Source organism: Mytilus californianus, unplaced genomic scaffold, assembly GCF_021869535.1.
Source record: "Mytilus californianus isolate M0D057914Y unplaced genomic scaffold, xbMytCali1.0.p SCAF_1, whole genome shotgun sequence".
Lineage (NCBI taxonomy): Eukaryota > Metazoa > Mollusca > Bivalvia > Mytilida > Mytilidae > Mytilus > Mytilus californianus.
The window spans coordinates 29,937,523-30,067,133 of record NW_026262581.1 but is presented as its reverse complement, the minus strand read 5'-3'; the positions used below and the strand labels follow the sequence as shown (position 1 = coordinate 30,067,133).

Below are 129,611 nucleotides of genomic sequence, written 5' to 3'. Positions count from 1 at the left end.
TCATGCATTTGTGCAAGAAACATACACAGGAAGTTCTGTTAGTTGATTAAAAACATTCAAATTGTCACTAAATATAGTCGTATGTTTAGGGATGTAAAGACTAGTTGCACAGTAAGCACGTGGCAATTGTTTACATACACTTTCTACATTTACACGTGATCATGTTATATGCGCTTTTTGATTGGATGCAGCGAGTTTCGACTGCAACCAATGAAAATCATTACCTTGTGTCTCTGAAATTCTATCTCAATCCGCCAAGGGTGGAGAGGAGAGAAGTGGATCGTAACCCTTGGTTAGCGAATATGGGAGTCATATGAGTTTTGGTGAAATGGGCATCTGGTAGATATAAACATTCTGAACCATTCTGCATAAACCATTTTTTCTACATCCATAAAGGTTTTCAAGATAAAAGACAAAACTTGTATTTTACTCCTATGTTCTATTTTCAGCCATGTCAGCTGTTGGATGGTAGGCAGATCACCTGACACATTTTTTAAACCAAATACTGTAAATTCAGAAATTATTGCGTGCATTTATTATTGCGATTTTGTCATTTTAGACTAAAATGCGATTTTAATTTTTGCGATATTGAGAAAAATCCTGATTAATTCATATAAAAAGTTTCAAAATGCGAGTTTATAACCCTGTGGCATTTTTCGCAATAATAAAAACATCGCAATAATTTCTGAATTTACAGTACCCCAATGAAGATTGTGGCCAAGTTAGTTCTAATTGGCCAATAGTTTTAGAAAAGAATATTTTTGTTAAAGTTCATGTTCTACAACAGATGACGAAGACATGACACTTAGTTATGAGAATAATCATTAAAGATGCCCAAATATTCAAGTATGGTTGCAATCCTTTATGTGGTGTTTGATTTGTCACCCAGAAACCACTTTTCAGCTCAAATTTCAGGCTATTTTCAGTAACTATGACAATGACCTTGGATGTAGTGACCTCAAAATGAACAAGGATCTTTCTCTCATTATATATGACTATATACAAATTTAAGTATGGTTGCAATTTTATACAAAGTTTTGGGGTTATCAACCAGAATCGAAATAACTAATGAACAAAATCACAAACGAGTCAAAAACTATACAGCGTTTTTATGCAGTTCCCTAACACTGAAAATGAGGTCAAGACAAATGACATATGCCAGACAAAAACTTCAAAACATAAGGCATGTGTATACAAGATACAATGTATTAAGTATCCAGGTCTTGTACCTTCTGAAACATAAAGCCTTATACAAATTGTTTACGCTGACCTCACTACCATCAGATTCATCCCTGTCTCGCTTTCTGTAACATACGCAGACAATAAATGAGGAATGTGTCCATGGGACACAGATGATGCCCCCGCTTGCATATAACGTTATAAAAGGACATAACTCAAGAACTGTAAAAGTGACGTTACCCAAATTTGTAATTGATCCAAGTTTGGGGTAATAAACATTGTTTATAAGTTTCATAACATTTAGTTGAAGCAAACTTAAGTCAGAGAACGGAAACGATAAATTCAGAATTTTTTCCATTTGTAAAGGGGCATAACTCTAGAACGGTAAAAGTGACACCACCAAAATTCCAACTTGATCTGTGTTTTGTAGAAATTAGCATTGTGCATAAGTTTCATAACATTTGGTTGAGGCAAAGTAAAGTTAGAGAACAGAAACGAATATTTCAGCAATTTTTCCATTTGTAAAGGGGCATAACTCTAGAACAGTAAAAGTGACACCACCAAAATTCAAACTTGATCTGTGTTTTGTGGTAATAAGCATTGTGTATAAGTTTCATAACATTTGGTTGAGGCAAACTAAAGTTAGAGAACAGAAACAAATATTTCAGCAATTTTTCCATTTGTAAAGGGGCATAACTCTAGAATGGTAAAAGTGACTCCACCAAAATTCAAACTTGATCTGTGTTTTGGTTTTGTATTTTGTGTATAAGTTTCATAACATTTGAATGAGGCAAACTAAAGTTAGAGAACGGAAACCAATTTTGGGACGTACGGACGTACGTACGTTCATACAGACGGACAATGGTAAAACTTAATGCCCCCTCCGCTACGGTGGGGCCATAAAAAAGTTCAACCAGAATAAAGGAAACACTCAATCAGTAACTAAACAGGGCATAACTGCTGATGTTACTAAAAGAGACTAAATTAGTATTATGCTCTGGAAGGACTCCATGACAGACAAGTGCATCATGATATCCCCTTGTAACTTAGTAGTGTGGGCATAAAAGAAAATAAACTAGAATAACAATACAAATCTTAGCACTATAAATACTAGTATTTTCTTTATCAAATACAATTTAATATATTTTTGTAACAATGTTAAATGAAAATTTTTTGTTCCCTGATTTTATTTTCAATGCGGATACATCATAACTTTGAATTCATCTGACTCATCAATTTTTCTAATTTCATAGCTAAACCCATGTCCCCTTTGATCTTGAGCTTTCCACCCATGAATGCCGCCACTGCCTTTAATTCTCCTTTGAACATTTTAGAAAAGTCAGCACTGTCCAGGGTCATTTCACAATCAGCGCCACCTGGTGCTGGCCCTTTTCCTACAGCTCCACTTCCATTTTTCAAGTCCAAGTACCATTCTCCCGAGTCTGCACCTGGAATAGAATTTAAATGGTCACAAATTTTGTTTATTAGCTGTCAATGCTAATAGTATGAGGAAGGCTTTACATAGGTTTTGGTTTCTGTTGCATTGACATTTACCTCACAAATATTCTTTTTAAACATCTAGTAAAATATTTGCTTCCTTGCATTTTCTACTTTACTAACATTAAAAATCAATGTATAAAAAAGAATAATTATCGGTAATCCAAGAATTAAAATTTAAAAAAATATTCAAATTGTAACTGAACAACACTGATAATTAACCCATTAACTCTACTCATTTCTGAAATAATGGTTTTTAGATGAGACTTGTCGTGTCCTTAGGATAGCCCAAGACAATTTTTTAAAATAAAATGGCCTAACTGTTTTTCATTTTCTTCAAGCAAACTAGTTATAATCCCAAAATTTTGTTGTTGATCATTTCTGCTGTTTACATTTTTCTTTATCTATTGCAGTTTTTGCATAATATGGACCAAAAAAAGAGGATAAAAATCATAATTAGAGGACAGTAAATCCTATAAGAAGTCAACTGAAAATTTCATATCATTTTTGCTGTTTACAGTTCTTTTTTTATCTTTTGGTCAAAAATGCAAAATAGAAATGGTAAAAATCGTCATTTTTAGGGACATTAACACCTGTAAGTAGACAACCATCGCTTTCAGACAAATTGACTATTTTTTTTATTTTGTCCTGCTGATAATTTTTCCAAATTTTAGTGTCTCTTCATCTATAATAGTTTTTAACATAATAAGCAAAAAAAACCCCAAAAAATGGTAATAATCATCATAAGGGGCAATTACTCATATAAGGGGTCGACAAATGATTTTGGCCATGCTGACTTATTCGTAGACCTTGTCTTGCTGCACATTCTTTTAAGTTTACACTTTCTATCTATCTTTTATAGTTTTCGAGATAAAAGCAAAACGAAAAAAAAAAATATGATAAAATCTTCATTCAAGGGTAATAACTCCTTTTAATGTGGACTGGTGAATTTAAACACGTGGACTGATTTGTAGATCTTGTAATGCTGATCAATTTTGCTAATTAACGTTTCTATCTATCTTTTATAGTTTTCAAAATATTAGCTACAAAATGCTCCATGGGCGCAGCTTGATACGACAAACAGTCCTACCCAATTGGGGCAAGTATAAGCACTACATTCAAGCTTGAAACAGCTCTGAACTTGGATTGTGATTAAAAATTTGACACAGCATAAGTTTCTGACACAGAATGAATGTGGTCAAGGAACTGAAAAATTTGAACTTGGACTTTTACTTATTATAGTCCAATATCCAAAATCTAAATACACCGTTAGATTCAGCATATCCAAGTACACCAATAATTAAATTTACTTATTTATCAAAGGACAATGTTAGCTAAGTTTTTAAAATGCTCCATAAAGGAATATAGTTTAAGCTGTAATTGGTAGGAAACCTTTTATTAAACTAACTAATATTTTTTGGTGTTTGAATATTGCTACAAGTGGGTACAGATGGATGTGTACGATAATTGAGTTTTTTTTGCCATCAGGTAATGATTGAAGTTTTTAAACATGTTGTGACTTTGGGTGATGGGAAAAGGGAGGAAATTCATTTTTCTTGACATTGTTAAAACTGTTGCATTTAGAAATTAATATTGATAATTTAGCAATTTTAGCAATGAATGATGTAGTGGAAATTAAATGCAGAATAAAGTTATATCTAAGTTAAAAGGATAAATACAATTATATTATAATGAAATGATTTTTTTTAATATTTTGGCAAAATAGGATGATAATATGGTATAAAATAGTGGCATGAAATAGGGCATGATTTGTTAGTTGTGGTTTATGGGATTGTTATCATAAGTACTTTAATTAGAAATGTGAATATGTGGTTAGAATTGTTTTGAAAAGTGATATCAAAAGATGACATTAACGATGTTTGTTTTAGAGTGGATTATCAATAAATTGTGGTTTAAGTTATTTCCTTTTGAACAGTAATGTCAATATGGAGTAAATTGATTTAAGTATATGTGGAAAATGTTTAAATTATTATCTATTAATATATTTGAATGAGAATGCTGATAATTTGTTTATTTTGGTGATGCATCTTTTATAGATTTAAGATGATGTGGTATGAGTGCCAATGAGACAACTCTCCATCCAAGTCACGATTTGTAAAAGTAAACCATTATAGGTCAAAGTACAGCCTTCAACACGGAGCGTTGGCTCACACCGAACAGCAAGCTATAAAGGGCCCCAAAAATGACTAGTGTAAAACCATTCAAACAGGAAAACCAACGGTCTAACCTATATAAAAAACTAGAAATGAGAAACTCTTATGAACCTCATCAAGAAACGACAACCACTGAACATCAGGTTCCTGACTTAGGACAGGTGCAAACAAATGCAGTGGGTTTAAACGTTTTAATAGGCGCCAACCTATTTAAAGTCCACTAGACAATTGATGTGATGTTAGGAAGGAGGTAATTTTTCATTGTTTATTGGTTTTATGTATGACTTTGATTGTTAGAATGTTATTTTGAATTATTAACTGTAGAAACATATATTTCGTGGTTTTGTCTCTTTATAAGATTTCATGGGGATTTAATTTCGTGGTTTCCAGTAAATGGAAGTGATATTATATGTAGATTAAATTTTCGTGGGGGTTTTAATTTCGTGGATATATTCTTTCCAACGAAATTAAATCCTCCATGAAAATTTCTGCTTTTACAGTATTTAATAAACTTGTATGGACCAAAATGTATGTGATTCATTCTAGAGGGGGGTAATTGCAATGCATATCTGTAGAAAAGAAATTTTTATGTTCATCGAGGTTTAAAAGTTATGTACAGAACATTACAAGAATTACATTTTTTGTGGGCAAATATATCTGATTGGAATTTCATATTAGGTTTTGTAGATTTAGTCAGGAACTTTTTATTACAGGGACTGGAAACTTCTTTCAATGATAAACTTTTCATAAATATAGTTATATAAGTTAACGAAGTTTAATATTGGACCCTTGGATCCTGATGTGGACCATTTTGAATAAACTGTTGACACAGAGATATGTCTCGCCTGTCTGCATAAAATTCAGAAAAAGACAATCTGATGGACAGCAACATTGCTTATCAATTAAAAGTTGCTGGACCATGATCTTGTGGGCAGGGCCTAGAAATGGACGACAAACTGAGATGTACTGATAGTAATGCAACTTATACAAAATATCATTGATCAATCACATGTAGTTCCTATTAAACTAACTTAAGCAGAAAACTTAACATTGAAAATTGTGATGCTAGTTAATGATGCTAGTTAATTCAAAGTTGCTAGAAAATGGCCTAGGGGGCAGGGCCTCGAAACAGTTGTCAAAGTGATATGTACTGATAGTAATGCAACTTTGTATTAAATATCAATGATCTATCACAAGTAATTCTTATCAAACTAACTAAGCAGAAAACTTCACAATTGTTGTCACCACCACTGCAGCCGTCATCAGAAAAGCAACCCCTATATATGTGTCGCTTTCCAAGACTTTTGCAGCAGGTGAGACAAAAATGGGCCCAAATCCAAATACGTGGTAAGATTAATCATATCAAAGAACCCCAATATTTCAAGATTATTAAAAACCCCATTGAAATTGGTCAGAAATAAGCAATTAAAACAAAGTTTAAAAAATTGCTTGTTTTTACCCCTTTTTGGCACTTAATTTCTAAAGGGATACAGTTTTCCTTTTTTGGTATGGAACCTTGTGGTACAATTTCATACAAATCAATACACTTATACTTAAGTTATTGTCGGAAACTAGAAAAATGTTTGTTTTTGGCTGCTTTTTGGCCCAAAATTTTTAAACCGTAAGGGCCATAATCCCTAGAATCAATCCCAACCTTCCTTTTGTGGTATGGAACCTTGTGATACAATTTCATAGAGATTCATACACTTATACTTAAGTTATTGTCTAGAAACCAAATGTCTCCAGATGATGACAACATCACCATACCATTATACAGCGGCAAAATTTGTGGTCGTATAAAAATGAAAGAAAAAAATTTGGAAGAATTGTCATTTAACGGCAATAATTCCTATAAGGAGTCATCTTACAGTTTTGATATAAATGGATAGTTGTAAATCTCAACATTCTGAACATTACTGCCCATGTCACATTTTCTCTATCTATAGTAGTTTTCAAGATAATAGACACAACTAGCATTTAACCCCTGTGTTCTGTTTTTAGCCATGTCAGCCATATTGGTTGGAAGGTAGGATCACCAGTTAAATTTTTAAAGTAGATACCCCAATGATAATTTTGCAGGGGTTTTTCTGGGTATTTTGGAAAAAAGGACCCTGGCCAGTTTTGGGATTTTTTTACGCGATTTTCAATGCAATTGGGAAAAACAAAAAATATACCAGATGAAAGTTTTATTGTGTTGAGTTGAAAATAAAGTAAGAAACTACATGATTGCTATTTATCATTTTCTTTTCTTTTCTTTTTGTTTTTAAACTTAACAACAAGGCACTCTAGTTTATCTTAGTATCAAAATATAGTAGTTCTTAAAGCACACATGTGATAAAAATATACCGCTTTTTTATCTTCAAAGACAGTAACAGTTAACATGGTTAATATAATAAATAATTCAGGGATTGAAATAAGATGTATTTTAACTGGCCAAGCAGGATAACATTTTTATTAAATTCAGTTGCTCTTGCTTTTCTGGCCCTTCAAAATTGAGAAGAAATTACCTCTTGGATCTGTAGTTCTATGTTTACATTATAAAAACATCTAATATCAACATTTTTTAGTGATAAAGAAAAGTTATGTCACATTTCATTGGATTTTGACATGAAAATTTTTGAACTAAAAATAATTTTGAGTTTCTGGATAAAATAATTCCTGTTTCTTCTTCCTTTTTCATATATATTTTGGGTTTCAATTCTAATGTTTATATTTCATAGATGTATTTTGTCACCTGCCTGGAATTTTTTTTTTTGATTTATTCATTGTATTTGATCAGCAAACCCGGAATTAGCCTTATCCGCTCCAGGATTAGTATTGTTCTTGTCTCCATTTCCAGTTTATGGCAGCCATTGTTTGTCAATGTTTTTTTTGTCAGTCGGATACGTTTTTACTCGGATTAACACATTACTTGTTGGCGATTTTCTGCATAAAGCTAGTGGTTGAACAAAATGAACACCGCTGTCATGAATAATAAAGATGAACATGAATTTTGAGATCGTTTGGGAATTTTGCTTCCAAATTTGGAAAAATGTAGGGTTTTTGCCATTGGGAATGGGTCCGAATACCAGACCCTGTGGAATGCTAGAAAAATCCATGTTTTGACAAAGATTGGTTTACATTGGCCCATTAGTTTCAGAGGAGAAGATTTTTTGTAAAAGTTAAAGGACTGTGAGAGATGACTATGGACCCCAAGTGATGAGAAAAGATAACTTGAGCCTTTGGATCAGGTGAGCTAAAAAGTGAATGAAACAAAAATACAACTCATTTCTATTTTTATTTTTGAATCTTATTTCTATTACAAAATGGTTTCATAAAAGTTTCATCTACTTTCATGGAAAAAATAGCTATTATCAAACATAATCTCCCTTCTCAACATGAATCATGAATTTTCAAACTCAAAACAAGTTTGCCATTGAAAATAAATAAATCTTTACCTGATAAGTTAAACTGAAAAACCCCTTTGGTACTATCGACTAAATCTTCATTTAACATGGTTTTAAGCGTCTGGAATGTTGCAGCTGGGCCCCCTGTAGATGCACTACCAAATGCTGGTTTGGCACCATCTTCAACCATCTGTTGTCTCAATATATAAGGGTCTTCATCCAAGAAGAAATCAGGTAGTAGTCTGTTTCCTAAAAACAAATGTATAAAAAAAAAAAAAATGCTCAAATACAGAAATCATAAGGCTATGTATTTTCTCAGACACTAAGTCCATAAATTATTTGCTTCTATTTTGACTCCTGCAAACATGTGAGTTTACTTGACTTTAATGTAACATACTGGTTTTTTTTATTACAATCAGAAGTTAAAACCCAAAGATTTTGATCTCAGTTAGAGATACACTGTGTATTACACATTTCAACCCCTTTCACCAATTTTAAGGCAGTATACTTTAAATATGGATTTAAAAAAAAATTCTATTAATTTTTGTTCAATGATAATAAATACATGTATCAGCGACAAATATCTTGAAAAGCAGAATATTTATTGAACATGGCCTTATAAAATTGTTTAATTCTTCCTACATGCCAAAGACAGATATCTTTTAGACTTTGCAGTACCTGACATTACCTTATAAATTGTACAAATTTCCATATATTAAGTCCCTAAAGCATTGTCAATGATCTATAATAGTAAATAGTTTAAAATGAAACCTTAAATTGGAAAATTTTAACATTGAATTGATTTGAATTTGCTTGTCATTGGAGCAAGAAATATCAACTGCCAAGTATAAAATTGATATACATAATGACACATTCTATGCAAAATGTCCTACGTCAGTTGCTTTCATATTGCCTAAACTTTAACATTTGTATTCATTGTGTTATTCTATTTTCAACCTTTTGATACTTTACTGTTGTTTAAGTGCCAGACTTTGTAAGAATCAGGCAATTTAGAAAAAAATCAAAACATGGCCGAAAAAAACCCACCAACCTAACCACCCTATTATCATCCTGAGTAAGAATTGTTAGGTATTTCGTTTCTGCGTAATTCAAGATATATCTAAATAAATTTTGGTTAGAATGATAGCAAATTACGGAGTTATCTCCCCTTAATTGTTGATTTCTAGTGCATTTCAACCAATACTAGAATTACTAGAACTGGGAAAGGAAACGAATGTTATATTCATGCACCATTATACATTCTGAACTCAAATTAATGTAAAGGTGAGTGGGTTTTTGTTTGTCATGTTTACGCCACTGCCTGATTCTTAGGCAGATTGGCACTTTAAAACATTACACATAATTTTTGAAATACGTGAAAGAATACATAAGTATTCGATAATCAGGAATTTGATGAGCAATGAATCTGAAAATGTACCACACAGTAAAGCCTCACATGAAGTTTTATACCAAATTTTCTGGAAGCTTTGAATTGTAGTTCCTGAGAAAAATGCAACCAAAATCTTATGGGATGGAGGGAAACACAGACAGACAAAATACCAATTTACCCCCTCCTTTAGTGCAGGTGTTTTATTATAACTACCGGTAATTGTATTATAATAAATACCTGGAACACAGGCATACTGATCTAAATCTGTAACCCCAGCAGCCTTCAATACTTCATCATCAATAGCAAAGTTCCCTGTGTATGATTTGCTATCTTTGATAAACATGACATAAGCAGCATCAGACATGATCTCTGGTTTACGACATTGTTTAGCAACAGCATCACTTCCTCCTAACATTTCCATGGCTGCTGTTAAAATTGCTGCAATTAACAAAGATATATATCTTTAATAATTTAATCCTGATTGAAAATAGTAGATGCTCTAAATGTAAGATACAGTAAAATAAAAAAACAAACAAACAAACAAAAGACAAACAAACAAACAAAAAACAAAGTACCAATGTCTCTTGTTTATCTGTCTATGGGCAACAACACCAATTTATCTTATTTTGTTTTTCCTAAATTTTCTTCAAGAAATATAGGAATGAGACCGTTAAAATTTGATCGGCACTAATTTTGTTACTATAAAATCAACTATCCACCCGAGTTCAAATGAAAGGGATGTAAGCAATTAAAGACCACCTTAAGGCCTTCAACAATGAGAAAAAACCCATACCATATACTGTTGATTTATTTATTTTCGTGGGTACCAATTTTTGTGGATACTTGATTTCGTGGTTTTTCGCAAATCTTTTTACAAACTTATAGAAATTTTGTACCTTGTTGAAAATTTAAATTAGTGGTTCACCTTTACCAATGAAATCAACGAAAATTGGTATCCAATATAATGATGAATTCACAGTAGTCAGCTATAAAAGGCCCTGACATTAAATGAAACAATTCAAACGTGAAAACTAACTGCCTTTGTTGCCAAATGTGTTAATGCAGGTTGATCCAATGAATAATAGATTTTAATTAAACCAGTCAACCAAGTTATCTCATCTGTGAACTGATGAATGGATGAATGGATTGGTGTTTAATATCTCGTGGTAAATATTACATGTACATGCATATCAGCACAAGAACATGTTAAATGTGATTTGAATATGAACCCTACTTTGAACTATACTGAGATGCTAAGCTATATTTGCTTTTAAGACTCCTAAAACCCTTTGCTTAGCAGAGAAGAAGCAAATACTCATTTTTAAGACCTTGGTTTGACTAGGCTGGGAAAAATACTGTCCTAGGACTGAAATACAAAAGCTGAGGTAAATTCAAACCAAATAGGTGTAAATAGCAAAGATTTATTATGTAATTTGAATTATTAAAAAGATCTAACCTTCATGTTTTATTTTATTTATTTTTTTTCAATAGGTCAGACAGGTCCTCTGTCATAGGTAATATCAGAGGAATACCTTTTATAGCTCTATCCAAGGGGTCAGACAGGTCCTCTGTCATAGGTAATATCAGAGGAATACCTTTTATAGCTCTATCCAAGGGGTCAGACAGGTCCTCTGTCATAGGTAATATCAGAAGAATACCTTTTATAGCTCTATCCAAGGGGTCAGACAGGTCCTCTGTCATAGGTAATATCAGAGGAATACCTTTTATAGCTCTATCCAAGGGGTCAGACAGGTCCTCTGTCATAGGTAATATCAGAGGAATACCTTTTATAGCTCTATCCAAGGGGTCAGACAGGTCCTCTGTCATAGGTAATATCAGAGGAATACCTTTTATAGCTCTATCCAAGGGGTCAGACAGGTCCTCTGTCATAGGTAATATCAGAGGAATACCTTTTATAGCTCTATTCAAGGGGTCAGACAGGTCCTCTGTCTTAGGTAATATCAGAGGAATACCTTTTATAGCTCTATCCAAGGGGTCAGACAGGTCCTCTGTCTTAGGTAATATCAGAGGAATACCTTTTATAGCTCTATCCAAGGGGTCAGACAGGTCCTCTGTCATAGGTAATATCAGAGGAATACCTTTTATAGCTCTATCCAAGGGTCAGGTATTTTTTTTCACAGGATTTCAGTTATTTTTTTTAGGAGTAATTTTTTTCAAATTCAAATTAATACCAAAAGTCACACATTAAACAAACCGTTCAGCTGTTTTACAGAATAAACTACATAATTTTTTATATAATTTTATAACAATATTTTAGAATGATTTGTGGTATGTAACAGTTTATAATTCAAATGATTTAAATGGCTTTCTATAGATATGTCTGCCTAACTGCTGTTCTTTAAAAATTTAAGAGTTGGGATAACTTGGTAGGAAAATATATCGATGAAAAACATGGTTATTATTCTATGTTTGATTATATTTGATTAAAAATTAATATAACTTTATACTGGAAACTCAATATTCTCCTTAAAAACGAAAATATTTAATAAATTTCATTTTCTAATCTTAATACCTGTTCTTGGCCATAGAGCATTGACTGCTATGCCATCTCCTTTCAATTCTTCTGACATTCCTAACACACACATAGACATTCCATATTTGGCCATTGTATAAGCTGCAAAGGTATATTATAATGAAAAAAGATCTTATCATCATAAGAAATCAGGGCTGACTTTTTCTCACTTATCAATGAGGCACCTGAGACAAAATCTCCTCATATGAGAGGGGTTCTAATTGTTCTATTTCACTTTTATATTCTATATGTTTCTATAGTTGCTAGCTTTGACATCATTTGGTCTCTGGTGGACAGTTGTCTCATTGGCAATTATACCACATTTTCTTATTTGTTTAATATAGGACTTTATATATTTCCAAGTGACAAAAACCATACAAAGAATGATTTACTTTAATATTAAAAAAATCAAGTTTTAATCAATTTATAGAAAAGCAGTTGCACTAAGAGAAATATTATTTTAATTATGAAAAGTAAGAATTATATTTCATGTAACCCAAAAATTGAATCTTACCTACATGATCTTTGAACCACTTGGGATTCATATTAAGGGGAGGGCTTATGTTCAGAATATGTGGATTACTGCTCTTCTTCAAGTAAGGTACACACACATGTGAACTGTAAAAAATAAATGTTCTCTTTGTTAGAAGAAATTTTCAATGAAACAGATTACTGTAAGGTACTAACAATTCGTTTTAATACAAAAATGAATTCCTTGAAACTTGGGGGTTTCAACCCTTGTCTGATACATGTTGTGACTGTGGTCAATAAAATTAAAGAAATCTTATTAATTATAGAATTTTTAAAACAAAAATTTGAATATCAAAACATATTTAGCAAGCCACTGAACACCTGAATGAGGGTCGTAATGGGTGTACCCTCATGACAAATAACGGTAAAAAATCTTGCCAAATGACATTAACAATAATTTTGGGTGCATGATGATAAAATGTACACTTTTTTAAGATGATAAAAAAGTCGACTGATTTTGACAAATCACGTTAAATTTTTTCCAAAAATAACGGTAACGATAATTATTTGAGACCTCTGACGAATCACGGTAAAATTTTAACCAATTTGACGCGAACAGTAGCCGAAAATGACCGTTTGACGCCTGATGGTAAAGGGCATTCCTACCCTCCTAAATGTGCATTACACGAGTGAATGATCATATTGATGGGTCAGTGTCACTAGTTTTTTATATTTGAATATTCTTTCTATTACGATGCATAATGATATATAAAGCAGAAAACATTAGGAACTATATCTTTTTACACACAGTCATCTGATTTTGATGCAACTTCCTAGAAAATATTTTTAATGTTTAATAGCCATCGATCCATCCAAAAATGTTATGCATTTACTGTAATTATAAAGTAAAACCCCAGTTGCATGTAATCAGTGTTTTACTATGTTAATATATTTACAATTTGGGTACCCTGTAATTCAGTGATTGCTGTTAGTGGCTGTCTATTATATTTGTTTTTGGTTTAATATTTTGTACATAGTTGGTTTTCTCATTTGAATTGCTTTACATTTTGTCATGTTAGGGCCTTTTAAAGCTTATCATACAGTTTAGGTTTTGCTCATTGTTGAAGGCAGTACAATAACCTATTGCTACTTACATCTACATCATTTGGTCTCTGGTGGATAGTTCCACATCTTTTTACTTTCATAATGAACCAAGAATATAAGCGTTCAATGAAATACTACTTCCATAAAGGCTTGTCTGCAAAATTGTGCAAAACCTTAAAATTTTAGTATCCATGAAAATACAATTTTTCCTCAATCCACAAATATTGCATTGGTATGCATCAAAATACTGAAAATTCAGAAATTATTGCGATTTTTGAAGAATGAACAAAAATGAGAGTTTAATTATTGCGATTTAAGAAAAAGCTTTATACAGTTATACCTATCAGATTGCGAGTTCTTATTTTTGCGATACTCAAGGAGTCGCATCATTCACATTAATAAAAACCTCGCAATAATTTCTGAATTTACAGTAAATAAATCCTCAGTAATCGTCAGTATATATGCAGATTTTACCATAAGTAAGTTCCTCTGCCATTTATTTGATTCATCAAGTCATATTTCTTCATAGAAGTTTCTACTGTTCCAGTCAGACTGATAGCACTTGCATTGTTTACAAGAATGTCTATACCACCAAACTTCTGTACAGCATCTTCTACAGCCTTTCTAACCTCCTCTTCACTTCTTACATCAACGATACATGGCAGGCATTTACCACCAAGGTCTTCAACTGTGAAAAAAAGTTAAATGTTTTACAGCTAAACTGTTTCGACATGTTCCACTGAAACCTTTTTGCCTTAGGGGTCATCCATAATTGTCAATCATTTTCCAAAGTGTACAAAACATACACTGTTTCAGACCCCCTACCCTCCCTCATAATGTGTACATCAACCATTTTCAGATTTCAAGACAAGAATCAATCATTCTTAATAAAAAGAAGATCCTGTCTAGTATAGTTAAGTTTAATATAGAAATTTGCATTGAAAATAAACTGAAACATATCTGACTGTTTTATTTGATGACATCTATCTGTGATGCTTGTGTTTTGTCAGAATAATGAGTATAAAGATACCATTTTTTTTTTGTAAAACGTACGGTAAAAATGTTGATTTTTTAACCCCCTCCCCCCCCCAAGTGTACGTTTTGTACACTTTGGAAAATGGTTGACAATTATGGACGACCCCTTAGAATTGTCAAATGTTTATTATGTGTCAGACTTTCTGGCCTTTATTTACTTTATAGGACACTGTACCCAATGGTTAGGGTTCAGTTTAGGAATATGAATAAGTTAGGGTTTGTTTTAAAGAAGGGTTAAGTTTCAGAGCCAGAGTTAATTTTAGAGTAAGTGTATATATTATTTTTAGTTAGGGTTATGTATGAGTAAGGGTTAGTTTTTAACTTTTATTGTTAGGGTCAATTCAATATAGGCCTGTATGGTTTGGGTCCTCTAGGTCAATAAAGGCAGATATAAAGTTTGTGTACACAGGAGTCATGGGAATGGGAATGAACACTATTTGATTATGGTTTAGTTGTTTTAAACTTGTTCTAAACGACATTTTTTACATACCTTCCTTAGCAGCTGTGTAAATGGTTCCTGGAAGTTTAGGGTGTGCTTGGGCTGTTTTGGCAGCTATTACAATATTTGCCCCATCTCTGGCTGCCTTTAAAGCTATAGCTTTACCAATACCCCGACTTGCACCAGTTATAAAGATTGTCTTTCCAGCAAGTTTCCTATAACAATAAGAGATTAAATCAAATCACTTTACATTTTGACAGTCAAAAGAACATAGGCATTTTGATTTTTCTAGCATGCTCTTATTTGCTACACGTTGTTCAACCAGGTCTGCAGAGCTCCTGGTAATTTGCTCTCTTTTTCACATAATCTGGGAACAATAGACATGTATTAGTCCAAGACATTACACATCAGTTTGCAAATTGCAAAAAATGTACTGGATATTTGAAATCTCATACAGAAACCAGTTTTCTTTTTCTAGAGTGCCATCATTCAGTATGTTCTTTAAATCTAATTGACTGAAATAGTCCTTGGAATACTTTCACCTATTTTAAAATACATGTATGAATTACCAAAATAAATGACACTTTATTAAAACAAGATTGCTGCACCCTTTTTTAAATGAGCAAATAAGCAGTCTAAGAGTAAACTGTGGAATAACAGGAGATATAAAGAGAATGATGAAACATAAATACATTTTTATTTAATACCATCTTTGCTAGCCAAGGGTAACAATACGGCCTGAGGATGAGGAGGCCGAATCCTTACCTTTGGCTTGCAATCCTTTTACAATCAAGAATTACTTTATGTAGACTATCAAGTTGCAAGTTAATAAAGCTGAGTTGCAAGTAACAAAAGACTTAAGTAAGCGGAGTTATGAGATATACATGTAAACATTGAGTTGCGTTCGACTCCAGTCTGAACCACAAATAAAAACTGATTGCCATTCAATATTCTAGAGTATTGAAAGTGGCATTTAATACAAATAATCAATCAAGCAATTTAAATTTTTAAAGAAAATTGCAAGCCCTCCTTTCAGCAACAATTGCCATCAACTTTAATATTTACTAATGATATAAATCATTAATTTTTTCATATATTTAAAACTTTCATAACTTGCAACTCAATTTTTGTAACTCGCAACTAGACTTTTATAACTTGCAATCCGACTTTTGCAACTCGCAACTAGACTTTTGAATCTTGCAGCTCAAATTTAATTACTCATAACTTGACTTTAATAACTCAAACTCGACTTATTAAACTTGCAACTCGATTTTGTAACTCAAAACACGACTTTTGAGACTGGCTAATCGTTTTTTGTAACTCTCCACTTGATTTTTTTTACTCGCAACTCGACTTTTGAAACTCGCAACTCAACAATTCAAAACTCTCATTACAAACTATAACAACTGATGATGCTGCCAAAGCTGGAAAGAACATTCTTTAGTCTTGGTTCTGGGGCTAATATTGTCACAAGCAAGACAAAAACAACTTTGGAAAAATGGAAAACGTAGTCGTAAAGATGGCTTTTGGAGGACAGGTTGTCACATGTAGCGTTGAATTGACTTCTGAATCTGAATCTGAATAGGTACGTTGCAGGGCCAGTATATGGCATCAATGGAAACGGAAGAGAGGCGCTGGAAAATTAGTCCAACGATGTACATTATGTTATAGCAACCAAAGTTTTAAAGCTCTCGATTGTCTTGGCACACAGAAGATTGTCTGGTAGTCTTTTCCAATCGGAAATTGTTCTTACAAAGAATGACTGTTTCTATTGGTCAGATTTACTAGGTGGAATTTTGAAACACCAGCTGTTGTTTTGTACAAATTTATTTACAATGTTTGTTGTTTTATAGTCACTTAATTGACAGTACCACGATTTTATTTGACGTAGTTACTAGTTGACTTATGTTGATAATTATAACTTAGTCACTGTGACCGTCTTACTTTTTGCCTTGCAAAATGCTTCAATAAAATATTTACATATGCATCTTTGCAAATATATTATTATGTTTTCATTTATATTGGCCAAAAAATCAACTATTCCTACCCGGTATTTGCTGCCATTGCTCTTATTTGCCCACTGTCAAAACTTGTGTAGACTTTGGACTTGTCAGATGCCGGTAAGATTTTTCGATTAATTCATAAATCAGAATTACAAAAAAAAAAGAATTTAAAGAATCCACAATATTATTTGCTATGAAATACATTTTTTTAAATTTAAGATATTTGGTAACTATTCTTAAAATTAATATGAGAGTAAGGAGAAACAAACATTTTAATAAGGTTTTATTAAAGAATAGTTTTAAGCTTATAAAGTTCGTTTTTATTAAAAATTAATTCTGAATTTCTATTTACCGTTAACAACAAAAGTTGAAAGTCCACCTCTGTCTACAAAAAGCATAATTTATTATGTGAAGGTATAATTTTAATGATATGGGCATATCTTTTTAGACTATTCTTTATTCGAAAGAAAAGTTTTCCACTCAAATTAGAAAATGACACACAAGATTTGGATATCAAACATGTCAAAATTGAAATCATCAGATGGCTAAAAATTTGTAACTTTTTGTTTGCTAACCAAGTAAGAAAGAGTAAGAGTAGGGTAAAAAGACGTCTTGAAAGCATATTTTATTTTTTTGCTTTGACATCTTCCTTGCATTTCCTGAGGTCCCTAAAAAAACAAAAGAAAAAGAGGTAATGACAATTCGGACATCCTTCTTCTTTCAGTTTCCGCACTCCATCATAATATTGATGACTATGTGCCGTGCTAGGGCCACATCTGTTTTTTTTTTCTTGTTTTTTTTTTGAACACATAAAGATGAAGCTTATGTTTAATAAATGAAAGATAACATGATAAAACAGCAACAAGGACGTATAACTAACAATATTACGTCCTTGTTACATATTAAAAAAACAGCTGAGTACAGGATGCAAAAAAATATTCCATCAGAGAGTAACATACCCCAAGTTTAGTAATTTCATTCGTCAGATAAGACGATGTGATTTTGTTAACAGTACATTAAATGAACAGACTCACAGGACGATAGAAATTACTGGCCCGCATCCTATCATAATCCTACAGGATGTCAAACCAACACTACACAAAACAAAGGCAGAGAAGATGATTCTGCTGAAGCTGAACTTTCACTTTGGACCATTAGTCAATATATAGTGTTTAAATGATGATTGACTTACAAATTAAGTTGTTTTGACCAACCTTTGGAAGATTATGGCTCTGATTGGACTATAAAATTTCAATGAAAATTGTACCCCTGTACAAACCTTTTTGTTTAAAATATCTTGGCCCAAGCAGATCTGCAGCTGACTTTTGGTACATTTGTGTATAATGATGACTTGCATATCGTATGTGTGTTTCATTCTGATTGACCCGTCTGATCAAGGAATTGCAGATGACATTTCACAATAAGTCAGCAAGCAGGGGGGATTCCTGTGCTAGGGCCCATCTGTTTTTTTTTTCTTGTTTTTTTTTGAACACGGATAAAGATGAAGCTGAAGTTTTATAAATGAAAGATAACATGATAAAACAGCAACAATGCTAAAATAGGGTTTGGATGGGGTTAATAGAATAGAGAATAATGTGCAAAAAGTGCAGAAAAATATGCAAACAAAATAAAGAATAGAGAAAAATGGGGTGCATGCTTAAGTATCAAGAATAGAGAATAAGGGGCAAAACAAAAAACGAATAGAGAAAAATGGTCTAAAGAATTAAAGAATACAGAAATAAAGGATGAATCAAAAGCAGAGACCAGTGTTGGACTGGTTATCTATAAATCCATAAAATTAGGTGTACATATAAAAAAAAAAGATGATGTGGTATGATTACCAATGAGAAAACTCTCCACCAGATACCAAATAATGTAGAAGGTTAGCAACTGTAGGTCACCATATGGCCTTAACAATGAGCAAAACCCATGCAGCATAGCAAGCTATAATAGGCCCCAAATGATCAATGTAAAACAATTCAAATGAGAAAACTAAAGGCCTGATTTACGTACAAAACAATAAACGAAAAATAAGTACTACAGTATGTATACCTATATAAATATATAAACAGTTAACACAAAAAATAGATTTATGTTTTTCAAACTACCATGAACATTGGCAATACATGTACGAGCAGGTGCTCATGCCTCACATGCAACAACTGTTGTTTTTGCCATATTCCTGGAAATGCAAATGCCTGGGCTGGTTGAAGAATTTTTATGTTTAATTTTTAAAGAAATTTGAAAAAATTCTCATGATTTAATTGTTAAAGTGTTGATTTGCATAAATATCCAGTTTATTTACTCACTCTGAATTGATTGATTTGTTGGAATATCCAGTTAGTATATCCCTCTGATTTTGTTGACTTGCATTAATACCCAGCTTATTATCTCCCCCTGAATTGGTTGATTTGCATGAATATCCAGTTATTATTGGCCCCTGATTTGGTTGATTTTCAGTATATTCAGCTTATTATCTCCCCCTGAATTGGTTGATTTGCAGGAATATCTATTTATTGTCTCCCCTGATTTGGTTGATTTTCAGTATACTCAGCTTATTATCTCCCCCTGAATTGGTTGATTTGTAGGAATATCTATTTATTGTCTCCCCCTGATTTGGTTGATTTTCAGTATACTCAGCTTATTATCAATCTCTCCCTAAATTGGTTGATTTGCAGTAATATCCAGTTGTTATCTCCCCCAGATTTTGTTGACTAGCTCTAATACCCTGCTAATTATCTCCTTCAGAATTGGTTGATTTGCAGTTATATCCAGTTTATTATTTCCCCTTGAAATGGTTGATTTGCAGTAATGCCATCCAGTATAGTAAAATTCTTAATTGGTTGATTTGCAAAAATTTTGTGTTATTATCTCCCCCTGAATTATTTGATTTGTAGTAATATCCAATTTATTATCTTCTTCTAAATTGGTTGATTTTAAAAGATTCTACAACACCATCCCTTGATTGAAATATTTAACCAGTTGATAGTAAAATTTTAAAGCGTTTAAATGCAAAGTATATCAAGCATTTAATTTTTTTTTTAATTTTAACTATGGAGAGTGGATAAATAGTGTAGTCAATGGGGTAAAGTAGTAAGATCTGTTACTGTATATTGTTTTAAAGGAAAGAGTGCAATGTAATAATTGGATATGACTGGAAATTACACAAGACAAATTGAATCAATGTGTGGTTTATTAAAATTCATCAAAACTGTTCAGAACCAGTTTAAATGCATATAGAATTAAAGAAGCAGTAATATCCAGTTTATTATCACATCTGAATTAGTTGATTAGCACTAATTTTCAGTTACCGGTATTATCTCCCCCTGAATAAGGCACCCAAGAAAAGGGATAATAATTGGATATACTAGTCTACCAATCACATCCACTTTTACTTTGTTTGCCCCAAATAAAAAGAATCATGACTTTCAATTGATTGATTAATTTATTTTACTTATATGTTTTTTTTAAATTCACCATGGCCTATATCAAATTAAGATTAGAATGCATATATACACACTTGCATATAACTTAGTAAAATTTAAAAATGTCCTTGATTTGGACAAGGTATTGCATGACAGTTATCCAGAAAGATCAAAATCTATTTTTAAGAATGGCCCCAATGGGAAACCTTTAAGGTCAGTTTTGTATTGACTTTTGTCATTTCATAGAGCTCAACATTTTGATAAACTGCTTTTCAAGATTCTTTTATAAGTTATTTTTGTCTTGCCTGCGACAAAAGTCGTGGAAAGCGAGACACAGGGATGGCTTTGACGGCGGTGGCGTCAACAATTGTTAAGTTTTCTGCTTAAGTTAGTTTGATAGGAACTACTTGTGATAGATCATTGATATTTAATATGAAGTTGCATTACTATCAGTACATATCAGTTTGACGACTATTTTGAGGCCCTGGGCCCTAAGTCATGGTCCTGTGACTTTGAATTAATAAGCAATTTTCAATGTTAACTTTTCTGCTGAAGTTAGTTTGATAGGATCTACTTGTGATAGATCAATGATATTTTGTATGAAGTTGCATTACTATCAGTACATATCAGTTTGACGACTATTTTGAGGCCCTGGCACCTAGGACATGGTCCAGTGACTTTGAATTAATAAGCAATTTTCAATGTTAAGTTTTCTGCTCGAGTTAGTTTGATAGGATCTACTTTTGATAGATCAATGATATTTTGTATAAAGTTGTTTACTATCAGTACCTTTTCTAGGCCCTGCCCACAAGATCATGGTCCAGCGACTTTGAATTAATAAGCAATGTTGCTGTCCATCAGATTGTCTTTTTCTGAATTTTATGTGGACAGGCGAGACATATCTCTGTGTCAACAATTTATTATTTTTATTTCAGCTATATTGTAAGCAAAGGTTTGAGTACTGGATATTAAAAGATTGAACTGCATCACAAGAGCTTCTAATAATGGATAAAAGGAAAAGAACTTTTGTTATAGGTGTTGGAACCACAAAATTTGAACGGCCACTGACCAAAAACTGGGACTATCATGACATGGGAAGAGAGGCTGGTATGGATAAGGGAAGACTGTAAATTTTCTCAACTAAAAGAGAAACTTGTTGTACAGGATTAGAAATATTTCAGAAACACAATCAAATAGTTTATTTTCAGACAGTAAACAGTAAAATGATAAGTCCTTTTTGATACTTGGACACTTACCTATTAAAAAAGGTCCAAAATCGGTCTCTTACAAGAAATAATATGGATTATTATAGGTTTAACACAGAGACAGTTAAGAGATTTGAAATTCTGAACATCTAAGATTTTTCATGGAAATTGATCTGGTTTAATAGGATTTCTTAATGTACATTTATAAACTAAATTACTATATATGCCTCTGTCTTGTTTTTTTTGTTTTTACTGTCATCTTCACCTGCTTCTGAAATCCCTATCAATACGTTTTGAATTCAGAGTACATTTAGAGGCGTACAAACATTTTGACCAAATTTATTTCCCATATCATAAAAAGAAAAAGATTTCAAAGCAGGAGACAGTTTTTATAGATTTCAGAGAGTACCATCTATTCATGTCACACTTCGAAGGCTAACTATGGAAAATCAGTTTTTAACCAGATTTTCGAAGTAAAAACTGGTTATTGATTTGGGGATGTATGGCGGGCGGCTGCCAAACAGTGTCGGTTCATTAACATGAAAACCCTTTGACAAAATTTTTCAAATTTAGATATGTTGTTTCCTGTGACTAAATGAAGGTCAAGTTTAATTTTCACTATTTTAGCTTTTCTCGTTGTTGAGTTATAGCCCTTTCCCAAGAATTCAATTTTTGATGAAATACTTATTAATTACTAGATTTCTGTTCAAAGGGAAATAACTCATTTTTTAAAAGATTTTTTAAAAACATTGTATTAATGATAAATGACATTTTGGATTTTTTTTCTTCTTTTTTTTGGTAAATTGTTTGAAGAATTTTGTGGTAGGTGTGTTTGTTATTCTGTATAAACTAATTTTCTGAATGCTATATATAGATTTCTTTTGGATGAAGTGAACTCTTTTAATTAGATAATAATCTATTTTTAATAAAGGAAATATTTCATTACATTACATTGTGTAGATGATAGATAAGTTGCAGATCTATATTAGTTTGTGACAAATGCAAGAAAATAATACTTGGAACTATTAATTATATTTGATTATAATTTGAAAATAGATATACATTGTGTTACATCATATCTAATTTTAGAGAACTATTTAATTTTTTAGTGGTTAGATCAAATCTAACTTTAGAGAACTATTTTTGCTTTATTAGTTTCTGTTCAAAGGGAAATAACTCAAACTTATTTCCATAAACTAGTAATCATAATATAAGTATATGGATTTTGTTCAATTAATTTTAGTCATTACTTGTCAAAAACTTCTTTATAACTATTTTTAACATATTTATTAGTTAGAAATATAGTCTTATGAGGAATATTCGGAAGCTAAATTATTGTTCATTCGGAACACCTATTCATCTTATCTGTATTAGCTTCCTGCAATTAAGAGCACCTCCATACTGTGTATCTAAGATGATTTAAAACTTGGCAATAAAGAATTTTCGAAGATCGCTAATTCACTTATCTGATATATGATAAACAATCTATAGATCCTTTTCAAACATGTATATTTATTGTAAAGCTACACTTTATGCATTGCAAGGGTTTACTGGCTTGAGCAAAGTTGACAGTTGTACCGTTTGATAAACAAGTGAAAGTTAAATGGTCAAGATTTAATTATAACGACCCATGGTATCAAACATCTGGTAAAAGGAAGGGTCTGAACACGGAAACACGTGAAATAACAAATCGCAAAAACGTTGCACGGAAAAAAATCTCTGGAAAAACGAAGCCAAGGAATAAAATCGTAAATATTAAGGAAAAAAGTACCAAACATTATTACTCATCCGTTTTTGGGGATCATGCAGTCATTATAAATGGACATGGCAACCCTGCATGTGGTCACCTTTTAGCATCCGTTAGTTGCATCCGATTTATTATATAATACAATAGGCTATTAATAAATATCTTGGGAACAGTTAATTAGTTTATAATTTAAAACAATATTTGGGCTGACTTTGAATTAGTCCCGGTTTACTTTTTAATCAAATGCGGGACAAGCACGAGAAAATAAGAGTACCAACACGAAACACGGAAAATAATTATTGCAAAACACGAAGCACGCACATCGAACCAAACACGAGAAAACGAGAAATAAAACGTCGAAACACGTGAAATAAAAAGGCCGAAAACGTTGCACGAAAATAACCCTTTACCACCCTCTAAATAGGCCATACTAGATGTCGACACCTCATATCAGAACTTAAGTAGATGGTCAATTTCGTTTGCAAGGTTAAAGAAATCTTCACCTTGCTCTAATTCGCCTGTGAAGACCATAAAACCGTCATCCCTATTGACAGTGTAATTTGATGTTTTCTCTCCATTGGAACTTATCTAAGATTTTAATGAATAGGGCAGACATATGCAGATCTGTGTAGTATTTCTGTTTGTATCCATCTGATGAGTTAAGCTTTTTTCAACTGATTTTTATAGTTCGTTCTTATTTTGTACTGTTACACCACTGTCCCAGGTTAAGGGGAGGGTTGGGATCCCGCTTACATGTTTAACCCCGCCACATTCTGTATGTATGTGCCTGTCCCAAGTCAGGAGCCTGTAATTCAATGGTTGTCGTTTGTTGATGTGTTACATATTTGTTTATCGTCCATTTTTTGTACATAAATTAGGCCGTTAGTTTTCTCGTTTGAATTGTTTTACATTTGTCATTTCGGGGCCTTTTATTGCTGACTATGCGGTATGGGCTTTGCTCATTGTTGAAGGCCGTACGGTAACCTATAGTTGTTAATTTCTGTGTCATTTGGTCTCTTGTGGAGAGTCGTCTCATTGGCAATCATACCACATCTTCTTTCTTATATTTATAATTAAATCAAGTAAGTATATCTCTCGCGGGAGAGTTACACTTATTGATGATTGGTTGGTAACGAACATTAATGTGTCCTGCTAGCTGACCAGTTCGCAATGCCTCATTACTTATTTCTAGATTAATTTTATGAATTTTTGGAAGAAGGTACATGTGTCCTCCATGTTTTGAATTATTATTATTCTTTAAGAAATTATACGTCTGGGAATCTTTTTTTTCTCTCCTTGCTTTATATTTAACACTTCTCTCAACATGCCAAAATTGTAATGATTTACAATAAAAAGAAAATATTATCCTCCACACACATGGCCAAGATAACACTGATATATAATTTCTTATTCAGTTGAATTAATAATAAGAATAAAAAAGTTCTAAGGTTCACGTATTGTCTTTTTTTTTTTAAAAAACAACTTGTTTTTAAGTCATGTGTGTTATGAAGGTAGATGTCACAGTTGTTATGTGGTATTTTATTTTTGTTGTGTGTGTTAATGTTTAATTTTTACATGATCCTGTTTGGGGGTTCAGATTTGCAAATATCATTTTCATTATTAATTAGATAATATACTTTTTTAAATATTCAGTCACAATCCAAATTCAGAGCTGTTTTAAGCTTAAATGTTGTGTCCATGCTTCCTCAACTGTTCAGGGTTCGACCTCTGCAGGAAAATCTGGTTTGCTGTCACTCTGACAGCCTCTTGCTATATCTCTGATTTTACTATAAGATTAAACACATTTTTCTAGAGGTTATTGATTTGTAAACTGGGGCGATTAACTCACAAACTGAATAAAAGTCCTTCATTATGTAAATTTTGTATTTAAGCGACCCAGTTTACACATCAATAACCTCTAGAAAAAATGTGTTTAATCCTTATAATTCTTAAGCAAAACATTAGCAATTATTAATTAACATTTTTGTTTGTTCAATGGCTACTATTTACCACCAAATGCACAATGATTAACATGTCGTAAGTTTCGTAACTGAGGAGTTGGCCTCCATTTTGACCTTCTGAAATCCATATGTGTTCTATTGATGCAATAGAATCTAAAATGAAATAACACCTACCTCAAAAACTTCATTTTAATAATAAATTATCCGAATTTGAAGCGTATAGTAAGGAAATAATCTTCAGCTTGAAAGTTTATGTTTGTATGATGTCATGTTTTGCCATGACGTTAACACGCCAAGATCATTCATGACTGGATATTTCACAGAATTTTTTAAAATTTTAATTTCATACATTTTCCAAGCTTTAATGCATTATTTCTTTTTGTGGTGCGTTAAAAAAAGAAACATGAGAAATGACAGTTATGTATTTGTTTTTTTTTTAAATCTCAATTTGCTTAGAACCCCTGGATCCCATGCATGTGTATCGCACATGAATAGATCATAGTGAAGGTTACAAAAGTAGTTTCGGGCAACATGGTTTATTGAAGTGTAAACCAAGGAAAAATTTCTAACGGACCAATTTGATTCAAGTATTTGTAGATATACGAATCGTATAAGAATTATATAAAATTGTTCTCAAAAATAAATTCATTGCATTTTTTTTTTACTTAAAGGTAAAGCAGCATTAGAGGATGCAAAGATTCCATATTCTAAGATTCAAGCAGTTGTGGCAAGTTATTGTTATGGGGAACCAACATGTGGACAGAGAGCTGCTTATGAACTTGGACTGAGTGGGGTACCAGTGTTCAATGTAAATAACAATTGTTCCTCAGGTTCTAGTGCCCTGATGTTGGCAAGGAGAATGGTTCAAAGTGGCATCGAGGACTGTGTCATGGCTTTAGGTACTAATCCATTGTGCACTAAATACTTTCATTATAATTTAATTATTATATTCCATTTCATATTATCCTGATCCTGTGTAACAATTATTATGTACTGACGCATCAAGTTTACTAGAAAACAGAATTCTTACACTATCCCATTTTCTTTTTTGCATAGATCTATAAAACTTAATAATCTAATTCATAATACAGTTAAAGGGAGATAATGGAAAAACAAATTGTAATGAAATTTGGAGACTTCAAAGTTTTTCTATCTTAGAATACTGAACAAATTTCTGTCTTCCCTACCTTTAATTAAATGAAATACTTTTAAATATCAAGAATAATGTATTTTAAATAAATATCATATACCTCAAGGTACATAAGTAATTTTAGAATAAATTCAGATTGACAATACATATAAAAAAAAGAAAAAATGTATGTCATTTTATGAGTATAAAAATGTGTAATAAATTATATTATTATATTTCAGGCTTTGAAAAAATGGAGAAAGGACTTTCTGAAAGATATCCAGAGAAGGAATCCCCTGTCAAACGTCACATGGATCACATGGTCAACATTGGAGCAGAACCTGGTCTGATTCAACCAAGAATGAATGCAATGACATCAGACGTTGTCAAATTGTATGCTTATGCTGCAAGAGAGTATTTGGAAAAGTATCCAGAAGCCAATATTGATGACTTAGTTAACATTTCATATAAAAATCATAAACAAAGTGTAAACAATCCTAAAGCCAGTATTTCTAAAGAAATATCTCATTCCGACATAAAAGATAAGTTAATGTTATGTCATCCAATCACATTTTGGATGTCTGCTCCTGTTGCCGACGGTGGGGCATGTGTTATTGTTTGTAGCGAAGACTTTGTCATACGTCATGCTCTACAAAGAAAAGCTGTAGAAATCGTCTCACAGCACTTAGTTACTGACATGCCATCATCATTTGAAAAAAGTTACATTGATTTGTCAGGGTACCAAATGGCGAAAGAAGCAGCGAGGAAATGTTTTCAAGAGTCTGGTCTCACTCCTGACAACGTAAATGTTGTTGAAGTTCATGACTGTTTCTCTTGTAATGAAATGTTAATGTATGAGGCTTTAGGACTTGCCAAAGAAGGTACAGGTTATCAGTTGATTAGAAACAGTGAATGGCGTAAAAATAAACAAGGTGGAGAAATGTGTTATTTGAACAATAAATGGGTTGTCAACCCTTCAGGAGGACTAGAGTCAAAAGGTCATCCAATAGGTGCTACAGGTAAGGAGCATAAAAGAAAGGAGCAACTTTTATGTGTAATGATTTTTTTACTGCCATATGTTCTTCATCTCAAAGTCACAGTGAGGCCTTCAACATGGAGCAAAAAATTCTCTCCCCTCACTGCAAGTTTAAGACAGCCCCTAGCACCGGCTTGAGCGGAATTCTTTGCAAAAATAAATTTGGATAGACTTTGTGATGTAACACCACCCAATCAGGCCCGGTAAAAAAGAAAATAGTTGAAAGTAGTACATATTTAAAACAAAATAGTATAGTAGTTTTCATACATGTATTTAGGATAGCATAACAAAACTCTTAGTAGATCCAATTTTATTACATTGAAATGGACCAATATCAGTAATTATAGAACTAATTTTTTGACATGTACATGTATGAATAAAATTAGATACAAGTATATGAGTAAGACAGCAACCATGAACACAATCACATTCAAAAGGGCATCCAGTGGATACTTCACAGTGCTACATATAATTTTATGAACAGTACATAACATTTTCCTAAGAAGTCCTCTTTATTAAAAGATCTAAAAGGTTTTGATGTAATCATGTCTTATCATGTAAATTAAACTAGCATCTCATCAGTAAGTATTTTTATAATGAACCTACAATGTATACATGAAATAAAATTTTCTTTACAATCTATTTTCAAACATGAAATTTTATAGTATTGAATTGTTTTAAAATGCTAAATGTCATCTTTGTTTGAAAATATATATCTGAAAGTTTAATGAAGCAACAAATCTGAACATTATCAGAAATATCAAATCAAGAGGGTTATTACAAAACCAAGAAAACAGAAGCATCAGATTTTTAAGAAATCCAAAACGTGTATCAAAAGCACAAGACAGAGATAGTTGAAATCAGAGCATCTGAGTCGGTAATTCAGTGTTCTCCTCAGAAATTTCTTATATCATCCTGGTAAAACGGAAATTATGAAATACCATCTTGTTTCTAGAAATTATAGCATCACATCCATAACACTATCTATAAGAAAATCATTTCCAATAGCATCACATTACCATGAAGCTAAAAGGTCCTGGGGAGAACACTGAGTATGAAAGATATTTGCCTATCATATCAATAGGTATACATGTATGTCAACAAACCATAACTCTGAAAGTAAATAAAAGAAATAAAGTCAAAGCATCAATTTTTTTATTCTTGCAGGTTTAGCCCAGTGTGCTGAATTAGTCTGGCAGTTGAGAGGGCAAGCTGGTAAACGTCAAGTCGAGGATGCTAAAATTGGGTTACAACATAACTTTGGTATCGGTGGAGCTGCAGTTGTTACATTATATAAAAAATATGGCATCCAACAAGCTAAATTGTAGAACAACACAATACCAAGGGGCAAGCTCTCATAAAATTTTGAAAACAGACAAAATGGTAGAACAACAGTGGGTTTATATAAGGGCCAGCATCCTACAATTTAAAAGAACAGACAAATCAAAATATGTTTGATTGACACTTGAATCCAAAAATGTATATATACGGTAATCTAGTACGGGTGATAATTTTTATCCTAATAATAGTATTTTAATTATGATACATGTGATTTTCTGATTTATAAAGACCACCCGCTTAGGAATATTAAGATAGAACTTGACAGATTTCTCATAATTTGTATTAAAACAGAAACATATACCAGTAATTGAAATATTATTTCATAACTTTTTGTATGCTATATATAAACAGAATACAAGTAAGGGCTATTCCATTAAAATGTATGTGGGAGGGTAGGAAGGGAAGTTTAATTATTGAATGTGGGTCATGGGTCTTTTTTCAGTATGTGTCTATTACCATTATGCAAATTATCTAAAAAATGGTTCTAGGTTGTAGGGATATTTTGAAAGTCCATTCCTACCCTCCCACATACATTTTAATGGAATAGCTGTAAAATATGGAAGACTAAATTATTATATTAACAACAATGATCATGTCATTTTGTGTTAAAATTATATGCATTGAAAGTGTAGTTATCATTCTAAATATAACAGTTTTCATTAAATAATTAGTTCACTGAAATAATTGGATTTATGCATTTTTTTAACACAAGAATGAATATATATTTGTTTTTTATCTAAAAATTTTAAAATGCAAAGTTATAATTTACTGTTAAATTATTTTATGTATTTTTATCTTTAATTTGTTATTGATTTGAAAAATATGTTAAATTAATGTACACAAATATGTGCACTTGGCAGATTTGACCTGTGAATACACCTTAGTTTTAGAGTTGATAAAAAATAAGAAGGTATGATTGCCAATGAGACAATTGTTTCCCTTAAAAAATATCAATTATTCAAGCAGGTGAAATATTTCATTTTTTCAATCAAGGATTTTTATAGTAAATTACTATACAAATCCTTCTTTCAACTTTTGTTACTGATTTAAAAATTGCAAGTTACTGTAGAATTTGTTATAACAATATGTTATTATCATCATTATTGTTTTAATTAATAATTTAAATACCTTAGGCATAATCAGAATGATCTGTTTAAAAATTAGAATAGTCAATGTTTAGTTTTGATTGAAGGTTTTATTATTCAGTATTCCTAAGATTTGTAAAATTGTTGCCATTCCAGAGAATAAACAGATAATGTGAGTTGAAGTTTTTTGTTTGTTTTTAGCATTAAACGTGTAAATTAAAAGAAATGGCGATGCAAAATTGATTATCATACATGAGGGGATATTTATACTGTTTTAACTGTCTGTCTGATGAAATTTTTCTTCCTCGTTTTCTCAGCAACTAAAAATCAGAGCTTCCAGAATACTTATATATTCTTACACTTAACAGCCTACTGTGAAATTTTCTTCATATTTTCTCAGACGCTATGAATAATAGCTTCCTAAAATTTGGTATAAAGGTTTATGTGAGCATGAATTACTATATGTTCCATTTTAACATGTACACAAATCAACTTCCTTTTTACTGAATACTTATAGCAGGGGTATCATTAATAAGCAGTTGCTCACAGCTCAATTTGAGGTTCTTCAGATTTGATTGCAATACATTTTGTCAAACAAAATGTTTATAAATTTACAACACCTCTCACAATATCTACAAACAAATCATCTTAATTTCTCTTCTTTTTCTTTGGAAAGAAGTCAAGTTATTGCCGACGCCTTAAATTAGGTTTCAAACAGAGATTTTTTTATCACTGAAAAGTAAAATTGAGAATGGAAATGGGGAATGTGTCAAAGAGACAACAACCCGACCATAGAGCAGACAACAGCCAAAGGCCACCAATGGGTCTTCAATGCAGCGAGAAACTCCAGCACCCGGAGGCGTCCTTCAGCCGGCCCCTAAACAAATATGTATACTAGTTCAGTGATAATGGACATCATACTTAACTCCAAATTATACACAAGAAACTAAAATTAAAAATGATACAAGACTAACAAAGGCCAGAAGCTCCTGACTTGGGACAGGCGCAAAAATGCGGCGGGTTAAACAGTTTTCTTTCAAAAACATATCTATATATTCAACATCATATTTTGCTATTATTTCCTTTGAAATTGTTGGCAGGTAGTTTTTGTTTTCTCGTGTAATGAAGCCATGAAGGCGGGCTATATAATATCCATGGAAACGATACTTGCAAATGCCAAAAAATTTGCATACCAAATATCATTGACTTAACATTAGCAGTTCATCTTAAACTGATCTGATCACAAACTAATACACGTAAACTAAGCAAAAGTTTCAAAGTAAATAGACCATGACTGAGGGGGAGGGGCCAAATATTCTCCATGGAAATGAGATGTGCTAATGCTTATACAACTGAACACCAATCGGGCATGGGGTAATTGTAATGCATGGTAATGCATTACATTTTTCCAAGTAATTGCATGTAATGTGTAATGCAGGAATTTGTGCATTACATGTAATTGTAATATAATGCATTACTTTAGCAAAAAGTTGTGTAATTTCATGCATTACATGGCATTACATTTTTCACATACTACATCTTTAACATATTGTTGGAGTTTTAACTAAACCAAATTTAAGATTTCTTGATTAACTAAAAATATGTAAGTCATTAGAATATATTCTTTATTTCATCTTATTTCATACATTTTCCTGCATAAAAAGATTGATATTTGAAAATCATAACTGTGTTGTTGTCATAAGATCAAAGAATATCTTGTCTTGCTTAAATAAAAGATAATTAAACTTTGTTATAAACACTAATTAGTTTGTTTTATAATCAATATTTTCACCATTTAGACAATTTTTCATTAATTAATGTCTATGTTTATTTTATAATTAGGGAAGTAATTCACAGTAATTAAATATTTCGTTTAAAATTAAAAAAAATAACAACAAAAAGTATATTTATAAAAGTAAAGTCAACATTAAGTTAAAATAATTAAAATTGTAAAAGTCGAATTAAATAGACTTTTAACATGTATACTTATATTCAATTCATGGAACAGTTACTGCATATGCTAGAATCTTTTGTGACTTCTAGTTGTTTTTCAAAATGTTTAATTTTTCTGGTCACTTAATAAAATTTTCAAATGTAATGTGTAATTCAAGGCATTACTTTGCAAAAGTAATTGTAATATAATGCATTACTTTGATAAATGCATGTAATTGTAATTGTAATATAATGCATGGTTTGGTCAAAGTAATTGTAATATAATGCATTACATTGCAATGTAATTCACCCCATGCCTGACACCAATTAACATTGGCCTACCACTAATGGTTCCCCTTGAACTAACCTAATCACAAACTAATACATGTTAACTTAGCAAAATTTTCAAAGTCTATAGACCATGACTAAGGGGGCGGAGCCAAATAATCTCCATGGAAATTAGATATGCCAATGCTTATACAACTGCATACCAAATATCATTGACCTACCACTAGTGGTTCCCCATAAATTGACCTAATCACAAACTAATACATGTAAACTATGAAAAGTTTCAAAGTCAATAGACCTTGACTGAGAGGGCGGGGCCAAATAATCTCCATGGTAATGAGATGTGCTAATGCTAATACAACTGCATACCAAATATCATATACCTACCACTAGTGGTTCACCATGAACTAGACCTAATCACAAACTAATACATTGTTGACACCGCCGACACCGGAAACAGCATACCTATGTCTCGCTTTTTGACTCCGTCAAGGCGAGACAAAAACCATTTCAGACCTCTATTATCAGAATAATTTGAAGATGCTTTTAAATTCTATAGCATTTTGATCTATTCACTCTTGTATTTCACTCCAGATTACCTTCTTTTAGTGGACTTATGTCCCTTGGAATTGACAGCAAACAGTGACATTTTTAATTTTGTCCCAACAGTAGTAGTAATTTTGGAAACCAGTATTCTCAATGTATTGTAATAATACCTTTTTCTGGATGATAGGATGCAGGTACTGTAAATTCAGAATTTATTGTGTGCATTTGTTATTGCAATTGTTGAAAATCGGCACAAATCCTTGATTTATTATTGTGATTAAAGGGAAACGCTCCATAGAATACCGGTAAATCAAAATGCTATAAAATTTAAAAGCATCTTCAAATTATTCTGATAATAGAGGTCTGGAATGTTGTTTTTTTTAGGGAAATATGTCTCATCCCAATTTTCACAACAATAAAAAGAAAACAATAATTTCTGAGTTGTATACATGTCTCTGTCAAAACAAATCTTGACCTCCATTTTATCATGAGAAACAACATATTAAAATTTAAAACAGATCGGATTAAGCGTTCTCAAATTGTAGTACAGAATTGATATGAACTGCTATTTCCCAATCAATCAAAGACCATAATATCTGAAAATCAATTAGAAACAACATATGAACATTTAAAAAGCATTGGTTTAAAGTTCTCAAGATCCAGGGAACAGACTTAACTGCTTGCCTGACTACCCACCCATTTAAGTTACTTACAGAAAAATTGATGACTAGATTTTCCGTCAGAAATTAAGAAATCCAGTTATTGGCAACACCAGTCTATTGTTGAAGACTGTATGTTGACCTCACAGTTACTTTTTTGTTATTAATAATGTTTCTGTCTCATGGAAATATATCCTACATCTACCTTTATTCATCTTCTGATTTTATCAGTATCTTGAAAATACAAATTTGAGGAGGTTGCTAAAAGATAGCAAACAAGGAAATTTTTAAAATCTATCTCTTGATCTATGAAACTATGTGTGTATATAACAACAATGGGCAATATGGTAAGAATTACTTCTTTATAATCATTCTTGCAATTGGAGTAACTAGACAATATGACAATCATCACTCAATTCTGTGTAGGAGTTACATCCCTTAAAGGATGGACCCCCCACCCCCCCCTTTTTTCTGTTTTTATTGGAGATATCAGAGATATTCTTATTGCATTGTTCCAATTACATGCAAAAATGCAGGTGAGAGATACAGGCTCCTTGGATCCTTTAGTTTGTTATGAAATTATATAAGAAAAGATCATCTGAATAACAGTAAATATTCAGTTTTGAAATACCTTCTAGGTTTTAATTTTAATTACCTACGCGAAATCATTGTCAGTGTTGTCTATTTTTTATAATTCATCTTTTCTTGAACGGAATTTCCCCAACTTCTTTTCAAAGCCCATTACATGTATATGAAGATACACAAACAGGTAAAATCTAGGGTGTAGTATACATGTACTTGATCACTTTTTTAAACAATCACCTTATCTTGGTGCCTTTTATAGCTTCCTGTACTAGATTGGTTTTGCTCATTAATGAAGGCTGTATGGTGACCTGTAGTTGATAACATCCTTGTTCTTTTGTCTTTGTTGCTAGCTGTCTCATATGTTATCATAGCACATCACATTGTTTTTATATTAATGCATTAATTTTTTTTCAACTATCCTGAAAACTTATTTGTCTGAATTTTTAAATACACAAAACAGATTCAGATGCAAATCAGGATTTTGAAAAAGGGGGGCCCACTGGCCCCCAAACTAGACGAAGTTTGGAGAGGAACAGGTAAAAAGTCTGGATTAACCATAAATGTATCTCCATAAAGGGTGGGCTGGTACCGAAGACCCTGCTCCCACTAAATCCACCTCTGAGATTGACAATGGTACAAGCACAACATGTACTTACATTTATTAAGAGTTATTTGTATTGCACCTTCAGTATGTTTATTATTCTTAAATTTATGAATATATAAATAACATACAGTGTAATATATAAAACTTATTTGTCACAGCTGGTAAAGCAAACAACAACCAATCAATCATATAAAACTTTCTCCAATGTTTTCAACCACAGTTTTTCTTTCTTGGCATGTGAATTCTGTCGTTTTCTTGAAATCAATTAATTTAGATAAACAAACAACACAATTTAGCTGTTTCTTAAAATATATACATGATACATTGTGTAAGGTGTTTCCATTTGACATCATTGCTGGGGTACCAAAATGTTGAATATGCATGACTTTTTTTTTGCTAAAACCACTTTTTCACACAAACAGATTTGACGGGAGGAAAGCTCTAATTTCCAAATACATTTAGACCAATCAAAACATTTGAAAAAAGACATGTAACAAAAATGTCCATCTTAATTGTTTGTAAAGTTTGCTTCCAAAATGTTGTATATATATACTTATAATAGTTGTATAATGGCTTTGGGAATCAAGAACATGTACATTTCTTTATTTCTGTGAAAATAAGGTTAGTTTTTATGTTATGCAGAAATGTCCAAGATTTATTTCACAGCCATTTACAAAAATGTTCAAAGTTCACATACAACATTTTGGAAGCGAGCATTTCAACCAAATTTTCAAAGCCTGTTTGTTAATTTTTTTGTTGTTGAAAAATTAGTAATTTGCTACATTTTTGAAGCCCATTGACGATATACCTCTAATTTCTCAATTAAAATTTAAATGACACTCTGCACTAACAATGAATATTTACTTTTTTTTAGTAAAACCATTTTTTTTTTGGTTATACTGAATCAGTTGTATGTTGTATAATTTTCATACCCTTGTCAAAGGCAGTATTATGGTATACCAATGCCCTTATGTCTTTAAGTCTGTCCCTCCATACGTCTGTCAATACTTAGCACATTAACTCAAAGCTTTAACTAATTCAATTCTCATGCAATTTTAACACAATATTAGGATTGATGGAAGAAAGCTCCCTTTCATTTTCAAATTTTTTTTGCCATGTAGTATCAGAGGTACGAGACTTTTACCATGATTTAAGGCAATTTTTCACAAATCGTGCAATAATTCTAGTATGCTTGGATTGATAACCTCAAGACTTTACGTTATTATTGGGATTCGTAAAGAGAGATTCCTTTTCAATTTTTCTAATTTTCTGCTTTGTCATTTTCGAGTTACAAGACTTTAACGATTTGAATAAAGGCAATTATTCTCATATAGCACATTAACTCCAATATGCCTGAATTGATTTCTGCAAAACTTTACATTACTGATGGGATTCATAAAAGGATTGATTGACTGATTGTTGGTTGCTTAACGTCCAGTGGCAAATATTTCATGCATATTCAGGATGAGAACAAGTTCACGATAAATACAATAGGTAGGTTCTGTAATAGATTAAGGGATTAAGGTCGGAGAAATTTAGACTGCCACGGGAATTGAGGGTACATTGGATAGGGACAGAAATTTAGCCTTGCAACAGGTCACCTACGGACCCCTCAAAGAGTTGTTGCAAGGGTTCTTAACGTGCAAAGAGCGTGGCACTCTCTTTACATGAGGCATCGGATTTAACGTCCCCATTCTGACCGGATGTGGCTGAAAATTTGTACATCCCGCACAGCCAAACGGACGCCCCACTTTAGCACGGGTTTTACTGCCGGTTGGAGGAAGACCAATGGTGACCATACTTCTATTCCCCAGTCACCCTTGGGGGCTTCATAAAAGGAAGCTCCCTTTCAATTTTTTTCTTTATTTTCTAGATTGTCGTTCTATATATAGTTACAGTACTTTAATGATTAGATTTAAGAAATTTTTTCACATGTTCAGATGTTGTACCATGACTTGAGTTTGCTTGGAAAGATTTAAAGGAAAATTTAGATACATAACATATTTGTTAGAATTGATGAATATAACCACACTGTTTGATTTACATTTTTTTTTCAATATGTCATTTCAGAGTTATATAGGACTTTGCCTATCAGATAAATAATAAAATTGACGCTACCCAAATTTGTACATGATCTTTGTTTTGTGGTAATAAGTATTGTGTATAGGTTTCATGTTTGGTTGGGTAAAACTTAAGTTACAGAACAGAAACTAAAAATTTTGCAATTTTTCGATTTATAAAGGGGCATAACTCAATAATGGTTAAAGTGACACTACCCAAATTCAACTTGATCTGTGTTTTATCAGTGGAAGGCAAAATTAAACATTGCATTGTATAAAGCATTGATTGTAGTTTATTCAAATATAATCATGGACAAAGGAAGATAACTCCAATTTTAAAAATTACTTGAACAATGACATCATTGATATTTTTAGAAAATTTTGCAATTTTTCCATTTGTAAAGGGGCATAACTCTAGAACAGTATAAGTGACGCCACCAAAATTCAAACTTGATCTGTGTATTGTGGTAATAAGCATTGAGTATAAGTTTGATCACATTTGGTTGAGGCAAACTTAAGTTAGAGAACGTAAACCAATTTTGGGACGTATGGACGTAAGGGTAAAACTTAATGCCCCCTCCGCTTCGGCGGGGGCATAAAAGTCTCTTTAAATGTCATGCACTAGCTCAAGTATGCTTAGATCAAATTTTGACAAAGTCAACACAGTTGTTGTGATTGGTGAATGTTGACTTGCTTTTAATTTTGAAAATTTTCTGGTTTGTCATTCCAAAGTTATGGAACTTTTTACCGTCCTATTTGACACAATATTTTCTACAGAGCCATTTTAATTGCTTGTGATTAAATGCCTTCTTAATATATCCCATTTCATTTTGCAACAATTTCAATAAGTAAAATAGGGGAGTATTATGAGCTTTTGGTGAAGCTGTTTATTACAAGATGCAATAAATTTCTTTATATTTAGGTAGTTTGTTATCTAGAAAGTTGACCAAATCATGGCAAATGTACATATGTAGAAAAAATAATAAAAACTGGAAAGGATTCTCCAACAAAAACTGTTAAACATGTAAAACCTTTATCAAAATATATTTCTACCGAAGTCCAAACTTAACAATCAAACGTCTGTTTTAATATATATATGTAAACATAATTGAATATTGTGATTCCTATTGTTTTATTCTGAAGTATTCACATCTTTACTCTCATCATTAGATTCACTCTTCAATAAATAGCTACACATAAAAGTTGTCCACAATGCTAAGATTGCTACAAATGTTAGAATGAAACGCAATCCTTTGAACCAAGGAGGATAACCCCATGTCACCATGTCATAATATCCAGCACCTGCTAATCCTCCCATCACTACAAACAATGATAGAGGATGTGGCATCATAAGTCCACCCCATGCCACTAAAGATGGGACCACACTGACACCAAGATTTATCCAGCCTGGTCTCAATATACTTTCTTCTGATATTGAAAACCCCCATTTTACTCCTCCAAGAAATGACAAAATGGATGCGCCATAAGCCATTTGAGCAAAGCATATACTTGGCATAAACATACTACTGAAGATCATATATCCAGGAGCTGCAACAAAAGGGATTAATCCAGAGGCTCCAAGTACTAATGCTGGAACTGGGGAACGCTTTAATTCTTTCATGCTGCCCCAAACTGTCACTGCTTTTGTTTCCCTGTCTTCATGAAATGGTCGTAAAGAACATGTCTGAAATTTATTAGCTGTCAGAAAACTTTTGTTAAACTTTAGATGTCCAGCACATATAGTGTTCTGTGAATGCAAGTCCTTCAATGAATTCCATTGTTTATGTTTGTATAACTTATTTTGGAATATGTTTATGTCTTTTCTCTCACAAACAAGTGGTCTGTATTTGTTGATAACATGACTATTGTTGTAATGTCTAACAATTTGTCTCACAGCTTGCATTATAAAACCTACAAACAGAAAAAAAATGTGTTCAGTGACTGTGCCAATTGGAAGATTGCAATGAGGTTTTCCCTCAGTTTACGTTAAAACTATTCATGTCTGCCTTACCTCTTTTTCTTCAAAGAGGAAGATGCATCCATCTTAGCTGCTGATGCAAGTCGAACGCAATGGAAGTGAAATCAGAACGGAATAACCCCGGGTTTGCTATTACGGAACAGGGCCATTGCTAACGAAAATTACGTTTTTGCAACAAAGTTTGAAAAGAGTGCCTAAATGCTGATAGTCTTTTCATCACGGATATAACTTATTTACACCCGGCAGGAAGGGTGAAAGACGTTTGACTGACTGTAAACAACAGCAAGTTAAAAGGAGTTTTGAGTGTCCAATTTTATCACTTTTGACAATAGATGATAGAAAATGTAAATATTGACAAGTAACAAGGGTTCAAAACCTATGGCTCACAATGACTTTCTTTTATTTAAGTTAAATACTGATTTCCAAACATTTTAAAAGTTAAACAAGTACTTCTTCCTTTTTAGTTGAAGCTGGTGGTAAACATGGTAAATAAAAACTCTCTTCCAAACACTGGACATTTTCCCAAAATGAAAAATATTATGTATACTATGAAGCAGAAACCATTCACAGCCTTTATATAATTAACGATCGGTAGACATGGAATGTGTGTCAACATCTAATGATAAAAATAGCCTGTGTAAACAGTTTAGAATGCAGGTTTTACACGTAGAAAGTGTGTGAGTTGGCATCTAAGTATGGTAGGTAGTGTGCGGCACAGATCTAGGAAAAAAAAGGTTTTTTTGCCTAATCATAAAAGTATTTTAGTAGCTGCTTTAAGACAGACACTTTTGCCGTTGGAGTCGGTGCTAAATTAATGGTTTAAAACAATTTAACGGAATCACAACAAGCTTTGGTGTAAACATGCATGGTTATATTTATATTTCAACAAATGTTTGATAAAGTTATTGTAATATATAAAAGATAAAACAGTTTTTAACATCCTGCCTGCTGCTGTTATTCCAAAGCCACTATCTAAATTTGATTCCAATGAACTGATCAGAGAGGTAAACTGAACCAGTTGAAACTTTACATAGAACAGAACAATTATTTTTCTTTTGCTTCGACTTAAAATATCTAGTTTATTATTATTTTAAATATATTCAAACCTTATTAAACCTTGAAAATAGCAGAAGCAGACAGTTTTGACATTTTTCACCAATCATATCTGGTACTTTTCACTTATGTAAGTCATAGGGAAATAATTGTACAGAAAACCGGGCACCAGATGATTTCAATATTATAACATTTGTACCATGCAGGATTTGAATTCCGGTTCTACACAATAATTGTAAAACCATAAAAAATATCTAGAAAAAAAAACTTACCACACATTATCAATCCTCCAAAGAAATGGAATAGAGCCAAAAATGTTTGCCATTCGAACGTCAAAAATAGGTATATTAATTTCTGTGTCATTTGGTCACTTGTGGAGAGTTGTCTCATCGACATTGGCAATCATACCACATCTTCTTATTTTTATATAGACACAGAATACAATAATAAAATAAAATGTATCTTGTATCAAGGATTTGTATAGTAAGACATTACTATACAAATCCTTGCTGGTATGAAGTACCTGACAGTTCAGATTATCAAATCCTCATTTAAGGGCAAAATTTGACTAGTTAGTAGATCTTGCCTTGCTGGATCATTTTTGTGATTTTTGTGATTTAAAGTGTCTATTTATCTATTATAATTTTTATCATATAAGGCAAAGTGCAAAAAATATGGTAAAAATCGTCATTAAAGGGCAATAACTACAATAAGGAGTCGTCGGACGATATCGACCATGAGACTTATTTGTGGAACTTCAGTTTCTTGCTGATTTTGCAATTTAAAGTTCTATCTATAATAGTTTTCAAGATAATAGGCAATTTGCCTTAATTGTAGATCTTGTCTTGCTGATCATTTTTGCTATTTTTAATTTTCTATCTATATATCTATTATAATTTTTAAGATATAAGGCAAAAACGCCAAAAATTGTTAAAAATCGTCATCAAAGGGCAATAACTCTAATAAGGATTCGACTGACGATATCGACCATAAGACTTATTTGTGGAACTTGTCTTGCTGATTTTATAATTTTAAAGTTTCTCTCTATCTATTATAGTTTTCAAGATAATGGGCAAAATGAAAAAATTGTTAAATTTGTCATTTAAGGGCTATAGCTCCTATAAAAAGTCGTCTGACAGTTTTTACGTATATGGACAATTGGTAGAGCTCAACATTTTAAACATTTTTGCTCCTGTCAGATTTTCTCTATTTATAACGGTTTTCAAAACAATAGACAAAACTTGCATTTTACCCCTATGTTCTATTTTTAGCCATGTCGGTCATCTTGGTTGGCAGGAGGGGTCATCGGACACATTTTTTAAACTAGATACCCCATTGATGATTGTGGCAAAGTTTGGTTAAATTTGGGTCAGTAGTTTCAGAGAAGATTTTTGTAAAAGTTAACAGACGACGACGGACGCCGACGGACGACAAGTGATGAGAAAAGCTCACTTGGCCCTTTGGGCCAGGTGAGCTAAAAATGAATACTTTTTATCATAAAAAGGCTACAGGTCATTACACGTCAATCATATTGGATTGTAGATTGAAATCTCAGACTGTCAACTTTATGGTTCATCACTCTATTAAAAATCTTTTACGTCTAACGAAATGTCTGCCTTTTCTTCTTTTCTATATTTGACCCTTAGAACTTACCATGTAAACATGTTTTGTCTGTAGAACATTGTGTCTTAAGTGGGCTGGGGGCGTTTATATGTTGGTTGAAATAATGTTCTTGTTTTGCCATATTTTTCGTATTTTCAAAAATATTATGCCTTTTTCTCTGTACTTGAAATATGAAAATATGCAAACTAATGTGGAGGGTAAATGGTAAACAAATGAAAACAAAGAAGGTGGTAATTTTACCAAAGTGGCTATCAATCGGGTCTGTTCTCCCCTATAACATTTTTGTCCATATCAAAGTCATTTCGTCTTAGCGTTTGATAAAAACAATATGAAGTTAAGTTTTATACATGCATGTACTTATTTCGTATATGTAAGCTATAATGAAAAGTAAAATTATGGCAGAAAATTCAAGAAACTTAAGTATGTTCTAATGGCCGACATATATATTTGCGCCAAAAAATGAAATCATTTGCGCCAGAGCTACTTCTGCGCCACAACAAGATTCTTGAAAACTATAGGTTTCATTTGTGCCAATAAAACAATCATACAATTGCGCCATTTATATCAATGGAATACAATGTCCATTCTCAAAACCATGTATAGTATAGAGTTATTTGAAATATTTTGGACAACATTTATAAGTACCATCATCAAAATATTCAATTTGATTCCATTTATTGGCCGCAATTCATGAAGGTCTAGATGGAGGGTCCTTTATTTCTGTATTCTTTATTTTTTTAGGCCATTTTTCTCTATTCTTTATACTTTAGCACCTCATTATTCTCTAATCCTTATTTTTTGGTCCATTTTTCTCTATTCTTTATATTTTTGGTCCATTATTCTCTATTCTATAAACCCCCATCCACATCCTCATTCATGCCATTAGAAAAATAGAGTGGCGCAATTGATACCTTTTCGAAACTGTAAATGGCGCAAATTGATTCTGACCGTTCTAATTATCTGCAAAGTTTCATGATTATCTGTAGTGTGATTCAGAGGAGTTGTAATGACAAAATGGCTGCAGTAGTATATTTAAGCCGATTGGCGAAATTCCAAGTTCAAAGGGGCATTTCTCCTAGAAAAAAATTAAAATCATAATTTCCTGTCGATATGCACATCTACGTAGGATGCCCTTATCATCTACAAAGTTTCGTGAAATTCTGTAGCGTGGTTTCAGAGTATGATCGATTGACACAAGTTAGTTATTTACTGATGAAATACCTAAAGCAGGAAAATCAACTTTTAAGTTCGAAATCAGTGGTACTTTTATCGACGAAAAAACATTTTTCATTTCTGATCAATCGACTATTCTTTTTTATTCTGTCAGAGTTTAAACTTATTAAATAAAATATGCAGTAGCAGTTGTGATGGATCGTTTGTTTTAAAATTGTTTTATTTGATGCAAAGGCTTTTAAATCATGAAAAACATTTAGGTAATGGCTTCCTTGAAAAACGAAATATTTTTGAATGTTGGTAAGTAAAGACATTTTAAGTGATTAAAATTGAGAATGGAAACAGGGAATGTGCCAAAGAGACAACAACCCGACCAAAGAGTAGACAATAGCCCAAGGCCACCAATGGGTCTACAACCGGCGCGTTACTTTTGCGCGAATTCGTCCTACGTTTGGGCGAAAAAAATCCACGTTTGCGCGATTCGCGTTACCTTTGCGTGATTCTTCCTACGTTTGGGCGAAAAAATCCACGTTTTCGCGACAAAACGCATTACGTTTGCGCGAAATTTACCTGTTGAAAAGTCACTACGTTTGCGTGGATTAATAAAATATATATATAGTAAAATAATATAAAATCATCAGCTTTTTAAATTTTTTTTTTAACAAATTACTTAATATAATTGAAAAAGAAATAAACTGAAATTAATTTGAACTGTTTTATCGGACCTCTTACATATACATGTACATGTTAATGATTGAGCTGTACTCACCAATTGTCCACCCATATAAAAGTTTGAAAGTCAACTATTAGATGGACTTTATTATCTCTGAGACAAATACAAGAAAAATGTACTTGACTTTAGACGGATATACTTTCAGTATAGATACTAAGTTGAAAAATGGAGACATTTCTAGGAGATGCACAAATAAAATTGAGCAAATGTAGAATTAGGACTGACCGAGAATGCAAAGGGTTCTTTTCCATGATATTCAATGAATTTATTCAAAAATTTTCTTTACACAAATGCAGTGGTGTTTACTGTTTATATAAACGAATAAAGACTCTAATACATATTTATCAATATATGAAATAAGAAGATGTGGTATGATCGCCAATTTATGTTCAAAATAATAAACGAAAAAGAAATATGATAGACAACAACCAACGAGATAACTTCATTTTCCTAAAATAAAAACGTAAAATTCAGGTTATTCTCAGGATTAAATTACAGGTGAAAACTCTAGTTAATTACAGGTAAATTCGCGCAAACGTAATACCATTTCCTCGCGCAAACGTAATACCATTTCCTCGCGCAAACGTAATACCATTTCCTCGCGCAAACGTAATGCTTGTCATTTTCAAATTCGCGCAATGGAGGTCGCCCTCTTCAACACAGCGAAAAAATCCCGCATCCGGAGGCGGGCTTCAGCTTGGCTCTAATCAACAATGTATACTAATTCGTCGAAAATGGACGCCACACTATAAACTCAAAAACATATAAATGAACCAAAATTAAAAAAAAACACACATGACTAACAAAGGCCAGAGCTTCCCGACTTGGGACAGGCGCAAATATACGACGGGGTTAAACATGTTTTGTCAGATCTCAGCGCTCCCCTTTACCTCTAGCCAATGTGGAATATTGAACAAACACACAGCAGTACACACAGTAAAACTCAGTTTAAAAGAAGTATGAGTCCAATTTTCGAATAGGCAACAGAAGAAACTAAGCAAAATGACAATGATCAATATAAGTCAACAAAGATTTGATTGAGAATGGAAACGGGGAATGTGTCAAAGAGACAACAACCCGACCAAAGCAGAAAAAAAAACACAAGGACTACTAGCAGTTACTGACATGCCAGTTCAAGACCTCAATTAAGGTGGCAGAAACCAGTTATTTTACAATAAATCTTTAGAATTTCATTGATTTCTGATTTAATTTTCCTGAAAAATCATTCAAGCTTATATGCAAAAATATTCTTGTAACTAAGATACGTGCTTTTGAGAATATGTAGAAAACCTGTATATTTGTGTGTCTGTCCAGCATGGAGATTTTAAAATTTATAAATGCATTGCAAATAAGGCAAAAAATGTAATGCCCTGATACAAGTCTAATCAGGCAAGAATTTTAGGAACATAATTTAATATACGTCCTTGATTATATCAAGGATTTGTATAGTGTTACTATACAAATCCTTGATTATATATGCAATTAATGTTGACAATTAGTAACATACTTTTCCTAATCAATATGAATAATAATTAAGAGATATAGGGTAATGGTATATATCAATGACAAAGCATATACTCCTTGTATATGTCAGTAGAACTAACCAGACATGCAGATGCGTAAATTCAGAGTACCTTACAACAAAATAGTGTGTACAAAGTAGATATCATATAGGTAATTTACAGTGAGGTGTAAAAAGGTTTACGTCTTAACCTTTGTTTTTGTTTTGTTCTTCACAGAGTCGTACAAGAACGCACATACTGGAGATAAACCTTATTAATAGGATGTATGAGCTGGGACTATTATACTGTTAGTATAATAGTCCCAGGTATGAGGTAGAGGATTTAATCACAATCAATGGTACTCTGCAGAGACACATAAGAACACAGACTGGTAATGAACTTCACAAATGTGATGTTTGTGCTAGAGGATTTAGTCATGGTAGTGACTTAAAGACACATGTGAGAACACATACTGGTGAAAAACGTCATACATGTGATGTTTGTGCTACAGAATTTTCTCATGGTAGTAGCCTAAAGAGACACATGAAAACACATACTGGAGCTACACCTCATTACTGTGATGTATGTGGTAAACGGTTTGGTCAACTTTGTAATTTACAGAGACACATCAGAACACATACAGGCGATACACCTCATATCTGTGATGTATGTGGAAAAGCGTTTAGTCAGCATGGTCATTTACAGGTTCACTTGAGAACACATACTGGTGATAAATCTTATGACTGTGATGTATGTGGTAAAGCGTTTAGACAGCATAGTCATTTACAGGTCCACTTGAGAACACATACTGGTGATAAATCTTATGACTGTGATGTATGTGGTAAAGCGTTTAGACAGCATAGTCATTTACAGGTCCACTTGAGAACACATACAGGCGATAAACCTCATGACTGCGATGTGTGTGGTAAAGGGTTTAATTATTTTTGTAATTTACGGAGTCACATGAAAACACATACAGATTATAAACCTCATAACTGTGATATTTGTGGTAAAGGGTTTAGTCAGCCTGATAATTTACAAATTCACATGAGAATACATTCAGGCGATAAACCTCATAATTGTGATAGTTGTGGTAAAGGATTTAATCAGCCTTGTAATTTACAGATTCACATGAGAATACATTCAGGTGATAAACCTCATGGCTGTGATGTATGTGGTAAAGGGTTTAGTCAGCTTTGTAATTTACAGAGACACATGAGAAGACATACCAGACGATAAACGTCATGACTGTGATGTATGTGGTAAAGGGTTTTGTCAACTTGACAATTTACAGAGACACATGAGAATGCATACATGCTATACACCCCATGACCGTTATGTAGGTGGTAAAGAATTTATTGGGAGTGGTGAAATAAAAGATACACATGGGAATAAATACCGGAGATAAACCTTATAAATGTGATATATGTTCCGTAAAGTTATTGAAAGTAATTCCTTAAAAATACATGTAAGAACACGTACTAGAGATTAACATTATAAATGTGATGCATGTGGTAGAGGGTTCCGTGAGTGGTAAGTTACATTGACATAAGAGAACACATACTGGAGATAAAATGCGATGTATGTGGTAGAGGGATTCGGTATTTTTATAGTAGTTGGATTTAGAATATAATTAATTCTATTGTCAGAAATATTTTATATTGAGTTTTTAAATCATTAAAAAAGACATATATACCGGTATAAGATTTTTAAATACATATTTTGTTTTTATAAACATTTATATGATTTTAGTGAATATTACAACGTTTGACACGCCATATGTGACACAGATATTATAAAATATTTTATAACCGTCAACCAAATCATGTTTACATCCGTGAAACTTTTGAATAGAGGACTTCAACTTTTCCGTTTAGAACCCTAGGGCCTTTTCTCAAGTCTTCAACAGTTTCCTTGTAACCAACCCTCTTATCAAGGAAATCATGAAAGGAAACGCGTGCCCTGAAATATCATCAACTAGGATGTGCAGGGGCTGGTTGAATGTTGATACATGTATATAGAAATGGAAATTTCAAAATGAAAAAAAAATGAAATCTAAGTTGCCTTAAAGTTAGACCCTCATCATGCTCATTGCATGTCAATTTTATGATATAAGTAAATATATGAAGCAAACTCAACTGTATCTGTGGAACTGATTGGTGATAGTAATTGCCAGCTTACCTTGAATTATTCAGGGAACAGACATCCTCGATATTGATGAACCTGAAATTAAAGGTTGATCAAAGCTTCCTTTATGGCAAGCCGTTTACGTTTTATTCTAACTTCAAGATATCTCATATAATATATCAGATATCTAATTCTAATATAATATATAAGATATCTTATATAATCTAGTTTTTATAAGATATCTTATAAACTATAAGTATACAAGAGTGCACACGCTGACTATACTGACCATTGATTTTATGTTGATTGTCCTAAATATAAAGTTTACCGTACTACAAATATCACATTAACATTTATGATCCAAGAAAATGAGATCAAGGTCAAATAAACCATGCCAGAAATACATGTACACCTTTAATACAATCATTCCATACACCAAATATAGATGACCTATTGTTTATAGTATTAAAGAAACAGACCAAACCATGGAAATTATATATTGACCAATTGCAACGAACCATGAAAATGAGGTCAAGGTCAGATTAACCCTGCCAGACAGACATAACAACCTTAAAATCATTCCATGCATCAAATATAGCTGACCTATTGCTTATAGTATCTAAGAAACAAAGTAAACCAGGAAAACTGAACATTGACCAATGGACCATGAAAATGAGGTGGAGGTCAGATGATACCTGCCAGACAGACATATACACCTCACAATCATTCCATACACCAAATATAGTTGACCTATTTCTTAAAGTTTAAAAAACAGACCAAAACACAAAAACGTAACATTGAGCAATGAACCATGAACATGAGGTCAAGGTCAAATAAAACCTGCCAGACTGGCATGTACATCATAAAATATTTCCATACACCAAATATAGTTGACCTAATGCATACTATATTAGAAAAACAGACCAAAACATAAAAACTTAACTTTTGCCACTGAACCATGAAAATGAGGTTAAGGTCAGATGACTTCTGCCAGTTGGACATGTACACCTTACAATCATTACATACACCAAATATAGTAGACCTATTGCTTGTGGTATCTGAGATATGGACTTGACCATGAAAACATTACCTTGTTCACTGATCCATGAAATAAGGTCGAGGTCAATTGAAAACTGTCTGACGGGCATGAGGACCTTGTAAGGTATGCACATACCAAATATAGTTATCCTATTACTCATAATAAGAGAGAAATTAACATTACAAAAAATCTAAACTTTGTTTTTCAAGTAGTCACTGAACCATGAAAATGAGGTCAAGGAAAATGGACATATGACAGACGGAAACTTCATAACATAAGGCATCTATAAACAAAGTATGAAGCATCCAGGTCTTCCACCTTATAAAATATAAAGCTTTTAGGTAGTTAGTTAACGCAGCCGCCGCCGGATCACTATCCCTATGTTGAGCTTTCTGTAACAGAAGTCGCAGGCTCGAAAATAAGATATCGTATAAAGTTAAGAAGATATCTTATTATTATTTTTTATAAAAGATATGTATAAGATATCTTATATACTTTATAAGATATCTTATATAGTTTATAAGATATCTTATATAGTTTATAAGATATCTCATATAGTTTATAAGATATCATATAGGTTATAAGATATCTTATATAGTTTGTAAAATATCTTATACAGTTTATAAGATATCTCATAAAGAAAATTATATGAGATATCTTTAAAATTATGTGAGATATCTTATATCTTATAAACTATATAAGATATTTTATAAACTGTATGAATTATCTTATATAATATATAAGATATCTTATATAATACATAATATAAGATATCTCATATGATATACCGGTATCAGATATTTCATTTAATATATAAGATATCTCATATGATATTTAAGATATCTTATATAGTTTATAAGATATTATTATCTTATATAGTTTATAAGATATTATTATATCATATAGTTTATAAGATATCTCATATAATTTATAAGATATCTTATCAAGAAAATTTCATTGGATATCTTATAAATTATATGAGATATCTTATAAACTATATAAGATATCTTATAAACTAATCTTATAAACTATATAAGATATCTTATAAACTAATCTTATAAACTATATAAGATATCTTATAAACTATATAAGATATCTTATAAACTATATGAGATATCTTATAAGCTATATGATATCTTATAGACTGTATGAGATATCTTAAATAATATATTATACATTCTCGAGAAGCTCATGTTTTGAAGTCTGTTTGAAGGGATGAAATCAAACTGGCAACATTGTACAAAAAAGGGAGATGTGGTATAATTGCCAATGAGACAACTGTTCAAATAAAGTGGATGTAAGCAATTATAGGCAACAGTACAGCCTTCAACAGTGAGAAAAACCCATACCGTATAGTCTGCTATAAAAGGCCCCAACATGAAAAATATGAAACAATTCAATTGAGAAAACTAACGGCCTAATTTATAACAAAACAATTTACGAAAAAAACAAATATGACAGACAAGAACCAACAACAAACACTGAACTACAACTATCACCTAAACTTAACATGATCCAAGAAAATGAGGTCAAGGCAAGGTCAGATAAACCAAACTGGAAATACATGTACACCTTACAATCATTCCATACACCAAATATGCTTTAAATATAGTTGACATATTGCACATCTAAGAAACAAACTTAACCAGGAAAACTTAACATTGATCAATGAACCATGAAAATGAGGCTAAGGTCAGATGAACCCTGCCAGACAGATATGTACACCTTACAATCATTCCATGCATTAAATATAGTTGACCTATATCATATAGTATCTAAGAAACAAACTTAACCAGGAAAACTTAAGATTGACCAATGAACCATGAAAATTTGGTCATGGTCAGATGATAATTGCCAAACAGACATATACACCTTACAATCATTCCATACACCAAATATAGTTGACCTATTGCTTATAGTATTATAAAAAACTGACAAAAAAACAAAAACTTAACATTGAGCAATGAACCGTAAAAATGAGGTCAAGGTCAAATAAAACATGCCAGACTGACATGTACATTGTAAAATATTTTCATACACCAAATATATTTGACCTATTGCATACAGTACAAGAAAAACAAGAAATAAGAAAATCTGAGACTATAAACAAATAAAATCTTATAACTCGGAAACGTAAAATTGGAAATTTATGAAAATCAAAAGGGAGCTTACAAAAATAGATATAAACAATTTACCAAAGTTTCATAAAAAATGCTGACAGCATTTTTGAGTTAGTGTCCGAAAACTGGAAAACCCCCTTTTTGTAATAAATAAAACCCCATAAATTGGAAACGTATAGTCTGAAATCTATAAAAATCAAAAGGGAGCTCATGTCGAAGGAAATGAACAATTCACCGAAGTTTCTTGCAAATTGGTGAAATTATTTTTGAGTTATTGTCTGAAAACTGGAAAATCCCCCCTTTTTTAATGAATAAAACCCCAAAACTCAGAAACGGTCAATCCGAAATTTATAAAAAACAAAAGGGAGCTCACGTCAATAGATATGAACAATTCACAAAAGTTTCATGCAAATTGGTGAAATTGTTTTTGACTTATTGTCCGAAAACTGGAAAATCCCCCCTTTTTTAATGAATCAAAAACGAAAACTTGGAAATGGTAAATCTGAAATTTATAAAAAACGAAAGGGAGCTCACGTCAATAGATATAAACAATTCACCAAAGTTTCATGCATATTGGTTAAAGCGTTTTTGAATTAATGTCCGACATGTTGACGACGGACAGACAGACGGTCAACGGTATACCATAATACGTCCCGTAAACGGGCGTATAAAAACAAAGAAATGACAAACAGCAGTCCACAGAAAGCTAAACGATTGAGTAGCACAAGCTTCTCAAAAACATTGGTTGAAAAAACTCTTTTGTTAGTCTTTATTGCAAATATTCAACAATCAAGTAAACAATATTTAGAATAAACAAGCTGATCTGTGAGCTATTGCTCACTAATGATACTCCTGCTAGGAGTACTCAGTAAACAGAAAGTTGATGAGAGATGAATATGAAAACGAATCACAAGGTATAACATGCTCACACTATGCCTGATACCTAATTTCAGGTAGCTCTGGGCCCTTGGTCATAAAACTTTACTTAGTACTCAGAGTACAAAATTTGTGATCGAAACACCAAATCCAATGCTTTGATTGGTTGATTTCTGAGTCCGATTACGATAATCATACTCAAAGATTTATGACCGCAAGGCCTGATCTGTAGTTCCTGAGAAAAATTTCATTGGACAGATGGACAGAAGGAATCATGGAGGATGAACAGACAGAGGTAAAACAGTATACCCCCTAATTGAGGGGTATGCATATCCTAGGAAATAATAGAAGTGGATAAGTAATTTATTGTCATTTCTGAAATGATGAACCAATTATTTAATATTGGATGTAACACGTCTGATTGGCTGAAAGTGTTTTGTCTATCAGCTCATAGACATAATTTTGTCATGTGACCGTGATGTCATCAAAGTTTTTATCATGATTAACTCCTTTTTAGAAGTAAATTATAAGGAATGACTGTAATTTTTGTTCTGTCTATTCGAAATAACCTAAATAAAATGCTCCACTGGGCGCAGCTTGATACGACTGCAGAGGTCGAACCCTGAACAGTTGGGGCAAGTATGGACACAACATTCAAGCTTGATACAGCTCTGAATTTGGATTGTGATTAAATATTTGACACAGCATAGGTTTCTGACACAGAATGAATGTGGTCTAAGAACTTAAAAAATTTTAATTTACCTATTCAAACTATATCATTATTATTTGTTTTTATATATAAATCAGAAATAAACAACTTAAAATGGAAAATTTTAAAGAAAAAAAAAAGGAAACCCCCCCAATTTTTTGAACCCCCTTATGATTTATCACCCCCAAACTCAATCCCAGTCTTCCCTTTGTGGTATGGTACCTTGCAGTACAATTTCAGAGAGATCCATACACTTGAACACAAGTTATTGTCTGGAAACTAGAAAAATGCTGTTTTTTGCCCCTCTTTGGCCCCAAATTCCTAAATGTTAGGGCAATTACCCCAAACTCAAACCCAGCTTTCCTTTTGTGATATGGAACCTTATAGTACAATTTCATAAAGATCCATACACTTGAACACAAGTTATTGTCCTGAAACTAGAATAAAATGCTTCGCTGGGGCGCAGCTTGATATGACCGCAGAGGTCGAACCCTGAACAGTTGGGGCAAGTATGGACACAACATTCAAGCTTGATACAGCACTGAATTTGGATTGTAATTAAATATTTGACACAGCATAGGTTTCTGACACAGAATGAAAGTGGTCTAAGAACTTAAAAATTTTTAATTTACCTATTCAAACCATATCATTATTATTTGCTTTTATATATAAATCAGAAATAACCAATCTAAAATGGAAAATTCTAAAGAAAAAAAAGGAAAAAAAAATCCCTCCCCAAATTTTTTGAACCCCCTTATGATTCACCACCCCCAAACTCAATCCCAGCCTTCCCTTTGAGGTATGGTACCTTGCAGTACAATTTCAGAGAGATCCATTCACTTGAACACAAGTTATTGTCTGGAAACTAGAAAAATGCTTGTTTTTTGGCCCCTTTTTGGCCCCAAATTCCTAAACGTTTAGGGCAATTACCCCCAAACTCAAACCAAGCTTTCCCTTTGTGATATGGAACCTTGCAGTACAATTTCATAAAGATCCATACACTAACACACAAGTTATTTTCCTGAAACTAGAAAAATGCTTGTTTTTTTGCCCGTTTATGGCCCCTAATTCCTAAAATTTTGAGGGAATTACCCCCAAAATCAACCCCAGCCTTCACTTTGTGGTATGGTACCTTGCAGTACAATTTCAGAGAGATCCATACACTTGAACACAAATTATTGTCTGGAAACTAGAAAAATGCTTATTTTTGGCCCCTTCTTCCTAAGCTTTTTTGTCAATTACCCCCAAACTCAATTCCAGCTTTCCCTTTGTGATATGGAACATTATGGTACAATTTCATAAAGATCCATACTCTTACACACAAGTTATTGTCATGAAACTAGAAAAATGCTTGTTTTTTGCCCCTTTTTTGCCCCTTATTCCTAAAATTTGGAGGCAATTACCCCCAAAATCAATCCCAGCATTCCCTTTGTGATATGGAACCTTGTGGTACAATGTCAGAGAGATCCTTACACTAACACACAAGTTATTGTCATGAAACTAGAAAAATGCTTGTTTTTTGCCCCTTTTTGGCCCCTAATTCCTAAAATTTGGAGGCAATTACCCCCAAAATCAATCCCTGCATTACCTTTGTGATATGGAACCTTGTGGTATAATGTCAGAGAGATCCATACACTTACACACAAGTTATGTCTGGAAGTTACAAAAATGCTTATTTTTGGCCCCTAATTCCTTAACTGTTGGTACCATAACCCCCAAAATCAATCCCAACCTTCCTTTTGTGGTATTTCACCTTATGGTCAAATTTCAAAAAGATCCATTCACTTAGTGCGAAAACCAATGTGTCTTCGGACGACGACGCCGACGACGCCAACGTCATACCAATATACGACCACAAAATTTTTTTGCGGTCGTATAAAAATGCTTATTTTTGGCCCCTTTTGGCCCCTTTTTCCTAAACGTTTTGGGCAATAACCCCCAAACTCAATTCCAGCTTTCCCTTTGTGATATGGAACCTTGTTGTACAATTTCAGAAAGATCCATACACTTACACACAAGTTATTGTCCTGAAACTAGAAAATGCTTGTTTTTTGCCCCTTTTTTGGCCCCTAATTCCTAAAATTTTGAGGCAATTACCCCCAAAATTAATCCCAGCATTCTCTTTGTGATATGGAACCTTGTGGTACAATGTCAGAGAGATCCATACACTAACACACAAGTTACTGTCTGGAAGTTACAAAAATGCTTATTTTTGGCCCTTTTTTCCTTAACTGTTGGTACCATAACCCCCAAAATTAATCCCAACCTTCCTTTGGTGGTATTGAACCTTCTGGTAAAATTTTGTACTTATTCACTTAAACTAAAGTTATTGTCTGGAAACTAAATGCGTTTTCGGACTACGCAGATGACGACATGATAGCATTATACGACGCAAAAAAGTTTTTGCGGTCGTATAAAAATGTGGTGCACACTTTTAAATAACCCACTATCAGAGGTGGATTCAGGGGGCAGGGTGCCCGGCCCCCCTTTTTTGGGAAAAATTTGGTTATTTAGGGAATCACTGAAGCCTGTCTAAGTGGGCCCCCTCTTATGACTGTCTGTGGGCCCCCTCTTATGACTTCTGTGGGCCCCCTCTTATGGCAGTCAGTGGGCCGCCCTTATGATAATTTCTGGATCTGCTACTGGTTATGGGGGTTAATCAGTGTGCACCACATTTTTGATGTTATCTCTTCATAGAAAAATATTACAGTCATTCCATAAGAAAAAAAACAGAAAAGATTAGAAAATTTTGAAAACTTCACAGAAAGCAACTAAATAATTTAAATCTTGAAAAATTTATGCAGGGGAGACAACTAAGAAACAAGTGTAACTGGCATATCATCTGTTGCTGTACATGTGGAAATAAAAAAACTTCTGAAAAAATCAGATTTTGTGTCAATAATTTTGGATCTTCATAAAATAACACAACAAATCAGTTTTATGATTTTATTTGCTGTTTCAACAAAGAAAAAGCAATTAACATACAAACAATGTCTAAAACTCAATTAATGTAATAAAAATATTCAATCTCATAGCGGTATATTATGACAATGAAATTCGAATTGAAATGAATTTTTTTCAGATCTAATTCCATTTCAATTTAGCAAACATTGAAAAGATAAAGTTGCAAAAATATGAAAACAGATCTTCTCTTGTTTAACAATTAAAGTGGAGTAGAAAATAACTAGCTGAACATACTTTTTGGTTGCTTAATTCTTTGTTTTATATATTAAAGTTCAATTTATGCATCATCCCCAAATACCTTAATTGATTTTATCAACTCTTTGATAATTTTAGCATTAATTTCGAAAACAGGAGTCTAACAGGACAGCTGAAAAATCAAAATAATGTTCATTAAAGAACATTTTGGATTTAATTTATTACCTTATTCTTTCAAATGAAAAAAATATATAACTAATGTATGAAAGCAAAAGGTAAAACTCCTGTAAAAGATCATACTTTGGTAAAGCCTTTAAAAAATCCATTTACATAATTTAACTTAATGGAAAAATCAAAAATATAAATGTTTTAATGTGTGTAAACATATCATACCATTATAAGAATATTCATAATATGAAGCCAATGAAAACAACAATTTGATTATGTATATGAAAAATCACAACCTTAAAATACAATAAGACAATAAATATATAATTTTACATATGTTACATAAATATATCCATGCACATATGTCACAACCATAGTGGTACAATATCACACATTTACATGTGCTGGTCACAACATGTACAAGCACTTTTTTCCTGTCCTAGCCCCTGAAGCACATTACACTGAAAATTTCATCATAATGTCAATAACTGTCATCTAATGCCCAGTGCTTGGTGGTCAAATTAAAATTAAACAAAAATATGTGGCAGTAAAAAAATTATTTATGATATTGATATATATTTCGTTTTTCCTCTAAGAAGAATTCTTTTTCAGTTAAAACAAAATAGCACAATCAGACTTGTAAATGTCGTCGTATTCTACTTTGAAGAATGGGAAAATTTGCATGATGGTAAATGGAAGTGTCAAATTGAGATTTTCAACTTTTCCCATACAAAGGTATATATTGGATTCATAAGAACTTGACCTGGCTTTTAATACTGATATATTTGACCAATTAAAATAATGGTCTGAAAAATTCTTCAAATTACCAAATCATAAGAACATATGAGGTAGAGGTAAAAATTCCTATAGAACCTTCAATACTGCACAAAGTCTAGTACAGACATTTTTCCATTAAACTTTGGGCAATTTAGAATTTCACAATCATAATAGTAAAATTTTATGAAAAATTTATGGAGATAGATATAAAGTACATTGAGATCTAAACAAACACAAGATATTCTGTTAGCTCACCGAAACGATATATCTTTTTATATTTAAAAAAATTATTGCATGAAGTTTTATTTTTGAAAAAATTCGCAAGAGTGTCTAGAGGTAAACCAACAGTTCTTTACGAGTAACTAGTGAATTTGGCAATTTACTATCTGGCTGAGTTTATACTATCATTTATATTGCAAATGGAAACAAAGTTGGTGTGGTTATCAATCCTTATTTAACAAGGAGATAATAGAAAGTAAATATAAGATGCGCATCAAAATTAAACATTATGAAAATAAATGTTCAATACACAAAAATACTCTTCAGATCTTCAGAAAAAAAAAAATTTATAGAACACAATTCTTACAATATGTGTATACTTCTAAGTTTCTTTAAAAAATCAATATTCAAAAAACTAATTTCTGTGACATTTAAACATTGAGGATAATTAATAAGCATTTTAAAGCTGACAATAAACACTAATAAAAAATATTCATCAGCACTTCAGCATAATTTGTTTTTCATGAAGCATATAAACAATGGTCCTATTAGGAATGTCTTTGTAGATATCACAACCAAGAACATCTAAACATACATAAAGCAAATCAGAAAATCCTCCTTTATGCCTTATTACACTATTAAATTGTAATGGATTTATAAATCTATGGTATGAATGGATTTTCTGATTTCTATCTAATTTACAATTAAAAAGAATTAATACATGTTTTCGTTATTTTTTTCTTATTTAAAGGGCTGGTCCATTAACACTTGCTTAGCATCCAGGAAGGTGATTGAAAATTTTAATTGTTCAAGGAATTATCACTTTACCAATAGGGAATAGTCTATTTGCCAAATCTGCAATTTACCCGTATTGACCCATAGGAGGGAAATAAATTTCCATTGCCAATGCAGAGCAAGCATAAAGACTTTAACTTTTCCAAATCTATAACATTTAGTCTTTTATTAAGCCTAAAACTTTTGATATCGGTAATAAATTTTTTTAATTACTTTTTTTTAAACAGCTATTTTATTACATTTAACTTAGCATGTGTTTGCATGGGTAAACCATTCTGTCCAGTAAAAAACCATTATGAAATTGGCAAAGGGACATAACCCTGTTTGAAGCATTGTAATAACAGAATAAAATTGGTAATAGGCAAATAGACTATTGCTTACTTTACTTCGGTACAATGACAATGTGTGTTATGATAGAACAAATATTATGTATCACCTTCATTTATATGTGAATATTGACTTAATTGAATTCCAATTTTATTCATATGAAAATTTAAAGATTCCTTTACCATAAATTCAGAAATAATGAAATATTTTGATTAACGCCAAAAATATGCGTGGAGACCTGCCCATGTATTAAAATTACCAAAACAGCCTCAATTTATATTATAATTTTTGTATATACTATTGTACTACAGTTAGCAAAGTTATTGTATTTATTAACCTCTGATTATAAGAGTTATTGCTATTTAAATTTTTTTTACACTTGACCTTTTGACCTGACATTTAAAATTTTCTCTTGTGAAATTGTACAAGAAAGTCTGTGATATTCAGTTATGGAGAAAAAATAGCAGGAAGGTCAATAGGTCAATGTTTTTTCTGTTAAACGTTGACACTAATAAGCAGACAGGTCAAACTCTGAATTTACAGAGTCAGTATATAAAACAGATGTGATATAAAATAACACTCCTTATTTAGAAAGAAAATAACATTATCTGCAATTCTATATAACAGAGAATTACTTTGACTTACTAACAAAAATTGTAGCATTTATACAAATGAGATAATAAGTAAAACTAAAAATATATTTCAACAAATATTTTTTTTTTTACAAATTTTGATTTAAAAGTAAAACATATCTTTTTTATTGAAAATTTTTAATACTTTAAGGTCAATAAAAACAAATAATATACACAAATTATTAAAACTTAATATTTAACACAGAAGTATTTTGTTTTATAACATACATAACTGTATCCACATCATATATGGAAGTTATCAAAATATTTTTTACTGTAAAAAAAACCTTTTACAATTTTTGTACAAGTAGAGTTTTTCATATAGCACTTTCAACTAAACATTAAACAACGAAACGGAAATATCTTTTAAGTCTGTAGCAGTATACAACATTAAAGCTCTGTCGCTGTTCCTGCATCTAACAACGACAATGAACCGTAAAAGTGAGCAGGTACATTGATGACTTCACTGACTGGCCTAGGACCAGGTTTAATATTTAGTTCTTTTTTATACGTAGCTTCTTCTTTATCTACAACAATGTTCGGATTAGGAAGAAGTTGTGTGATATTTTCTGTCGGGATGTACCCGTTTATCATTTTGATGTCATTATTGTTTGAACATTTTTGGCATGGTTCATGCACGTAACCGTCACTACCAGCAGAGACAAAAACAGCATTGTCGGCTTCAACAAATTGTCCTGCATCTTGAACATACGATGTAATTTTTTCTTCATCAAGTTCATGTGATGCATTTGAATCCTTTGTTTGTTCATCCTCCAAAGCTGAATTAATCTCATTGGAAGTACAACTTTTCAATGTATCCTCATTAAAATCATACTTTCTCCGATCAAGAGGTAATTTGATATTAAAATGCTCCCTAGAATCTCCTGTAGCAATAGCAGAGGGAGGTTGAGTCACTACCTTATTAGATAATATGGATAGATTGTTCGTCTCATCATAGGTGGGGTCGTCCACCATGCTGCCTACGCTATGACATGGTTTGTTAAATGGCAGATGTTTACGTGGAATTTTTTCCGAGTTTGGACATTTCACTATATCAACACAACTATATGGCGACACAACACAAGATAAAACATCGGCACTACCTGAAACACCCGAACTTCTTTGTGGTCGAGGTCTAAATGTACTAAGATTTTTGTTGTCATGGTAATGAGATTCTCTTGAATCCATACTATTTCTAGCGAACTGTAGACGTGAAAACAGTGAGTTTACAGAGATCATACTACTTCTACTGCCCTCTGGAAGTCGGACATAATTCTTTCCTCCTTTCCCGTATAAACCCTGTAAAAAATAACATTTTAGTAGATAAATGTAATTTCATGAGAAAATTAAAAACTTAAATTAGGTGATTTAATGTTATTTCACTGGGATTAAAAAGGGGAGGTTGGGATCTCAAAAATTAGTTTAATCTGAAAGTGAGGAATGTTGGTGTTTATGTCTTATTGTATATCCTAATGTTTTTGTCATGTCAGGAATGTTGGTGTTTATGTCTTATGGTATATCCTAATGTTTTTGTCATGTCAGGAATGTTGGTGTTTATGTCTTATGGTATATCCTAATGTTTTTGTCATGTCAGGAATGTTGGTGTTTATGTCTTATGGTATATCCTAATGTTTTTGTCATGTCAGGAATGTTGGTGTTTATGTCTTATGGTATATCCTAATGTTTTTGTCATGTCAGGAATGTTGGTGTTTATGTCTTATGGTATATCCTAATGTTTTTGTCATGTCAGGAATGTAGTATTGATGGCATATCTTAAATAGTCTCTGTTAAATCTAATTACTGGTGATTTTCTGTAAATTCAGAAATTATTGCGTGCATTTATTATTGCAATTTTTGAAGAATGAACAAAAATGCGTTTTTAATATTGCGATTTTAAGAAAAGCTACACAAAGTTATATGTACAAGATATCAGAATGCGAGTTCTTATTATTGCGATACTCAAGGAGTTGCATTATTCACAATAATAAAAACCTCGCAATAATTTCTGAATTTACAGTATATCATTTAGGTATTAAAATTGAGAATGGAAATGGGGAATATGTCAAAGAGACCACAACCCGACCAAAGAGCAGACAATAGCCGTAGGCCACAATGGGTCTTCAATGCAGCGAGAAGATCCCGCACCAGGAGGTGCCTTCCAATATATACACCTGTTTATTGTTGAAGAACATATGTTGACCTGTATATGTCTTGGTTTTTGTATCATTGGGTTCTGTCTCATTGATGTATACCCAATATATCCAATTATTCAAACGCTCTCTAGAATTGGATGACAACAGGAGCAATGCCATAGATGTGCATGTTTATCTACACACATATTTAGTTTGTAGGCTATCATTTGATATGAATTGACGTCATATCAATGGACAAGTTTTCTTGGTGAGGGTGGCAGTGATGCTACAGTCATAAATCTAAATAACTGGAACCGAGCTTTTTATTGTTTTGAGCTTGGACATATCAATAAAAATGTCCAAAGAGTCACTGGGTAAACAGAAATAGACCTACATATCTTGATCTGAGATATGCAAGTGCTCACAAGATGCCACACACACAGATATCCATACCTTATCGGAGATTTTAATATGTTCATGCCTGTGGTCAAAATATATTAGAGGACTTTTCTGATTATGTGCCTTAAAAACTATGTTTCATTACAGCATAAGAGTCACAGAGTTAAACATGATGGGTTATTTGATATCAATGACTGAAAATGTCAAACTGAATCATTAAAAAACATCTCAATGAACATGCACAGTGATATCATGAAAAAGAGTAACAAATGAAACACAATAAATGTATCCATACCTTTTGAGAGCCCATACTGCTTTGTATGAGTGGCATATCAATGGACATAGACTCTGGAGACGTTGGTGATGGTGGTGACGGTGGCAGATCAGGAATCTTTGAATAGATTTCATCGTCTGAGTCAGGTGACTGAGATGTCTTAGAACTAGGTCTTATCATTGGCTAGAAAAAAAAAAAAAATTTTCTTGCAGATGATGGAAAATAATAAATTAATGCTGTAGTAAATAAACAGTCTTGTATTATTTAAGTTATAAGTTCTTACTTTTCAAATACAAATTTTAACATACTGTGAAATTACTTGCATAATGCAAGTTCAAATTTTATGGATTCAAGGTAAAAATATTAAAACATTCTTAATTCCCATATATGGATAAGTATAATGGTTTCTACTTTCTACTGTCACAATTCTAGTAATAAATCTTTTAGTATTTAAACAAGAGTGCACACGCTGAAATGTCTCGCCTTCTTTACTAATCATTGATATTATGTTCATAGTCCTAAATATAAAGCTTTCTTACAACTGTCACATAAACGTAACATTAACCAAGAAAACTAAGCATTGACCAATGAACCATGAAAATGAGGTCAAGGTCAGATGAACCATGCCAGGCAGGAATGTACAGCTAACAATTCTTCCATACAACAAATATAGTTGACTTATTGCTTATAGTTTAAGAAAAACAGACCAAAACACAAAACTTAACACTGAGCAATGAACTGTGAAAATGAGGTCAAGGTCAAATAAAAACTGCGCAACTGACATAAAGATCATAAAATATTTCCAAACACCAAATATAGTTGACCTATGGCATATAGTATTAGAAAAAAAGACCAAAACTCAAAATCTTAACTATGACCACTGAACCATGAAAATGAGGTCAAGGTCAAATGACACCTGCCAGCTAGACATGTACACCTTACAATCATTCCATACACCAAATATAGTTGACCTGTTGCTTAAAGTGTAAGAAAAACAGACCAAAACACAAAAACTTAACATAAGCAATGAACCATGAAAATGAGGTTAAGGTCAATTAAAACCTGCCAGACTGACATGTACATCAATAAATATTTCCATACACCAAATATAGTTGACCTACTGCATACAGTATTAGGAAAACAGACCAAAACACAAAAACTTAACATTTAGAAATGAACCTTGAAAATGAGGTCAAGGTCAAATAAAACATGCCAGACTGACATGTACATCGTAAAATATTTCCATACACCAAATATAGTTGACCTACTGCATACAGTATTAGAAAAACAAACCAAAACACAAAAACTTAACATAGAGCAATGAACCGTAAAAATGAGGTCAAGGTCAAATAAAACTTGCCAGACAGACATGAACATCGTACAATATTTCCATACACCAAATACAGTTGACCTATTGCAAACAGTATTAGAAAAACAGACCAAAACACAAATACTAAACTATGACCACTGAACCATGAAAATGAGGTCAAGGTCAGATGACACCTGCCAGTTTGACATGTACCCCTTACTTTCATTACATACACCAAATATAGTAGACCTATTGCTTATAGTATCTCAGATATGGACTTGACCACGAAAACTTAACCTTGTTCACTGATCCATGAAATGAGGTCGAGGTCAAGTGAAAACTATCTGACGGGCATGAGGACCTTGCAAGGTACGCACATACCAAATATAGTTATCCTGTTACTTATAATAAGAGAGAATTTAACATTCCAAAAAATCTGAACTTTTTTTTCAAGTAGTCACTGAACCATGAAAATGATGTCAAGGACATTGGACATGTGACTGACGGAAACTTCGTAACATGAGGCATCTATATACAAAGTATGAAGCATCCAGGACTTCCACCTTCTAAAATATAAAACTTTTAAGAAGTTAGCCGCTGCTGCCGGATCACTATCCCTATGTCGAGCTTTCTGCGACAAAAGTCGCAGGCTCGACAAAAAAACACTGGTCAAGTCCAAAAATGAAGATGCAAACTCTATGCCATAACATAAATGTACCAATTTCACTGCACCAGATGTGCAAGCAACAATTGAAGCCTCTTAAGTGATGTTTGGTGCCAAAATATTTGAAAATCCAAAACAATCCAACATTATCAAATGAAACAAAAACTTATGTTAAGGTAACATAAGCCAAAAGGGCAGAAGGAAGCAGAGCTTTGCATATGTAAGCCAGAAAATTCCTTGAATATTCAAGCTCCAAGATAAAGATCAGAATATCTTGTATGGGTTAAAAATACTCTGATGCATTTAGTATATATGACCTTAGAAATAAAAGTTTACGCATTAAACATAATTTGAAATTACTTTTATTGGTAAACTTAATTTTCGTGGTTTCAGGGAAAAATGTCAACACATTTTTAATCCAAATAAATTTATGGGTAAGCATTAAATGTGGCTACAACATAGACAAATTCAACTTGCAACCTTTGGGTGAGGTTTGACCTTACATCTCATATAAAATGACCTGTTACCTTTAAAAATGTTTAAAACCGAGAATCAGATCAGCTGGGAACTGTAGTTTGCTTAAAAGTGACCTGGTAACATAAGGCAATTTTTAAATGTGACCTTGAACCCCCTAAATACATGGTTGAAAATTCATGAACAATTTAATCTTAAAATAGCAGTAAATTGGATAAAGATGATTTTTCTCATCAATATTATAAGCTTTAACAGCTGCATCATGAATCAATAACTATACGTCTAATAATAAAAGAATTGTAATGCACAAATCCTGACCAACAATTAAAGAAATCCACTTTCTAGTGCAACAGAATAATACAGTGTCAGGTTTAAATATATATTATCACAACCCTTCTTCCATTGTGCATGTTTCATAATAGGGAACAGCATTTCCTACAAACTGTATACCAGGAAATTGTCATTGCATGTCTCTTTATTTCTATAACTAGAATTTTATTTGCCGAATTTTTCTTTCATTTCTTTTAAATGTAGATTATTCTTATTTTCAATATCTTCTGAAAGTGCAGTTTTTGCAAACACCTGCATCAAACATAAATCTTCCATGATTATTTCCAAGTATATAGTTTAAAGCAAAATGTATATATGTCTAGCTACTAAAACACATCTATTTCTACAAACACCTTTACCAAAACAACACAAGTATACCGGCCATTGTAACAATACCTTTATTTTGAAATAAAGAAAGGGAAGGAAGGGAACAGGTTCATGCATTTAAAAGGCCAAACATGGTAAATTTCTAGATTCACATTCCAAAAATTTAAACTTTGGTATCAGCACTATCCTATCTTTTTTTAAATGAACACTTCTCATGTAAAAAAAAAAAAAAAAAAACTGTCAAAAGTATCTAGAAATTTCTATGACCTTAACAGAACATGCAATTTTTACCCATGCATAAGGACTTTAACTTGAAGAACAGGATATGAAAGGAAAACAGAATTGATGATTCACTTACAATGGGAGGCAATGGAACGTTGGGTAAATCTATATCATATGGCTTGAACTGTTCCTTAACTTCGGCAGCGCATCTCCTGAAAATAATGTGAAAGTTAAATATGTGCTGTCAAGCAAAAGCCTATGCACTTACAATATGAGGCAATGGAACCCTTTGTAAACTGAGTAAATCGTCTGCTTCATTTTGAGGATCTTTCGCTTCTTTTTTATAACATCTAAAAATTACGTTGGGTAAAATGATGTCATATGGTTTGTGTGCACTCTTACATCTTCTGAAAATAATATCATGAAAGAAAAACATTTATACACTTCAGATTACAAAAAGCCCTAAGACTCTCTCAAAAGGTCAGAGTATAAACAGATTAAAGATCTGAAAAAAACTAGTTCAATCCCACCAATTGTTTGTAAGATTGTCCAAAGTCAGTGGTTGTTTTAAGTTATGTTTTTTTTGTAAGGGAGCTACCATTTGATTTTTATGGGGGGCTAGGATGAAAAATTTTGTCCTCCCTTTTTTTTTAGTTGTAATCTCTATCCTGCCTTTTTATTTTCCACTCTATTCGGTCCTGCCCTTTTTTTTTAGTTTATCCTGACTTTTTTTTACCTAAATTGTCATTTTGACTTTTTTTTTTTACAAGTGTCTCATCCTGCCTTTTTTTTTATTCAAAACTCCTGTCATGCCTATTTTTTTCAAATTTCATCCTAGGCCCCCTCCCCATAAAAATCAAATGGTATCCCTCATTTAGAAAATTTCAGCTCTTTGATAATCTCTGTTAAATTATTCACAACTCTTTCAGGCAATTTAGAAATTGATATGTTGTAGAGAAAGTATGTTGACCCCTAAATTTCAATTGGTTTTTGAGTCATTGGGATGTTGTCTCTTTGACTTATGACCCCACATCTCATTTTATTCATCAAATCATTTGTACATTTGCAAGTGCACTTTCAATATCAAAAACATATCAACAACTAGGAAGATAAATTTGATTAAGGACCCATAATAAGAAATGTTGGTTAAATGACAAAATATTACAGATAAAAAGATGCTTTATAAAAAGAAACCAAAGAAAAATTAAGCAAGATAGACCATTCTAAATATTTTTTTTTGCTAAATCATTAAAATAAACAGAATTTCCCACAATCGTTTTAATTTGTACAGAGAATATCTAAGTTCAAAATGACACTTTTAATAAATTACTGTTGCATGTACTAGGTGACCAAGGTAAACATGCTAAAAGCATTGTTTTAATTCTTTTCTTTTCATCCTTCCATTGATGTTGTGCAAAGGAAAGGAAATATTAAATACAGAATAAATTTAGGATGGCCTAAGTTATCCCTCTTTTACTGTAAAAATAATACTCATTAGGTACCTATCTCCATTGATTGTAACTAAAACCAAACATTTTTAAGCATAAAACCATGCATGTACTAAATGATTTCTTGCAAGAAGACAATACTAAATGTATAGCTTGGCCAGCAACTTATCACTTTGATTTACATTTTATCAAAAGCTATTATATCTCTAATGTGTAAGGTGAGACAACTAGATTCAGGTGACCTTTGCACTTGAGCAATTTTGGTTTAATAACTGGAAATTTTTTAAATAGCTCTTTGTCAAATTTAAATATAACTGACCATTTGCCAAATTTTTTGTCAAAATGTCAATGGTTTCAAGTGTAAGGTTTCAATCTAAATTGACTTTTGCAAATAAAATATAAGGTTCTCCCACTAGCGGATAAAAAGTCTTTATGGTGGATGCGAAACCTCAGGATTACAGTTTATAAAATGTTTTGAAAATATTGGGTAAAATGGTATGCGATTCTTACTTGTGAAGTAGGTAGATTTTCTCCTGAAAAGTTGTACATATTTAAGATTCATTCTGAAGTTGGATAAAAAGCAAGAACTTTTCCCGTACTTTAAAGCAAATTCTCAAAATATACAAATAAATAAAATTGAAAGGTACTTTATAAATAGAGTTTATGCTAAGAATTTACAACAATTACTACTTAATTAGACTCATAGGAAATAAGAGAAGTTGTTGAAACACAGGCAGAAATTTAAGCCGTTTTCATTCAAATTACACTGAAAAAAGAAAATGGTTAAAATTGTCAGGGGAGGCAACTCCTTTCACAAGCATACAAAGAAATAAAGAGAATGTTAATACTTTTATGACTTTGTAAATGACATTTCATTCATCTTATGAAAAATAAAAACAAGAATGTGTCCATAGTGCACAGATGCCCCACTCGCACTATCATTTTCTATGTTCAGTGGACCGTGAAATTGGGGTCAAAACTTTAATTTGGCATTAAAATTAGAAAGATCATATCAAAGGGAACATGTGTACTAAGTTTCAAGTTGATTGGACTTCAACTTCATCAAAAATACCTAGACCAAAAACAGACAGACGGACGGACGAACGAACGAACGAATGGACAGACACACAGACCAGAAAACATAATGCCCCTACTACTATTGTAGGTGGGGCATAAAAAGATCTGCAATCATTTATCCCAAACCAGAGATAATATTATTAGACATACCTGAAAACACATATGAATCCAATCAAAGCTAAAATAACAACAAGCAGAATAGATATGGCAATGCCGGCTATTTCATCTGTTGTCAAGGAGATACCTAAAACACAAAAAAACATAATTTTAATTAAAAAAGAAACATAACATATTTTTGTTAAGGTACATTGAAAAGATAGAAAAGAAAATACTACTTATTAAGGAAAAGGTATAAATTCTTAAACTTTGATTTTGTTTTCATAAGACGCATGGTTTATGCACACAAGCTATGTAGTAAAAAAGATCAGTACAAATATTCCAAAAAAAAAGAATGATGGAGTCCAGGAGGGAAGTTTTATTATAGAATTTGATCATTTATGGTTTTATGTCCACATGACTTATGGAAAATTATAAAAAGAATGTATGCTTGATATTGGTGGACTTTGGAAGTCCCTTCTTACCCCTCCATAATTTATAATCAAATAGCCCTGACCAAAGTTGATGATGATGACTTACCAGTAACTGGAATTGTTGTGTAGACTGGATCAGATTCTGGACCCAAGCCACCGCTAGTCTTAGCCTGAACCCAAACTCTATATGTAGCTTTAGGTGACATGTCTTTAAGAACTACACTGGTATCATGTCCATTTACATTTACGAATTGGTATGTTCCTATAATATAATATATCATAATATAGATTATGGTTGCTGTAAGTATCAAATCTTTCCTTGAATATTACAATAAAATCCTGAAAATATTTCTAGGGTGTTGTTACATTTTTAATTTGTAAATATGATCTTTATAATTAAGCCTTCTTTTGATGGATTGATTGTTGGTGTTGTAACGCCACTTTTAAGCGCCACTTTTGGTCTAAGCCTTCTTTTGAGGCATTAACAAAATATTTCATTAGAATTTCATGTAAGATGTTACAAATTTTCAAGTTAAAAACTAAATGTATGAAACTAAAAAATTTTAAGTATCAACTTATGTAATTTACTTAATTTATTTGTTGCGGTATAAATGGGGAATACACAAATATAAAAAAGGGAAGATGGTACCAAGAGGGTCAACAACAATCTCAAGTTGAAGAAAGACAAACAAAACTATGGCCTAAGGAAAAAGACTAACACTACACAGAAAACCAAAAGATTGAGCATCAAGATCCCCCTCCCTGTAAGATGCTCTTAAAAGTACATTTTTATCCATAATTAATAAAAGGACTTACCACTACAATTTAGACCAGTCACTGACTCACAATAAAACACAGTAAACTTTGTTATATATCCAGTCATTTCTGTACATCTAAATTTATCCCATTCTACTTGAACATTGTTTTCCTCTACCAATGATAATACTCGTACATTCTTGGGAGCCAATGGAGGTCCTGCAATTAAATTTGAATTTATGTAAAAAGAGAAGTTACAATGATGCTATAATATCCATTACAAGTTCTAAATCTAAATTTGTTCTGATATAAATATACACTTAAAATGTGTTTGAATACTGTACATGTTGATTCAATAAAAAATCCCTTTCGGTGGTGATTTTTCCCACAATGAATACTGCTGATCAATATTGGTGATTTACACTGAAATGTGTAAATAACAAAGTTGAAAATCAAGATTGTTATCACATTAATTCTACCCATTCATCTTGCTTCATTGATTCATTCTACATTGACTAAGAGTGATTTTCAACTGAATTACTTTGTGTGTACAGAACAAAAAAAAAGAAAATACAAGATGTGGTTTGCATTCTACACACAATATAAATGTTAATTTTCTATCTCTTTATTATTTAATTAATCTAGGAAAGATACATTAGTTTATTTAAATACTTGTTTTTTTGTATTTTTTTTACATAATATAGACAAAGAAAGTCTTGCATTTGATAAGTTACAAAACCACATTATGTAAATATTCTATAAGCTGTATTGCTTTTGAATAAAGTATTATTATAATGTTACTTATGTGTGTACTGACGTGTACACCTCTACTCACTTTCATTTTGCATAAAAATACATTCATTCCACAAAATACCACTGCTGACAGTTTCTCCTGTAGGATGAACAGTTTCCATGGAGATACCAAATATTAAACTACGCATTTCATCTTTATTGACAGTTCTTGTATATTTTCTCTGGTTTCCTTTCAAAACAGCCCACTTAATAGGTTCCTGCAAAAAGAGAGAAAAGTAAACCCTTTTATAAAATTCAGAGTTGACAGGAAATCTTACTCAATATGGGTGTCTGAGATTTCTAAGTCTTTTGCATTGCTGCTGGTATTTGATTTTCTTCATTTTTTAATTGTTATGTCTGAAAGAAATTTGTTTTACAAATTCCATAGAAGATATTTTTGTGCACTTAGTCCCAAAGATGAAAATTTTTGTATTTCTGTTTGAGAAGGCCCTGTTGATCTAATATTCCAAATGTTTTATGCTAACTGCCGTTTTTTTTATGTCTGAGTATACTAAAATTTTTGATCCACAAACCAGCTTTGTTTCAATCTGAGTTAAGCCCTTTGCAACTGGTTTTTATAGTTTGTTATGTTGTACTGTTACACTGCTGTCCCAAGTAAGGGGAGGGTTGGCGTTTTCACACGTTTAACCCGCCACATTCTTTATGTGACTGTCCGAAGACAGGAGCCTGTAGTTCAGTGGTTGTCATTGGTTCATGTCTGTCATATTTGTTTTTCGTAAATTGTTTTGTTATTAAATAGGCCTTTAGTTTTCTCAATTGAATTGTTTCATATTTTTCGTGTCGGGGTCTTTTATAGCCGACTATACGGTATGGGTTTTTCTCATTGTTGAAGGCTGTACTGTTGCCTATAATTGCTTACATCCACTTCATTTGAACTTTGGTGGATAGCTGTCTCATGGGCAATCATACCACATCTCCTTATTTTCATATTCATGTTTAATACTAAGTGCCTTTGATATTCAACTATAATACTATTGATTTATCATGATGTATGTGATATTTATCTTTGAAGATTTCACGGGTAAAGGCTAACTAAGTATTTAATCAATCAACAAAATACAAAATTTCCAAGGCCTGTCCCAAAATTTATTGGGTGGGGGATGGTATGCCCTCAAATTAATTCAATATGGGTGGTCACATTCAGCCCATATTAGGTTTATATGCAAACTTTGTTAATACCAGGAAATTAAAGTATCAAAGAAAGAGCAATTTTCCCTCAATCCACAAAAACTGGATGCCATAAAAATAAATGAATCCCTGATATGTAGTATAATCAAAATCCTTTACAAAAACTCACCAGACAAGTGTAATCACTATTAGAACCTTTACACCAAAACAGTGTATAACCAAGTATTCGTTGTGCTGTCTTTGGTTGGCGCCATTTTATATGTAAACGAAAAAGATTATTGGTATATGTGGCCGCCTGCTCTGCCTCAACTAGAAAATGATCTGGGTATGGTGGTTCTGAAATAAAATATAAAATAATGATTAAAATAAATCTACCTTATGATTTAATTGTAAAAACAAATGATATCAATTATATAATATAAAGATTTAATTTAGCTGACAGACATTAGTAAGGCATACTTTAATTGCTCAAAATTCCACATTTCAATAAGACTGCAGCAATAAAACAGTTGTTCCTTCTATCATGTGTATTTTTCTACCAACATTTGTTACAGTTATTTCAAGCTAATATTGCCATTGAATGGTAAGCAAATGACAATCAATCAATCAATCAATCTCAAGGTCGTTATTTTTTTTCCATCACAGATGATTTGCTGTACTGAAAATTAAGAAACTTTTACATGCATTTAATATTGCCATTGATGGACAAAACAGTGGACAAAAATGCAAAGATTGATCGTTCCCTACTCAAGAATTGGTGCATAGTATTTCAAATAATGCTTTCAAAATTTTAAAAGGTTAAAGTATCTTTTTATAAGACAGCCCTTATAACAGTTCTTATCTTTGACATTTGTGTGTTTTTACTGTGCATGTACTGGTTTTGTGTCATGGATGGATACTCAATATCAAGTTTATAATAACAGGATAGAAATGGATGGAAAAAAAATAGTGATATTTTGTTATGGTTTTGCATGTGTTAAGTAGTAACAGGTTTCATTTTTCCATTAATGACTTCAATCATAACATACTTCTATCTTTTCCAAGAATAAGAATGCTGGCTCTGTGTGGTGATAATCCTTTCTTCGTCTCTCCTTGGATATCAACAAGATAGTCTGTTCCCGACATCAACATCAGTTGTCCTGATGTCTTGGTACCAGTATATATTTCCTCAGGAGATTTTTGTCCGTCAACATCCTGTGATGTAATCTTGTAATTGGATATCTCTCCATTTGTTAGTCTCTCCATAATGGGCTGAAAAGGAAATTTTCAGAAACATATAACTTTTGTTCTGTGAAACTTATAATTTAAATGCCAAGTTTCCAACAAGAGGACATTTTAAGAGTTGTTCCATTAAAACCAACATGGTACACAGGGAAGGCATTTTGAAAATTGAGTAACCATCTATAGAAGCAATTTTAGAATTTCTCTTACACTTTCACTGAAATAAAACACACTACATTAGATGAGATTTTGAAGAGCCCACCCTGGGTCCCATGCATCTTTTTATGAGACAGCCCTTATAACAGTTTTTTTCTTTGACATTTGTGTGTTTTTCACTGTGCATGTACTGATTTAGTGTCATGGATGGATACTCAATATCCTTTGTTTTTTCTATTCCATAAGAACAGTGCAAAAACTTTTAATCAACCAGGGTTTAAGAATTTTTCTCAGAGGGTAAAACTTCTAAAGTCTGTTGAAGACACATCATGACACATTGACTGCTCAAGAGCTTTCTGACAAACACTTTGAATAGGCAAATGCATAATTTATTTAGCTGTTTTTGTACTTGCTTAGAACTTGCTTCTGGTACAGCAAAAATCACTGAAAAAAATCAAAACTTTTCCACTACTAAAACACAATTACTGAGTCTTAAAGAGACTTGTCCATGCAAGCCATTTATCTAATTCAGAATATTGATAAATGATGTATACATTTTGTAAACAATACTAACCCTCCAGTAGACAGAGATGACACGACAATCCTGGAAACTACATGGTTTCTCTACAAAACCTCCAGGCTGTACTTCTGGCGCAGCTCCTGGCACTGTGGGAAAAATACTTAGTTTAAGTGGGAGTATTTTGATGCGAAAATGACTTGATATACAGTAAATAAATCATACCTTGTTTTCTAACATTACAATTGACGCTTTTCACAAGAGTTACAAGATTATTATTCATTAAAATTAACATAGTTTTGAAAAACTGGAAGAATTTTACTACTTTTGCAATTTCACAGGCACAAAATGATACTTTTTATCAACCTTCTCTCAAAAAGTAATTATGATGTTCTGTTTGGTACAGAGTTTGTATTAAGTCATGCTATCTGGACCATGTGTTTTTCATTTTGCTGGCGTTGGTGTGGTCTTATGCAAGTGTTCAATATTTTTAGTAGTTACCATCATTACTTTATGAAAATTTGATTTGTAAAAAGTGTATGTGAAGTTTCATTAAAAGTGAGATTGATTGTTGCTTGCCTAATATTCAGTAGCAATTATAAAATGAAAAAAAAATTAAAATGACCTACCATCATCATCCAATTTAATTGTAGTTTCTACTTCATCACTCCAGTATCCATCCCAAAATGGTTTACATGCTATCTTTACAGTATACTCTGTGTTAGGAACTAAGTTGCAGATGGTCGTCCTATTAATGTCACCTAAATTCAAAACCTATGAAAAAAAGTTTTATAATCATATGGATGATTTTATAATAAGACTGTCCTGCTAGCACCTTTATTTAATATCATGGTCCTTATTAGCGTTAGAACTTTTTTTTGTATTCATTGTCTGCAAATGCAAAAAAATGTCCCAAGGACCAAAAGAGTTACTGTTCCACAGCTAGGTTCTAATATGTGTTTGCATCTATTATATTTTTACCTTTTGTTTACTTAATTTTTCTAAACTTTTCTAAATAAAAATGGAGACCCAGATCAAAACAAGAACTTCAACTTAATAATCATATTTGTTGTTACTGTTCTAAATTTAGTAACTATACAGCTCCAGTGAACACAGCAGACGCAAAAGTCCTACTTAAGAAATCTGGTCCTTTTTCAATAACATTTTAACCAGTGTAAAATTCCTTCAGGTCTCAGACTTTTGGCTACAATGGGCTAACCTAAATTTAAAATAACGACTAAAAGGGACTTTTTTCACAACTTATGTTATTGCAGTGATTTTTAGGATGCTGAACATAATTTTGCTTTCAAATTTTCCCATTTTTTATAGGTCTGGTCTCATGAACATCTACCAAACTTCCCACCTCTTTTTTTAAATTTTCATGTAAAACAAGGGAGACTACTGACTAACCTTCCACGAACTTTCCCATCTAGACTGGTACTGTATCCTATAAATTTTGTCTTCTGTCCTGCTGTGATTCCATTCTAAGTGAAGGCATGTGCTGTTTTGGGAGGCTTTTAAGTCAGAAACACTACTGGGTTTTACTGAAAAAAGAGATACCATTGAAATATTTTTTCGATAAAGACTGTTCAATTACAAAACATAACTGGATAATTGTTTCAGCTACAAATTCATGAAAATTAGACTTAATCAGAATCCACAAACTTTATTGCTTTCATATCTATTTATCATAATCAATACAAGTCACTATCATTAGGGTTAAGAACACTCCCTTTTCGTGTTATGTATTTTTCACTTAAAATGGTTGTAAACAATATTTATTGATTATTATGTGCCAAACGGTTTTAAATATACAACCATATTTGAAATTTCAAACCAGATCAGAATAGTGACTTAAAATTTGGTGTCCAGTTCTTTGTCCATAAAAGAACCCTTGCAACAACTTTTTTGAGGTGGCTTATTGCAAGATTGATTGATTGTTTTTAACACAGTCTTTTCTATTTCATGAAGGCTAGTTTTTATTGGTGGAGAAAGCTGTACACAGAGAGAACCACTGACCCTCAACAGGAAAACTGACAATCATAGTCAATTAAGATCGGAATCTATCCCACCTTCCGACAAGTGGGGTTCAAACTCACAATCTCATTGTTGTCAGGCAAGTGACCATTGCACATGAAACTACCTAGACCACTCTGCCACTGAAGTCCCCCTTTTGCAAGGTATAGTTTCTGTCCCTACTTTGATATGCCCTCTTTTCCAATGGCAACTAAAATGTCTCTCCATTCATCCCAGTCCATTCACATTTTTAACACTTATTCATTCATTGTTAAATTAAATCCTGAATTTGCAATGAAATATTTGTCACTGGACATTATGAAAACAAAATATACATACCTATTTTACTTGTCTGTTCCTGGAATACTTTGGACTTGGTTTCATTTCCTGTTTTATTATTTCTGACAATTATAACCATGTAATACAGCATATCTGGTCGAAAACTATCCAAACCATCATTTGGTTTCCAAGTACACGAGTTCAATGTCTTATGGGGGCAATCATACTGCTGCTCACCTCTGCAAGGGGAAGACAAAAAAATATTTTAAACTACATGATTTTTCTTTGAATAGACCTCTAAATATCTTTTGGTTTTTGGAGTCTTTGGGTTGCTGCCTTAATGAAATACATCCCAAATCTATTATTCATACTAATTAAAGCCAATTCAAATTATTGTGGGTTTATTTTTGTGGATACCAACTTTCGTGGATTGGGGAAAAAATAATATTTTTATGGTTATTTCATTTTCTTGTTTTGTCAAAGTATGCAAAGTCAGGAGCCTATAATTTAGTGGCAATTATAGGTCACTGCACAGCCAACAACAATGAGAAAAACACATACTGTATAGTCAGCTATAAAAGGCCTTGACACTAAAAAATGTGAAAGAATTCAATGAGAAAACTAACCTTATTTGTAAAAATAAAATTTATGGAAAACAAATATGACAGACATGAACCAAAGACAACCATTAAACTCTATACAAAAAATATATAATATATAATACAACTTACTTTACTGTCCATACTAACTGGACATCAATATGGTTTAGATGGACATAATTGACCCCTAGATTCCAGGAACATGTCATACTCTCCCAGTTGTACACTGTACATGTTATATCCTTTATTTGGTTTGGTTCATCTGCATAGGAAAAAAATATAGTAAGTATAATTTCATAACATTATCATGATTTTACATACAATGATATCAGAATAAACATTCAACACTTTCGATACAAGAGGGTCTGGATGGGGTCTTTTATTTCTTTATTCTTTAATTTTTTAGACAATTTTTCTACAATTCTCTATCTATTTTGCCTATTATTCTCTATTCTTTCAATTTTTTGCCCATTTATCTCTCATACCTGCCAACTTTTCAAAATCTCCATGGAGGATTTTAAGTGAAAGAGGAACTGATGCTCCTCTTTTATTGTCATATGTGTTTTAAATCTACTTCTATATTGTTTGAATGAGTATGCATGTGCTTATGTACCCTTTAACTCATTCTAATGCCTGTTTTGAGGTATTCCAAGTCATAAATAAAAGAATTCCAAAATTCAGGTTGAGGCCTTTCATGGGGATATCCCCCATAAATCGGGATAGTTGGCAGGTCTGATCTCTATTCTTTAATTTTTTCACCCTTTATTCTGCTCTTTTTGCCCATCATTCTCTATTCTGTAAACCCCATTCAGACCCTCTTACAATGGACTATTACTGTGACCGTCTGCCAATTAAAAAGATGGTTTCTCATAATGAATTTTAAAAAATGGTGATAATCTGAGTAATGAAAAACAAAATAGTTTTATATCTTAATTGTTGATATCCATCCTTCTTAAAAGTCTGAAATATGTCAGTCCATTGATATACCTTAGACCAATGTTGGGATCTTTTTTTTTTGTTTTGCATCTGTGTTCTGTCAGAATTTTTGATGGTTTGATGGTATAACAGTTACTCGAAAGTGAATGAAAACTGCTTCTGCAGTTTACCCCTATAAACTATCACAGCACACAATAACAAATTTCAATTACTCAAGGAAAAAACTTCCATTTTAACTTCGTAAACATACCTTTTTTGTGACTTTAACTTAGAAATAAATTTCTACAGGTTCACACAAAAAAAAAACCCAAATTAACTATTTTTTATTGTAAAAAAAAATTGTCAGATTTAATGAAATGAATTTAAGACAAGGTTTGACATAATGAATTCATTTTACACAGGTTTAACTATAGCAGGATACATACATTCTACTCTAACAATCTGGTTCCCAACCACTTGAACATTGCCTCTAGTTTTCTTTAGCTTGCACACATAATTTCCTTTGTCACTGGGAGCAATAATCGGCAGAATCAGTTGGATACTACGACTACTTAGTTTTTTTATGTAGTTGCTGTGAATAACGTTGTTACTTTTGGTGAAATAAAGTGATGAGGAATTTTCTGGTACAGCTTCTGTGATGTTACAATACAATCTGAGCTCATGGCCGATGAACACGTATGGGTCGTTTGGAAGAACAACTGTAAAAGAGAACACCAAAGTTAAACAAATGATTAATAGTAAGATAGATAATTTCTTCTTGATCTTTATATATTCAGGCTATTTGGACTTTCCAGAATGGAACGGATTAGAATATGATATGGAGGACTGTTAACAAACATCATTTTCTTTCAGTCTGACTGAAGCCAACCCCACTATCTACTTGTGTTAAGTTTGCCTACAAACGCAAGAAGATAATTAGGGGTTGGCTTTTAAGCCAGACTGATTTTCTTTGATACTTTTTTTTCGTGTTTAGCCCTTTCTAACCAATTTTGCAGCAAATTTATTTTCATAACTTTCTATCTATATTGGTATATATTCATATACAAGAAAATTAAAGTTTGACATAATTGCCTTACTTGTGCAAGTCGCAAATAATTAGTCATTCAGGAAAATTAGTTTGAGTTCAGTATCTAGGATTTTATAAAATTTTCAAATATGGCTTTTTGAACTATATGTAATAAAGTTATGAAAAGAAAAGTAGGAGTTAGCAGGGAAAATCTTTAATGGCACTACATGGATAAAACCAGAGGATTCCAAATATCAGGCAAAATTTTAAAACAAGAGGAGCGAACATCCTTAACTGATTTTTATGGTTCAAAATATGTATAGTGAACAATCTTGAACCATAAACACCAGCTCATTCCTCATTATTGCATTTTTGAAATAAAAGATAAATTTCTATGTCATCCTCATTAGATACTCAATATCATATTCTTTTCCATTCGGACCAGTCCTATTGTGTTCTGAAAAATATCAATAGCAATACATCTATATTAAACTGCCTTTTCCTCAGTTTTATCTAAAGTAAATAAAATTCACTTCCTCAGTGAAGTTTCAATTAGGATAAAGGCTAAACAACAAATACTTATTATTTTTATTACTCATTTCTGCTACCACAAAATGTCTGACTTTTTCTAGAATCTAAAGTGCAATAGTTTTGTGTTATGAAACACATTTTCAGAGCTGTTTACATGATCTTTTACTTTAGAAATAAAGGAGTGTTGTGAAGTTTCCGATGTTGACAAATGGTTAAAGTGACACAAACATCAACAAAGCATCAATTTAGTGCTTCATATAAAATGTACACTTTACTTTCAAGGTTATTTGTTTTCAATCCTCTTTCAAGTTCAGATTCTGCATCCAGTTCAATAATTAATACAATAAGTCTGTGTTGAATGTATTGAAGCTAAACAATATTAAAAGTGTTAAGACCGCATATGTGACTTACAAATAAATGGTTATAACCCAATACAAGACTTTTTTTCAATATCACATACAATGTATGTCTCTATGACAACATGAGAACAAATAGACTCAAATACACAGAATTTATTTACAAACAATGTAAATGGTTATAAATTATTTTGAATTTACCATAAACTTTAAAATGCATAAGCATGATTTAATAATATCATGAATATGAATTAAATGAAAATGATTTGTAAATTTTTTATAAACCTGATGATGGAAAACGCGTGTTAGTGAAAAATTCCATCTCAGCTTCATACAAAATGGGCTACGAGAATGCTTTAAAAATTTGCTCCTGAGTTTCATACAAAATGTGCTAGTCAATTCATTTAAAAAATTGCTCATGACCTTCATAAAAAATATGCCACAATTATTTCGAAAATCAACACTTATATAAATCATGCTTGAGCTTTATACAAGATGTGCTATGTCAATGCTTCAGTGAGCCTGATACAAACTGTGCTTTGGTCATAACTTTTATAATTTGCTCATGTCAGCTACATGTAAAACATGCTACGGTCCACATATATATAAATTGCTCATGAGCTACATGGAAAACCTGCTACGGTCCACACATTTATAAATTTCTCCTGAACCTTATACAAAATGTTAGATACAGTCAATGCTATTACATTTTTGTACCAGTTCAAAAACAAATCTAAACTCAATTTTACATGAAGAAAAAAAACATATATAACTACCTCCAGGATAAGTGAAAAATCCTTTAACTGTCTGCAAAATCAGGAAAATACTCAGCCACAATATCTTTATCATCTTGTGATCTTATCATGGCAGCATTTGTCTGAAAAACAAATATATGTTATATATTCTACATGTATGTTGAACTTCATTTAACACCTACATGTATATGCTATAAGTGTGAAAGATTTGAATTCCTGTGAATTTATGTCACTTTTCAGTGTCAGCTGAAAGCCTGTACTGTTTCCATTTCGCAATAATAACATGTTGCTCTTTTCATCAAAATATTTTGTTGTCACACCGATTTTGACAAAACATCTCTTTTACTAATTGATACATATACATGTATTCATTTTGGTAATTTATATTGTAGGCCATTTCCTATGAACCGTTGGAACCTGTGGGTCAAGTTTGCTCCCCTTTGTCTTTAATCTACAGTAACATTCCTGCCTCTTAACAGTACCTTCACATAGGTAAAGTCTTTCTTATGAATGAGCCCTTCTTATTGGCCCATTAAGACCATGAATGTTAAGTTATTCTTTACTACCACAAATAAGCAAATAATGTGTTTCAGAATATATATACTCTCTACATAAAACCTTTCAGATAAATAGAGATAAAAACACACAGAGCTATATGGTATGTCTAAAACTGGAAAAATTTTATGATTTTATATAAAAGAAATCCTTCTTTAACACATATTTACATTCTTCATAAGGTGCTGGCTGTATATAAATGTATTCAGACAAAAACAAATTTGTGATCAAAATTAGATTTGTTCTACATCTGCCTACCAACCCTATTTTTTTATAAGATTAAAACCTAAACATGCTAAAAAAAAAATACTTTTACATAAAAGTCAATCCCAGAATAACTGAACCTGTTGTTAAAAGTGTTACATGATGATGTGTCAATTTGCTCTCCCAAAGTTTCTGTCAGACAATTTTATTGACATTTATCAGATTTTTTTTTTTTTTGTATATTAAGAAAAGTTGTTTTGGCTGCTCGGTCATTGACTGCCTAGTTCAGGTCCCTTTTAGCTTTAATGTTTCTTTTGCTTCCAAAACTTTTGGTGCTATTTGCACTGAAATCAGTAGTATGTGTATAAATCACTGTAAATAATTTAACTTGTTCAGCCCTCGGTTTTTGGTGGGGTCTGCGTTGCTCGATTCCTTAGTTTTCCCAGGGCTTGCTTGTCTTTTCATTTTTTGTCATGGCGTTGTCAGTTTTTCTTAGAATTTGAGATTTGAATGTCCCCTTTGTTTCTTCAGCCTCTTTTTTGTTAAAAAGTAACAGTGTCCTAGCTATAACCCTAAATAGGGGCTGATCTCCGTCTTTTCAGTTTCTATGCTCCCATATAGACACATGTAGCTCTTTTAATTATTTTAGAGACTTCGTAAATTCTAATTTTACTATGTGCATTGGAAATTATTGGTAATTTAAAGAAGTAAGGTGGTCACATAGGGAAATTCTTAGTTTATTGAGGAATTTATGAACTGAGAAAATAAAAATCAAATATTGACAAAAATTGATTATTTTTTAAACTTAAGCTCTATATCTACTTCCTGAAAGCTGTTATCTAAATAATATCTCTTTTAAATGATGCCACCTAACTGTGGATTAATTAGACTTTAAAACTAAATTAAATGAAACTACTAAAAATTATATTTATGAAAATGTGATTTTTAATTTACTTTCCAGTGTAATATTCATTTTGTACATTTGTACTTTTGATGTCAGTGTGCTTATTTATAATATTAAAATGATACTATAAATACAAATCCATCACTTATGAAAATGAAAAATAAAATGAGGACAAAATTGCTGACCTTTTACTTAAGTGACCATTACAATAAATTATTTATGGAGGACCACTGAAAGGAAATTTGCACCTGGCAGTTGACTAATCACATGTTGTCCTTTACACCTGAATGAATGATGGGTTGTATATTTCTGGTTTAACATCAGAGGCCTCTCATTTGTAAACCTTTTGTATGTGGTAAGGGTCAGATCAGACAATGAACCTTATCCTATTATGTTGGTTTGTACAAAAATTATGTTCTTTTTATGCCCTTACTGAACATATTAGAATCTTTTATGATCAGACAGGAATATAAATGCAAGCTTAACAAAAATGGTACAATAAAAGAAGTCAAAGTCTATTACTTAAATTTCCCTAAAATTTTATTCCCTTTTGTAAAAATCTCCAACTTTCAAGTAAGGTTCAAGTATTAAAATCAAAATTGGAGAATATATTAAATCTTTATCAGCAAAAGATACATTTGTAAGTGTTACCGGAGATAGACATAATAACATATTATAAACTGCTGTGGCAAACGAAATTGGGATATAAAAAGTCCTCCTGAACAATTTTTACACAATTTCCGTTTTAAAATAGTGAGAGCCTTTCATTCAAAGTCAAAATTTATAACATTGACTATGTTGAAGTCAAATTCATGTATTAATACGAAAACAAAATTGACCATTTAAGGAATTCATTCAGAAAAAAATTGATAGTACATGCAGGTAAATTAAATTGAGTTGTCTCCCTTTAATGACAGTTTGCATTGAAAAACTTTATAAAAATTATTTTGAGCTATTTCTTGGATAACAATATAATTAAGGGAAAACAAAGTCAATTCAATCACTATTATGTTGATACAAAACAGCTGTTTTCATTATAAGTAAAACTTATAAATAAATAAATATAAAATAAAATATAAGAGATATTTAAGATGAATTCTTGGTAGTATATATCAGCATTTTGTGTGTATTAACTATTTTAGTCTAGACGGCATCTAATTAACCATGGAGGTGACCTCAAAAACTGCTGATTGTCATATAACCCCAATATAAACATAAACATAGATATAAATAGATTGTGAACTCATGCAATTGAATTTTTCTAGGTCTGTTTGTTTTCATATTATAGGTTAAAAAAAAATGTTAATAATCGTTTTTTACCTGTATAAGAACGAGTTTTTCTAGATCGAACCAGTCAACCAAATGGTTTACCCTTGTTTCATACTCAATGTTTACATTCTTTTCCATTCAATATACAGAACATGCCTAGTTCATGTGTAACCCATCTCTAGCTATAGGGATCAATTCAAGTTCACATGAATACGGATTCAATGAGGTCCAATTATCCACTTGCAAGTGAATAATTTATTAGCAATGTTTCTTTGCTTAATTTGACAAAACTGAGCCAAACTGGCTGTTAAAATCGAATTATCATTTCACTTTCATTAATGATTGAGCAAAAAAAAAAAATCATGTTTTATTTTTTTTTTATATCTCGTAGCTAATGCTCCTTTAAGGGCATACGATACAGTTTTGATCCCATATTGAAATTTTGATGAAAATTTGCATATAGGCTATTTTTTACCTGATTAAATCAAATATGTAATAAAAAATATACCATCATGTGCTACTTTTTGAGTAAATTGAGGTTGAAATTTCAGATATTTCCTCAAAATTCGGATTTGTGGACGTATTTTTCCTTTCGACAGAAATATATAACTTTTTTGTTTTAAAAGATAAACACAAGCTGTTTTTTGTTAAATTATTTGTAATTTCTGTTTTATATAAATGTTCTATAAATTTGTACATTTTATTTTTACAAATAACATATATTTATCAAATGTTCATGAATGTAGAAAAAAACGTCATTTTTTGCTGTATATTTATCAAATTAAAAATAATTGCACTATTGACTTTTTCATGAAAATTGGTACACATAATCTTCATACGTAATCAAACCAAATGTCATTTTAAAAAAGAGGGGTCCATGAACTCGTTTTCAAGTTAAATCAGTTTGAATGATAAAAATCAGTCAAAAACTGCATCTTTTCCCGATAAGTCACAGTTTGACGTCGCGAAAAATAACAATTTACGTTAGCAACGTCATTACCTCCCCTGTAACTGTATCGTATGCCCTTAACAGTTCTGATGAGACACATCAAAACTCTCTCAAAAAAGGCCATGTAATTACTTTTATAATTTCTAAAAATTCATTACTTAAAAAAAAATAAATAAATGTCCTCATTCTTAAAAGAATAATTTGACCGACTATTCTTTATTAATTCACCAATGTAAAATTTATTTTTACAAGTAAATCATTGTTATTTAAGATCTTGCGATAACCTGCATTTTATAGTCAAAACAAAAACAAATGAATGCATAGTAAAAAAAGCATAATAAATATATTTACCTTGGTTATAAAAAACTATTGACAGATTGGCCTTTTGATATAATTCAGAGTTTAGTCAGATGATTGACAATTGATTGACAGGAAATACAGGTGTTACATGTTTACCTGTACAGGAATGCAGGTAACAGATGTAGATGATACAAAATCTATAATTTGCATGATTCAGAAACAGGGCTGATGTCATTTGCAGGGAAAAAATTATCTTTTAAGTATTGACTTGAAATTCAAGGTTGTTTAAGCAAACAATTTGCAGCTTGTAGGCACAATTTCAAGTAACAATTAATGATTAACATCAGATGGTAGATTGTATACTTTAAAGAAAATGTTTTTAAACTTTAGAACATGTTGAAGGTAAAGCACTTCCATTTAATTATCTGCTTCAGCTTCAAGCTATTTGTATAGACATTACCTAATACACATAAAACATCCTCTCCCATGTATCAAATCCTCATTAGACCCACTTCTGCTTTTAAAATTTCTACATAACTGTTATTTTAATAACAGTAAATACAATTACACCCAAGAATTACAACTCACACAAATCGCAATTGGTGAAAAAGGATTGAAATAATAATTAAATTTCCAATGCAATAGCTAGAACCAAAAGATCAAAGGACAAAAGGAAAAATTAACTTATTTGCATAACAATATGATTAAAATCATATTGCTTGCACCTGCTCAAATAGTGTCAGGTTTTTCTTTTTCCATTTTGATTTGATAAAAAATGTATCAAATATTTGCCACTGGACATAAAGCAAACAATAAAAATCTATTTTGAAATTTAAACTTAAGACTACCTGAATTAAAATATATAACGAAAGAGAAATTTTGTAAGATTACATTCTGTTTGGTTATCAAAACTTTATTTGTTTAAGGTGTAACTTTCCTTCTAACTTCTCCCTACCAGATACAATTTCATTTATTTGATTTTAATGAATGTATTTACAGTAACCCAGGTCCAAATGATAACCATTTTTTCTCTGCTATGAAAGATTATAGTATTACAAGAATTTTGCATTCTTAAACGTTCAACTTGGGCATGTTTGTATCCCATATATAATTTATTTCAAAGTTATGACATATTATATGATGATAATGCTTTCTTAACAATTGGTTTATGCAGTCAAACAGTCTGTAAGAGGTTTGATTACCAATTACTTTTATATCATCTGCCTATTACATAATACATGATGCTAGATTAAAAACCGATTTCTTCAGCAAGACCTAATTGTGCATAAGGCAACATAAAATTTTGCTTCATCTTAAAACACTTTAAAAATAGCGGTTTGGGGGAAGTTATTTTGCAATGGCTGGCCTGATTTCTAAATCACGAGCAAATATATATAACATGGAAATCAATGTTAAAGTAACACTGGTGTTTCTGTCCAGCAGCAAACTCTTCCCTTTTACAGGACTTGTCTGCTTGAAAGTTAAAATGTATTTATCAGAATCTAAAGGCAAGTCATGTGACAAAGATTTTTTTTTAGATTTCCCTAAAAAAAATTTATGCATTTTAAACTAGTCTCAGTAGTCTGAACCAATTTTAATCAACCTCAGTAAAAGACTGAAGACTTTCTGACTAGTATCAACCTTTTGTATCTGGCTACAGTTGCTGGTGGTTGCTTATACAAAATATCATTCAGAAACTTTTCGTTTCTTTTTATATCACACTTTTCAGTAAATCTACTCTGCGGTTATCATTATCAATTTGGCTATCTAATTTCAATTAAGCAGAACTTACATTCAAATTAAAAGGTCGATAGGGCTTATATTTAACCCTATTGAGCTTTATCAACTGAGCAAGCAACTACAGATTCCCAGAAAATGTACACTAAACCTTATCACTCAAAATTTAGAATTTTTCTGATACTGTTATACATACAGTAGCCTTCAATTATTAATAACTAATGAATTGTGAAATAATAAGTTACCAGTCAATATAATAATCTTATATAACAAAAACTTAATCAAAATATGAAATATTCTACCTAATATTAAAGATTGCATCTTACCAATAAAATGTAATAAATCTCTCCATACAGCACTATATCGACATAGAATATTATACTAGAACAGATGTAAGTCCAAGATTTCAGATACCCTAATAATGAATTATATTAGTACAGCTAGAATATTTTTTTCCTAATCCTTGACACTAAGTATTACTGAATGTATATTTGTATATTCGGTCCAAATTAAAATACAAATCCACCTTGAAACATTAGAAAGTAAACACAACTTGACAATACAGGTATTTATTTCCACTGTGTAATATACATCCCACCTGCCTAAACTAAAATCCAGGTGAAATTTGACCACTGGTCACTCTGTCCAAAGCACTGACTATTACAATCATTAATGAATGACAGTATAACAATGAGAGATCAATAATAACAATATAGGCTCACCACAGGAGATTTAATCAGATCAAGTACTCTGGCGAGGCACTTGAGGGGTGTCTGTCTGGTCTCATGCAGTGGTGTTTAGTATGACCAGTAAATTTCACAAGTGGTTCCTCAAATGTTATTGAAGTTACAGCATAGTTATCCTTTAAATGAGTTTAGTTCACTTCACAGTTGCCTCTTATCATTCAGGTGTGAAAATGTCAGTTTTGTAATTTTCCTTAATTTACCAGATAATGTCCCAGATCTAGATGATGTGATAAAAGTTCCAGGCTACATATGTCCAATCTCTGGTTCAGTCTGGAAGAAAATGGAGAAAAGGTGTTAAAGGTTGAACATTTTAAGGTCACTTCACTTTCGTGACAATAATTTTAGTTCACAATCCCTTTTTATTAAATCCTGCTACCACAAATATCCATCCTGAAAATTAATATTTCTCAACAAAAAAAATATGGTCATTTAAGTTGATATATCTAAAGAGCGTTCACCTTATATGACCAAGCTGCTGTCATACCATAATAAATAACACGCAAAAAAAGGTCAACTTTTGACAAACAACATTTAATTAACACTGTATGTGTTACATCAAATGACAAACTACATGTACATGTAGTATATATATCAGTACAACAGTCCACTTAATAAACTCAATTCTACTTTCTAGTTGTAAACAAAAAATGTCACTCAATTTCCCAGTTTAATTTTAAATTAACCATATACAAATTAAATCGTTTAAAATTACAAAGATAGGCTTTTTAGATGTCAAAATGTTAAAAAGATTTATTTCTCTAAAACCGATGTCACAATATGTGGATATCAAACCTAATTGTTATAACATACATTTCAAATAAAATCAAATTTCAATCTGTAACGAAAACAAAGAAAACGCGACGAGTGTACCAGTTCAACAAAAATGTTGTTACATGGGTAGTGTCTGGGGTTAGTGATACTATCAGTCTGAACATGTAAAACCTTTTGAAAGCTTATAAAACAGGAAAACAATGATTCATATCTTTTATACCAAGTTTGTGTGAAATCTATTTCAATCTTATTTTGTCAAGGTAGAGGATTTTATATCAAAAATTTCTTAAGTAATTATATCAAGAATTTTTTTCACAAATTGTACAGATGAAAAAAATATTTTTAAAACAAATTTTAAGACATCTACAACATACTTTGAATCTGTATGATATATTAAAGTTCCACTCCACTTATGCTTGATGTATGAATTAATATAAACTAAAAAAATGAAATCATTCCTTTATCTAAAATCAAATCTTTTTAAAAATAGATCAATTGCAATACATACTAACATTTAAATGTCTGAAATATATAAACTCCTAAGTGAAGTAACTGACCTTGTTCAGGATTTCCATATTTTAAATTTAGTCAAAAGGAAAAAATAAAACATCATCATATCTAAAATTAAATCTTTTTAAAAATAGATTAATTGCAATACAAACTTACAGCCAAGTTTCCCCTTCCTGATTGCATTAAATGTACATATGTCTAATTAATATTCAAACGCTAATCAAATATGCACCAAAAAATTTCCCTGTATTTAATACACGAACATGTCAATGATTTCATGGAGCAAATGAACTGAATACACACAGACAAGACACAATAACATGCTCATACATAAATCTCTGCATGTCAACGCACTAATTAAGTCCTCCAGGTAGGCTAATTAATCAATAAAGTGCAATCAACATGACTAACGACCCAGGTGACTAATCAAATAGGTTAATTACAAAGTCAAATACATTATCTAAATATACTAATCTCTGTGTAAATTGTAAACTGTTTTATGTTGTAACACCTTGCTGATAACACAATTTCTCGTTATTAACATGATATATTAGCTATTGATAATCAATTAAACAAATTATCAGATTTGTTGCTACAGAAATTAATTTGCTCCGCTATATTTTATTAATAAAACGAACAAAGCAATATGTCTCCAGTTATTTCCTGTGCAATGTTTGTTTTGGACTAATTATTTATTTCTGAAACTCTTGCTTTTGTGTTCATAATGATTTGAAACCAATTATTTCTAATACAAACTGATTTCAAATTGTGAAAGCAGAAAATAATTTTTAAAAACAAAAGACAAATAAGAATTTAAAAATTCGTAAGGGTTCCGCGGAACCCAGTGTCTCGCCTACTTTTTCTGTTAATCGCAGGCTCAACAAAAATGAGGAAGTAAATCAATAAAAATATTCCTCTTGATACTGTCTTTTGATTGTAAGAAGCTTCTGTCCAAGTTTGGTAAAAATCCAGGATAGTTTATGAATCTAATAAATGTTTAAAAACTTTAACTGCAGACTGAATGTAATGTTAACTGGAAGAAAACAAAATTTCCTTCTGGATACTACCATTTGATCATATACAAGCTTCTGTCCAAGTTTGGTACAAATCCAAAATAGTATAAGAAAGTTATTAAAATTTTAAAAACTTTAACCACAGAGTGAATGTGTTGTTTCCTGGCAGAAAATCTAAGTCCATTTAAAAGTAAAATACGGAAAAAATGGATTTATTTTTTTACAAAATGTCCTTCTAGATACTAGCTTTTGATCATAAACAAGCTTCTGTCCAAGTTTGGTACAAATCCAGGATAGTTAAAGAAAGTTATTAAAATTTTAAAAACTTTAACCACAGAGTGAATGTGTTGTTTCCTGACAGAAAATCTAAGTCCATTTAAAAGTAAAATAAGGAAAAAATGGATTTATTTTTTTACAAAATTTACTTCTGGATACTATCTTATGATCATTAACAAGCTTCTGTCCAAGTTTGGTACAAACCCAGGATAGTTTAAGAAAGTTATTAAAATCTTAAAAACTTTAACCACAGAGTGAATGTAATATTTCCCTGGCAGAAAAACTAAGTCCATTTATAAGTAAAATACGGAAAAAATGGAATTTTATTTTTACAAAATTTACTTCTGGATACTATCTTATGATCATAAACAAGCTTCTATCCAAGTTTGGTAGAAATCCAGGATAGTTTAAGAAAGTTATTAAAATTTCAAAAACTTTAACCACAGAGTGAATATTTGTGGACGCCGCCGACGGAATGTAGGATCGCTATGTCTCACTTTTTCGACTAAAGTCGAAGGCTCGACAAAAATGAGGATCCAATCAAATACAAAAATATAGATAATTCAGAGACCAATATAGCTCTGGATAATTCTACAATTAATAAAAACAAGCAAATATTATGCCATCAAAAGGATAAAATTTCATGTCTAGAATAAACTCTAGATCAAAGATATACAACAAAACAGTAGCTCTGGGCCAACAGGTCTTGTTAATACAATTATTGACCAATTCAATTTTAACACATATGGATTCCAGTACTCTTTGATTTTTCACTAATTTTCAATTTATTATTCGAACAAGCTTATACACATACTTTACAGAATATAGCTCTAAGCCTTTGCATCACACCTTTCAATACAAAACTTGTCAGTCAATCGATCTGTCACAAGAAGCTGTTTAATTTAAAGATATATAAGGGATATATCAACATTCTTTTATTTTCTTTGTACAAAATAATTGTTGACTTTGCTACCTTTCTGATATTTCAAGTGGAACCATTGCAGGACAAAAGGCTGTCAACTGGACAATGTGTGAAATTTTTACAATATTACAAAAAGCAAATTCCTATAGATCATGTCATTTTATACTATTTAATCAGTTAATCGGATTATACATAATAATCGTAATTGAATGTGCTATTTTGTTATTGGAGAAGAATACCACTATTTCTTGAACTTCATAATCTGTGTTATGAAATTACTTTCTATTGAGTTGAACTCTTATTTAAGATTTAGAATAACCAATGATTTTTATAGCAGTTTACTATCAAAATTCTTGGAATGAACAAACATTAAACCATTAATGGCTACCAAATTTGATAGAGAAACATTGAATGTTACAATAATGTGTCATAAAATGCAAAAGAAAAGAATAAAAAGCAATTCTGTGAAATTCATTTTTTTTTTAAAAACATAATTCAAAATGAACGAGAATGGGCCTTAATTTACTTTGTCTAACTTAAATTTCAGTTAATTATGAACTTTTAATTTAAGATTTCCATTTATCTCTTGATAAATAAAAATTCGTAAGGGTTCCGCGGAACCCAGTGTCTCGCCTACTTTTGCTGTTAATCGCAGGCTCAACAAAAATGAGGAAAAAAATTAATAAAAATATTCCTCTCTATACTATCTTTTGATTGTAAGTAGCTTCTGTCCAAGTTTGGTAAAAATCCAGGATAGTTTATCAATCTAATAAATGTTTTAAAAACTTAAAGTGCAGACTGTATGTAATGTTAACTGGAAGAAAAACTAAGTTCATTTACAAGTAAAATACGGAAAAAATGGAATTTATTTTTTACTTTTTTACAAAATTTACTTCTGGATACTATCTTTTGATCATAAACAAGGTTCTTTCCAAGTTTGGTAGAAATCCAGGATAGTTTAAGAAAGTTATTAAAATTTCAAAAACTTTAACCACAGAGTGAATGTAATGTTTCATGGCAGAAAAACTAAGTCCATTTATAAGTAAAATACAGAAAAAATGGAATTTTTTTTTTACAAAATTTACTTCTGGATACTATCTTTTGATCATAAACAAGCTTCTTTCCAAGTTTGGTAGAAATCCAGGATAGTTTAAGAAAGTTATTAAAATTTCAAAAACTTTAACCACAGAGTGAATGTAATGTTTCTTGGCAGAAAAACTAAGTCCATTTATAAGTAAAATACGGAAAAAATGGATTTTTTTTTTTTACAAAATTTACTTTTGAATATTATCTTATGATCATAAACAAGCTTCTGTCCAAGTTTGGTAGAAATCCAGGATAGTTTAAGAAAGTTATTAAAATTTCAAAAACTTTAACCACAGAGTGAATGTTATGTTTCTTGGCAGAAAAACTAAGTCCATTTATAAGTAAAATACGGAAAAATTGGAATTTTTTTTTTACAAAATTTACTTTTGAATATTATCTTATGATCATAAACAAGCTTCTGTCCAAGTTTGGTAGAAATCTAGGATAGTTTAAGAAAGTTATTAAAATTTCAAAAACTTTAACCACAGAGTGAATATTTGTGGACGCCGCCGCCGCCGACGACGACGACGACGACGACAACGACGCCGACGGAATGTAGGATCGCTATGTCTCGCTTTTTCGACAAAAGTCGAAGGCTCGACAAAAATGAGATAAAAGAAAAACTAAAAACTGTAGTAGTGAACTAAATATTTCCAACTCATAAATTTTTTAAGAAAATCTAAATTAATACACCATTTTTAATCATTAGAATCTTAGGAAAACATTCATAATTATTGAAAGACCTTTCAATTGAAGTTTTCCCATATCTATCAATCATTATTTAGCAAAATCGTAGTTTTGTAAAACTTCCATTTTAGACAAAATAGGACGCTTAGTACACCTCCTTTGATCTTAAACTGAAAGCATGTTAATATAACCAATTTTAAAAGAAAAAGAATCTCTCTGCATGAAGTAACTTTCTTATTTTTAAATGCAAAGCAAAATCAGATCTAATACCCTCTTCTCGGAAATTTTTTTAGTAATCAAACTAATTAGTAAACAAAGCACAAATTTCAAAAACCTAAGATTTAAAGATAAATACTTGCTTTTGTATAATTACCTCCTTCAGAACTAACTACTTTATATTTTTAGAGCATGACTATTATTGTTATATAAATTATATTGTGACCAACACAATAGGTGTTTATTACACAACCATAAAGGCATTATATTGATAATTACAATTTAAATGGTTCAACGTTTACTCAAAAGCCTTCTTAAGTAGCAATCATCAATTTAAAGGTGTGTGTGGGGCGGTGTACAATGACCAGTGACTAATACCACTGGTCTTTCCTATCTCGCAATCTGTATACATGTAGTTCGGTCTCAGGTGTAGGTTGATGGTTGAAACAATGCAGTTAGCCATGTCTTTAATGTATCCTTACACATGGGAAGTGACCAAATTTTAAATGGTACTAACATCAGATGACTAACATTTAAATTGACTTTAGTATTTACCTAGTACTAACTGGTAATAACTAACATTTGTGACAATAGTATAAGGTTAACAAGACCTGAAGTGAGTAATACATATCAAACAGTCAAAACCTTAATACCTTATATGGAAAATTTACCATAATTACAAAAATAAACTATCATTACTTTTGTAGGTTACTTCTGGGAACAGTATATCTAATATATATGTTCCTGGTTACTTCAAATTTTTGACACCAACAAGTTTTTTTTTTTTTTGGTTCAAATAAATTTTGTAATTAAAAGACTTTGATCAGCAAATGTTGACACAAAAATGATTAAGGGTTTAGCTAAAAAGATTTTCAAATGAAATATAAACAACAGAAGAACAAAAGAATTGAATAGAAAAAAAAAAAACCCAAAAAAACAACAGAACAGAACAGATCTATCAATTTAAAAAAATATAACCAGTATTAACATTAAGCAGGTAGGTTTTGATAAGAGGTGCCAGATAAAATGCAATTCTTCTAAGATAGTCAGTTTTGCTGGATGATATCATTTTATATACACCAGTCACATGATTATATCATTGTCTGCACAAATTATCAACATTAGGGTAATGTCACCTGACCATATGTTTACCTTAAGGTGATGGGGCAAACTTGAGTGGTCTAAAAAATGTAATAATCATAAATTCCATTTGCTTGATTCCCCTGTAAAAAAGATTAAGCAGATGGCTCAATTAAATGTAATGTAATACAACTTTCTAAACCTCCATGTTGAAATATCTATCTTGGTAATTCTGTATTACATTATCCCTGAATGCCCAATTGTAATGGTCCTCTCCTTTGCTGGGGATGTGCTGATATTACAGTATTCACCACTTTTGAATCTAAAGCACTCTGGGTAATATTATCAAAGGCAAACACCAAAACATTGTCCAAGCGATTGGTTACAACATCCTAAACAATGAAATAATTACAATTTGTCCTTTGTAGTAAAAAAAACAGTGAATTATGGGTACAAGATTCAATCAACATTCAATCTGTCTACTGGGGTTTAAGGTTTTACATGTTGGCTTAATTTATAAAAAATAGTTCAATTCTAAGAATTTTGATACTACATGTATAAGAGTTTAATACCTGATACTGTCAAGATGTCAAAAAATGTGAACTTTTGCCAATATTGGTTTTGAAAATAAGATATGTATAGAGTAAGCATAGAATCAATAGAATGCAAGAAGTCTCCAAAAATCTGGTGTTAAAATATCTTGATCTGATAATCGTATTGAATACAATGAACAGACAGAACATATTGTTTTACACAACAACAAGGTTATGCTTTTATAGAAAAGAATTAAATCTCACAAGGATTTTTTTTTCAAGGAAGTAAATTATAAAAAGTCCTAATCAGCAAATCAAACAGACTTTAAGTAATTTGCAAATAATTAAATGAATGAAAGAATTTCAATTAATTGTTCCTTATCCACTGATCCATTTTAACATTAAATTCCACTGTTGTTTATTGAAGAAAAAAATAAACTCTTCAAATAACAATGTTTAGGAGCTGGGACAAACAGATAAATGTATTAGTCCCAGATAGGAGTGATATTATTAATGAAATACCATATTTGATCATGTATAAATATTAAAAAAAATAAAATTTAGGGAAAGTTTTTTTGAATTAACTAATTTCTTTTAAAGAAAAACAACTGCAAAAAAAATTGCTTACATTTCTTTAAATATGAGCAAACTGTCAAAATAAATTGAATTCCTTGTTAAAAGAAAGAAAACAGTTCATTTTGTTGAATACAAATTTTAAGCATATTGTACCTTTTGTTTCTATTTTCCATAAAAATTCAAGCACCATATGGTGAAAATAATACAAACACACTTCCCCTACCTTTCTCCATGTCAAAAACTTAAAACTTGCCACAAACATACAAAGTCAGACATTAACATTATGTAAAATTGTCGTAATAAATTACAACTATACCTAACTGTTAATCTGATCAGAATAATGAATGCTTTTTACCTACTGTGGAGGACATTAAATCATATAATCACATATTTACTTATGTCAAGTCAACGATTATTCACCAGATTATCACAGTAATTCCAATGGGCTATTAAATTCTAGAGTTTTCTATTGTCATCAATTCCAACACTGTTGCAATGAATCCTTTAAACATATGAGGAGCCCCGCAGCTGTTTTTGTCTGGTTGTTAAAGGTAAAAGTTATCCAACCTGTTTATTAAGTGTGTAAAAGGAGATTTTTAATCAAATATTTGCTGTGGTAAAACATCCTCGGGGCCTGAGACACTGTATAACTGTCAGTAGGGATGATGTGACATGATTTTGTTTTGAAATATATGTCAGTTTTGTTTTCTTACCATTGACGTATCTGTGTATTGTTCTACAAATTGGACCTTTTAAGTTAATGTAGTCTTATCTGATGTTTTTATTTACCATAATGGGACAGGAAGAAAAGAAATTGAATAGAAAGAAAAACAATTTTTATCCTGACAGACATTTACAGTACAAGAAGATGACAATTAATACTGTTAGGCCATATGAAACTAAATCTTAGCTTCTCTGATCAAATCTTAAATAAGATTACACATAGTTTTAAATTAAGCACAAAATTTTTAATCAGTATAATTTATTCTGCAATAAGAAATGAATAATTCTGTGACTTTCTTTTAAGTGAAAAAATTCTGGGAGTCTAAGGTTTTTTAATTGATAAAAGAGATGCTCAAAAAGATTTTGACAAATGATCAAGAAACATTTCTTTTAATAAACTTTAAACAATTTATGAATGTTTCTGATTTCTTTTCGACAATAATAAATTTATCACAGAACTTAATCTGTCTTGTTTATTACATAAATTTCCAATCCCTTTGTTGTGAACAGTAGACTGTGAAAATAATATAAAAAAAAACATGACAAATTAAAAAAAGCACTACATATATACAAATAAGTATTTATTTATGTAAATATATTCAGCTTTTATGACCAAGAGGCTACAGTCACAGCAATTATATATACAAATGTAACATTTTAATATAAATTTCTAGCCGAAAGACCACCAAAGGGTAAAATCAAGGATAAAATGGACAAAAGCTGAAGAAACCAAAGATGACGGTATAAAGTAGATTTGACCAGATCAGTCACCCTTGGTCAACAAGAGATTAATATATCTGTTCTGAATATAAAATGCCTGTTAACAAAATTTATTAAAACTACAAATGAGACTTTTCCCATAGTAGCACCAAACCAAACATTAAAGGTAACACATTCAATAATCTGAATATATTTTTGAATGTATAAAAGCATTATTAACAAGTGGCTTTTTTTCTATTTTCTATGACCAAAGAACCATATTAGAATAATCTATGGGAATTTTCTTGGATAAAAGTCATACATATATGGAGTCCATTGTTAAACATAAATTCATTTTATACAAAATGTGTAAATTCACAAATTTTGGATTGATGGCTTCAAGTACAAACCATGGGGTTCTTTTCCCCAAAATTATCTTATAATGAAAATTTATAATAAGTTTGTACTAGCTTCTTAACTAATGAACATTTATAGTCCTATGATTTTGTGTGTGTGTATTATACACTGGCGACAGAATATCAAAAGCTGGACAATAAAGGGAATAAAGTTGAATTACGATATTCACGGCAAGGATATTCAAATTAACGGTAGTTCTCACAAAATCAGCCAAATAGTTGGAGAATACAATTTAGGCAAATAATTGATTCTTTTTAGTAATCCTGTCAAATCAAATCTTTTATTTTGTGGCGAAGAAGAATAATAAATCAAAAATTACACCTTTGACTCGCAGGGGAAAAGACTTGTAAGATTTTGCCCTGTAAACACATCATCTAAAATTAATGAAAGCTGGCGGGACTACAAAGCCAAAAGTGCATACTAACCCCAATAAGGTCGCAGGAGGTTAATTATCTAACGGCAGACTACTCAGGTTCTCTACCTGAGATAACTTGTTTATTTTTATAGCCGTTTACCAACAAATTCACTCCTATTAAAGAAATATTTCATATTAAATATGATATTAACCTTGTAAATAAATTGTTCAATATAAAGTTTACCATTAATACAACATAACTATTTCGTCTTAGCTTTGATCAATTCTACCTTCAGGTAAAAAGAGACGTTTTACGATCGGTAATTAACCTTAACAGTAGCCATTATCAATTTCTACAGGATGTTTTAAAATCCTATTAGCCGAATTAGGATTTCATTCATAGTGTCCCAACATTGCAAAAATATATATCCATGTACACAAACATTGACCCATATCATAATGTATATTAAAATAGATGTTTAGATAAATGTTGCACATGCAAGGTAATATATTAAATTTAATATGCATATTGTATACAAAGTAATAAACAATAAAGCAAGATCTATATCAATAGACTTAAGGCATTTTATCTTCAGTTTTATGGCAGGTCTTGCTGACAGCTTAATTCAGTATCCTGTTCGGTCTTTGCTGACAGCCTATATACTTTAATATCTGTTTCTTGAGCTAGAAATGTCTATTTGCCAATGTAATTTGATTCTGTTATAACAATTATATTAACTCAAGTTGCCAATTGTAGACTGGTCCCACACCAGAAAAATGGGCAGCATGCAGCCCATACATAGCAAGATATCAAAGTTGAAAGTGATAGATTGTCATTAACCAATTTTTAATGTAAAATAACTATAGATATCAATAGTTTTAGCTTAACAACAGATTAAATCATGTAATTAAAAGATTTGAAAAACATAAAGATTACACACATTATACATGTAATGCACAGATAAGTTTGCATTGTCTGCTAGCTCTTCATTGTCAATGAAAATGTATGTTCCTCCATAGGGAAACAACTCATTCAAATAGATCTCTAATTACAAGGTCAGTTAATTACAATTTGGCAAAAATGACTATTTGTATTGCAATAAAAATGAAGAAAAAGAGGCCTTTAACTCTGAAATTAAATTCTCAGACTGAGACAAATACAGCCTCCATATAGAGTTGCCACGATTCAGCCATAATGTGCTGAGGTGGCGTTAAGAGATTACCAATCAATCAATGAAGAGAGGTATAAAATGAAAATAATTTTCCATAGATATATGTATAAATTAAAAGTCCTCACATCCATATTAGATTTTAACCTCACAAGCATTACTTTTCATTAAGTGTATGTTTCATTAAAACTTGGAATTAATGATTGGTCAAAAAATATATCAGCTGACTGCCAAACTTGCATTGTAAAATCATAGAACCTAAGAATGCAAATTTTCCTAATATACTAATGCCGTGAGTCGCAATACAACAACAGTACAAGTTGTTTTAGGTATTTTTCAGAAAATAGATGGAATATAAATCAATCTGCCAAAAAATATCCCCCCTTTTTTTAATGTGAAATGCACAGGGGCGGTTTCAGGTGGGCGTGCCCCCCCCTAAAAATTGGCAAAGCATGGGTTGTCCTCAGCTTAATAAAGAATATTTCGATAATTTTACCTCAAAAATATTTTCGCTCCGAAAATTTAAGTTTGCGCCACCCCTAACCTAAAATCCTGGATCCGCCCCTGATGCACTCATTAGATATGAAGTCTCTTTTTCTAGTTTCACAGAGCTGTTTAAGCCTTGACTAAACACACAATTTCAGTGCATACATACTTTATTTAAAATTTACTAAGGTCAATGATATTACATCTCATTGAAACTACAAACAGAATTAATGCATTCAAATGAATAATGAAAGAAAAAAGTCTTATTTATAATGATGTAAGAACTATTATGAAACACATACTAACAATGCATAACACTTACTTGTACACTCAGTTTTAATTCCAAGAAAATATACATATGACTTAAAAAACTTTAAACTTGAAAGTCTCTAATTTTTTTAATGTACTTATCCAAGAAAAGGTGATATGTTACCCTGTTCAATGTAATAATTCATATAAAGGTTATCTAAAGTATATCACTTCCTCTTCAATATGCAAACTTTCAACATGGAAATCTGTGCAGGTATTATATTTTAGCTAATTTTCACGTAAAAGGTGAGAAAATATGCTCTAAGTTGCTAATTTGTACAGATCAACAATATTGATATGAAGGGGAAAGTAATCACTTACAGCGTGAAAGGTTTATGAAGTAAATTCACAGAAAAAAACAAACCGCGAAATATATCCACGTTTACATGCCGTAACCTGATGTCAATCAATAAGCACTGTCAAGGCCATATAATTAAGTATACTTCATTCCTGATTCCTGGCAGAAAAAAATTGGTTTTAAAAGTTAAGGTAAAATTGTTTATATATATATTTTTTTTAATTTTATATAGACCATATAAGGATATGTTCTGGAATTGAATGAACGATGCTTCAACTAAAAATGTCTGTAAATAAAAGGTGCTTAACCAAATAATGTCCATAAAACGTGTTAGGGTAGTCATGAAAATTAGCGGTAGTAGAGAGGCAGGTATCACAATTATATTTATTTTTGGCCTAACAATGATTAAACAGAAAAACCATTGCAACCAAGCATGAGGGGCGGATGGACCTTTTTAGGGAGCATGATGGGGCCTTGATATTTTGCGGGAATTCTTGACACTGGGGAATTAATGATTCATTTTTTCTGGAATTCAGGAATCAGTGTTTATGCAGTGTAAGGTTTTAAACTCTATGGCCACAAAGTAGGTGTCCAGAAAAACAATTAAAAGTGCAATTCACTTAAATTGTGAATTTCCTTGCATATATCCTAAATTAGTTTTAAGTAACTTCTATCCATACCCATCAAAATGTTCATGTTTTTTAAAGATGTAAAAATAATGTGTCGTCAGGAGCAACATAAATCATTCTGATGACTATGATTTCTTGTGCAGAAAAAAAAAATCAGTGTCCTGTCAGTGTTTCAATCATAAGAAAAGTGTTTGACTATGTTAACATAAAAACAATATTATTGATACAATCAAAACATGTATTCGGTAATCCAGAAGCTCATCATTACTTATGATTAATACATCAAAATTTAACGGACCTTTCCGCAAGTCATATTAAGATAATACATTAAATATGCTAAATAACCATTTGCGGTCCAGGTAATGACGTTGATGAACTGTTTTGTTTTTATGAAACATCAAATTAACAGGTCAGTGCCCCTGTTTTTAAAACAACTTCTTAGAAATAGAATTATATATATAACCTTTTCTTTTTACTATAAATTACTTCCTTTACTGAAAAGCTTTAGACTATAAAATCAGCCTGACACACACATTCACATATATATATAAAACAATTCTTGTCAACTTCTTCACTATAATTGGAAAAAAAGAGTGAAATATTCAAAAACACTGATCCTACCCATTATTTTGTGTAATTAATATTATGATTTTATTCCATTTCAAACACACTCATAGACAAAAAGTAAAAAAAAACTATCAAAATAATTTCCCAGAGGTCACAAACATGACCATGACCAAAACTAACCATTTCCTAAAGATTCTGTATGTGCCTGTCCCAAGTCGGAGGAGCCTGTTATTCAGTGGTTGTCGTTTGTTGCTGTATATCTTATTTGTATTTCTTTCATTGTTTTTTACAAAAATCAGGTGGTTAGTTTTATCTTTTGAATTGTTTTACATTTGTCATTTCGGGGCCTTTTATAGCTGACTATGCGGTATGCGTTTTGCTCATTGCTGAAGGCCATTCAGTGACCTATAGTTGTTAACTTCTATGTCATTTGGTTGGTCTCTTGTGGAGAGTTGTCCCATTGGCAATTATACCACATCTTCTTATTTTTATATTTCCTAAAGTACAGATTTCTTTCAGTACTATTATGCCACAAGTTTTAGTATTAGTCTTTGTAAGAATGACATCATTTAAAGGGGCACTAGCTGTCAAATTCATGTTCATGACTCAAATTCTCACATTTGATTTTTAACAACGTAAAACATTCATCCAAATTATAAAAAGTCTTAAATAAACAATTAACAGGGCATGGGCACGAGAATATGTAGCTTCTTTTCGTGTGTATTTTAGTCTAGACGCCATCTAATTAACTATCGAGTTGTCCTCCGAAGACCTCCGATAGTCATATAAGTGATATAAACATAAATAAAGATATAAATAGATATAGCGAACTCATGCAATTGGATTCTTCTAGGTCTGTTTAATTTCATATTATAGATTAAAAATATATGTTAATCATCGTTTTTACCTGTATCAGAATGATTTTTTGTGGATCGAACCAGTCAATTAAATGATTTACCTTTGTTTCACTTTCAATGTTGACATTCTTTTCCTTTAAATAACTATACACGCACAATGCATGCGTTATCCATCTCTAGCTAAGGGGTTAAATTGAAGTTCACATGAATACGGATTCAATGAGGTCGAATTATTCACTTGCAAGTGAATAATTTATTATCAATGTTTTTTAGCTTATTGTGACAAAATTAAACCATACTGGCCGCTAAAAGCTAATTATTATTCCACTATTTCACTTTCATTAATGATTGAACAAAAAAAATCATATTTTAGATTTTTTAGATATCTCGTAGCTAGTGCCCCTTTAACGATTCTTGTATTATTATAAAAAGTTTATTGACGGTATATATAATACATTGGATTTATTTATATTCTTGGGTACCAATTTTCGTGGATTGTGTAAAACTTGTATTTATGTGGATATTTGATTTCTTGGTTTTACCAAAGTCTGCATACAAGCTTAGAGCAAATGTGTATACTGCGTTCAACATAAAAATTCGTGGTTTGCCTATACCAATGAGAATCCACAAAAATTGGTAACCCGTGAATAATAATGGATCCACAGGATTTCACAGTCTAATTCAGATTATAGGTTTACTGCAAAAAAAAAAAAGCAAAAACAAAAAGCAGTGGCTTTCTCTGGTTACTCAGGCTCTAGCTTCCATTAACAAAAATGGGGCTCCCATGAAATAGCCAATGTCACTGAGAGTTGCAAACAAACAAAATTAATAAAAGCAGATATGAGGGCAGATATAAATGAAACAGAAATCCTTAATAGTTCTTTAAAACAAACATTCATAAAAAAAAAAAAAAGACTGACACATAATCTATAAAGCAAAAATCCTATCTAATATTAGGTAAGTACAATGATTGGACTGTATATATCGATATAGGATTATCTGCCTCCTGTATAGATGGTTCTCAGTAAAAGTCAATTGTTCTGACCTATATCTGTACAGAGTTTCTTTGAAATTTATTGACATATTAATAGACAAACACCAGACTAAATCAATTTTACATTTTATCAAATTATCTAACTTTTGTCTCTATCTAAATAAAAAATTCAATTCAGTCAAAAATTTCATTGATTCTTTATTGTTAATTGGTTGAATTCTTTATATACCATGCTTACGTAAAAACAATTGAACTTATTTGTAAAACTGTTTGACTAAAACATCAAGGAATAATAAAACAATTTATTTACAGAAAATTTACAGAAAAAACATAAAAGAATAAAAAAGTATCATATTTACCAAACTATAACCCTTCTTTCTAGTATAATGCAATACACATCTAAATTTATCGAACTGACTAAAACTGACTAATCCGATTCAAGACACTAGAAGCATGACCATAAAAAAATCCTTAAACTAATTCGTTTCTTTGATGTTTTTCTCTTTTCCTTCTCCAAATGCTATTTTGGCTTTCAGTCTGACCTCAAATGTCGAAAAAATCACTAATCCATCACTCTTGATAGAACTCTCTCCTATTTTATCCCATGTTCTTTGTTAGACATCTTAATGTATAACCGAATTAAGACAAGACTTCTAAATCAAACTGATTACTAAAGGAAATTGTAGCTTGGAGACCCTGCATGCTCGTCCAATTAACCATAATAAGATGTTGGCTTAGACCGATCAATACAAACCTCTGACAATGCTTTTACAATTCAAATTTTTTTAAACATCACATCAAATCTAGACAATGCTATTATCATTACATAATAAATTATAAATTATTGCCTCAAAATTTGAATACTCTAATTCTATTTCAGTAACTTTCCAATGAATATTTAATATCCTTAGATTAAATTTCTAACTGCAATATTTACATGCAGCATGTTAGACTATAAATCAGAGCAATACTTTAGTAAATTAAACCCTCCAAATGCATTTAAAGTACATTTTACTTTAGTCATTAGAAAAATTAACATTATACTTAACATATTAGAAATGAATTAAAAAAAAACTTAATTGAAATTTTATATTGCATTCCATTTTAATTAAAAATGGAAACTTACAATCAAATTTTAAGTCCAAAGGAATGTTAAATAAAGCCATTCAATACTAGTATCTTTGTTCATTAAAACTTATAAATGTATTTGTACATATTTCTTCTGATTCACCCAATTTCATAAGAAAAAATGCAAAGATATCTTTTTAAATATTACATTAACTGCCTCCTTTTTTTTGGCACTGTTTTGCTCCTTCAGGTTTTTTTTATAGCCCCCCCTCCCCCTCCCCTAAAAAAAAACCCCGCCCCAAATCACTGGCTTTATAATTTTACCTCTAAAAGACATACCAGTATATGTAATTCCTTCGATCAATAGAACTTTGTGAACACAAAAAAACTCAAAAAACTTAATACTTGCCTTTTTTTAAGAAGTAATAAAAACCTCAAACTGGTCAGGTCGAAAGATACTATAGATTTATGCAAAGAACAGCTGCAATTTCGTCACAATTTATCCCAAAACATAAAGCCTGAAGTCACATCTGCAAATTGCTTTCTTCTTTTCAAGATATGCCGACGATGTAATCAATTAAGTAAAACTGTCTTCTCAAATCATTTGTAACACAAATATCCGAAGATTCCAATCGTGCAGTCTTTAAGGGATAAACAAAGCCCACTTAAGAAAATAAAAATCAACTGTTCGTGACAATGTCATTATTCTAAAACCATTTTAACAGTACAACACATATACTCGTGAGTAGACTGTGTAAAAAACAACAACAACAAAACTGTAACACACGATTTGTTTCTCCTCCGTAAAAAAAGAAAGACAAAATTATCTATTTTATTCATGCAAGCTTGTTATTGTGAAAAATGTATACCTCTTAAAGGGATTCAAATGTAAAAATGAACATTCCTATCCTTTTTTTGAAAAGGCACTAGCTTGTAAAATTTTCCCTCAATTATTATCGTTACCTTTTAAACTGATGTACTCACCATTCGAACTGAAAAAACAACCGCAAAGATTTTTTTCTTTCAAGTTTTTCTGAAAGTCACAAAATAATCCATCTTGAGTTACCGGTATCCATTGTTTTAAACAACCAAAGCATTGTGTATATAGCAATGGAAAGTAAAGCCAGGCATATAAGATTTACTTTTAATTACATAGCCTTATGAACAGATGATTAAAATCAATATCAACCAAGTTATCTGTCACATTCGTATACACGTTCTCGTTTGTCAGCCGATCAGAACTGTCGTTGACAAAGATTATAAAGACAATTCTAAATTCATCTAACATTGCATGCCGAACCATCACTTATGAAACACTCAGTCGCTACGACGACCAGAGACAAGAAATTAAGAAAAAAATTCACGAAGGAAATTTCTTAATCAATAACTTTCTAAGAAATAATTTGGAGATAGAAAAAATAAGAAGCTTTTACGACAGTCAATGATTTTTGTAAACAGCTTAGAGGCTAAGTTTATTGATGATCAAGAGAAAAGAAGATGCTTATGTTCATTACAAAAATCTTACAGTGACCTATTTCTGATGCCATTTTACACTTTCTGCCATAACTACTAACATTCCCCATTTTTTATTTTGTTTATCTGGCTTTTAAAGGAGTAGGCCCAAATAATTGAATTCATATGAAGGAGATTCTAATGAAAACTTACATATAAAAACCTGAGACAATTGGGAAAAATACCAAGTTTTAAACTGTTCTTTATAAAAATAATGAGATGTGGTATGATTGCCAATGAGACAACTATCCACCAGAGTTCAAATGACGTGGATAGTCAGCTTTAAATTCAAGGCCCAGATTTTCAAAATCACACATAATATTAGCAATTCATCAAATAACGCTGAAGCCATCCATAAACAAAACCTTGTCAAATGTTTAACTTTTCGCCTGAAAACATAAAAGTCACACAAAAAAATCCCCAAAGAAACCAAAAACAAGATAAAAAAATCCCGAACTTGTTCAATTCTCATATCTATCTATAAAACAAGAACAAACATGTGGACCGTGACATAGAAAAAAAAAACCATTGTAACACACACATATATATATGACAATTAGTCTTTGTATCTTAACAGGTGAATCCTATATAATCAAATTACAGAATTTTTTACTGTATAAATACCTAACATCACTTTAAGTATATATCATTCACTCTTCATAGAGTAAAAGTTATCATAATTACATCATAAACAAGAATCAAGTTTCAGTTCAATTTCATTTTTTGTATTATGAATACATAGTTCTCTCTTCATAGAGTATATTCAGTTACCATAATTTCGTATCTATAATAGTTTCACATTATTAAATATGTATCAATAACTATACCAACAGCGTTTAATACCTTTAGATCCCTATTTGATAAAGAAATATCAACATATTGATATCCTGAAATATAGTATTAAAGCTTATACAATAGGACTTTATAAAATCTCCTTATAAATTCAATGGTATGCAAGTGTCTAGTCTAAAGTTTACATATAACATGCATTCAACTTTGGTCCATTTCAGTCATAATAAATAAAAGCTTAACATATTTTTGAAGAGTTTACAGTATGTGTCTACCATGTAAAGCTTAAATGGACCAGGTGGTTCGATTCTTTAAAATTTACTAAAATCATAATCCTTTACAAAAACACAGACTAAAAATTCTGAAAACATTTTCAAATGAAGTCGTCTAGTTGACTAATACATTGATAATTTCGTTATATGTAGATTTCAGTGATGTCAAGCAGGGAAAACCATTTTGTAACAAATACATTTCATGCCAGTTTCTATATCCGTCAAATCAACAGATCTGTCTCCTGAAACGTGCATAACAGAAACTTAACAAATGAATCTAGTTTATCGGCAGGGTACATTCCGCATGGCTTGGGAATCAAGCTGACATTCAAAGTAAATTATTCAACATTACAAAAAGCTGGGGCAGGAAACAGATCATTACGTTTCAAAAATTTCAATTGACAATTTAGAGCATATAGGAAATGCTAACGTAATTTACAAATTGACAATCTGTTTGACATTTAGATAAGGCGCAATTACAATTTTAATGTTTATCTACTCTCTTTGAATGCACCTACTCACAGAATTATGTCTGTTGTTTTTTTCCAAATAGGGTGAAAAATCTTTGAAAATATGAATATAAGGAGATGGGGGAGTGCATGTACACAATGAAACAGCAAGCCAACAATAAAAAAACCATTCAGGACATCTTATGTACATGAAGTAAAGTCAGGAATTGTTGCTCATCAGATACACTATGAAAGGTCTTAAATATTTGTTATCAAAGTTTAAATGGCATATCTTGTTGAAGAATGTGAGTTAAAAGACCCCCAACTTTGTAAATCCCTTAAAAAAGACATTAAAAAGGGTTTTATCTTCTTCTTTGATAAGCAGAAGGCATTTTTATGAGTACCAACAATGGCAGGTTTGTTTAAAGCCAGAATTACATATCAGGTTGTGGTAAAAGCAGGTTTCATATTCGTATCTCATAATGGTATCTTTTCCTGACTATGTATATGATATTTGCCACTGGACATCATCCCTAAAAGCAATTTAAACACTAAAGAAAGGATGTACAGATTTCAGACTGTAACATTTAATTTTTAAATTTCTCTTTTATTTTTTACTCTGATAGAGTCTGTAACTATTGGTATGATTTTGATACAGAAATAAAAGATTCACATCACCAGCTTTTATGCCATAATTTCTAAAATCTAACTGAATATATAAGATTTAAGGTGATTCAGTCATGAATTTGACACTGTGATCAAAGTGTGTTTAAATGTGTTTTTATGCGACACCACCGAGAGTTCAAAAAGTCAGTAATTGTTTGTAAGTGTGATTATTGTTAGATTGTTATTAGACACTTCTATTTCTGATCGTAATATAACTAATCAAACTGTACCGAGTTGTTCTTGGCATCAAGTTCACTGAACGCTCATGGTATATTTACAACAGTGATCAAACAATGTCCCTTTCAACTGAAAATGTTTATTTTAAAATTTAGTCTTTCTTTACCCTTTAAAATCAAACAAAAATTGAAAAGGTAAATTATTTTCAGACTTTTATAATGAAACAGCTGCTTTTAAACCAATTAGCTTAGTTCTGTTGATTGATTTTTGTTTACTTTACTTCCAGCGGAAAATAGTTCCTCAGAAAAGAGGGTCAAAAGATTCAAATGAATAATTTGTACAACTTTAGAAAAAAAAACCCAGAGAAGACTATCTTTAGAATGTTGACATGCAAGCTAACGTTATTTTAAATAATTATGGAATAAGTATTGTGTACAAGTTTCATAACATTTGGTTGAGGCAAACTAAAGTTGGAGAATGGAAACCAATTTCGGAACGTACATACAGACAAGGTTAAAACCTAAGTAATGCCCCCTCCACTACGGCAGGGGCATAAAAATTTGGATAAAATCAAAATAAACCAATACTCACTTGAAAGAATTATAGTCAACAGTACAAGAAATATCTCTACATCATAGAATGAGGAACTACCAAATTTACTACCTCAATAAATAAAAGATACAATTGTATATATCAATATATATATATAAGCCTCAGATTTGTGTCAGGGGGAATACCCTGGTTTAATTCAAAAGGAACTAGGATTAAGTATTTGAAACTTCATCTGACCTTTATATTTAGGACGAATGCTCAAGTCATCAATATGGACAATTATTTACGACAAATTACATATCATAGTACAATTTCCCGACACCTAAGAAACTTAAATGTTATTTTGCTTACATAACATTGACAGAGACGAATTTTAATACCATAATCTTTTTTCAAGTGTTAGACATGAAGTTAGTTAATGCTCTTTAATAAATATCGTAAAGCATACATGCATGAAGTAATTCATTTGTTTACTTATTAAATGTCTTTGTTAGGTAAGCTTATTTTCAATAAAAAGTACACATTATTACTTTGATTTATGCCGCTTCAAATCTTTTCTTAATCATACATAATATCAGCTAAGAGTATGTATATAATACTATAATAGTAAATAGCCTTGTAACATTAAACAACAGTTTTATGCATTTTCCCATAAAAATTTTACAATCTCGTATATTACTGTTTACATATGGCACAAACAAATTATATCAAAATAAGGATATGTGGTATGATTGGCAATGAAACAACTTAATCCATCAAAGACCAAAGGACAAGGATGTCACTAACTTCAGGTCACCTTACTGCCATCAACAATGAGCAAAAACCATACATTTTACCTGAGGGCACATCTAAATAAAAATAATGACACATATAACTTGTTACATGAAGATTTTCCGACAAACAATATTTTAGAGTTCATTGCCTTTTTCCTTCTAAATTTGGTTCAATGATTGTGATTAAAAGGGGGAGGGTTGAGAACTCAAATAGAGTTTCATATGCCTGTTACGACGTATAGTCAGTGGTTGTCAAACCTTACAGTTTTGTTAATTAGGGAATTTAATGTTGATGACAGATCTGTTATAGTTTCTAAAGAATAAATTCACAGCCTTTTTAGACATGGGACGATTAATGCTTATAATGTATAAACACCTGTCCATGATGTCTTTTGGTTTTTTGTGTCAATGAGTTGTTGTCTCATTGATGCATACTCTCATCCTCTTTGATTCATATCCATTTCACAATTTCCTGTAACTATTAGCAACACAGCCTATGCTTTTAGGAACCTTGTCAGACAATAGGAACCTGACTTAAGAGGATACTGAACTGTTACATAGGCTATAATTTGTCCATTCCTTCTGCTTATAGTAGTAATAGGATAACAGTAGATTATACTTGCACTAAATATTCAATTACACGGTATGCATACATGCAGAAGTATATAGGTACACCTTTGTATTTAGTAAACACTTAATTATTCCAGGTAAATATTAAACATTTAAACATAAGACATTATTCATCAAAATGATTACATAAAATTCTAATTTCACCTGAACCACAAAAAGTCTGACCGATTTCTGAATATGAGTTAAGTTCTAATTTACGTCACTATATAAATTACAAATTTCAAAACATGTTTATCAATAAAGTCAGAAAAAAACAATATCTTAAGTTGAACTTATAAGGTTTCTGTATTTGTGAAAACAAATCAACTTCCAGACATAGAATTCTACAAAGCTTAGCAGCGTGACATAAAATAACATGATTTGTGCATTATTTGTTCAGACGTAATATTGTAAAAAGTTCACATCTGATGAAAAAGTCTGATTATAAGCAAAAACTTTTTTTTCCATGATGAATAGTTTCTATGAATCCATTTAAACATTTTAACATGATTTTACTTTTTACATATATTTTAAAAACAAAAAATATTCAAATTGGTATAAGTACATATCAACAAATATAATCAAGTGCAAATCAAAATATTCTCAGAATCAAATTCATACAAATTACCTTTACGAATTAGTTCTCAATAATCTTCCTCTGTCGCTACAGCTTGCTTCCGGTGACCTGGAAAAAAGTCCAAACAACTTTTAGAAGTGTAAAATACAACAAAAATTATGAATGTTTAAACGTCTAACACTGAACAATCTCTGTTTGTCATGTAAATATCCGAATTCATCAAAACATATCAGTTACGTTGAAAGAAGTTCATAAAATCTTCATGTATTTCTCGAAGCATACAAAGGTATTCAAGTCAATATTGTGAACACACTGTTTAAATTCAAGTTAAAGATATTGTATGAAAAGCTCGGCTCATTCAGGTGTATAAGTTATATATGCTTTATACGATCATATAAACATTTAATCTTGATAATGGGAACACGTCAAATATATTTTTACATGCACAATTTATGTATTGTTTGACTATGTAAAATTTGTGGCTATAGTAAAAACCTGGTCAAGGAAATCGGCAAACAATTCCTAAAGAAAGAGTTCAATGAGAATCTGATAAATATGTCAAATTGTTAATGAAAAACTGTACCATAGGTTTGTTTTGTTTGTATAGAAAGTTTACAATAGGTTGTGCTAGGTGTTACCAGACGGTGAGAACAACTTTCACAATGAAGTCGCTGTCCCTATTTTAGTACAGTGTACTACAAATAAACAAGTTGCATAGTATTACATATGATCATAACAAATGTGATTGTATGCACATGAACTTGTGCAAAACAAGATTGAATATTGTTTAAATCACAATACAGCCTTATACATATGTGCACAGAGTCATACCATAACTGTCAACACAACAGAGTCTGGTCGTTCAGTCTCCATTTCTGTATCGTTTAATTTCTTAGGCCATTTTTTTCTATTCTTTATATTTTATCCATTATTCTCATCTTTAATATTTAAGCATCCATTATTTTCTATCATTTATTTTTTTTGCCCATTTTTCTGTATTGTTTCTTTGGTTTTTTTTTGCCCCATTTTAATTCTATATTCTATAAACCCAATATAGACCCCAAGATTTCTCAAAGCGGAAAAATAATGTTTGATATTTGTGAATCCACTATAAGTACTTTGAAAACTCTAAAAGGCCTACTTAAAGCTCCTAGATCTTTTAAACCAGATAATTTTCTGAAAAAAAAACTAATTCTGTGATTATTTTTCAATGTTTTATAGCAGTCCTTACTGTAACAGTTATATGGCTTATGGATCAAGAGCTACTCAGCAGACGGCCAAGCACCTAACCAATATAGCAGAGGGAATGGTAATATTGTAATTAAGACTGAAATTATAAATTCTAGATATTTCTAAAAATGTAAAGTTGTCATTGGGAGGGGGAAATTGCAATAGGATTTTTAAAACAAAATTTGTGAAGCACCTCTCCACTGAGGCAATAGAGCTTTTTAGTTTAAATGGTGTGTAATTATACTGACTGAGTTCAACAGGTCCTAATATCTTCTCTAAGTGCAGTCGTTCTTAATTCAGTTAGTTAATGTGAATTAGCATTAAGTATTTTTGAAAAGCAAAGAAGAATGCATCATGAGAAGACTGATCCACAAACAAGTAAAAAAAAAACAGATCCACTTTTTCCAACTCTAAAAACAAGTGCTGTTCATGCAAACTAATATTTTTTTTTTCTTTTTCAGACCAACAGCTCAGGTTGATAACATTAAAGGAGCTATACATGTACAGTCATGACAAATTAGATTAAAATGTTCCCCTTATCATATATTCATATCATAAAAACATGCTAGTTTATGTGAACTGACAGCTAGATATCAAAATTTTAAACAATATTAGCCGATTTAAATCAAAGTACACCGAAGGCTATGCTTAGTTTTCATTTAATATGGAGATTTAAACTTTAATGAATTGACTTACGACCAACTTAAAAGTGAAAGCCGGTGACTTATCATATTCACAAAATAAATATTGAACAAATTCACCAATAATGGTAGTTTCATAAAATAAATTTAATAAATATTCCGATCCTTATGTTAAATAAACCTAAGTCCACTTAAAAATTAAGTTGAAGGAGATGGACGTGACCTACAAAAAAAAACAAGATGTCTTGAGATTGAAAAAAAATAAAAATATACTGGCTGAGAATTGAACAAAGTCATGTTTCAAGTCCAATTTTTTAGGCCACATTTTGACTTTCCTGGCCCTATTAGTATCAACTGGTTCCTTCCACCTGTAAAAGATTGGATTCTAGCCTAAGGAGCAGTTATGATACCTAACAAACTTTGAATTGCCATTCCTTTTGGATAACTAGGAGTCACAAATGGATGTCCTGCAGGAAAATGTTCCTAAAATTCTTTCACTGCATTAAGCAAGAGTGGCCCAACAAAGTAATGAGAATCAGATGGGTGTAGTTTTTAATTTAAACAAAAGAAACTCTAGTATTTCAACATTCAGCCCCATTCTTCTATTTAGTCAGACGTCAGTCGCTACCCTGATATACCCTATCTTTTGTTTTATTTTTCGGGTAATTTATGACGGATAGCGTTTGACGTCTTTAGCCGAACAGTTTTATCATATTCACACAATTCAATTTATTGTGTGCTGGTCCATATTCTGGACGCCAGTCTTTGCTCCTTCCTAATACACTGAACTAGTATACATATTTGTTTAGGGGCCACCTGAAGGACGCCTCCGGGTGCGGGAGTTTCTCGCTGCATTGAAGACCCATTGGTGGCCTTCGGCTGTTGTCTGCTCTATGGTCGTGTTTTTTGTCTCTTTGACACATTCCCCATTTCCATTCTCAATTTTATCTTTCAAGTTTTGATAGTATGTAAATATGGTTTTAGATTAAAATGGTTCCAGCAGAAGAAATATAATCTTAATTTTCTCTGTCTGTGTTGATATTATCAGCTGAACTATGAAAATTCCCATATAAAAATATATATCTCTATATACTTTCAATAACTTAAAAACTACCATTTATAGATTCTAATTATTTTTCATTAGTTGATGACCTATATATAAGGGAAATGATCAGAACACCCACAAAAATATATATAAATTTGTTTGCCTATATCTATAATCAGACATCATATATAGATATCAATAATTTTTTCATTAGTAAATGACCTACTTACAAGGTAAATGATCTAAAAATTCTTTTAAAAATTAATGAATAGATAGGTCAGCGAACAGTTGTAGCCTATTAAATCTCCACAAAAGAAATATTAAATTGGAATGAACATGGTATGTCAATCACACTACTTTAATAATCTTCTGGCGCTGAAAGATTACACTGCCTCAAATGATTGAAAATATAATTAAATATATAAAACGCCTTCAAAGTCTTCTCAACTCAAAGCAATTATTTGAGATTTCTGACTTATTTTCTTGACACTTCAAACACCTGACAGATGAAAAAGGAGTAGACAAAATCATAATAGCTTAAAAGCAAAGATGCCAAACTTGAGATAAATGTCTAAGATCTTACTATTACGTACTGTTCAGTTGTATCTGCTCCTTTTTTCTTATACCAGTACTCTTTAACAGGCAATTTTCTTCTAATAAACTTACAGGCAGTTAGTGCACCATGTTGTAAAGGTCAGTCTAGCACCTAAGAACCTCCACAATTTTAGATACAAATGAATAAAAGGAGATGTGGGGGTTTATTTCAAGGAGACAGCAGTCCAACAACACAAATATATAATAAAAGACAGGTGAATGGTTACCTTACCTTTCTTCTTGGGTTGCTTTTTCCCACTTATCTAATATGATTTGAAGAAGAGCAACAAAAAAGCTGTTCATTTTTCAATATTTAATGAGATTGTCTCCTGCAAATTGACCCAAATTTAACTATATCCAATTTACAACTGAGGTGGTACTTAAGAGTCATCATTTGGCCCATTAATTTGCAAACCAATAATTAAAAATACCATATCAAAGAATGCTCACATTTACTGAAAGGAAACTCAAAGCAATTAATCTGCTGATATGAAACATGCTGTCCAACACTCTCTACAGCGAAGTTACATAAAGTACAGGAAGACATGATCTTTTGCAGTGCCCTTCACAAACCTTTAAAGAAGATCAATGCAGAAAAACAAAGAAACATTTTAGTCTTTCTGCAAACTATAAATTAGTGAACTGAAGTTCATCCCCTAAAAAAAACCAGAGTCAATGATTGAACAGCAATGGTATAATTATAACTGCTGTATTAATAAGTCTTATAACTTTGAAGAAAGGTTTAAATCTATGATTTTTTTTGTATTTTAACTGCTTTATTATTCTCTTTAATAGCTTAACAAGATCAGCTATCAATAATTTACATCTAGTCTATACAGTCATAAAGGAACGTAGGAACGTACAAAAAATGCATACATGCCATATTTAGAAAACCACAGTATTCAGAAATAATTCTGATAAAATATTCCCAGTCACAATGTCACAGGCAGCCAACAAGGCTCTCCATCTCTGTAACAGAGAAGTATTAAAGATCATTAAAACCACAGTATAGAAATGAAAACAATTCAAATTGAACATTTTCTTTCAGTCGTAATTGGACAAATGTCTTTCATCCTTTGAGATTTGAATGGAAGAAGATTTAGAGTATATGTCAATAAGACAGCAACCACATGACAAAAAAAAAACAACTAAAAGATAGATAAATATCTATCTTCTTGCTCTCTCTCCGTAGGTTGTTTTCTCCCACTAATGTCTTAATAAATCGTTTTATTATATACTTAGTAGTAAATACAGATAAATTGTATGTGTAATACAATCATTGGCAAGCGTGCTGTATCAGCCACCCGTAATGATGTCGATATCAGCACGGTTGCAAAGGCTTTATCACACCTTTAATCTGTATGACGTCATGTCATCGATTGCAGTCACTGTTGCAAAGTCTTTATCAAACCTCTAATCTGTATGACGTCATGTCAAACCTGTTATATGTATGACGTCATTTCAAACCTCCTTATCTGTATGACGTCATGTCACATAAAAAATTCTACGTGAGGTATATGTATATAATAAAGTGTATATGATATGGCTTTTTCAATATCACACACCGTATCAACCCTCAACCAATATAATCCCTCGAGCAGAGCTCTTGGAATTATATTGGTGTGTCGGGTTGATACGGATGTGATATTGAATAAACAGCTGCGCCATGAGCGCATGATACGCCCGTCGTCTTGTGTGTTAATTTTTATGCAATAAGCATAAATAGTTTCTGACATACGGCGTGACATGCGAAAACCCCCTTTCTTTTTTACAAAAAACTCAATATCTCTAAATTAAATTTTGAATCAAAACCAAAAAGTATACAGATCTTTAGAGAAATATAACTAAGAAGTGTGTAAAATTTTAAGCAATAATCATAAATCGTTTTTGAGATACGGCGCGACATGTGAAAACCCACCCTTTAAAAAAAAAAAAAAAATCAATATCTCAAAAATAAAATTTTGAATCAAAACCAAAAAGAATACAGATCTTTAGATTAATATAACTAAGAAGTGTGTAAAATTTTAAGCAATAATGATAAATCGTTTTTGAGATACGGTGCAACATGTGAAAAACCCCTCCCCTTTTTTTTACAAAATACTCAATAACTCAAAAATAAAATTTTGAATCATCACCAAAAAGTATACAGATCTTAAGGTTAATATAACTAAGAAGTGTGTAAAGTTTTAAGCAATAATCACAAACTGTTTTTGAGATATGGCGTGACATGTGAAAACCCCTCCCCCTTTTTTAACAAAATACTCAATATCTCTTAAAAAAAATTTTTGAATCATCACCAAAAATTATACAGATTTTAAGATTAATAAAACTAAGAAGTGTGTAAAGTTTTAAGCAATAATCATAAATTGTTTTTGAGATACGGCGCGACATGTGAAAAAAAAACACACACCTGTTTTAGTTACTAAGTCCCGTAACTCAAAAAGTTTTAATCTTATTTTCACCAAAAAGTATACAGATCGTTTGACCATCATAAGAAACAACTATGTTAAGTTTCATGAAATTTGGATAAGTCATTCTCAAGTTACGGTGCGACATGTTTACGCCGGACAGACAGACGGACAGACAGACAGACGGACAGACAGACAGACGGACAGACAGACAGACGGACAGACAGACAGACGGACGGACAGACAGACGGACGGACGTCAGACATTTGTATACCATAATACGTCCCGTCAAAAATTTGACGGGCGTATAAAAAGCCATAATGATATTCTCTATTTATCTAATATGCATAAAGCATTTGAAGAACAGAATAAAAAAAGTTGTTAATTTCTCAATATTTAATCAAACTATGGCCTACAAATCCACATCAAATCTCACTTAGTCTGATTTCTTTCTGAGGTCAGGTATAACGAAGAGCCATCATTTGGCCCATTAACTTGCTAAACAATGAGGAACAATACAATATCAAATAATGCTCATATTTAAAAAAAGCTAGATTAAAGTACTTAACCACTCTATAGCGATCTTATGTCAAGTACGCGAGGAAGACATGATCATGTGCAGTGCCCAGCATAAACCTTTAAAGAACATCAATGCATAAAAACAAAGGAACATTTGAGTCTTTCTGCAAACTATAAATTATTGAACAGTCAGATGTTCATTTAAAAAAAATTTGAGAGGCAATGATTGAACAGCAAGGGTATAATCATAACCTGTATTAATAATAAAAGTCTATAATGCTAAAAAGAAAGATTTAAATTTCAGGTTTTCTTTGTATTTTACCGGCTATGCTTATTTTCTTTCATTTCATTCTAACAAGAACAGCTATTTATAATTTACCATCAAAAAGGAAGATGCAACAAAAAATGCAACAATGTCACATTTAAAACACCACTGTTTAATCAAGAAATAATTCTGATAAAATATTCCCTGTCACGATGTCACACAGCCAACCATACTTTCCATCTCTACAGAGAACCATTAAAATAATTATTTAATGCAACATGATCTATGTTCTCTTGATGTGGCTATTGGGCGACATTCTCATGGCATTTGGACCTAATGTCATTTATATAATGATGATCTATTGTTTCAGTCAAATATCTTAATCGGAATGTTTGATCGTGGGTTTAGGGAATTCAAAAATAATCATCAAAAGCAGGAATCTCCATCAAGCATGGTTTTCATGCATAGTGAACCTTTTGATCTACTGTCACTACATCAAAAAACACAAATCCCTTAACTTCAAAACGTAGCTACATCATATTCATTCAATTAAATGAATCAAATCTCATTTACAGCTTCAAACCAATCCGTTTTAAGGGAATAATAATGTGCAGCATGATGACAAAAGTCATTTCATTTTCAAAATTTTCCTTTCATTATATGCAAATCTGTAAATTTAAAAAAAAACCAATCTGAACACAAATTTTCACCAATCTTCAGTAAATGTTCACCTATTTTCAATAAATTTCCACCAATCTTCTGTAAATTTTCACCAATCTTCAGTAATTTTTCACCAAATATCAGTAAATTTTCACCAAATTTCAGTAGTTTGTCACCAATTTTCAGTAAATTTTCACCAATTTTTCAGCAATTTTTCATAATTCAGCACAGAAACATTTGATGTTTTCTATGGCAATTTCAAAGTTTGCTGGTTATCATAACTGCTCCTTAGGCTAGAATATCACATCTTTTACAGGTAGAAGCAAGGATTTGTTTACTATACAAATCCTTGGTAGGAACCAGTTGATCCTTAAAAGAAATATTACATTCTTGTTTCAAAATTCCAAAAGGGAAAATATATAACATTATTGTAGTAATAAACCATTTTTTAAGATGTTTTGGCCACTGGCCTTCTTCAGCTTCTTTATTTTTCTTCTTAACTACATGGTAGACATTTTACTTTCACCATCATTAAGATGTTTTACCTAATTTACTTAATGATTGTGAAAGTAAAATGTCTACCATGTAGTGAAGGAGAAAAATAAAGAAACTGAAGGAGGACACTGGCCGAAACATCCTAAACTAGAGGCTCTCAAGAGCCTGTGTCGCTCACCTGACTCTACTTTGGTTTTAGAAATCATGTAAAGATAGATAAAAATCATAACAGATACCCAAATAATGATTGAGGCCAAATTTTGATTAATATTGGTCCCGTTATTTAATAAAATATCCTGGTGGCCATCTTGAACAGTAAATCTGCAACAAAGTAGCAACACTTGGTCAGCACTTCATAAGGAACATTCATGCCATGTTTGGTTTCATTCCATTCAGTGCTACTCTAAAAGAAGACATTTGTATGTATTTCCCATAGGGTCCTATGTTAAACTAAGGCCCCCCCCCCCTAGCGGCCATCTTGGATGATGGATCGACTGCAAAGTAACAACACTTGGTCAGCAACTCATAAGGAACATTCATGCCATGTTTGGTTCAATTCCATTCAGTGGTTCTCTAAAAGAAGACAATTGTATGTATTTCCCATAGGTCCTTTGTTAAACTAAGTCCCCTGCTGTCGGCCATCTTGGATGATAGACCGACTGCAAAGTAACAACACTTGGTCAGTACCTCAAAAGGAACATTCATGCCATGTTTGGTTTCATTCCATTCAGTGGTTCGCTAAAAGAAGACATTTGTATGTATTTCCCATAGGTCCTTTGTTAAACTAAGTCCCCTGCTGTCGGCCATCTTGGATGATGGACCGACTGCAAAGTAACAACACTTGGTCAGCACCTCATAAGGAACATTCATGCCATGTTTGGTTTCATTCCATTCAGTGGTTCTCTAAAAGAAGACATTTGTATGTATTTCCCATAGGGTCCTATGTTAAACTAAGTCCCCCGCTGGCGGCCATCTTGGATGATGGATCGGCTACAAAGTAACAACACTTGGTCAGAACCTCATAAGGGACATTCATGCCATGTTTGGTTTCATTCCATTCAGTGGTTCTCTAAAAGAAGACATTTGTATGTATTTCCCATTGGGTCCTATGTTAAACTAAGTCCCCTGTTGGCGGCCATCTTGGATGATGGACCGACTGCAAAGTAACAACACTTGATCAGCATCTCATAAGGAACATTCATGCCATGTTTGGTTCCATTCCATTCAGTGGTTCTCTAAAAGAAGACATTTTTATGTATTTCCCATAGGGTCCTATGTTAAACTAAGTTCCCCGATGGCGGCCATCTTGGATGATGGATCGGCTACAAAGTAACAACACTTGGTCAGCACCTCATCAGGAACATTCATGCCATGTTTGGTTTCATTCCATTCAGTGGTTCTCTAAAAGAAGACATTTGTATGTATTTCCCATAGGGTCCTATGTTAAACTAAGTTCCCCGATGGCGGCCATCTTGGATGATGGATCGGCTACAAAGTAACAACACATGGTCAGCACCTCATAAGGAACATTCATGCCATGTTTGGTTTTATTCCATTCAGTGGTTCTCTTAAATAAGTCATTTGTACACATTTCCCATAGGGTCCTATGTTAAACTAAGTCCCCCGCTGGCGGCCATCTTGGATGATGGATCGGCTACAAAGTAACAACACTTGGTCAGCACCTCATAAGGAACATTCATGTCATGTTTGGTTTCATTCCATTCAGTGGTTCTCTAAAAGAAGTCAATTGTATGCATTTCCCATAGGGTCCTATGTTAAACTAAGTCCCCCGCTGGCGGCCATCTTGGATGATGGATCGGCTACAAAGTAACAACACTTGGTGAGCACCTCATAAGGAACATTCATGCCATGTTTGGTTTCATTCCATTCAGTGGTTCTCTAGAAGAAGTTCAAAATGTAAAAAGTTAACGCCGACGACGGACGACGCCGGACGACGCCGGACGACGACGGACGACGGACGACGGACGCCAAGTGATGAGAAAAGCTCACTTGGCCCTTCGGGCCAGGTGAGCTAAAAATGGTTTATTACTACAATAAAGAAATATTACAGTTCAACAAGTTCCTTTGACTGAACCTAATTTATCTAGAACTGGTTCAAAATATGATCAGTTCTAAAATCAATTTAACGTAAATATCTATTAGCAATAACGCAAGATGATTTGTAATACATATATATCGGTCCTAAGAGACCTCAGATCATATACAACCTTTGAGAATCTTATAATCAAACAGGAAACTTCAAAATATTACGAGTTACATAAAATATATACCCATGAGATGCGGAAATAATGTTCCATTACAAAACGTGTCATACTCAGTTCACTGCGAATCAATACGGAAACTATAAGGTTTATATAACCGCAATTTTAATTGACATTGAGAGCTAAATTAATTACGAAAAATAACAAATGAATCTATTCTTCTAATCATTCCAATATCCCACTGTGACTACTACATATAAATTGCACTTGGCTCAATTAATTGTACTACGGATGTTGTATAAGTCCTTTCTCCACCCATCAACAAATTGAATAAGCATGTATCCAGTTAAAATTTCTTGGAATCGCAGATTAAAATATTTTGTAATCCAAGTGAAAAAGTTAAAAATCTGTTTGTCGATATGCTATAGAAAATATACAATTAAATTTTATCAAATTTAATCGTGCATGTAAAAGCAATCTATTAAAATTAAGAAATTTTGTCAAGGGGCAGATAACTTGACTTTATTCTTAATTATAATTTAAAACTGACGATAAATTGTGTTTCAGTGTTAACTTATTACTGTAAGTTATATATTCCAATGAATTAGCAAAAATCCTTTCACAGATACAAAGATTTGGTTTGGAAGTTTGACTGTACCTGCAGAAAAACATATTATTAATGTAATATCAGATCCTAATTTTTACTGTGATGTAGTTTAAAAAGGTCGTAACTTTACATCAATTCAAGTAAGATTATTGATCCTTTTAGTTAACTTATTCTAAAAGATTACCAGTACCTAGTAATGAATTTAACATTTTAGCAATATCTTTGAATATTGACTTTATTTTTTAATACTTACATGAATTTTAATACCCAAAGTTTAATAAATAACTTAATACATATTGCTTTCCAGCTATTCACACTTATGGTCAAGGACTGCTTAATATGACGAATTAACTCTAAATCTGTTGCGATTATAAATCTTATGGTTCCAGGATCTTTAATCCATTTAAGGTGTATTATTTAATAATTAAGCCTGGGAAAAACACTTCCTATTCTTTAATTGAAATTAGGCTTTCAGTACTCATAGGTTGGTAATTCGTATCTTTTGTAAGTTTGTTAGTTTGTTTTAATTGCTTAGCATTAATCTGATGAGTCTCTGAAGCCCTTCTTAACGGAAAAATAACAAAATTTATGAATCTATTTTTCTAAACATTCCAAATTCCCACTGTGACTGCTACATTAAAATTGCACTGGGCTTGATTAATTCATACCAGGATGAAGTATAAGTACTTTCTGACCCATCAATAAATTGAAGAAGCATGTCAACAGTAAAATTTCTTGGAATCGTGGATTAAAATATCTTGTAATCCAAGTAGAAAAGTTAAAAATCTGTTTATGGTTATTGTTATACAAATTATACAATCACATTTTATTGGAATTCATCCATACAGGTAAAAACAATTTATTAAAATTTAGAAAAATATTGTCAAGGGGCAGATAACTGGACTTCATTTTTAATTAAAATTCAAAATTGACGATAAATCTTGTTTCAGTGGTTAAGAAACATGCATAGCTATTACTATTTATTATTCCAATGAATTGGCAAAAATATTAGCCACAAAAAGGTCAGATCCTATGGAAATGAAATATGAAACTGCATCCCTCGGGACCTGCATCTAATCAGAAACTCTGCACAATCGATATTGGTCTTGGCATGGATCTTGGAAGCATATGCATTAACTTGAATATCATGCAGAAAAGTTACATATCAAAATGGACAGTTGACAAAAACCAAAACTTATGAATATTTATAAATGGTAAACCTTCCTAACAGCCATAAAGAACCCAATTTGTCAAGCTTTAATTGATGAAAAATTTCAGCAGACTTAATTATACTGAATAATGAATTGACATTTACTATATATAGTTAGGGAGTAAACGGCAATGAGTATGCAAACCGCCAACACAAGTTTACCGAAACAGACTTTATAATTGTAATTTCAATAGGATTGGAAACCAGCGTGAATCACTAGGATAAACTTTTAATCATATTATTGTTTTTTTTAAATAATTATGGTATGCAAATTCAATTCAAAAGGGACATCATTACCTCTCAGTTTAACCCTGCTATTTTAGTAAAAGTTGTCTGTTGAAGCACATACAAATAGATGATTGAAAGCTCTTCATCCTTTTCATTTGAAAATACATCAAGTTAATTAGAATTTGAGAATTACGTACTGAGATATTTTTAATATAAGGAAATGAAGTATTGAGCCTTTTTTTAGACATTATTATTTTTTCCGATGTCAGATTAATCTGCACCTTATCCATGCATTGGGCAATTTTTTTACTTCCTGTCAAAAAAATTCCAATGTCTTTGTGAGTTCTAATTATATTTTATAAAATGATGAAAAATCTGAGTAGACAGGGTAAAGCTACCAGTACCTCTGTCAAAATAAAGAAATAAATGAGTGACAGTGTTTGGCTTCATAACTATCATATTATTTCAGCATAAACATTCATGTAAAAATAATGATATGCGATATGATTTCCAATGAGAGAACTTATCATCCACTATTTTTAGACCAAATAATAAGGATGTGAACAACAATAGGGTACTATAGTCTGCCTTCAACAATGAGCAAAACAAATATCCTAAAGTAAGCCATAAAAGAACCTTGGGGTGACAAAAATGTCAAACAAGAAAACCAGTAGACATCTAATTTCACCAAGAATCATTAAAAATATAAAAAATAAATATTGCTCAAGTGAAACAGTTAATTTAAGATTTATTTGAAATTTCATACCAGCAATTTTGATTTCAATTAGCTAACATTTTTTTCAATACTTATTGATAAAACCAAAATTTGAACAAACCACTTGCAAGAAAACAAGTTTCCATATCAACAGTTTAAACTATAAACAAATAAGTAAATGAATACAATCTAGGCAAGAATTGTTCATTATAGATGCCAAAATCACTGCCAATAATTGTCACAACTTACGTCTCAATACCAGAGTAAAAACAATTAATTTTCTAGCATCAGATGCTACTATTAAATCTTTATCCATTGCCTAGACAATTAAAACCTCAATATATATGCAAGAATTGACCAATGGTCAGCAGCAGATGTTATTGTCAGACTAGCAGTCAGATGGAAAATAAGCCAATACTGTCCTGACTGCAGGTGGCTAACAATGTCCATTACCACATTCAGCCAATCGACAATTACTGACCTAATGTCCGGCCACGAGGACTGCTAATAGAACATGGCATGTTCATATTGATTTTCTTTGACATAAGGGATTTACTTGGCCATTTCATCTTGTGTATCGCTAATGAAGGATTTTTTTAGGGATTCAATGAAGATTAAAGAGCTCAGCTGAATGACTAGTGGTAATCCCTAATGTAATCAAAGTCCAGTCACAAAGGACTTAAAAACAAGCTAAACAATACAATAAGATTTCCATCTGCTGACATTGACAAATACTATTTAAGAGGAGTAAATAATCAGATACTAAACAACATATCTTTTTAGAAAAGAATTTTCCTCCAACTCTTGACCATGGAAATATATATAGGTATCAAAACAGTAACATATATAATTCAAAATGTATTTATCACTTTTATGAAATTTTAATATATGAGTGCTTTACTTATAAATAATAGGACACAGCAACCCAACATCACATTAAGAATTTAGAACACATTCAATGTTTGTTTATGTCACTTTCTGATGAACATACTGAACGTACTGAATATCGGATGCCCGCAAGTTCTTGTGGATGGTCACAAGCACTTGTCTCAGGAAAAAAAATCACATCTCTATACCTGAAAGTGAGGTTAAGGTACATAGATATATTTTTTTCTAAGACAAGTTCGTGCGTGGATGATGAATAAATGACATGGAATTCAACCTCACCGTAATAACTATTATACTGTAGTGATACAAATCAGTATACTCTGGTTTGTTGTTATATATTATATTAATATTTGTATATAACAGTTACATGTATAACGTTATATAATTTTCATCCATTTGTATATCATTCTATTCTGCTATTCTAATAATAGTGCAGTGCAAGTGCATGGTGGACACTCTTCTGTAATAATTCGATTTTTCTTATAGATTGGATTTGAATAGACATTCATATTTTCCCGCAAAACGTTTTTGAGATATTCTTCCACATGAGTTAACACAAATTTTCGGTATTCTTGATTTGTTATTGATATATATATTTCTCACGACAAACTATTTTCATATCATTTATCTATGTTCTTAAAAATTATTTCCATGAAAATTTATTGATGAAATTGATATATAACAAGCGATAAGGAATGTTATTTTGCGTTCGGTTATCAGTCATGTCAGTCAAAAACGAAAGTCACGTGGGTAGAAATGTCTGTCGCAACAATACACCGGAATGCCCTCACGGTCATCCAATGTAAAAATCATAAAATTTGAAAATGTTTTCATCAAAAACTTGGCTACAGGTAGACATTTCTTGGGGATTGAAAAAAAAGAAAAACCAACAGTTATTCAGTGCAATCAATATTTTTTCAAAAATGTCAAGAAACATTTCATTTTCCTCCACAATAATCAGTTGTTATAAAATTCATTTGAAAATAATTATAAAAAATTTAAATGGCAGGATGTTCCTTAATTTTATTTGGAATTAAACAAGAGATGGGTTAAATCCTCAATTATAAGTTAATCCCTAATGGCTCTAAAATTACAATGTATTTAATAATGTAATTCATCCAAGCACTTGATATTATACAATTATTATCTAGGATCAATTTCAAAATGAGTGTGAACAATATCTAAATAGTAGCCAGCACTTAATTTAGCAGACATTAAATCGTAAAAAACAGATAGCTGATTGTAAAAACGATAATTATTGGGCTGAATTTGATACACTTTTTTAAAAGAATCCATGTAAAATGCGAAAAAATAAAGTCATCAGTAGACAAGAAAAAACATCAATGTATTAGACAAAGTCACACAACTTAAAAAAAAAAAAAGAGCAAAAGCCAAAATTATTAAGAAAAAAATTACAAACCTTATAAAAATAAGGAGATGAGGTTACCGTAATGATTGCTAATGAAACAACTATCCACCAAAGTTCAAATAAAGTGGATGTAAGCAATTACAGGCAACCGTACGCCCTTCAACAATGAGAAAAACCCATACTGTATAGTCTGCTTTAAAGGCCCCGACATGTAATTAGGGACCTTATATTTTTTACATTGTAATAATATTCATATGGTTTTGGTAAAGCAAAATCATCTTTATTGAGCATAGCGCTGTGTTTTAAAACAACTTAATCAGGTTATTGGTCAGAACAAAACAGGCAGATTAAATCAAGTCCATTTTTGTCATTCCGATGATGACAAAAGTACAAATCATAAAAATTGAAAGGAACCAAATCTTCTGGATACTACAATAATTGTAAACATTATGTTAATATTTCTTAAGGATTGGTCAAGGAAAATTGAGTTTGAATTGTCATTAGTCCTACTCAGCCAAAAGGACAACGCTAAATCATAATACAGGCCTATAAGAACCGATTCAAAATATCTAATATTGATTGATTGAATTATTATATTTTTTTCCAGATGAAATTAACCTTATCAGAGAGCTCTTAAATCTTTATAATGAAATCCAATGAACAAACATTTAAAGCCATTGTGGAAGCTATGCCTCAAAAATTGTATTTTAGTAATCCACACTTCCTGTTTGTCAAGTATCAGGGACAATCTTGGTCAGGGTTCCACTCTCTAGAAGTAGACAGATAAAGTTCAATTCACTAACTGTTGTGCATCAGTTTTGTTTCTTGTTTTTTATGAAATTTTTTGGCCAGATATATTGCTTCTATAAATGAATATTGACTGTACATGCAGAAAACTAAGTATTACAGAATATCGCATTCTAATTTTTAATGTGATGTAGTTTATAGAGTTCTTAAATTTACATATCATTCATTTAAAATAATTGATCTTTATGATCAATTTCATTCTAACAGGTTACCAGTAAACAATTTAGCATTTTAGAAAGATCTTTGAATATCGCCTTAATTTTTCCGTACTAAAGTTGATTTGAATTCCCAAAGTTTAATAAATATCTTAACATATATTGCTATCCAGCTATTAACATTTAAGGTCACAGACTATTTATGACGTCTTAACTTTTAAATTAGTTGCTATTAACACTTATGGTCCCAGCACCTTTAATCCAGTACAACCACGTCATTTGGTTTTTGGTGGAAAGTTTGTCATATTGGCAATCATACTACACCTCCTTAATTTACCTTGTAAATTGTGTTGGGGACCAAGAAAGGGATTTATAAATAAAACTACATTTCATACTTAATTTCAGACTCGAAAAGTTTGACACGTAGGCCAAAATTTTAGATGCAGGTGGTTTAGGGTTATTTTTCATGCAACATGTTTTTATTTTTATTTCACATGTTTTCATGCTTGAAACTCATAATTCACCATGCTAACTTACAAATTGGTAAAAAAACATTGTGTGAGCTATTTTTAATTGAACTTTTTGTTCATCTTAAGGATGTTCGCTACTCTGTTTCAAAATAACAAGCTTTATAAAAGACTGTTATAAATTGATAGTATATAAATAAAGAAACTAAAAAAGCAGAAAAAAATTAAGGGTCAGTGTGCTTGTTTTCGAGATATAAGCCATTGAAAATTTGGCGGGAAATAATTCTCTCTAGATTTTTCATACATTTAACATTGGCACCTTTTTTCTTTCAAAAACGATGAAAAAATAACAATGATTTTATAAGATTTTCAAAGATGACATTTTAAAATATATGTTATCAAATTATGAAAAGAAAACTAGGGGTTAGTGGGAAATTTTTTTAATGGCACTACATGGATAAAATCAGAGGATTCCGAATATCTGGCAAAAAATCAAACACAAGAGGAGCCAACATCCTTAAAACAACCTTTGTTTTTCATGTTCTTCTGTACACATCATATCTACATTTACCTCTTAAAGTCAACAAAGAAATAGATATTATAATGTTATAATGTTGACTTACACATTACAATAGGGCATCAAACGTAATCCATTTATAGCAAAACAGCACAAAACGCCCAAATAAAAGCCTCATTTTGCCTCATTAATCCAAGCCTTTACTCAAAAAGATATTTTGCCACAAGATTCCATCTAAAAAGATGTTGATGACTGCTAAAATTTATTTTGGGTAAGGCATTTACTCATATCCATTTAAAGATTTTTGTCAGAAAACCATATTTTAAATGGCCATTTTTGGTCAGATATGTCTATTTTGACATGTTAAGACATCATAGTGACATCACTTGTGACCTTTCTGCACTTAAATGTCTAGATTATATTAATGGCTCTTATCATACCTCCTTTAAAAAAATCTTCAAACAACTTGCTTCCTCGAACAAATGTAATTAATAGTTCGGGAACATTCAAGATAAGAAATACAATATATCTGAATATTGAGCTTATTGCTCTTTCTCTAAAATAGCAAAATTTCTTAATTTTGTTGAATAATGGACAAGACCAATGCCTATAGCTGTCATGTAGTAACATTTGTTCAACATAGGGAGAAATATGACAAAACTTAGACTGACAACAATCTGATAGAATACTATTGTACAGACGTGTCCCAATGCTCATTATGAATTCAAACTCTGGAAAGAAATAAATGAGGAGAAAAAGACATTGTCGCTAAACTACGGAAACAATGAAATGACTCACTCTACAAACAAACACATTCATGTTTTTTCTTTTCTAAAATCAATTATTCAAGATTTACTGAAAATGTCCACTTGAAATTTTACATTACTTTTCAGAAGCATGTTAAGAAAATTGACAATGATTAAAAGTATCTAAAGCTAATTATTCCTCTTAATACCCATAATTATGTATATGCACTGAAAGCGATTATTTTCTTCTTATAAAAATAGAACAATAAATAATCAAAATTAAACTACATTCTATAAAAAATAGTACTTTTTCTAAAAAATTTCTTCTTCAGTATCACCCACATCAATTTATACACAAAACTTGCAAATATTCCAACAATCTGTCTAATCTTAGGATTTGAGAAAAAAAAACTGTCAACTAATGTAATCTGCTGGTTTCAGTAATTTCCAAATCTGATAATTCAGGCTTTTAATTAACTTTTTTTGTAGACACTGTACACCACATCGTAAATTATTCCTGTGCACAAATGTTCTTGCATGTGGATTGAATTTTTTTTATAACAGCATTATAAAATAAAGTGTGGACACAGAGATAATGTCTCATCAGTATGTTAGTTCAATTTAGTATTATTTTTGGGAAAATGCCCATACCAAGTCAGGAATATGACAATTGTTTTCCAATCGTTCCGTTCGTTAATAAAGTCTAAAATTTAATTTTGTCAGTTTTTATGGACTTCCCCTTTGTGGTCGGTATTTTTGTGATACTTTTTGAGTATAAGGCAAATGTTGAAAGCTAATTGCCAACACTGTATGACTATCAGTACACTGGGCAAAAAGACTGGATGAACATCCTGAATATTGTACAATAAGGGAAAACTTTGTACAATCTATTTCCTGATTAAAAAAAGCTTTTAGTGTCAGATGGGAATTATATATGCCAATGCTAATACAACTGCATACCAAATATCATTGCCTTGCAATCAGTGGTTTATCCTAAACTGACCAACCACAATAACTTTACAATTGTTAATATCGCTGACACTGGAAACAGCTGGCCTAAATCTTGCTTTCACAACTTTGTCACAGGGGAGATAAAAAATAAATAACAAAATTCCTCCACCACCCTTGACCCCACATTTTGTGAAATTGGAATGAAAAATTATTTTCATGATACAGAACATAAATCTATAATTGCTTGGAATTAAGAGTAAATGATTAATTAACCATGCAACTTTAGTTTTCTCAAGACAACAATTTTCTTCCTCTAAAGTATAAGAACAAATAAAATTGTATCCCCACTATATAGCAAAACAACTTGTTTATTTCTTAGCCTTTAATATTCAATACAAAGTATCAGTAAAAATAAACTGCAGTTCTATATTGTTGAAAACTATTTTAAATAGTTCTTTAAGTGTTTGAGTCATAAAAGTTTTAGTGAAAAAAAGTTGTACAAACCTAGCTTTAAGAGTGTCTTTTGTTGTAAACTGTTTTAAATTGTTTTTTAAGTGTTTGAGTCATAAAAGTTTTAGTGAAAAAAAGTTTTTCAAACTTAGCTTTAAAAGTGTTGAATTTATGCCAATATATGTTTTTTGGATCTTGAAGTTCTTTTGTTGAAAACTGTTTTAAATTGTTCTCGGAGTGTTTGAGTCATAAAAGTTTAAGTGAAAAAAGTTGTACAAACCTTTAAAAGTGTTGAATTCTTGTCAATATGTGTTTTTTGGTTCTTGACGTTCTTTTATCACTCTGTTAAAAAAAGAAATCAATCAAAGGTCAGCCTTATCTCAAATTTACTTTTCTTATTCACAAAAAATATCAATTATTTAAACAAAAAACTTGATCGTTGCCAAGTGGACAAATACAATTTTATCTAAAATACACATCAGTAAAATCTAACCTTTTGTCACATATGAAATGCCCCTTGTTTGGATAAGATCAATCTATACTTTAATCTACAATTTTGAAGTAATACCTATCAAAGAGCAAGGTTCTTTGATGGCAATTAATTTTACATCAATAACTCTGAAATATCATCACGTTTGTTTATGGCATGATTTTAAAACAACACCTGCCAAAATCTTTAAACAATATCAAATATTATTTTATATTTAGAGATACACTGATTTCTTTTTAAATTCTTAATATTTCTTTTCATAATATAATTTTTGGTTGCTTCTGGATTTAGGTTTTTTGCCAAGACTTCCTTCTGAACCCCCTTCAGGTAGGTCTTTGCTTATTCTGTCAACAAGAAGGTTCAAAAGGATTCCCCTTTTTAATTTTTTTTTTACAAAAGAATAAAATTGCAAACTGTTATTTTTAGTTTTGTACGTTGTTTTCTAATTATAGTATATAGAGAAAACCTACATTTCCATTTATCACATTAATTCAGATTGTCATTTTAAAACTCATAATGTATGAGTTCAGAAATTAATTCGATATAGATATAAAAATAAGGCGATGCCATATGATTGCCAATGAGACAACTATTCACCAGAGATCAAAGGACTAGGATGTAAGCAACTATAGGTCACTGTACAGTAAACCCTTCAACAATGAGAATAAACAGCTGCGCCATGAGCGCATGAAACGCCCGTCTTCTTGTGTGTGAATTTTTATGCAATAAGCATAAATAGTTTCAGACATACGGCGTGACATGCGAAAACCCCCCTTTTTTTTAAGATTAATATAACTAAATGTGTAAAATTTTAAGCAATAATCATAAATCATTTTTGAGATACGGCGCGACATGTGAAAACCCCCCTTTAAAAAAAAAAAAATCAATATCTCAAAAATAAAATTTTGAATCATCACCAAAAAGTATACAGATCTTAAGGTTAATATAACTAAGAAGTGTGTAAAGTTTTAAGCAATAATCATAAACTGTTTTTGAGATACGGCGTAACATGTAAAAAAACCCTCCCCCTTTTTTAACAAAATACTCAATATCGCTAAAATAAAATTTTGAATCATCACCAAAAAGTATACAAATCTTTACATTAATATAACTAAGAAGTGTGTAAAGTTTTAAGCAATAATCATAAATTGTTTTTGAGATACGGCGCGACATGTGAAAAAAAACACACACCTGTTTTAGTTACTAAGTCCCGTAACTCAAAAAGTTTTAATCTTATTTTCACCAAAAAGTATACAGATCGTTTGACCATCATAAGAAACAACTATGTTAAGTTTCATGAAATTTGGATAAGTCATTCTCAAGTTACGGTGCGACATGTTTACGCCGGACAGACAGACGGACAGACAGACGGCCGGACGCGGGACATTTGTATACCATAATACATCCCGTCAAAAATTTGACGGGCGTATATAAACCAATACTGTATAGTCAGCTATAAAAGGCCTAACATAACGAAATAATAATCTATAACAAATTCTAATGCAATTATTTTGTATCAATGGTTCTGATTGGATGACAGTAGGCGTAAAATTCTCTATCTCCTTGTCTGTAACTAAGGAAGCCAACATTTTAAATTCCAGAATGTATTGACATGTACTTTCTACAATAATAAACAAAAAAACTCACATTTTGCACATAGAAATGTTCTTTTTATCAAATCTTATAACATTTTGAAGCGGCCAAGAAGCCAGAAAACGCCTGGTGTTTACGTTTAACGCCGGAAGCATACCTATGACATCACCTAGTTTAGGGGCCATAGAAGATAACATCATTTCGCGGATTTTTCATTAATGAAAATTTTACACTGAAATAATGATTGAAATTGAATTATGTATTTATTTTGCATTAGAATAGAGATAACTGTATTGTATTTGAAGCTTTGCGGACGTCCATCGTCCAGCGGAGACAGGTAAACGGGTATTTGCGACAGTAAAACTACCGATGGACGTCCGCAAAGCTTCAAATACAATACAGTTATCTCTTAAATGTACAGGATCAAATCATTTAATCTCATATACTTATGGTCAGAGCTGTCAACAGAACAACAATAGAAATGCACATTTTTACTGGTAAATTCTGCTTTACAGTAGAAGGTACTAATTTTATCTCTATTAGGTATACTTTTAACTTGAATAAAAGAGATATTATCCTGCAAATATAACTTTACTAAAGATTCTTCAATAAACTTATAAAAAATCCTATCTTGCAGTTTAGGAATCTGCTTGAGAATATGCATTATTTGATAAACTCTTAATCGTCTAATTGTTTCACCTAATATTTGCTAATATGTTTCTAACATGTTCTCTTATTTTGTATTTTCAATCCATCATGTTCAAACAAATATGGCTGACATGGCTTTAACAGAAACACAAGTGTTGACACAACTCTTGACCAGTTGTGTGTTTTTCAATCTAGATGTCCTTCACAAGTGCTGAATGTCCTTGAGAGACAGGAAGTAAACATTTCACAGAACAACTTCAACTTAATAATCATTATTAGTCTTTTAAACAAGACTTATTTCTGTTTGAATTTGCTGTAAGCTAGTTGCAAA

The 129,611-nt window shown here is 31.5% G+C and overlaps 3 protein-coding genes across 6 annotated transcripts; 1 reads left to right on the top strand and 2 right to left on the bottom strand.

Moving 5' to 3' along the window:
• Nucleotides 1-2,274: 2,274 nt before the first annotated feature.
• Nucleotides 2,275-17,341, bottom strand: LOC127701274 (hydroxysteroid dehydrogenase-like protein 2). Its single transcript, XM_052205123.1, has 8 exons — nucleotides 17,256-17,341; nucleotides 15,260-15,423; nucleotides 14,209-14,422; nucleotides 12,674-12,777; nucleotides 12,160-12,261; nucleotides 9,864-10,064; nucleotides 8,288-8,485; nucleotides 2,275-2,627 (listed from the first exon to the last, which is right to left on the bottom strand). The coding sequence occupies exons 1-8, from the start codon at nucleotides 17,270-17,272 to the stop codon at nucleotides 2,386-2,388; spliced, it is 1,242 nt and encodes a 413-aa protein (XP_052061083.1). The 5' UTR covers nucleotides 17,273-17,341; the 3' UTR covers nucleotides 2,275-2,385.
• Nucleotides 17,342-17,554: 213 nt separating this feature from the next.
• On the top strand, nucleotides 17,555-30,322 carry LOC127701271 (sterol carrier protein 2-like). The gene is made up of 5 exons (XM_052205109.1): nucleotides 17,555-17,625; nucleotides 21,572-21,743; nucleotides 26,221-26,448; nucleotides 26,921-27,697; nucleotides 28,882-30,322. Exons 2-5 carry the CDS (start codon nucleotides 21,641-21,643, stop codon nucleotides 29,040-29,042), a joined length of 1,269 nt encoding a protein of 422 aa, XP_052061069.1. The 5' UTR covers nucleotides 17,555-17,625; nucleotides 21,572-21,640; the 3' UTR covers nucleotides 29,043-30,322.
• A 24,357-nt stretch (nucleotides 30,323-54,679) lies between these two features.
• Nucleotides 54,680-107,700, bottom strand: LOC127701053 (interleukin-6 receptor subunit beta-like). Of its 4 annotated transcripts, none has more exons than XM_052204861.1 (18): nucleotides 107,412-107,700; nucleotides 84,720-85,013; nucleotides 78,101-78,201; nucleotides 75,857-76,129; nucleotides 74,628-74,757; nucleotides 73,957-74,135; nucleotides 73,012-73,145; nucleotides 72,231-72,375; nucleotides 71,659-71,750; nucleotides 70,736-70,958; nucleotides 69,877-70,043; nucleotides 68,602-68,776; nucleotides 67,827-67,985; nucleotides 67,117-67,272; nucleotides 66,631-66,724; nucleotides 64,092-64,167; nucleotides 60,651-60,812; nucleotides 54,680-59,123 (listed from the first exon to the last, which is right to left on the bottom strand). In XM_052204861.1, the coding sequence occupies exons 3-18, from the start codon at nucleotides 78,171-78,173 to the stop codon at nucleotides 58,215-58,217; spliced, it is 3,147 nt and encodes a 1,048-aa protein (XP_052060821.1). In that variant the 5' UTR covers nucleotides 78,174-78,201; nucleotides 84,720-85,013; nucleotides 107,412-107,700; the 3' UTR covers nucleotides 54,680-58,214. The 4 variants fall into 4 exon arrangements, with proteins under 4 accessions (XP_052060821.1, XP_052060796.1, XP_052060804.1 ...); XM_052204836.1 differs by lacking the exon at nucleotides 64,092-64,167 and adding an exon at nucleotides 64,224-64,362 and having other exon boundaries at nucleotides 107,412-107,699; XM_052204844.1 differs by lacking the exons at nucleotides 64,092-64,167; nucleotides 107,412-107,700 and adding exons at nucleotides 64,224-64,362; nucleotides 86,181-86,286.
• Between the last annotated feature and the right edge of the window lie 21,911 nt (nucleotides 107,701-129,611).

Coding starts and splice junctions, on each gene's coding strand:
- LOC127701271 (XM_052205109.1), top strand. CDS start 21,641: ATGGATAAAAGGAAAAGAACTTTTGTTATAGGTGTTGGAACCACAAAA. Junction 21,744..26,220: donor TGACATGGGAAGAGAGGCTG/GTATGGATAAGG, acceptor TTTTACTTAAAG/GTAAAGCAGCATTAGAGGAT. Junction 26,449..26,920: donor GGACTGTGTCATGGCTTTAG/GTACTAATCCAT, acceptor ATTATATTTCAG/GCTTTGAAAAAATGGAGAAA.
- LOC127701274 (XM_052205123.1), bottom strand. Junction 14,423..15,259: donor TTACACAGCTGCTAAGGAAG/GTATGTAAAAAA, acceptor TTTTTTTCACAG/TTGAAGACCTTGGTGGTAAA. Junction 12,778..14,208: donor GGCAGAGGAACTTACTTATG/GTAAAATCTGCA, acceptor TATTTTTTACAG/TTCACATGTGTGTGTACCTT.
- LOC127701053 (XM_052204836.1), bottom strand. CDS start 78,173: ATGATAAAGATATTGTGGCTGAGTATTTTCCTGATTTTGCAGACAGTT. Junction 73,146..73,956: donor GGAACAGACAAGTAAAATAG/GTATGTATATTT, acceptor CTCTTTTTTCAG/TAAAACCCAGTAGTGTTTCT. Junction 70,044..70,735: donor TATTCTTGGAAAAGATAGAA/GTATGTTATGAT, acceptor ATTTTATTTCAG/AACCACCATACCCAGATCAT.